Source organism: Dermacentor silvarum, chromosome 6 (assembly GCF_013339745.2).
Source record: "Dermacentor silvarum isolate Dsil-2018 chromosome 6, BIME_Dsil_1.4, whole genome shotgun sequence".
Lineage (NCBI taxonomy): Eukaryota > Metazoa > Arthropoda > Arachnida > Ixodida > Ixodidae > Dermacentor > Dermacentor silvarum.
Window position 1 is genome coordinate 82,661,506 of NC_051159.1, and position 144,179 is coordinate 82,805,684.

General features: G+C 46.9%; 2 protein-coding genes across 3 annotated transcripts in view; both read right to left on the reverse strand.

The window, feature by feature from the left end:
* Nucleotides 1-21,620: 21,620 nt before the first annotated feature.
* Nucleotides 21,621-108,676, reverse strand: LOC119455678 (cholinesterase). Of its 2 annotated transcripts, none has more exons than XM_037717104.2 (3): nt 108,418-108,676; nt 26,961-28,456; nt 21,621-24,252 (listed from the first exon to the last, which is right to left on the reverse strand). In XM_037717104.2, exons 2-3 carry the CDS (start codon nt 28,451-28,453, stop codon nt 24,075-24,077), a joined length of 1,671 nt encoding a protein of 556 aa, XP_037573032.1. In that variant the 5' UTR covers nt 28,454-28,456; nt 108,418-108,676; the 3' UTR covers nt 21,621-24,074. The 2 variants fall into 2 exon arrangements, with proteins under 2 accessions (XP_037573032.1, XP_037573031.1); XM_037717103.2 differs by lacking the exon at nt 108,418-108,676 and adding an exon at nt 74,695-74,883.
* Nucleotides 108,677-126,375: 17,699 nt separating this feature from the next.
* Nucleotides 126,376-144,179, reverse strand: part of LOC119456759 (venom serine carboxypeptidase) — a 20,677-nt gene continuing 2,873 nt past the window's right edge. The window contains 4 exon segments of the mRNA XM_049669067.1: nt 126,376-126,517; nt 126,519-127,209; nt 129,826-130,159; nt 133,519-133,691. Coding sequence (XP_049525024.1) covers nt 126,376-126,517; nt 126,519-127,209; nt 129,826-130,159; nt 133,519-133,691 — 1,340 coding nt within the window.

The following is a 144,179-nucleotide window of genomic DNA, read 5'->3' on the forward strand; positions in this document are numbered from 1 at the left end:
CTGGCAACAACCATGGTTTTTTCAAGTTGCGGGGTACAACCACACTCCCTACAATGGATGGCCAGAAAGCCTTCGTTCCCCTTCTGCACATTGAAATGGTGATCCTGCAACCGTACATTTAAGCACCTACTGGTGTGCCCCACATATCTGAGGCCACAGGTGAGCGGAACATCACAAACTACGCCTTACGGTGGTATAATGTCGGAGTCCGAATTATTCACTCCCGCAGCCTTCTTGAATGAACCGACAGTGCTTCTTCACTAGTTGTAAGACCATGCCAATAGTTGCAAACTAAGGCCGGTATAATGTAATGACTCTTTTCAATCGTTTATGCTTCTTACTTATCATCAACCGCTCATGACCGGCAGATGGTGCTGACAACGTAGGCAGAGTGCAGCTTGTACCACTTACGAAGTGCGAAAAGGAAAATAATTCACACGAAAATTTTACATTATCCCGAGCTCTCGCAACACTGCTGGTTGTATTTGCTGCTAAACTTTACGTTTTTTTTTTACACCATGCATTGTAAGGCCGAGAGGACTTCAAGTGTACATCTCGGCCAGCGCATCTCTACCCGGAAAGGTGACTGTGAGTAACACCATCAAGTGTTACAGTTAGGATGGCTCCTAACTGTGATTAACACCGCTGATGAAGCGTATGCTTCGCTCTGTGTGCATAGTTCCGTGCAGTCGCTGCGAACTCCAGTTGCCCTTTGTATGAAAATGGCGAATTCTCTGCAGGGACCTTTCCGATGAACTGACGAATAAAGCTGCTTCCGGAGGGAATGGGCTAAACGCACTATTTTTCTTACGGTACGCCAGGCGGCACGTCGGCCATTTCTGGTCGATCCGATCCATAAATGTATTATTTGCTGATGAATTTGATACACCATTATGGTTTCTGCTTAGCCTTCACTAGCACTTTATATCGAAAAAAAATTAAAAAATTTTTGCACGTTGTAACTACGTTGGCAGCTGTAACCTAATAGGATGGATAGGTGGGCTAGTCGGTATTGCATTTTTATTAGAAAAAAATATACAGCGCAAAGAGACGCTGGACGCAGAGAAGGAACACATAGGCTCGGAGAATAACACACGCCTCAAAGAACACAGAAATTCATTAAATTGCGTGCCGTCCTCTCATATTGGCTCGCATTGTCAATCATGCCGGTGTAAACACCTTGTCGAAAACACGGTCATTTTGTCCCGTCGCCATAACCACGAGAAATCTCAGAAGCCTATCATATCACCAAGAACGCCGTACTGTGCGTAAGCGAACCATTGTTATTATTGCGTGATAAAGAATTCAATTTCATTAGTCAATGTTGAACACGTGCCTCGAATGTATGTTTGATTTACCACTGCTTGACATGCGCGGTGCGTCCATTTTCTATATTTGTTTGTTTCCATGAAAAGAAAAAGCATTTGTTGTGAGTGTTCCATTTCTTCGTCCAGTGTCGTTTTACGCTCCAAGGGTTCTAATGCTGTAACCTAGCGTGCGCGTCAATTAAATGCCGCGGGCCGGATAACAATCTGACACCATGCGTGATTAGGCCCCGCCAGCCGGACACTTGACAAATTAAAAAAAAATTGCTTCTGTACTTAGTGTAAAGGGGTGTACTGAACAGTTCAGATGGTAGCGTCTGTTCGTAATCGAAAAGGCAGGTGACGCAGAGCAGGAACAGCTGGTTGCACGAACGGCTCCCACTCGTGCTAAGCACTGGCAATCCGGCTGGCCTACTGGTTGCACCGCAGGCATTGAACAGTCGATCTGGCTGGCCTTGTCCGTGTGCTCTTCTTCTTCATTACAATTACCCCCGGTGCAAAAGCGGAGCCATCCTGGCGACTTACGACGTGGAGACGAGCGGTTCATAGAATGGTTTCAGACTGTGAACGTGGACAATATCCCGTCCACGGCGGCGCTTGTCGGATGTCGGTGTAAGCGGCTCTATGACATAGTTGACCGGAGAGATGCGTTCGACGATGCGGTATGGTCCATCATACTTCGAGAAAAGTTTTGTCGAAAGTCCAGGCGTAGTATAAGGCACGGACAACAAGACAAGTGTGCCGGGAGCGAAGTTCGGATTCGTAGCGTCGCCATCGCGGTTGTCTTTTTGTCGTTGTTGGTCGTCGGAGGTGAAATGACGGGCTAATTGACGGCATTCCTCGGCGTATCGGGCGACGGCTGATACGGGAGCACACTCTGACGCGTCTGGTGTATAAGGCAAAACCGTATCGATGGTATGGGAAGGATCGCGACCGTAGAGGAGGAAGTACGGGGAAAATCCCGTAGTACTTTGGGTAGCCGTATGGTATGCGTACGTGACAAATGGGAGGATGATGTCCCAGTTTGTATGCTCCGATGAAACGTACATGGCGAGCATATCACCAAGGGTTCGATTGAAGCGCTCCGTAAGCCCGTTAGTTTGAGGATGGTACACTGTAGTGGTCCGGTGAACTATGTGGCATTGAGCAAGCAGAGCTTCAACCACCTGCGACAAAAACACGCGGCCTCTATCGCTCAGCAGTTCCCGAGGCGGGCCATGACGAAGAATGAATCGATGGAGCAGAAAGGATGCAACGTCACTGGCGGTTGCTGCAGGTAGAGCGGCGGTTTCGGCATAGCGTGTAAGGTGATCAACCGCTACAATAATCCATCGTTTGCCAGCAGGTGTTAGTGGTAGCGGCCCGTACAGGTCAATTCCCACACGGTCGAAGGCACGAGCAGGGCACGGAAGCGGCTGTAATAAACCGTGGGCCGGATGAGGCGGAGATTTGGGGCGTTGGCATTGCGGGTACGAGCGGACAAACTTTTGGACAAAAGTAAACATTCCTCGCCAGTAGTAACGTTGCCGCAAGCGCTCATACGTCTTCAAAACGCCGGCGTGTGCACATTGTGGGTCATTATGGAAAGACGCGCACATATCGGAACGCAAAGACCTGGGGATAACTAGGAGCCACTTGCGACTATCGGGCTGGTAGTTGCGTCGATACAAGAGGTTATCCCGGACAGCAGAATGTGCAGCCTGCCGACGCAGGGAGCGGGAGATGGGAGATGCTGGCGAGCCAGAAAGGAGATCCAAAAGAGAGGCCACCCAAGGATCCTTGCGCTGTTCTGATGCGAAGGTGTCGATGTCGACCGACGACACCGTCTCAAAGGTGGAGTGGGAGGCAGTGTCGGCTGGCAGCGGAGAGCGGGACAGAGCGTCAGTGTCAGTGTGCTTGCGGCCTGAGCGGTAGATGACGTGTATGTCGTATTCTTGAATGCGAAGAGCCCAGCGGGCAAGGCGTCCAGACGGGTCTTTTAAAGAAGATAACCAACAAAGGGCGTGATGGTTAAGGACCACATTGAAAGGTCTGCCGTATAAATAAGGGCGAAACTTCCCGAGTGCCCAAACGATGGCCAGGCATTCTTTTGTAGCTACACTGGCCTAGCCAAGCCCGTTTCGCGCGGCACATCAACAGCCGTGCTGCGCATGCGCAAGGATCAGTGATGTCACACGGCTTGCGCACCGGAGCCACCGGAGCCGGCACCTCTCGCGCACTCCGCCACCGCCGCGCGCGACTCACCGCCGCCGGTCTGCGCATTCCAGAGGAGTGACGTCGTAGCCGTGGTAGACGCACTGGCGCCGGCGCGCGCTCGCTGTGCAGTCGCCGTCTGACACTGCGCTGGAGCCGCTGCGCTTCTGACTGGCGTTTGCCAGTGTGGTATAGCCATGGAGAAGGAGAGCGCAAATGCTGCTCAACAGCGCAGGAGAACGGAGAAGCTTGACTCATCGGATCCCGAAATAGTTGCCTGGCAATTAGCGGTTGAGCGTAGGAGGAATGAACAGAAGAAGGCTAAACGTGCTGCGGAGACACTGGAGCAAAGGGACGAACGTCTAGCAAAGCAACGTGACGTTGAGCAAAAATAAGTATGCATGTGCCACATAATACGTATACCGCGTGTGTGTCATTGGAGCAGCAGTAAGCATGACAACCAAGCTAATCCTTGACAACCTAGACAACCAGAAAAGCTAAGAATAATCAGCTGAACCTTTGCTAACGCTACGTATATCCTGGCATAGCCGAGCTAAGCCACTGCAACTTTTTTCTGTGACGCTGTAATTGCTTTCCGCTTTTGTCAGCGCACGACTGGCGTAAGCAACGACGTACTCGGAGTAACCAGGCTTGCGCTGTGCAAGGACAGCACCAAGGCCAATACCACTGGCATCGGTATGCACTTCAGTTGCGGTGGTGGGGTCGTAGTGTCGCAGTATAGGCGGAGACGTCAGGAGACGGCGTAAGGTCACGAACGCGGTGTCGCATGCAGGAGACCAGGAGGATAGGTCGTTGGCGCCACTTAAGAGTTGTGTCAGAGGTGATATAATCGAGGCAAAATTGCGAACAAAGCGTCGGAAGTAAGAACAGAGGCCGATGAAGGCGCGGAGTTCTTTGAGTGTCTTAGGTTTAGGAAACTCTGCCACAGCGCGAAGTTTTGAAGGGTCGGGGCAAATGCCGTCTTGGGATACGACGTGACCTAGAATCATGAGCTTCCGCGCGGCGAACTGGCAATTTTTCAAGTTCAGTTGCAGGCCTGCGTTGGTCAAGGACGTCAACACTTGCCTAAGGCGGAGAAGATGCGTGCTGAAATCAGGGGCGAACACAACGATATCGTCGAGGTGGCATAAACACGTGCTCCATTTTAGGCCACGCAATATATTGTCCATCATTCGCTCAAACGTAGCAGACGCATTGCATAGGCCAAATGGCATCACATTAAATTCGTATAAACCATCTGGAGTAATGAATGCGGTTTTAGGGCGATCAACTGCTGACATCGGGACCTGCCATTAGCCCGAGCGTAAATCCAACGAAGAGAAGAATTCAGCGCCTTGCAAGCTGTCCAGAGCGTCGTCAATGCGCGGTAGAGGGTACACGTCTTTTCGCGTTATCTTATTAAGACGGCGATAATCGACGCAGAACCGAATGGAACCATCTTTTTTGTGACGAGAACCACCAGTGATGCCCACGCGCTATGGGAAGGTCGAATGACGCCTCGCTGAAGCATGTCGTCGACGTGCTCACTCACTGATCACCTGACGCTCCTTGGCTGAGACGCGGTACGGGCGCTGCCGCAAAGGCGCGTTGGAGCCAGTGTCGATGTGGTGGCTGACGGTTGACGTGCGGCCCAGAGTAGGCTGAGCGACATCAAAAGAAGAGCGGAACTGGGCAAGCAGGTGAAGAAGCTGGGAGCGCTGCTCGGAAGTAAGGCCGTCGGCAATGAAAGGTGTGAATAAGTCAGGTGATGGCGGAGCAGAAGTGGAAAGTGCACAGAAGTCAGTGAGCTCTGCATGCGAAGCATCCGGCACGTCGGTAATAAACATGTCATAGGCGGAACACGGCCAAGTGTTTCGCCGCAAAGAGCCTTCAGGGCTGTAGGAAGGGGACTGCAGACAACGATGGAGCTGAAACCGGCTGAAATGTCAAGCGTGGCGAAAGGGAGGGGAACATCTTTGCGGGTTATGAAGAGTTCCGAAGGAGTGAAGAGGACAGCGCCTTCAGAGACAGCGCCACAAAAGACGGGAACAACGGCAGACGAGTACGGCGGTATGGCGATGTCTTCCCGAAGGACTCGCTTAGCGGGAAGAGAAGTGGCGTCGACGAGGGGCACGTCACACACAGGTGATAATTCGACTTCAGCACGCGCACAGTTGATGACAGAGTTATTTCGCGAAAGACAGTCCCACCCGAGTATCACGTCGTGAGAGCATGACTGCAGAACCACAAACTCCACAATATAGAGAACGCCCGGAATAATAACTCTAGCTGTGCATGCTGCTGAAGGCCGAACTGGCTGGGCGATTGCTGTGTCAAGAGAAAACCCAGAAAGTGGCGTCGTAACTTTTCGTAAAGCGCGAGAGAGGCGTTCGTTTAGGACAGACACGGCTGCTCCAGTATCAATTAGCGCAACGGTAGAGACGCCGTCAACAGTAAGGTCGACAACTTTCGCAGGCCACAATGGAGGACTTGTACAGATCGATGGCGACGCAGTTCCTGCCTCCTGAACTGCGGCGCTTAGTTTTCCTCTTGCGTGGGTGAAGGGCGCCGACGCATCGGGGATAACGAGCGGCGACGCGGGGAAGGTGAACAACGTGTAAGGACCGGGCGCTCGGCTGGTGGCCTGTTCGACTGCCGACTAAAAGAAGTGTCATGGAAAGGTTGCACGTCGGCGTAGGGATGCGACTGCGCAAAGCCATCAGAGTGCAGCATGCGGCGGCGGCAGAGTCGTGCAACATGGCCGGGAATACCGCAGGCATAACATACGGGCCTGTTGTCTTGCGTACGCCAAGGATTAGCAAAGGCAGGAGGAGGTTGATGAACGGGATGATGAACGGGTGGTAGCGGCCGTGGATATAGCGCAACGAGTGGTTGACGAGGAGGCTGCGCGCCGACGGATGCGTAAGTAAGTGGCGCTGTGACAGGGTACTGCTGATGCTGCATTGGTAGAGCCTCAGCAACTTGGTCTTCAATAACCCACCGGAGCGTCGGAGCGAGCTGTGTAGGAGGCTGTTGCGGCAGCGGCTGCTGTTGGGGTAGCTCAGCTAAGGGTAGTAGAGAAAGCTGTCGTGCGACTTCCTCCTGCACGAAAGCTTGGATTTGTGTGAGCAGGGGGGAGCGATCAGAGAATACTGTCATGGAAGAGAGGGTCTCGTCAGCCACTGAGGGGCGCCTGGTCAAATCGCGCTGCCTCCTCAACTCGTCGTAGCTTTGGCACAAGTTTATGAGCTCTGCTCGGACTCTTGGCGATCAACATTTGGAAGATGTCATCGGCGATGCCCTTCAAAATGCGCTTCAATTTGTCATTTTCGGGCATAGAAACATCCACACGTTTGCATAGGTCGAGAACATCTTCGATATAACAGGTGAATGTTTCACCGGGTTGTTGAGCTCGCTCTCGTAACCGCTGCTCGGCGCGCAACTTGTGGACGGCGGGGCGACCGAACACTTCAGCGAAACTGGTCTTGAACGCGGACCAGGACTGAAAGTCGGCTTCGTGACTTTTAAACCAGAGGTGAGCCACTCCCGCAAGGTAGAAGATGGTGGCATTTAACTTGGCGGTATCATTCCAACGATTGTGCAAGCTCACCCGTTCATAGGTAGACAACCAGTCATTGACGTCTTGCTCATCCGTACCGCTGAAAACCGCGGGATGGCGGAGCGGGAGAGCGCCAGAGCAGGCAACGGAGGGTGGCGGCGACGTCGGCTGGGGAGAGTCAGGCATGACGGAAGGCAGAGTCCGAGACTGGAGTTCCAGGGTGTAAATGTTCTTGTTTACCCAGCACCTCCACCAATTGTCAAGGGGTGTACTGAACAGTTCAGATGGTAGCGTCTGTTCGTAATCGAAAAGGCAGGTGACGCAAAGCAGGAACAGCTGGTTGCACGAACGGCTCCCACTCGTGCTAAGCACTGGCGATCCGGCTGGCCTTGTCCGTGTGCTCTTCTTCTTCATTACATTAGTATAATTTTAGTGCTTTGCTTACCGATAGCTTGGTTTACATCATCTGGCCAATTTATGAGAAGTATAAAAACAACGCGACCTTAACGTTAATAGTGCTTCCGATTTTATTAAGCAATATATGGAGAGTTTAGAATGTTTTCTTTTAGTCTTAACGTTTTTTTTTAGTTATATCACTAGTGTCAGTATTCGGCTTATTCAAGAGCATTGAGGTGTATATTACTTGCACGATAAATTCAAAGACATAATTGATCGAATTATCAAAGTTTCACTAATTACTTCAGTGCGCATATTGAAATTACCCTAAAGAAAACATGAACTGATTATGCAGCACGCCATAGTGGGGACTCCAGATTAATTTCGACCACCAGGGGTTCTTTAGCCTGCACCCAATGCACTGTACACGAGCGTTGAAATGAACCTGCTGGAGGCAGTGAATTCGCAAGGAATATCAACTTAGCGGGAATTCTGAGGCTTGCATCGGTTTCCCAAACTGTGCAACGAAGAGCCTTGTTGTTCCGGAAGACTTTTGCTGTGCACAGGGTGTGAGGGCGTTTTGTTGTAAGTGTGTGGACAGCATATGTTGCCAAATATTTATTGGTGCTTATCGCTATAGTTCAAGGTGCTAATATCAAAATACGTTCCAAGTGGATGCGCCTTGAGAACTCACCTGCTTCAGATGGTAAATTGCGACATGTGTCCTGATGTGATTAACTACGATATTATACTGTTGCATTTTTTTTAATTTAGTCAGCACTAATACACTGGGTTTTTTTCTTGCAAGCAATACCTACCTCTGAGTAATCCGGCTCAAGGAATAGGATTGCGTACACTGCGGAAAGCTATGTCCAAAAATGCTGTTCAGATTAACGAGAAAGAGGCAGTATCCGATGCATACATTGGATAACTGCGCACTTACTGAGGTCTGTTCCCTCTTGTGAGCCTATCCGCGTGCCTGCTTCAATTATCTGAAGGTTCGCTCTGTGACAGAGCCTATGAAACACCGTCGATGGCCTGCATTCAACAAACACTCTACCTGAGCTGAAAATCTGTGCGACAAGTTTTTGAGAAGGCACAACTTTTTCGGAAGGCGACAAATTTCAGAAGGCATGGAGTTGAATTTATTTCCACGTTGAATGGAGGAACGCAGTGTAATCTCTTGAAAGAATTCAAGAGTATCAGCCTCGCTATTCCCCATTTAACTACATATAGTCTAACTTTTATATCGCGATATCCAATTTTACAAAATTTTTGATTCCCCGACACATTTTCATACAGCCTAATGCGTTGAAAACATTAACGCAGCGATGTGACCCTTAATGTCTCGTACAATTCAACAAAGTTTTGGTGGCAAATATGAGTAAAACACATGTAAAATATGGGTACGCATGCATTCGGTTCAAGTAACGGACGCCATTGATCTGTTAAAAAGGTTTTCCACTCATGAAACGTAAAACACGCCTAACGGCTTGCCGTCTACGATTAGTGTCTTAGGACCCTCACCAGAAATATCCCCCAAGCTTGCTGGACCAATCTGGGTGAGTACCTAGGCAGCGACCACGCGCTGCTAGCCGCCACTCTCCATGGCCTTGAATACAAAGTCAGGATAGGCGCTGCTCGCCTCACGGATTGGACCAAGCTGCGGGAGATAAGAGAAGAAAGAGCTACAAACTAACAGAGCCAACAGCTTCAGTCAATTAAGGACTGGATCACTCAGCTTCACCAGGATGTGAAGGCGCATACTAAAATACTTGAAACATCCACTACCACTCCGAGCATCGACGCTCGCTTGCTCCACATGTGGGAAGCCCGGCGTAGCCTGCTGAAGCGTTGGAAAAGGCAAAGATTAAATCGCAAGCTCAAGAGGCGAATCACACTACTCACACAAGAGGCTGAGGAATACGCTAACACACTATGCCACGAAAATTGGCTATCCCTCTGCGACAGCTTGAGAGGAAGACTGAGTACTTCCAAGACGTGGAAGTTGTTGAGCTATTTAACCAACCCGGCCAGCAGCAAAACGGAATCCCACCACAATACGGCCCGAGTAATCCACCAATTCCCAGGAAACGAGGCGGACCTCCTTTTGACTCTCAAAGCCCAGTACTTCCCCACACAGCCATCGGAGCCTCTGCCACCCTACACCGGCACCCCAAATGAGCTCCTAGATGAGGACATTCATCTACATGAAGTAACAGGGGTGATAATGGGCTTGAGACGCCACACAGCCCCGGGAATGGATTAAAGGCACTTGTCAATCTTGACAACTCCTCGCTACTAGAGCTTACCGCTCACCTTAACGAAGTATGGAGGGAAGGAAACCTTCCCGAGGACTGGAAAATGGCCGAGGTTCTTCTGATACCGAAGCCTGGCAAACCACTAGCCATTGAGAACCTACGACAAATCTCCCTCACTTCGTGTAGGAAAGCTCCTAGAGCACATCGTTCTCAATCGGCTACAACCATTCCTGGAGGACTCGAAGAAACTTCCAACGACGATGATAGGATTCCGTCCACACCTCTAAACTCAAGACATCTTACTTCAGCTGAAAGAGGAGGTGATTGTACCAGCGACACGCAACTCCCCCACGGCTATCCTCGCCTTCGGCTATCTTAAAGGGGCGTTTGATAACGTCAAGCATACAGCAATCTTACAGAGGCTAAACACGCTGGACTGTGGGGCCAGGACGATTACTATATCAGAGATTTCCTCTCAGATAGAAAAGCCATCCTAAAGGTCGGGGACCAAGCCACAGACCCCTTTATACTGGGCGGGCGCGGCACACCACAGTGCGCAGTATTATCCCCTCTCCTTTTCAATATCGCCCTAATAGGCCTCCCGCCGCTCCTCGATAACATCCCGGGGATCCGGCATGGCCTATATGCCGACGACATTACTATCTGTTCATCCACAGGGTCCATCGGGGCAATGGAGAGTCGCTTGCAGGAAGCGGCAGACGTGGTGAGCGACTATGCTAAGTCATGCGGCCTCTGCTGCGCCCCCCAAAAGTCGGAGCTACTACTGGTCTCACCGCGAAAGAAGCATGCATCCGACTCACCCACTGTCAACACACAACTGGAGGGACACACCATCGTTCCGTCTCAGAGCGTAAAGATATTGGGAATGGTTTTCCAGTCGGATCGCACCAACACAATAATAATTAACAAGCTTGAGAATACAACAGCCCAAGTTACCCATATGATCCGGCGAATAACAACCAAGACAAGAGGCATGGGGGAGGCGGATACGCTTCGGCCTGTCCAAGCCTTCGTCGTGTCTCGAATAAGTTACGCTATTCCATATGCACTACTGAACGCGACGAAATTCGCAAAATCAACACAATGATCAGAAAGGCATATAACCAGGTGATGGGCCAGCCGATCAGTACGTCCACAGAACGCCTACTACGACTAGGCGTGCACAACACGGCCGAGGAGCTGATCGAGGCACATGTATCCAGTCAGCGAACGAGGTTGGCGGTTACGGAAGCGGGGAGGTCCATCCTCTTACGCCTGGGGCTATCTGGTTTTCTCAGCCATCCGCCGCCTCAGACTGTTAGCTTACCCCATGCCATCCGGAGCAACATCACCGTACCTCCTCTACCTCGCAACATGCACCCAGTGCACCCCGCACAGCGAAGGGAGGCCCGGGATCGGGCCATACACAAGCGATACGGGACTTCACCCTCTACAGCCTACACGTGTGCGGGGTCTTACCCCAGACGCGCAGCCACAACAGCCACCGTAATCTTAAACAAAGAACATCGGAGCAGCATTTCGCTCAACCGATACAATCCCCTCCAAGCCGAGGAAGCGGCCATAGCCCTCGCGCTCTCCCAAACACAGGTTGAAGTCATAGTGACCGACTACCAACAGGCGTGCCGCAACTTCGCTAGCGGCAGAATCCACGCCACTACGCTCAAGATCATCAATCAAAAGCCGCCAACCAGATCAGTCATGATCATCTGGGCGCCAGCTCATCACGGCATTCCTGACAACGAGGTCGCAAACCACGTGGCTCGAGATGTGACCCACCGAGCCGACGCCGAGGAATCTGAACCCAAGCGCATGCACCCTCTAGTCTCATACCAAGACATCACACAACACTACAAGCTAACCCGCAGAACATATTGTTACGCGAACGAAGGATTGAGTACTGGAGACTATTTACAAAATATATTTACACAGGATAGCTGCAGCGCTGGCCAGTTCAGCCGACAGCTCGAGAGCAAAGCGCAATTCGTCTTCTTCGTCTGGGCGCCCGCGCGCATCGTCCATAGGAAACACGCAATATGCATGTATCATTATCCCCGGCGGCAGAAGCACCGTCCCGGTGCATCTAAATGTCAGTGGGTACAGGAGGGTAATATGGTTTTAGGCGTGCGACATGCACAACGTCAGTGGAAGTCGGGGCAGATGGGGCACTGGTACTGACTGGGGCGATTTCATACGTAACTGGAGTCACGGCACGCAGCACTCGATATGGGCCTGTGTACCGAGACAGGAGTTTTTCAGACAGGCCAACGTGACGAGTCGGTGACCACAGGAGTACCAGAGATCCAGGCGAAAAGTGAACGTCTCTGTGATGTCGATCGTACAAACGCCGCTGGTTCGCTTGGGAGGTCAGGAGGCGAGCGCGGGCAATTTCGCGAGCTTGGGCAGCCCTGGTGATGGCGTGAAGTGCATATTCGCTGGTCTCTGCTGCGGCGGTTGGAAGGGATGTGTCCAGTGGCAATGTGGGTTCTCGGCCAAACAACAGAAAGAACGGGGAATAGCCGGCAGTGTCGTGGCGCGAAGAGTTATATGCAAATGTGACATACGGTAGGACGAGGTCCCAATCAGTATGGTCAGACGAGACATACTTTGCAAGCATGTCTGTCAGGGTTCGATTGAGACGCTCCGTGAGACCATTGGTCTGTGGATGGTAAGACGTAGTCAGCTTGTGCCTGGTTGAGCAGGACTGCAGTATGTCGGCGATGACTTTTGAAAGGAATGTCCGACCACGGTCAGTGAGCAGTTGGTGTGGAGCTCCATGCTGCAGAATCACGTCGCGTAAAAGAAAATCGGCGACATCTGTGGCACAGCTTGTTGGAAGCGCTCTGGTGATGGCGTAGCGCGTGGCGTAATCTGTCGCCACAGCGACCCACTTGTTGCCAGACGTTGATAGAGGGAAAGGGCCAAGTAAGTCCAAGCCAACGCGAAAGAACGGCTCCAAAGGAATGTCGAGCGGTTGAAGGCACCTGGCAGGGAGCGTCGATGGTGTTTTCCGCCGCTGGCATTTATCACACGCCGCAACGTATTTCCGTACGGAGCGGGCGAGGCCTGGCCAAAAGAAGCGTCGGCGAATCCGGTCGTAGGTGCGGGAGACGCCGAGGTGACCTGCCGTTGGAAAGTCATGAAGTTCTTGGAGAACAGCTGACCGGAGGTGCCGAGGAATGACGAGGAGTAGGGCAGGACCGTCGGGGCGGACGTTGTGGCGGTATAATACACCATCCCGGAGAACAAACAAATGAAGGGACGAATCAGAAGGCGTAGATTCCAAACGATCAATGATGGCGCGCAAGGTGGCATCACGGCGTTGCTCGTCGGCGACTTGTGGCAGCCGAGAAACCGAGAAAACGCAAGCGTCGGCATCGGTGTCAGGGTCGGCGGGTGGTTCGTCCACTGGATAGCGTGATAAGCAGTCTGCGTCTTGATGTAGGCGGCCCGACTTGTAGACTACCGCATAGGAAAATTCTTGTAGCCGCAGAGCCCAGCGACCAAGCCGGCCGGTAGGATCCTTGAGTGAGGAAAGCCAGCAGAGCGCGTGGTGGTCCGTGATTACAGAGAAATGCGTGCCATACAAGTACGGGCGGAATTTAGAAACCGCCCAGACGAGGGCCAGGCATTCACGCTCTGTAATCGAATAGTTGCGCTCCGCTGCTGTGAGGAGGCGGCTAGCGTAGGCGATAACACGATCGCGTCCCTGTTGGCGTTGGGCTAAGACGGCTCCGATACCGTGACCACTGGCATCGGTACGGACCTCTGTAGGCCAGGACGGGTCAAAGTGGGCCAGAATAGGCGACGTGGTGAGAATGTTGGTCAGGTGGGAAAACGCGGCAGTTTGAGCGGGACCCCAGGTAAACGGCACGTCCTTCTTCAGAAGATCCGTAAGAGGTCGGGCAATCGCTGCGAAGTCTTTAATGAACCGTCGGAAGTAGGAGCAGAGTCCTACAAAACTTCGGACGTCTTTGACAGACTGAGGTACAGGAAAAGACGTGACAGCACGAATTTTCTCCGGGTCTGGTTGAATACCGGAAGCGTCGACGAGGTGGCCCAGCACTGTAATCTGCCGACGACCAAAGTGACACTTCGAGGAATTTAGTTGGAGCCCAGCCTCGCGAAAGACTTGAAGAACAGCTGATAAGCGCTCGAGGTGTGTCTCAAACGTAGGTGAAAATACGAGAACGTCGTCTAGGTAGCAAAGGCATGTTGTCCATTTGAACCCTTGAAGCAAAGAGTCCATCATACGCTCGAATGTGGCTGGGGCGTTGCACAGACCGAATGGCATAACTTTGAATTGATAAAGACCATCAGGGGTGACAAATGCGGTCTTCTCTCGGTCCCTTTCATCCACAGAAATTTGCCAATAACCAGACCGAAGGTCTATTGATGAGAAGTAGTTGGCACCGTGGAGACAATCGAGGGCATCGTCAATGCGAGGCAAGGGATAGACATCTTTTTTAGTAATTCGGTTTAGATGACGATAATCTACGCAGAAGCGCCACGTGCCATCTTTCTTTTTAACAAGCACAACGGGCGACGCCCAAGGGCTCGACGAGGGTTCAACAATGCCTTTGGCAAGCATCTTGTGCACTTCATCTTGAATAACCTTACGCTCTGAAAGAGAAACTCGATATGGCCGGCGATGAATAGGACTGGCATCACCAGTATTTATGTGGTGCTTAACATTTGAAGTCTGGCCCAACTGTCGATTGTTGAGGTCGAAGATGTCTTGGTACGAAACCAAAAGGCGACACAGAGCTGCTGCTTGCTCAGGCAATAGGTCCGCAGCAATCATGGGACTAAAGGTTTCGTCACGGCAAATAGCATCCTGTGGACATGGTGAAGACTCGGAGCAGCCGTCTACGGAAAACGCCGTGACGTGGTCATCTCCTATAGCGCGCAGCGTTGCAACCGATATGCCTTGGGGTAGAACTTGCTTTGTTAGTCCAAAATTGACGACGGGAAGGCATGTCCGGTTATCGACGACGGTTACGACGGAGTGGGGCACAGTGATATCGCGCAGCAAAAGGACATCAGGAACAGGAGTAGCGACGTAATCACCATCGGGCAGAGGGAAAGATGATAGCAATTCGACGAAAGTCAAGGTTTTAGGCGGCAGGCGGACGAAGGCGGTCGGACTAAAGTTGTTCGGCAGTTCAGCACGAATATGCGCGAGTAGAGGAAGTTCGAGGCAAAGGGTACCGGTAGAACAGTCGATCAAAGCTGAATGCACCGTAAGGAAGTCTAGTCCGAAGATTAGGTCATGGGGACAATTGGTCAGCACTGTAAAAAGAACTGGAATGTGGCGGTCGGCGATACTGATCCGGGAAGTACACATTCCAGTGACGGCAACAGTGCTGCCATCGGCGACGCGTACAGCTCGTGTAGTAGCAGGCGTGAGAACCTTTTTCAATCGACGACGGAGGTTATTACTCATTATGGACACCTGGGCTCCAGTATCTATTAACGCCGTCAAAGGGACACCGTCGACGTGGACATCAAGTAAGTTCTGGTTCGTTGGGAGCGTCAATGGGGGATTTTGACACGACGAAGATAATGCAGCGCTACCCCCAGGAGCTGCATGGTCTAGTTTTCCGTCCGGGAAGACCCATAATTGGTCGGCGACGAATAGCGGCGTGGCTGGGGCGACGGGGACCGACGGCGCAGAGGTGACGGTGAGCGAGCGGGACGACTGTCATCGATGGATACGTCAGAGGTAGAAGGCATACGGCGAGGCGAGTAGCGGCGAGGGTCGGCATATGGGCGCGGAGACGGGGAGAAGTAGCTCGAATACGGCGATATCCAGGAGGTGCGGCAGTGGCGAGCGACGTGGCCAATGCGGTGACAACGGAAGCAAATGGGCTTGTCATCCGGAGTTCTCCACTCTGTAGGGTTGCGGTATCTGGGAGGGGAATACAGATTGGTGCTAGGCGCAGCTGTCGGCACCAGTCGGGCGTCAGGTCGCGAGACGGAGCAGGCAGCAGGAAAACCGAGGTTGGCAAATTCTTGCCGCACAACTTCCTGAATGAGGGAGATCGCCGGGGCTGGTTGGTCAATGGTGGGGTCAACTGGGCGCGGATGGAACGGGGCAGGACTTACAGCCTCGAGCTCGCGGCGAACAATACGTGTGACGGTCTCATTGGACGGGGGTGAAGCGGTAATGGCGACGCAGGAGGACGTCGCAGCCGTGTTAGGGAGCCGGGAGAACTGCGGAATGACGCGGCGGCTTTTGGCGAGCTCAAAGCGGCGGCATTCCTTGATAATGACGTCGATGGTGGACACATTGTTGAATATCAACAAGTTGAACGCATCGTCCGCGATCCCTTTGAGAACGTGGCCTACCTTGTCAACTTCGACCATGTTCGCGTCGACTTTTCGGCAAAGAGCGAGCACGTCCTGTATGTACGAGACATACGATTCAGTAGAAGACTGCACTCGAGTAGCAAGCTCTTTCTTAGCAGCCAGCTGCCGACCGGTCCGATTTCCAAAAAGGTCGCGGAGCTTCTCCTTGAAAGCATCCCAGCTGGAGATCTCCTCCTCGTGTGTCCGGAACCAGACACGAGGCGTTCCGTCCAAGTAGAAGAGGACGTTCGCGAGCATAATGGTAGGGTCCCAGCGGTTGTTGCGGCTAACAAGCTCATACATGCCGAGCCAGTCATCAACGTCGACATTATCTTGGCCGGAGAATATGCCAGGATCGAGGGGAGTGGCAACCGTGACGTACGTTGTGGGTGGAGTCGGAGTAGTAGGAGCAGATGAGGTCTCGTCAGCGGGAGCCATGGTGGAAAGCTGGACGGTGCGGCCGCTGCGGAGCTCCGTGGCGAGGACGGGGAACGGCACGCTCCACCAAAATGTTACGCGAACGAAGGATTGAGTACTGGAGACTATTTACAAAATATATTTACACAGGATAGCTGCAGCGCTGGCCAGTTCAGCCGACAGCTCGAGAGCAAAGCGCAATTCGTCTTCTTCGTCTGGGCGCCCGCGCGCATCGTCCATAGGAAACACGCAATATGCATGTATCAATATGCACCCCCACACAAGTCACTACCTAGAGAGCAGGAGCGATTCCTCCGAGCTCTACAGGTTAATACATTCCCCCACCCAACCAGAAACCACCCCATAGGCCCTACACAATTCTCTCCGCAATGCCGCTTCTGCGCAGAGCCCGGGTCCCTCAGGCACATAGTAGGGGGTTGCAGAGAGGCGCCACTCAATCGTCCGAGCCCTTACCACACAAACAAGCTTTGGGAGAGAGCCTTGGCCAGCTCCGACCTCGAAGATCAGCAACGGCTGATTGCGAGGGCCCAGGACGCGGCCCGAGCTCAAGGCATTCTGGAATGAGGACACCTCTCCAAAGCTGCATTTACATAATAAAGATGTTTATTCTCTCTCTCTCTAGTGTCTTAGGTCCGTGCGCTGCGGAGAAATTGTTAAAGTGAAGCTTTATATGTTTGTTATGGCTAGGCGAAATCGCCTGTGTACAGAAAACTATCATCATCAGCATTGGCTAGAGCGTCGTCGTCTTCTTTCGCAGCTGGCTCGTTGGCGCCCCTCGGGTTACGCTCGTGCTCGTGCCACTGCTCCCGCGTTCGTCGTCGTCGTCGTCTGCTTCCACAGCTGGCTGCGTTGCCGCTCATCATTAATGCAATCGTAGAATTATAGTTCTCTTCTGTCGCCGTAATGGGGAGGCCGCGTTTACGGGGGTATGAGCCATTGCTTAAGGAGGTATGAGCCATTCATTGTCTTAAGTCACGGACATATTTAATTCTGAAGTAATTTAATTTCGAAAAATTGCAAGCGGCAATGGCAGGCGAATGCTGCTAACCACGCTGCCGAGCAAACTCGAGACATTCGAACGCAAGCGACAACGGTGGATTGTGGGCATATCGTCAGTGACGTCGTTCTCTCCATCGCAGCCGAATGTGTGTGTAACCTAATAATTGAGAAATACTTTAATGAACCCTCGGGATTAACCAGGTGATAGACACTGGGGCCGCTCGTTTCAGCTTCGCTGGTTAACCATCTTCACGGAGTGGAAGGGCCGACGAATTTGCTAGTTTTTTTTTTTTGCTCTTTAATAATATATGTTTTTCGCACGAGCTTTATAAGTGCGAACAGTTGAACTTATTTCTCACTTTAGTGAAATAATTGTGGGGGGTGCTGCTGATTTTGTTAAATCGAAGTTTAACTGGTTTACCTGGTTTAACTGTAGCTAAGAGTGGCCTGACGAAAAGGGCAACAACAACGTATTGGATCGTGTATGCATAAAGCACGCGCACACGCGTGGTTAACGTAAGAACAATATTTGGTGTCATAGAAACCTAGGTCAATATATTTTATCTATCGGAATTAAGATCTGAGAAAAAGAAGCAAAAAAAGAAAAAAGAACAAAACACTTAACACAGGGGATGTACGCGTTAAACGGTTTCTTTGTGCGAATTTAAAGGGCCCCTCGCCCCATTGCAAATTTTAGTTTTACACTGGAAGCTGTAAAACGCCGTCCAAGGAGCTCTTCAACAAAATAATTTTTGACATCCGTTCATTACTGAAGGAATTTGAATTGAACAACTTTATTGAGGGTCCTGCGAAGTTAAGTCGGGGCGGGTCTTAGCCCCGGCCTAGGCTTCGGCTGCCAGCTCTTGGGCTCGGGCGGCTTCCTCGGCTCGCTGGACGGCCCAGAGTTGATCTTCTAATGTGGAGCTGAGCAGAGCCGCCTCCCAGCGCGCCCTGTCCTCGTGGTTCCTGTTTATTTCGTCGTTTAAACTCGAGCATTCCCATAGCACGTGTCACAGATTGGCCCTGGCATCGCATGCCCTACATTTATCCGTCGAATAAAGATCTGGGAAACATAGACGAAAGATCACTGGATTTGGGTACGTGTGTGTTTGCAGTTGTCTCCACGCAACTGCCTGCTTCTTACTTAATTTGTTATGTGGTGGTGGGTATTTGCGTCTACTGAGCTTATAGTGCTGCGTTATTTCATTATAGCTAGTCATACGTTCCCCCCACTCCCACTCCCCCACACATGTGGCATCGGCCAAGGCTTCCGCAACGGCTCGGTTCGTGAGCTCTCGAGCCGCCGCGTGTGCCGCCTCGTTGCCGGCCAGTGGGGTGCGGGTGTGTGCGGGCGTCGATATGATGAACGTGTCGCTTTTGTTTCGGATTTTGCCCCCGTTATTCCTTAGTATTCGCAGTGCCTCTCGGGAGGCCCGGCCGTTAGCATAGTTACGTATCGCTGTTTGCGAGTCGCTGATGACTATTTCGGCCTCGGTGGTGGCCACTGCGAGGGCAATGGCCACCTCCTCGGCTGTCTCGACATGTGGGGTTTGCACCGTAACGCTCGTCTTGCATTTGCCTTCGCAATCGACTGCCGCGGCCACGTAGCCGCGCCTGCGTGCATATCGGGCCGCGTCCACGAAGACCGCTTCTTTGCAGTTGCCGAATTTCCTTTGCAGGTCGTGCGCTCTCTTGTTTCTTCTATCGACGTGATGTTCCGGATGCATGTTTTTGGGTAACGGCGGAACTACTATTCTGTCTCTCACCGTCGCGGGTACGTCTGCCTTTTATACTGAAGGAGATAGAAAAAAATTAACTGTCGATGATGATGATGATGATTTATTGGCATGCCCTTTGAAACGGGGCGGCGACAAATAGTCACCTAGCCTGCTTGATTTAATCAGGTATACTATACATGTTCTTTATCTAGCATTTTTGTGTACCTCTCATTATTCTTTTTCAATTTACCTTTACCGCTACCTATGATTTTGAGAGATCAGGTCGTATTCATCTTTTCGCTGCTTTTTTTTTCACCAGTACTCTAATCGTCTCTTGCTTATCTCTACGGCTTATCTGTTGATGTTTCCTTCCACTTTAAACCCAAGCGCTTCTGGGAGTTGCAAGTTACCTAGCTACGGTTCTCGCTGGGTGGATCCCGTCGCATTCCATTAGGATGTGCTGAGTGGTCTCTGGACCTTTACTGCAGCATACACATGCCTCATCTAGTTCCGAATATTTGCTCCGGTATGTTTTGGTCCTTAGGCAACTGGCTCGAGCCTCTGTTACCATTAACAGTCCCTCTAGGAGCGTTCCTAGACCGTGTTTCTTCCCTGGCTTCTCCCATACCGGAGCCAAGGGGCGTACCAATGCGTCGAGCTCCATCTCCTGTTTTAATGCGACAGCGTTTAGGGCCCCGTGTCGCAGAAACTCCGGCGTTGGCAACCGGAGTGTGATCGCGGGTGGCGGAGAAAATCATCCAACCACATCGACCGCGCAGGCCCTCCACGTGGTGCAAGGTTTTGGTGAACAAAAATTGAATTTCTCACAGTGAAATCTTTCAGAATGGTAAAGTACGACTTTACCATTCGGCGTCGGATTCGCCGTCAGATTGTTTACCAATCGGCGACGGATTGTAATTTGAATGTACGAGAAAACCTAATTCTGCTAGGAGAAAACTCAAACACAAACCCCTTTTCCAGCATTTCTACCAGACCTGCGCGCGTTAGGGCAACAGCAAACAATTAATAAAATAATAAGAAAGGTGCTAGGGCCTTCACATTTTAATATAAGGCCATGCACTTATATTGCCCCTGGAAAAAAGGTTTGTCTTTCCAGCAACGCATTTCAGTTTGAAAGTGAAGCCGACTTTAAGGGGATCAGTGTAAGCTTGGACTTTGTATGCTGGCTTTCCCACGTTCTGTGTTGCAGTGAATGAAGCCTACTTAACGTATGGGAACGATTCGATGCGAACGGGTCCCGATAACGCTATCGCGTTATCATCTATCATTGCAAGCTTAAGCGTCCTCCATTTTTTCCTTATCTTCCTTTTTTCGGCCTTGCGCCTTGCGCCTTGAGCATTGGTCGTTTAGTCATGACGACTAAGGAGACACGCACTGCGAATAGGCATTTGTGCGTGCAACCTAGATACTCTGGCTGGGAACGCGCTTCTTTGAGAGGGAAGGCGCGCGGCGTTTAGTTTGAAATTTCAGCCGTTCTCAACGCGCGCAGCGCCGTAATACTGGGCGGACATGCTCATCAGCGCATCATTTATGCGTTATACATTTGTTTGATTAAAATGGCCAAGCCTGGTGAGGAGCCTTTAAAGTGACAATGCCGAGAAGGACTCACGTGCTTTGATGGACGCCTCCATAGGTAAACACTTGTGTAATTTGTTGCCTTCCGACCTTCCGACCATGTATGTGTTATTTTACTTGTTACTTGTGGACTCAATTTACTACTTTGTTTACGCGCTGGCTGCGTTTCATTTCATATATACATAAGCGTGTATGTCTGAATTGACGTTCGTTGGGAGTTCAGCGCTTAGTCTTATTGATCCGTTTGTTCAACCATGTGCTTGTTATCATGGTGCATTGTCAACGAGCCCAAACCTATAGCCTTTCAGGAAAGTTTGTTATTAAAATATGGTGGCTTTTATATAAGCAGATAACCAGCCTGCTGCACTTGTACGAAGGTAGCGACATTTTAAGCGGATGAATTGACCACAGTGGGTGTCAATTAGTGTGTCTCGATGATGCGCGGTAGTACAAGCTGTCCTATGGAATTAATCGCAGTTACGTACATCTATTAAAAAGATGGAAGACAGACATTTGAATTCATATGTATAATTTACCAAGAAGTTACGTTTTTTTATTATAAATATTGCCATTGCAAAACCTCCGAACACACGTAGCATATATTTACTGCAACTTCACTGACAAATTCAGCCATCGCAGACTAAGACAAGCTGGAAGCGCATCCAAAATCTGAGAACGAAAAATGGACAGTTCATGTCACCTTTAGCTGGATAAGTTAAGGTGTAGAGCTGACGCCCACTAATAACTGGGTAGCCGTAATGAACCATTAACCGTCCGAGTTCTGCTGTCCAGACAACGTATTTTAGCCGAGCAGTCGGGAAACACGCTTGCTGGCTCAGGGTTGTCTTTCTTAGGAAATAAGATGGGAGCTTAATTCTGATGACACCAACTGCAAATTGCACTGACCAGAGATTGCGCGGGTGAGGGTTTTTTGCAGGTGGTGTCATTGTAAGCTTGTATGTCAAGACACGAACTCCGTGGGATGGTCACTTGATAGGACGTCATTTATACTTTTCTGACAGTGTAACTGCCTACCCGTTGCCATTGCATAAGTTTAAATACTCTTGAAAAAAAATGAAAAATCAAGAAAAAAGCAAAACGTGTACATGCATCTTTTCTCACTCTTAATAATAGCTGATGTCGTGGGAAAGTAACGCAAGCATGAACAGATTCATGCTCACTGAAACCACACTGCACATAATATAGCAACTGTGTCAGAGCAATTTAATCAGAGATAGTGACAACAATAACAGCAATAAATACAAAGCAGGAGCTATTTCTTTTTCTTCTGCTTTTCTACTACTCGAGTGTACTCTTTATTTTCACGCGGCGTCATGGCCAGATGACTGTTGACACATGTTCTGTGGATGCCTGGCATTTCTTGGTGCTGGCAGGGGCATCAGTGCCAAGTTCATGTTGCCGCCCGTTGTAATGATAGATGAATTTGTAAATGCGGTTAACAAACAGGGGTAATAGAATTGAAAGTCGAGACCACAGAGCGCTTACTTTCAAGTGGTATGTTTGAAAACTTTGTGGTCAGATATATACAGACAGAAATTGGTTTGTCTGTGTGTCTCGTCCTTCAATTTTATTGTCCTTATCTGTGGAGCGCATTTACATGACCGTGAACTCAACCAACTCGGCCAAATAATGGCGTTATGACAGATTTTCCATCAGCAATAGAGACCCATTAATCACAACACATGGGTTGAAAAACAACTCAGATCTGTATCTACTTCAGACGAGGCATAGAGAAATAAAGGCAAACTGAGACGTTACTTGCTGTTGGTGTATTCAAAAGTATTTTGGGTTGTGTAGCTTGTGATTAAATCGAAAAACAGATTATTATCGGCAAAGGACGTCGCACAATCGTGTAGTAAAGTAGTTCATAACGACTAAGGTTGCGTACTACAGATCGTTGTATTTGTTTCCCTTTTTGTGTGCATTCCTTTCTCAGAAAACCAAAAATGTGGCAGTATAGCTGCACCTTTTTATTACTCAACATCGATTAAGTTATCATTGTACGTTCTTCAACTGAATATAGGAGAATTCGCACTGTAAGCCAGAACACGCAATTTACTCGCTCAGCTCTTATTAGGCTTCTTAATTAAATCCAAGCCTCGTCAAGCTTCACTTACATGTATAAGCATGGCGTTGTTTCTTTTCTTTTTCTTCTCATCTTTTGCTGTTTGTTCGAACGTCAGCACACTGTAAAATCTGCCTACACTGCATTGCATTTCACATCCAAACACTTGCAAATGCAAGGCGCGATGCACACCCATGATTGACATTGTGTTTCCTTTACTAAGTATTGTGGAATTGTTATGCATTTACGGATTAGAAAGATTTAAACTGTTGATTTTGAGAGCCTTTATATTAGTGCCTGGTATTCTTCAGAGATGTCATGTTAAACTGAGATTTAATTCAACCTGTATTAGTGTATAACATGAATGTTAGTACGACTGACTGCTGGGGCATCGTATGGGCACTCAGACGCATAATTTACTGTTTTAGGCATTGAAAAGAAGTGCCCAGACGCTTTCTAAATGAAGCCTCTAATAATTTGCTGAATCGCCGTAAGAACGCGCACATTCAGTTATTCAGTTTTTAGCACCTCTCAAAAAGCGTAGTGAAGGCAATGGCGATCTTGTGCCAGAAAAATTACGAAACTGAGGAATATGAGCAACTGGAAATCATACTCAAATACCAAGATCGAAATGACATGAGCTAAGGAGCTAAGCGGAACTAAGCGCGAGTTGCGGCAGCGCATAGTCCTCCGTAAAGCTAGCATCCGTACTTCAAACCTATCAAACACAGGCATAAATTGAAGCCTCTAATTGAGCCAATAAAATAGAAAGAGTAGACATCTCTTCTGAGGAAGTTATCTGGCGGAAGAGCAAAAACTGGACGTTAGGCAAAGTACTGCGGACACGAGCCAAATGCCAGTCAGCGCGGAAGAGCTGCTAGGCCCAAGTGTAACAGAAAACTGCATGCTGTGACTACGAAGAATCCCTAAAACCCTCTCCAGGGCCTTCTTATGTTTAAACGCAGTAGCAGAGCACTAGGAGGAGAAAAAAAAACACTTTTTTCGTTTTTGTTCAGATCAAATCATTGAAGCGCATGTGTTAACGGGGGTGTTTGTCGCACAGTCAGATTGCGTCCGCGTGACTTTTGGTGGTGTACGGTACACTACTTTGCAGCGTGTGCAGAACGATGGCTTTCAGAGGCAGTCGGAGAGTTCACTTTGGAGGTTGGGCTTGTGTAGCGCCTCCCAGAAGCGGCACCGCTCCAGCTGCCGCAGCGTTTCCGTGTAGGTGCGGTTGTGGTCCAGGCTAACCACCTTGTGGTCCTTAGCATCGAATAGAGGCCACGCATCGCCCTCCACCATAGGCGGAACCCTGCAGCAGAGGACAACAATTGTTTAAATGAACCATGACCATAATTTTCATTATCATCGTACAAAATAAGCCTCCCGAAGGACGGAAAGTATCCAGTAAGACCAGCAGTTCCCAGACTTCTAACCACCTAGAACACATCGACGCGATCAAGGTTATTGACGGACTTTCTTTCGAAAGGATATGGGCAAAACACAAAGTGGAAGAAAGGGGGATGGCAGTAACAACGTGTCACATTTCTGTTTCCAGGACTGCGTTTTAGTTTAGCTGCCTGTCAGCTGCCTGACAGTCAGGGGTGTCGGGGTGGGGTTGCATAAAGGAAGGGAGGATGCTGACAGCCAGGTCTACTTAAAGTAAAAATGAAGCTTTCTGGTAGGTTTTAACATGAGTTTTGTTTGTGTTTTCCGAATACTCGGATTAGTAGATGTAGGCCATCAGAAATGCCTCGCCGTGCATTTAACTTCGACGCTGTCGCGTGGATATATGTTTGCGTATATGGGCTCTTCATTTTTCCTTTCAGTTAATTTCAATTCTTCCGGAGTTGTTGAGGAACAAATCTTGAGGAATTTAATTTCTGCGATGGAAAAGTTCGCTGAAGTTGCCATTTCACGAACTTTTTGTTCATATTAACAAAGATCGAGGTGGTCGAAAGTATTACGGTATTAGGTGTTTACTTCCCTAAGACGTTGCACAGGAATTACCACGTAAATCATATTGTTACGGGGAGATTACTTGAGGAAATTATGTTCAATAACAGCCACTCTTGAACGAAATCGTTATAGATTTCCGATGTCTGCAAAACTAGATATTTACTATGCCTTATTTTCATCCTACATAAATTATTCTCATTTAGCTTGGGGCACAACGACCGACAAAAGCCTTAGTAGTCTTTTAAGAACGCAAAAAAATTACGAATAATTATTGATCTTCCAAGGCTTCATTCCACTGAACAAATCTTCAAAAATCTAAAGGGCATTCCAGTAACTAATATGTACTCCTGCGCGAATATAAGCTTAGCATTAAGGAAAATCGTACGCTGTTTTTATACATATCTAACATAGAATTATTAGGCGACGCGGCCTATAACACAAGAAAAACTGACCGCTGGAAAGTTTCAAAATGTCGCACTAATTATGGATTTCAGATCCTAAGGAATAACCTGCCTCGACTGCTAAATGCACACATAAAAGCAGAAATAGCTGTTCTAGACCTAAACTTCTGTAGACTGAAGGCGTTGCTTTATTAACTCACATGCGCATGTTCCTAATGCATAGCACATATACTATACACAGTTTCGTCAGAAAAGTCTCTGTGTTGAATGTGTTACTTCTGTTCTATTGTTAAATTTGCACCGTGTCAGTCGTAAAAAGTCAGGTTATTATTGTTTTCTTTTTACCTTTTGTTTCTGTGTTGCTTCGTTGCCGTCAATGCCAAGGGGACCAAGATTTTTGTCAAGCCGTAATGAAACGGCATTTATTCTTGGCTCATTTCACAATATGTACGCCATGTTGTGAATAACAAATAAAATGAATGAATGAATGAATGAATGAATGAATGAATGAATGAATGAATGTTGCCGATGGTGCTTATAGCAGAATACAGTGCCGCAGCTCATATGAGAAACAGTTAACTAGCGTTCGAATATGCGCGGACAAAGTCTATGCGCCATGATGACCTAATGCGGAAATATCGAGGTGTCTTCGCCGCGCGTATCTCGTTCTCACATCCTTTCGATCCTCACATTCATTTCGAAAACATCGATAATGGTGATGCTAGCCACTTTTAAATTCCAAAAATGTGATTTAATACTGTAGCTTCGTTTAAATTTGTCTTTAAGGTCCCGTAAAAGTAGCGACAGCGGCGAACACAAACAATTCCGAGTGCTTCCTGGCTTTCGTACATGGAGTGATCGTTTACGCAGTAAGACAAAGGATGGCGGTTTGGTCTAGTTGACGTTCGGTGTGCTGTGGAAGGTAGAGAGTGGGTGAGTGTTGAGTTTCACAGGTGGTAGTCACAAAAGAAAAATGGTGGATTGACAGGTGAACGCGGTTCACTATATTCGTCACAGAAAACTAACTGTGTTAGAGGTGGAGCCGAGGCAGTAGAAGGCTATATTATCGACACATTGCAACACATAGTTTCCCAGAGGCTTCCTGAGTGGCACATTGCATTATACCTGACGAAACTGTTCTTATAACGGCACGCCACTAGCGACGAATTTAGACAACATCGACGTTACATAACTACGGTCAATTCTATACTTCGCTATCTATATTGGAAGATTTGCTGGAAAAAATGCAAGTAATTCCCGACCGCTCGGGAAGAGTAACGAGACTACGAATAACTGCGCTGTTGCAGGATGTTGCACGCTTCTAATGCATCTGGGGATGCTTGCTAGATCAGCAGGCATTCCCTACAGCAAGTTTAGTATGTCTTGCCACAACACTTTTTGTTGATCGTATAATTTTAATATTTTTCGATTGATTCATAATATCCGTTGAATCGGCGCCAATTAAAATTTTCTTTACTTAGAATAATATTTAGACGAGTTCTTGCAAATCTGTTCTGTGAGAAGTCTCATATTCGGCCGCTTATTAGACACTCTCTCTACAATACACGTTTAGTGCAGGTCGCATTGATCGCATTGAGGTCAGCACGCGTCAGATATAGACAAGATTGCGCGAGAAAATGGGCCAATAAATCGTGGTTACCCAGTTTTTGAGAAGGTCACCCATATGTTCATTACGTGGCGGCTAAATTCCGCGTCAGCCGGCGAGTACTTCTTCGGAGGACGGTCCCTGAGCGGCATTCCGAACACGTACTGCACGTCCTCGAAGTGTGTCAGACCAAACCAGGGATCAAGGTGGGTGGCTGTCGCCGAGTGATACACCATGTTGTAGTAGTAGACGTGCGAATTGTGCAGCGACAATTTCTCGCCGAAGAACACCTCGGGACAGCGAAGGAAAGCGTCGCCAATGGCGTGGCCAAGTTCCGACCGCAGTTTGGGGTACTCGGTTTCCCGAAGCGCTCCGACGTACAAGTTGTACACCGCTCTCGCCACTATATCTGGCATGAACGAGAAGGTTTTCATGAAGAAGTACAGCATGTCCTGCTTGCCGACGTTCATGGCACTATGGAACGGAAACTGCATCCAATACCACAGGCTAGCGAACACAGAGCCTTCGTTTTCCACGTTGCCGAGCAGGAATTCCTTGGGTACGCTCACGTCTGCGGCTGTCACAGGGTCATTCGGCAGGTACTGGTCGCCGTAGACGGCGGTGAAGCACACCATGTGCTGAGTGCACACGATGGCCTCCATGATGGCCAGGTGGTGGGCGCTCTTGTTTTGCAGGCAACCAACGATGCTGGCGTCATCCGTTTCTGGTAGGCACCCGACGCTATCGGCCACCTGCATTGCCTTCGTCTCCGCTGTACTGAATGAGTCAGCAAGTTGCTGGACCAGGACTCCGGCACTCTGGACGATGCCTCTATGGAAGAGCGAGCGTGCCATGGGCGAGATGGCGTGGTACGCGATGGACCACCCGCCGGCGCTCTCGCCGAACAACGTCACTCGCTTCGGGTCGCCGCCAAAGTTTACGATGTTTTCCTGCACCCAGCGCAGGGCGAGCACTTGGTCCAGGAGTCCCTGGTTCCCCACAGCTGGCGTCCTGTCGTTTGGCAGTGCGAGGAATCCGAATATTCCTAGACGGTAGTTCATCGACACGACGACCACGTCTCCCGCAGCTGCCAGGACCGCACCGTCGTAGACATCCATTGAGGCTGACCCGAAATTGAAACCCCCGCCATGGATCCACACCATCACGTTTCGCAAGTTTTCCGTGGCGTTTTCCTTTTCCCGTGGCGTCCATACATTCAGGTAGAGGCAGTCCTCGCTCTGTTCGTTTTCAGTTTCTACCCAAGGTGGCAGCGGGTTCGCTGGCGAGAACTGTATGCATGCCGAGCTCTTTTTCGTTGCTTGCAGCGTGTACGGTTCCCATGGGACGGGTGGACTCGGTTCCTTGAAACGAAGTTCTCCGACCGGTGGTGTAGCGTACGGTATCCCAAGGTAGGCGTCCACTACACTCGTTCCATTGAAAATGGTCACCGTTGTTCCCTGGACCTTGCCGTTCTCCGTCACGACGACCGGGTCTGCTACGGCCATCGCGATGCCGATGACCACGGCAGTGGAGACAAGAGGCATCATGGCCTGCGAAGTGGAATACAGAAGAGGAAGAGTGATTGAAGAGGACTGCCACAAGAGCGCAGCACGTGTTCGGGCTCAGCGCGGTGTATTAATTTCAGTCAGTTTCCCTTTTATTCTTTCTTTTTATTACTTTCGTTTTTTTCATGTTGTGGCACGGTGCCATGGAGGCGCCACTCGAAGCATCCGTTTCAAGACCACGAGGTCATTTTGCAAGCTTCACGCGATTTGTCACACAGCACGATAAATGATCACCCGAGACACCCGCTGAATGTTCGGCTTTGTTCTGAGTTCACGCAAGCACACGCTTGCCTTGAAGACAGCTCCAAGAGGGATGTTGGACTAGTGAATGAGTTGGGAGTTTGTGGCTTGAAAAAAGAACCATAGTGAGCGTCGCAGATCAGTGCTAATAGCCAAGGGAGCCCAAAGAAACCATCGGTGACCCTTGAAACGAGGTGATGACTGTTAGTCTGGGCAAATAACCAAGTCTGCAGGTTTTTGTACAGTTATTTCGACTGAATAAATACTTTAAATCAGTTTTTTATTGTTTTCAACTAGTACTCAATTATCATAAACCTTGCTGGAGCCTGTTGGTCGAACACAAGTTCTCGACCCAACACTGGTACTATGATTATACACACAACTTCACTGATCACGTAGATAAAAATCGTCATATCATTCATTAGGCCTTGAAGTCGCTATCAGATAAGAGTTCAATGTCACGAAAATATACAGTAACGAAAGTTATTATTGTCTTAGTAGTAGTAGCCGTAGCATGTTTTAGTCGTACACAGGCTTGTTTCTTTTACAATTAATAAAAAAGGCAGAATCTGGAGCGTTTAGACGAATGTGCGAAACTATTCTGCAGGCGCATGGTTGGAGTTAATTGGAGAAAGAAATAATGGAGAAAGATGGTTGGAGAAAGAAAAACATGCAGCAGCTTACGTCCTAACAAGCAAAGTTGCCCACACCTTCAAATTTATTGGGGTTCGGGCTATAGCGTGCCCGGTACAGTCTAGTTAAGCTATAAAGAGACATATAGCTCGTCCCCATGCACTCCGCGTCCCACGCAAATGGGCACTGCGGCGAGTTCCCCGACTCACCGGCGAGGTGTGAAGACGATTCCAGCCGTAGTATCAACGAAAGGGGGTTTATTCCCTGACATGTACAAGATGCGCGTACAACCCAGGGGTTACGGCACCCCTTTTGCTGTGCAGCAGGCCTTGCAGGATTGTTACAGAGATAAATAACATAGGGTTTTTCTCAATCTTATGGCTACTCTGTAGCAATTCCATGGCTTTCCCTGATATCATACAAGGAGAATTGGTCAGCTTAGAAGCGCATTGGTCGGTGTGTAAGTTCATTGGTCAGTGTATAAGTTATGGTTAAATATATAAATGATATATTATTTTTTCTCGGTCTTGAGACTACTCTACCGATTTCATGACTGTCCCCGATGCCATATACAAGGCGTGTGTCTGGAAGTGCTGTACACGCGGGCGCATAGCGCGGTTGAGAAGCGCGATAATTTACAAGTGACGTTCCCCAAATTCTAAGAATTATGCAGCGCATAAAATGTACTAACTGTAGTAGGTCCTTCTCTTTCTTTGTTTAACAAGGTGCAGTTTCGCGCAGGTCACAATGTATGATGCGCAGATACTGCCGACAATTATCCCAAAAAGTGGCACGAGCTACCTGCATTCAATTAGTGCAAGCGCCGCTGACAGGTTTCGAAACAGGCATCCCAGTCAACATAAACTTTTGGCGCCAGCTATTCATATAGACAATGACATGGCAAAGCATTTCAGCGCAAGCACACAGGGACAAGAACAAGACCGCAGATGTCTTGTGTTAGTTCATTGAGCCACCGATCGGTGGGCGAGTGAGTACATGGTATATAAGTACGTGAATTTCCAGAGAGAATATCGCAGAACCCATCTCACAATGAATGTCGACGTTAGTGCGATGAGCATTGACACTATGTGTCGACACACCATATTGTAACCGCCGACGTGCGGCTCCAATATGTATGAGGTCGTTCCAGTGACTTCATTTCCTCCGGACATACTGGGCCATCTGGCGCTGCCAACTTCCAGCGTGGAGCGTGTGTGAATATGCATTCAAACAAGATTTTCTGAATATATATGACGTGGGTTTGAGTCCGCCCAGCAACGGAGAAAGATAAATGAATTTTTTTGGTCTTTGAAGAGCGGCACATAACCAGTGGCTCATACTTGGCGACGCAAGTTTGTGTCAAAAAGTTTCGTACAAGAGCTGCATATATCTAGTGACCCAAGTAGCTAGAGCACACGTAGCTAGTGACTTAAGTAGAAGTAAAAGACCTTCTTTGAAGAGCGGCCTGGCAGTACAACTCTGGGCCGTCCAGCGAGCCTGCAGGAAGCCGCTTCGAGACAAGGTCTCGGAACCGCGTCCGCGGCGGGTGCCCAGACCCACTCAAAAGACGCCGGACTCAAATCTGTTTGATTTGATAACAAAGTTTACGTTCTTCTTCTTGAAGAGTGGCGCATACCTTGTGGCACACACCTAGTGACCCAAGTTGTTGTAAAGAGGTTCATTGAAGAGCGGGACATTAGATTCATCAACCTATTTTATGTCCACTGCAGGACGAAGGCCTCTCCCAGCGGGTAACTGGAACGGCTCATACCTGGTGGCTCCAACTGACATCAAAGAGGCCAGCTGAATTGTGTCCGATACCAAGTTTTTATACCCAGTGACTGAAGTCGGGGTGAAACAGATTAATTGATGAGCGGCTCATAAGCGCTGGCACATACCCGGTACCATAAGTTGGTGCCGAAACGGATCAACTGATGTCGTTGAAGTACGCCACATAGTCAATAGCCAGTGCTCAATTACACAAGTTGGCCTCAAAGAGATTGAATAAAGCTGCCTCATTTACGCAGATGACATCTGCATCTGTTCTTCAGGAGTACCTCGCCCGCAAGTTCGCGCCAGGTTACAGAAGGCTGCAACGATGACGTCTACTTATCTTCAGATACAAGGCCTCGGCGTTTCAGCAGAAAAATTCGCATTAGTCGTCTTCACGCGAAAATCGTTGGCTGGATACCCGGTGTGTATTAATGACCAGCCTATCTTATACAAGAGAACCCATAAATTTTTAGAGGTCATCGTCGACCGCAACCTCTCCTAAGGGATACACTCCTGTCTGTCGATCAGTCAGCTTTTCAACGCCATCGCTGGAAAAGCATGGGGACCGACGATGTGACAGCACCGGAGCACAAACCGCAGAGTGATTGAGAGCATGCAAGCTCAAGTGCTTAGAACCTGTCTTGAACTACCACACTGCGCTTCAACAGTCGCCGCAATTGCCATCGCCAGAGAACATTACATCAGTACGTATGTCACCACAGGCACTCTTAAAAGTCATCTTCGACACCTTTCCCGGCTACGGTCTTAACGCCTTGCTTCTCCTTCGGAAAGTACACCAGGTGCAGCTTTTTCGGGAATTGTAGCCTCCTACCGGTCCTTTCTTCCATCAGACTTCACGCCTGCAGCAAGATCGCCTGGACCTTTGTGGTGTCTCCGGCAGCCACAATCAGGGTTTCCATTCCAGAAGTTAGAAAGAAGTCCGACTTGCCAATTTGTGCCCCGAATCAAGCCGCTCTACATCTACTGTATGATTCCAACTCCAATCGAATTCACATTTATACAGATGACTCTTCGACTCTAACCAGCTCTACTGGTGCACTAATTATTCAGTCGCCGTCATTCTGCAAGAAGTTCAAGATCAGCTACGTCCCAACATCGACAGGGTCTGAACTAGCCGCGCTCCGTAGTGCAGTGCTTGGTGTGCATAAACAGACACCAAACCCATGGGCTATATTCTGAGACTCAAAGACAGCCCTGCAGTCACTCTAATGAGCTCGGCACCGCCGCCCACATGAACAATTGGTAACAGAGATACGATTAAGCTACCATCAAGCGTGGACAGAAACCATGACATTGTATTTCAGTAGCTACCTGGGCACTGCAACATCCCTGGCCATGAATATGCCGACAAAGCTGCCTGTGAGGCACATGGTGAATGTGAAAGAACCTCGATACCGTGAACGGATGCAGCGCGGAACCTCAGTGGTCTTGCCCATAATGCAACTCTAAGAAAATGGAATACACCGGATTTTAGCAACCCGCGCCTATAGGTATGTCATGGACCCACATTTGAAATTGCAACTTTTACCGGGTTTTAACTGACAAGAAGAAACGCTACTGTGTCATCTTCAATAGGAGTTTCTTTTCTTTTACAAACGCCTACTCATTCCGTTATAATTGGAATGGCGGACAGTGCCAACTGCAGCACATGTGGTGTTCTGGAAACCACGAAACATCTCTTATGTGACTGCCCCACATACGAGGATGAGAGGAAGGCCCTTCGGACAGCTTTGGGGCACTTAGATGACCGGCCTTTTACATAGGAGAAGATATTGGGCCCGTGCCATCGTTTGTCTGCTATGTGCAAGGCCACAAAGGCGCGGTTGCGTTTTTTGAAATGCACCAGCCTGTATGACCGCCTGTGACTAACTCAGCGACGAACGCTTGTCTGTGTAACTGTGCAAAGTGTGAACTTCTACCTTCCGTCTTCTCTCTGAATCCCCGAGTTCCCCCTTCCCCAGTGCAGGTTAGCCTACCGGGCTCAGCTTCGTTATACCTCCCTGCCTTTGTCTCATAACTTCTCTCTCTCTCTTCGGCTGATGCTAGTTGGTATGACATCACTACTATGACATCACTGCACACATGTGTGTCAGTGTCATTTATTTTGTTGTTTGTGTAACAGTATAGCACAGGAAACAGAACGATCTCAAAGATTCATTAAAGAGCGGCACATACCTAGTGGCACATATATACCCAGTGGCCCAAGTTGGCGGGGAAACCGTTAGATAGATACTGAATTTAATGATACTCTACTGAATAGATACTCTACTGAATCTAATGCCTTCTCCTAATATACTGAATCTAATGATACTCTACTGAATAGATACTCTACTGAATCTAATGCCTTCTCCTAATCTATCAAAGCCATCTAGAGAAGTTTATAAATTCCGTGGACTTCTTAAATACCTGAATGGTGACATGGATGTGATGCATCGTTGTTCGTTCCTTTATAAGCCCAGTCTGTTATCTGGGCTGATTTAAGCCAAGTGCAGTGCTGATTCAATTCAAAATTATCGTACTGAATATTTTGTTCAATACCAAAAGCGAGCTAATAGGCCTATAATTGTTCAGTTGTTTACCAGCTCTCTTCATATGGTGAAACATGACTTTCCCATTATTCCTAGTCTCGCGTACACTTAAAATAATCAGGAATTGCGTATAAAATCTCGCAAGCTTTTTCAGCGCAATAGTTCAGCAACTTTTATTAGATGTATACCTTCATTCTATCGTCTCGAGCTGCTTTTCTCCTGGACGAATCATGCAAGCCCTTCCATCCTGGTAAATGAAGCTGCACGCATATGTTTGGTAATTGAGCTTTTAGATGTATCTATAACTGACCGTGGAATTTTGATAAGACCTCTACATGTTCAACATGCCTGTGGCGTTAGTTTCCTCTCCATGAACAGCAAATTGGAAGCGTATCGCTAGTGCTGTATTTTATGTGCATGTGTATGGTGTTCGCGCTTGAAGCAACCGGGACAGTTTTAGCTATGCTACATACCTGCTTGATTGTACTGGTATGGACAAAAATATTTCAACAACGTGAGTACATTCCAAATAGTGCTGAAAATTGTACCGCTGATAAAGAACGAGTGTGAAAAGGAAATCCTCTTTGTGTACTTTGTAACGTGTAATACTGTAGAACTTGGTTTATGTCGGCTATGAACGAACAAGAACGATTTGTAAGTTAACAAAAACGTTAATAGCTTGTTGATCTAAAATATTTATCACAGCATCCTTTGTTTTGGACGAGAAAACATTTTGTGATGTTCGTTCCGCGCGGTATGCTCGGCTCTACTCGGAATTGAAATTTTACTGCTCAGCAGCGGTGAAATGTCTCGGTCGAAGCGACGGTAAACAAAACGAATAGCCTTCCTCTGGACCGACTCAATACAATTAATTTCGCATTGCTTATATGGGTTCCATACGGAGGAAGTATATTCTAAAATTGGGCGAATCAGTGTTTTGTATGCTACTAATTTTGTGTCCTTCGTAGCAGCAGACAAAGTTTGGCGGATGCAACCAAGATTTTTTAACGCTTTACTGCAAATGTAATCTATATGTTTGGACCAAGACAAGGTGGGTGTAAATATGACGCCTAAATATTTGTATGGAAAAACTGTTGTTAGTGGTACACAGTTGCAAATATAATCAAAACATACGGGCATGTGTCTGTTAATTAGTTATTAACATATTAACAGTTTACCTTCCATGCTGGAAGCTGTTGCGTTGTAACACAAAAGGTGCTGCGCTCGAAAAGTGATACCTACCGGAAAACATGGAAGTGCGAATCTTGTCGGAAAGCAAGCTCCGCCGGCGTATCAGAAAAAAAAAAAGAACTCCCAGTTCAGCATCTGAAGCAACCGATGTTGCCTCACAGCTGGCGATGATAGGAGAAAAGCTAAAGAAACTATTACCGCTAAGGGAATCTGTTCTTGGAATAGAAGAATCCATTCACCATATGTCACAAACATTTGATGACATCATGAAACGTCTAGACAAACAGGACAAGGATATACAGTTGCTCAAAGAAAGAGTGGACAAGATTGATGAAGCGCAATTGAGCGAAATACAGATGCAGTTACAGGAAGCCGTCAATGAACTCGAATGGTGCAGCAGGTGCCTAAATTTAGAGTTTCTTGGTATTCCTGCGACACCTGGTGAAGATTTGCTCGGTAAAGGGAAGGAAATTGCACCTGTCCTTGAAGTACCTTGCCTGAAAGATAATGACATTACTGCCATACACCAGACTTTCCGCAAGGCCATACAAAACCCCAGGTATAATTGTTCGTTTCAGCCGTCAAATATAGAGGGAGATGTGGTACGCTAAACGAAAGAGGCTAAGAGACGTCAGGAATCATGCTTCAATCCTAGAAAATATACCGAAACATAACCGAGAACTACTACGCTCAACAAAAGTGTGGGCGGCGGCAAACAACCTCCGTTTTGTCTGGCATGCGCACGGCAAAATTCTTATGCGGAAGGCCACTGGCGATCGAGCGACTGTTGTCAAGAAAGGCACATGGTTGCAATGGTTGACTTAGTAGCATTGCTTGTGTGATCATCCGATATGGTTGTCTTATCCCACCAGTTGTCTGAAAAAGTAAATGCATGAAATTCTTCTTTGCCTTTTCTTGCTCTCAATTGTCGGTCTGCAAAATCAAAAATAGATAACTTAGAACTTTTTTTTCATCGCGTAAGCTTCCCCTTCTCTGTGATTATATTAACAGAAACCTGGTTGAAAAGGACTCGGAGATGTATGTGCTACCACCGTATGCTTACTTCTTCGTTACGCGAAACAACAAAAAAGGTGGTGGTGTATCTATCCTTACGCGAAAATGCATCGATTGCCACCTTGAAAAAGAGTACACATGTGTAACTGATGACTATGAAGCTGTAGCGGTCCGTGCAAATAGCAACATGTTTGTTGGCTTGTATAGGCCGTCCGCTAGCAGTTCTGACAATTTCTTTAGTTTTTTTGAACGCTTAATATGTTTCTCAACTGAGCAGACTCTCAAACTTGTTGTCAGAGGTGATTTTTGATATTAATTTACTTCAACGCGATTCCAAGCAAATGGCTTTGTTATCGACTGTCAGTATGTACGGCTTTGATATTGTTCCGACAAGCGCAACGAGAATAACGGACACATCAGAAACTTTGTTAGGTTTATTATTAACGAATACCATGCTGGAAAAAACTACCGCTGGCACCATAGCTTGTAACATCAGTGATCATTTACCTGTTTTTCTAGTTATAGACACAGTTTGCCGTAAAAAAGACAAATTTATCAAGATATTTTTGATGCAAACTTGACGCGATTTAAAGAAGCCCTGCAGGATGTTATATGGGAGTGCATATATAACATCAAAGATTCAGATAAGGCATATGATGAATTTCTAAATGCAGTGAAAAATGCTTATCACGCAAGCTTTCCCACAAAAATTGCTAAGCGGAGGCACAAAATACCGTAACCTTGGGTAAGCAAGGATACACCCGATAAATTTGAAACCAAAGAACAACTTTACGCTACCTTCCTTAAAACCAAGGACCTAAGTGTATTTGCTGAATTTGAGCAGCTTAGAAACAACGTTGTGAAGCTGCTCCGGAAAGCGAGGTCGGCGTATTACTCTAATATATTTTCACATGATATTAAGTGTACCGACCTCACCAGGAAAAAAAAACACTGTGCTTGGGCGTAACCAAGAATCTAATGAAATTGAATCAATATGTTACGGTAACGATTATGTTCCTGGTTCTGCTTTAGCCAATCTGTTTAGCAAATTTTTCCTTAACCAATTCACAAGTAACGAAGCACAACAACACAAAAGAATACAAAGACCTTGCACAAGCCCAAACACCATATTTTTTTTTAACCAACATACGCTCAAGAGGTGACTTCCGCAATAATAAACCTTAAAAACAGCAGCGTTTGTGACGTAGACAACCTGCAATTAGGACCACTAAAGTACGTAGTGCATGAGATAGCGCGTCTATTGACGCACATTTTTGATCTTATCCGCTTCACTGGCGTATTTCCAAAAAAACGTGCAGATTGCAAAAGTAACTTTAATTTTTAAGGACGGTGATAGAAATGCATTAAATAAATATAGACCCGTATCCATTTTACCCGTTTTTTTCCAAAGCGATAGAAAAGCTCTTGTATGTAAGCTTGTCCGACTGTTTTTCTAAGCAATCATTACTACACAACTTTCAGCATGGAATACGTCAGCACTGTTCGATGGAAACCGCGCTGCTAAAGCAAAGCGAAATGATCTTAAAAAACTTTTCAGACCGTAATTTAACACTGGTAGTATACGTAGATTTATCGGAAGCCTTTGATTCATTGCAGCATGAAATACTACTTGATAAATTGCAGTCATACGGTGTACATGGTATTGCGTATGACCTCCTAGCTCCTTACTTAAGGCATCGTAAGCAATACGTATCAGTAGGAACATCTTCTTCAGATATTAAATGCATAAAGATGGGAGTACCTCAGGGCAGCATATTGGGGCCACTTTTATTTTGTGTTTACGTTAACGACCTACACTCCTGTACCTTAAATCCACATGTAACATCAATTTGCTATGATGATGACACTACATTATTAATCACTGGTAAAACATCTGACGATATACAAAAGATATCTGATGAAACAATGCCGCTGTTACTGGAATGGACAAAGTGCAATTCCTTACTTGTTAATACCACAAAAACAAAAGCAATATTCTTCAAACCACAACATAAGGTTGTAAATTTGCCGTTGATTACACTTAGTCACAATGTGATTGAAATAGTCGAATGCATGTAAGTGCTGGGCGTATATTTTTCAAGTACTTTAACTTGGGATGACCAAATCCGCGAAACACATACAAAATTGTGCAAAACGGCGGGTATACTAAACAAATGTAGACATATCATTCTTCAACGTATAAAACTACTACCAGATAACTATTTAGCCCTTTCTCAGTTATACTACGCCCCCCAAGTATGGGGTACAACAACAAAAACGAATCTAAACCGACTGTTCCTAATTCAAAAGAAGTTTATGAGAATAATTGCAAACGTCCCATATGATTTTCACACGCAGGAACTCTTTAAACATTTAAGGTTATAAATGTCCATCATTTTTATATATACTTATCGTTTACTCCAGACATAATGTGCGGCCACAAAAAAGAAAAACTCTTTTTACAGCGAGATTTCAGAATTAAGAGAAAATATTGCCGTATACACTACGCGTCCCCACAATATTTGGCACATACCTACTCCTCAAAACAACTATGCGAAACAATCAATCGCTTTTACCCTTCTAGCTCTGCTCAATAATCTTGCCAACAAATCTGTAGGTGTGTCACAGTTGTCCAAAAAAATAATGCGAGATCAGTTTCTGTGAACTATGTTGCCGTTATTTATATATTTTTCTTGTATTTGTTCATTAATGTGAAGCTTTCCTTTGTATTTTTGCAAAATGCTTATGTTCCCTTGTGCAATCATTGTCTGTACATATGTGTAAAAGCAGTCATTTGTATGAAAATTGTTTGAAAACTACTGCTGCTGCTGTGTAAAGGGGCAGCCACCTCGTCAAGCTACTGATCTCAGCAGCTTTTTGTGGCTACTCCTTCCTTGTGTATTTGTTCAAGGAGAATAAATTCGAATTTAAATTCAAATTCAACACCAGCTAAGATGGACCCTGCACGCATCAACTCTTGAAGGACAAATGCACGCCACCATAAATGTTCTATGTTGAATTGCGGGCACGAAGAGGGGTGGAACGTCGGCGTCACTACTTTACGTCGATCGCGTCTTCATCCGCCAGAAGATCACCTTATTCTGCACCAGTTGTTCAGAACATATCGCAGACTCCTCTCCACCAACGTCAGCTCTTACAAGCACACAGCCTACACGTACACCCTGGAGTTCCACATGCAACATCAAGTTCACTGACACTAGCAGAGGCACGAGAACCCGACTTTAATGTGATCCGCAACGTGGAGACATGTCGCCATCTTTTTTAATAGTGACACAAGAATCCACACACCCGCTCGTTTCACGTAATGAGTGTCGAACCGGAACACAGATACATGTTGTGTTCGATCAGCACGTTCCGCAGCTTCCAACGTCGGTTTTCTGGCATCCGGATTTAAACTATACCCCCCCCCCCCCCCCTCAGGCTTCTGGAACTACCAACAACTGAAACATCAAACACCTTCGGAATAAAAATAAAGTACCAGCCTATTCAGTGATGCAGCTGGCTTCACATCATTGCTTTGAGAGGCACCAACACTTCGTTCATGTGTATGTCGTTGGTCCGTTACAACAGAAAGTTCATCATCAAGATTTATCATTCCAGAGCTGCACAAGGAATATGCTGGTCGATTGGGTCATCCTTCTTCAACGACGTCGGAACTTGTATCCGTTTTACTAGCCATCGGCTTCATCAAAATGTCAAAGGTGCCGAGAAAGTGGGGCGTCATCACTGATTGCCTGGCGGCTCTTACATGCATTGAAAAGGTCACTCCAGGACAAATAGACGCACGTGTAACCAACACTCTACTAAAAGAACTTGCTCAAGCTAAAGTTCCTAGATTTCCTGCTCTTTTTTAAGTAGCGACATCTACTCCGTCAGCCGCCATTATCTTCCTAGATAGCATGTGACCGTCAACGGCCGCTGCTATCTACGCTGCTCGCAGCAGCGGGCAAGGGATTTCGGGGGAACATCGTTAGGAAAAACATGACTGCCGGAATGAGCACCGCCCAATGAGATCCGTCGGCGGTGCTTCAAAGCTTGTCGCTACTTAAAGAAAGCAAAAAATATCTAGGGACTTTAGCGCAAGCTACAGCGATAAAACATGTGATACTACAATGGGTTCCAAGTAACTGCGGAATCAAAGGAAATGAAGTGGTGGATGTTTGACAAAAGCAGCTCATGAAAATTCGGAAACCCGCCTTATTCCCATATCCCAGTCCGACACCCAGCGCATCTTACAAGGCCTCAAGCGAGAATGTATTTGTCTAACTAGTTCACAGAGAGCACAAAAGATTCAATCTTACTTGCAGTTGACCCACATTTTGAGTACCACCTAGACCCTCAGCTTCCACGACGCATCGACACCATATTACATCGTCTCCTCTTCGGAGCACAAAGCACTTATTCTGAATTGAACGTGTGACCTGTCCACATGTCTGTGCAGTCACGATGACGAAGATGTATTCCACCAACTACTCGACTGTCCCAAGCACACGACACATAGACACCGACTTGAACAAAAAAATGTCGCAGTTTCGCCCGAAAGGCGAAGCATCAATTGCGATAGCAAAATAGCAGAGAGCTATTCGGAGTAGGGATAGTAGTTTTATCGGCTGCATAAACTTGGACACATTTGGACTAACTAAATTAACAAGCGTGGGGTCAGCGCGCTCAAGCAAACATGAATAGATCAAACCGAATGACCGCAGGCAACGACTGTCAAAACGCTGGCAGCAAGCGCAGCCGCCGCAGCGGGCGAATGTTCGCGCGGTATATCGCTTCAACGGAAACTGAGCGGCAAATGCACAGCGCATACACAGGTCAGAGCCGTGTGGAGATAAGAGACGGTGCGGGCGACCGCCAGCGCCGGACAAAGTGCAGAGGAGTTGTGCAGAGGAGAAGTTGTTGGCAGAGGAGAAGCTGCTCTCCCCCCCCCCCCTCCCTCCCGCGCGGCCTTCCCGCTTTCTTGCTTTCGCGTGGGAGATCGAGTGGCCAGTTCCCCTTGCGCCCGGTTGCAAAATAAGCATTTGGTGAAGCGGCACAGCGTCGCCCCACCTCCCTCCCTCCCTCCCATACCCCCATACCCCCACGGCCTTTCGCGCGACGGTCGCATTTGCTTTCCGCCGTGCGTTCGCGCTCCGTGATAGCGCGCGTCCCCCGCGCGCTTTCGCTCGCGCATACGGCGCGCGGCGACGATTTTATCGCCCTTGGAATCTATACGTAACCTGACGGCGACGGCGACGACGACGGCGACGCCGACGGCAGAAATCCGGTTGAAGTGTCCATATAATTGCTATCGCAATAAAACTGAGTTTATTTGACTTGCATTGGCCATTTTCACTTGTCAAAACGTTAGGCCCACAGCCTTGAAAAGTACATCACAAAGCTATGGAAGCACTTCAACGCTTATTTGAAAACGCCGGAATTTGTTGCGACTATTGACTCTACTGCGTCGGGAGTAATTATCTCATACTCGCAAATTAACATGTGTACACTGACTTACACGGACTTCACTGCAATGTGAACTTCTCAAAAGAGGCTTTCACTCTTCGTGTGTTAAACGTCGCTTTTATTTTTAAATTATTTTTTAAACATTGCCGAATGCAAACATTTATATTTAATTTATTTTTATTATATGCGATCAATCAAGCGAAAAGAGGCAGCCGTCGCCAGCAAACGACGACAACAACTTCTCTGTTTATTTTTATCTCCATAAAAAAAGCACCCGTATAGCGTTGCTAGGGTGGAAATCTTGAAGCAAATATTTGTTTGCCTATACCTGCAGGGTTTACCTTGTCGGGGTGTTTCTCGCCAAGAGAATCGATTCCAGAGACTGTGCCATGGCAAACTGGGCCTACAAACGTGCAATATTCAAACGTGGCTTTGCCATTTTTGAACACCAAGGACATAATTCTAACCTTCTTGCACTAGTGTCCTTCTTTCCCTCTCTCACCCAAGGGTGTATTTGTTATTGTGTCCGAAGCTGAAGAAGTGATCAAATGCCAGGGCATGCGATTTCTTGTATGAATACTGCTGAATAAGTGCTTGGGGGTGCATAATAATCATGCACTGTACCTCAAGCTCATTTTGATTTGTCTTTTAAGGAAGACACTATGTATGCTATTGTTAATTACTTCCCATGATGATTTACTCTTCATATTTACATTGCAGCCTCGCAAGTTCTCCTGACACAGCTGACGCAGTGCCGGCTTAAATTCATAAAGACATTCTCGCATAATTGTCTGCTTGTGAAGGTAGCATTATAACCAAACAACTTCATTACAAGTGTCATCTTGAAGGGTTCGCAATCATGAAGAGCACATTTGCAGCCTCGATGTGCAATGATACTGCAGGTTTTTCTTGGCACATAGCTTGATAACTATTGTCTTTAAGTAATCACTAGTGGATGCGTTATGACCGAAATAGAAATGCGGGTTTATGTTGCAGGGTTTCACACTCTTTTTTTCCACATTCTAGTCTCTCTGCACGGTTTCTATCTCTCAATTTCGACGGGATCATTTGGTGTACATGATTCTATAATACCGTATAACAGGTGCTATTGAACTACAATAGTATAAGACATCGATTCTACGTATCGCTAAGAAAGTGGACAACGCAATTAGGCTTATCAAAAGAGTAACTAACCGCCGACATGGGCTTCAAGAAGAAAACGTCGTTAGACTGCTTCACGCCTTTGTGTTATGTCACTTCGCTTACGTAGCATCCATGCACGAGTGGCAGAGATCCGAAAGAGACAAACTCAATGCATTGTTAAGGAAGGTAATCAAGGTAGCTCTTGGGCTACCTATGTACACGGAAACCGAAAGACTCATGCAACTAGGAATGCACAATACACTGGAGGAAATAGCCGAGGCACAAGAAAGAGCCCAGTTCTTTAGACTCTCTACCACCCGATCAGGAAGACAGATCCTCAAACGAATTGGTATACCAATTACTGCAATAGATAATAATCATAGAGAAATTCCTAACGATCTGCGGAGGAATATTACAGTCATGCCTGTTCCAAGGAATGTTCACCCGGTTCATAACGTGGGCAGAAGGCAAGCCAGAGCCAAAGCCCTGCTAGAAAAAGCTCAAAATCAGGCTGAAGAATGCTCGTTCGTTGACGCGGCTTTCATGCCCAATAGACGAGCCTTCACAGCAGTCATTCTGAATGGCAAAGGTGAAGTCGTCAACTCGGCTTCCACGTACACCACGCAACCAGACATTGCAGAACAAGTAGCCATCGCATTGGCAGTTTTAGACCAAAAGACATCCAGGATCCACAGCGATTCTAGGGCAGCCATCCGAGCATTTGCCAAAGGAGTCATCTCTAGACAGGCCCTGGCAATTCTCGACGGAAAGGTCGTCAAACCCCACACGATCATCTGGTTTCCTGCTCATATGGGAGAAATCAACGGTGCTCCCGTGAACCTCAACGAATCTGCCCACAATGCTGCACGAGGACTTGCCAACCGTGCAGCCACAAGGCAAGAAGATGCTGAGGTTCCTGATTACAAGGACCACTTCCTCACCTACAACGAGCTAACCAAGCACTTCTACCTACAACGCAGGGTCTTCCCCCCTCCGCATAGTAAACTAAATAGAGCTCAAGCCATTACGCTAAGGCTCTTACAAACAAGAACTTATCCGAACCCTTTATTAATCAACAAGATCTATCCGGAGATATCTACTAATACAACATGCGATAAATGTAACGACACCATTGATCTAAGTCATCTGCTCTGGCGTGCTCCGCGTTACGCAGCGACAAGGACAACACTGAAGAGCGGTGGGACGCAACTCTACGCAATCTCACATTAGATGAACAGCTATGGGCAGTCCAACGGGCCCGCGAAGCGGCCGATAGGCTAGGCCTTTCGGTCCCAACGTGGGAGCGGCCCGCTACGGGCTAGGAATCTAGCGCGACCCAATGGACAAAAATAAAGTTTTTCCATCCATCCATACATCAATGCTCTTTAAACTAATTATCCAATTCAACTGAATTAATAAGGGTTCACTCTTCTTAGCGACGTTGTCACTCCCATACATCTTCAGTTATAGGGTAACGATAATAGTTCCCATGCTTTTGCACTTCGATATTTGTAAAGTTACTTCATATTACACACGGCAGCCTTGTTGGGAAGGTGTGTGTGTGTGTGTGTGTGTGTGTGTGTGTGTGTGTGTGTGTGTGTGTGTGTGTGTGTGTGTGTGTGTGTGTGTGTGTGTGTGTGTGTGTGTGTGTGTGTGTGTGTGTGTGTGTGTGTGTGTGTGTGTGTGTGTGTGTGTGTGTGTGTGTGTGTGTGTGTGTGTGTTGAAACATGTAACATGTGTCCAGTGATATAATCGTTGGGGACTTTGTGGATTGTATGGCTATTATGTCAAATTGACGTTTTTTTTTCAATCGCCGTACACATGGATTCCTTCGTTTGGTAGTCATTGCCTGTGAGCAGCGACCTTGAGACGGTAAAGTATCGCACTCGCTGTCTAAAATTTTCTTGCTGCATCATGGCAAATTATATATCTCGCCACTCTTTGTTAGGTGTCTATTGTACACGACCGGGCAAGAAAGTGGTGCTGGAGCAAAACAGGCACCGACTCTATGTACTTTAGCGTTGGGTGTTACCTCACATATGTGCTCTAAGCTTTTAATGTTATTTTATGGCTGAGGGCAAGCTTTGACGTGACTGATCTTCCTAAGCAATGCTGTGTCTTCCCCAATTATTTCATGCGTGTCAAGTGACCAAAGTTAGCGAACTGCTAAAGACCATCAAACAATGTTACAAGACAAGTCCGCGCTCTTTAGCAAAGGAGTATATGCGGTTATCCCCGAATGGCGACTCGCAGATATTAAAAGTGACTTGACGGGCTCCCGCTATACACAGCAGTCCTGAGTTATCCGCTGGAACACGAGAATGACTAACCACCATACGAACGCTATCAGTAAACAGACAGGAGCTTCATAAACTTCTTAGTTTCCGACTTCCTGTATACCAGTTTGTGAGATTTTCCATCATCGCTTGAGTTTGCTTCCGCTGTGCCTTCCGTTCGACAGTGCTGAAGGAACAAAAATTAATAACTTGTTAGGAGCGAATAAACGTTCACGTGGATAGATCAATGATCGAGACACATTATCATGTATGTTTGTTTCTTGCGAGTTAGATCAGCCTCCTTGAGATGATGATGTGTGGTTCATGCTTTTGCAGATATACGAATCAACATTGCACCGTGTGACTAAAGCATCTGATGCTTGAAAGCATGGTGATCAAAGCAAGAAAAGGCGAAAGCGAATCAAGCCAAGAAATAAGCATGACAGCATAATCTTCAATCTCAAACTGGTACAGTACAACAAGGAAAGGGAGAAACAGCCGAGCCGGCAAAAAAAGAAAAAACAATCCTAGAGAGCGCTAGCCCGCTCGGCTGTTTCTTCCGTTTCTTGTTGTGCTGCACCAGTTTGAGAATGAAATACCAACTCGCCCAATCCTCAACACTAATGATCGTCAAAGCATAAACTCACACGTCATTGTCACAGTTGTTCTAATTTTATATACAGACGGCCTGTGCAGTCGTATCTTTCGTTGACTCTTCATCTTCGGGGCGTATAGCGTGCAAGGCGTGGAAGTAACATGCACCGATGCAGGCAGAGTTATCAGTGTCAGGCAGAAACCACAAGAAATACGGTTCCAAGAAGGCACCTCTTCTGGAAGCAGTTACTGCTTGCTTAGCATCTTCAGTGCTTTACGTCGGACACAGTGGCGGTAAGCAAAAAGCGCAGACGGTGAACGACATCGTAACTGTGAAGAATGAAACAAAACCTGTATAATGATCCCGCGCCTGTGCTCCGAATGGTATGAAGGTGTGAGCGGGAAGAAAGAGAGCCATGCCGAAGACATAAAGAGTGGCTGGCGCGTGCGCTCGCACGTGCATTCTTGGAAGCTAATCTGTTTACACCACCGACAGCGGGCGTTGCGGGCAGATAAACGATGCTACAGCGCGCACCGAACAGCTTCTCGAGATGCGGACAACAACAACAAGATAGAAGTAGGGGTTAAAAGTGAGCGAAGAAATGGCGAGGTCCGCTGAAAGCGGAGAAGTGGGTCTGAGTCTACTTGCGCTTGTTGAGACTGAATAGAAATGATCGCGATACGCAACTGGAGGTTAGATGGAGGCGGGAACCAGAAGGGAGCTACGTAACAGAGTTCGCGCATCGACATTCGACATACTGCGACGTGGCAGCGGCTCAGGTAGATCATTGATGAGGTAGGCACTGCACCCGAAGGTGCCGAGAGGACTTATGTACCATGCCCTACTGACGCACCAGTACCTATTAGCTTGTCGACCACGCCTAGCTGGCTTAAGGAGAGTAGCTGCGCACGACGCTGTTTCTGGCGCAACGTTGCACGCCACCAAACCGAGGCGGAGCTAGCGCTAACACGTGTGCGGCTTTTCAACAAACCTCTTTCGCGCCGACATGGGTCACTGTAGATGCAGGAGTGCGTAGGTGCCGCTGTTCGAAGAGTATCGAGCCGAATACTTGGCATATGCTACTAGGCCCGCGCTGGTCTATAATAAATGAACCTCTTTGATGCCAACTTGGGTGACTGCGTATGAGCCAGTATAGGCGTGTGCCGCTGTTCAATGAACGTATTTGACGCCAACTCGGGTAACTAGGTATGTGCCCCTGGGAATGCCCCACTCTACACTGACTGAAAATATTCTTTAAATTTGTCACATGCTGAGCGGAATCGAACCCACTTTATAAGGCTTCCTCAAGGACAGCAACCCGACTGTTTAGCAGGCTGCGCCACAACTGCACGGGGCTTGTGCCGCTTCTCGATGAATGTCTTTCACGCCAACGGTTTAGCGAGCTGCGCCATGAATGCACTGGGTATGTGCCGCACTTCAATGAACCTCTCGCCATCTTGGATCATCGAGTATGTGCCACGGGGTGTGCGGCAAGCGAGGGAACAAATTTCGGCGTGCGCAGGCACCGGTGCGCCACGCTTCTCGTCTCGGAGGACACGCGCGGACTTCTCGGCCGCGCCACTAGGTGGCGCAGCGTGTCCTGAAAGAAGTGCGAGAGAGGAGCCCGGTGGCCGCATGATGTGTTTCTGAGACGTATGGTTGGTCTTTGCACGTTCTACTTATATTCAAATACGACTATCAGAAGACATACTCACAACTCGTAACGAAGAGGAGAAAGAGTAAATGGTGGCTATGGTGTTGGGCTGCTGAGCACGAGGTCGCGGGATCGTATCCCGGCCACGGCGGCCGCATTTCGATGGGGGCGAAGTGCGAAAACACCAGTGTACTTAGATTTAGGTGCACGTTAAAGAACCCCAGGTGGTACAAATTTCCGGAGTCCCTCACTACGGCGTGCCTCATAATCAGATCGTGATTTTGGCACGTAAAACCCCATAATTAAAAAAAAGAAAGAATAAATGAAAGGAACGCCTTCTTGTCTTACTTATATTGTGACCACCTGCTTGATGAAAGAGCGATTGCTTTTTAATTTCCGATCGAAATTTTTACCTGCAAAAACTTACACATTATATTGTACTACTCCCAATGGATCACACATTTGTATGTACATAGCACATGCATGAAGGCACTGATCCATAGTCGCGCGCGTAGGCACGGACACGTACGAGCAGACACACACGTACACAGCTGTGCAACAATGCCAAAGTTGTGTGCACATCCTTTTCTTCCTTACTCGAGTTCCAAAGAATGGGAAAGTTTAGGTCGTAATGAATTACATAAAATGACTGTTAACTGTAGATCTTCGTTACGCCAGAGTAATACAAACAGTTATGAAACTCAATGCGCTGCAAGCGTAGGGCAACGCAACAGTCAAAGTTAGTTACTTATAAAGTTGCCAACACTTAGAACGTATACTTAATGAATAACTGATGTCATGCCTCAGGGCGCTTTCCATTAATGAATTAATAATACTTGGCAGTTATTCTGGGTTTTAATGGCCCCAGGGGCTCGAGTACTGAGTTTTTCGTCGTAAAGTGAAAGAACCTACATGTATTTACACCGCCTGGCGAACCCAAGGTTATGAAGGCCTGTGTTTTGTTTATGTGTTACATCCATGAAATGCGGACATTCAAGTCCTGATAGACACGGAAGGGACGACTACATCTTTGTAGGAATAATAGTAAGAATAATAACGTTAAAGAGCATCTTGCTTATGTTATTCATCTTCACTTACCCGCACAACGTCTTGCTATACGCTGTTTAAGTAAACAGTCTGAGAGCGAAACGGTGAAACTCCGTGTGCGGAAGATAGTCACGTTTTCGCACTTTCAACCTGTGCAAAAACCCGCATTTTCTGCCAGTGGAGAGAGGCATCGAGTGGTGAAGGGAAAAAGACGCCTCGTAAAGCTTTTCTACGTAAATAAAGACTCAAGGAACACCGAGTTGTACGGCCGTTATCTCCCTCCACTTTTTTTTTGTCTTCTTTAAGCAAGTCCCTATGGCTCTCTGATAACACGCCCGCTTTCCTGTTGCCTTGCGTAAGGGTCACGCCTACTTACTTTTCGTCGCACTAAGATTAGGCTGTGATCCGGTGTCACAAGGAAACAAACAAACAAACAAGGTTCACTCACCGGCCACAGAACGCGATAAAAAGGAGTTCCACCGCAAAAACGCACGAATCACTGCCCAAGCACTACTACACCGGTTCTTTTTTGCTGCGTAGCTTATGACTGAATATCTGCGTTTTTTTTAACATCGCAGACAGCCTAAGCCCACCTACGTTTGGCCGCCGGAGCTGAAAGCTTGGGCGGAATTATACACGTCGCGGTCGTGGCCTCGAAGCCGCCGTTCTTTTGCTCATCTGCTTGTACGCCGTATGACAGACAGATGTGTTGAATACCTCATTTATACGCCGATAGAGCTTAAGCGTTGAGAGCGCTGCCACTTTCAGGACTTTAGTGGGTTCCGATGTGGTGCCCTTGGATAAGAATGTGTCTCCTAACTGCATTCAAAGGGTCAATTGGTTATGAAACGCGAATAAATGTTCAAAAATTCCTTTATTCGACTGTTAATTCGTAAGCATGTGACCCTCCTGAAATTTCCGGCACGGCGTTATTATCCTTCTGAATCTTGAGTCATCAAAGGTACGTGTTCTTTGAAGCTTCGAGATGTATTTCCTTGTGAATAACCGGCAATGTAAACTAAAAAGGACTATTCGGGTATAGTAAGGGGAAGTTACATTTCTTGTCCTTGTCCAATCTGGGCAGCAACAATCAATAGGACAATAGTTTTATTCGGCGAGGAAACCAGCAGCACAAGTCGGAAAAAAGAAAGCGCAGGCAAAGGCGTGAAGATAGAGAGAATGTATAAAACCCAACCTACATATTGGCTCGTCTTCGCAATTCCTCGTTGATTTAAAGGTGAACAAACTTGCATCCGAAGGCACCACAATCGAGCCAAATTAAAACACGCGGATGCTCTATTGATTTCGTGTAGCGGAATTTCAATTTATTGAATGCTTATGACTTGGCGACTAGTCGAAAAAAGTTATGCTATTAGAAAATATTAACTTATGAGAGGTTACGCGGAAAGTAACAGCTACGTGTGCAAAGTGTTCCTTCTTGAATGCCTTGCAGTGCGAAGGCTATGGCGGAGTTGGACGGGGCCACAACGCTCGGTCTTCAAAATGTCACCGTGGCGCGTAGTTCTAATTTCATTTTAGATTTTTACCTAGACGCCACGACTTCCGATTTTGGTGCCTACGACGCGCTAAACGTAAACCAAACGCGGTTGTCCTAAGCGAGCCGCAGTGCGCTTAGCCAGTAGGCTCGGGGCGGCACGCCGCGGCGGCCGCGGTGTAACCGACCGCAGCGACCAATACCAGCCGCATGTGGGAATGTGCTTTATTACAAATTAAAGCACCCATAAAAGAGTGAGTATCATGGCTTCTGTTGAAACGAGAGCGTTTGAGAGATATGTGACTTCGCGCTCCACTTGCAAGCTCCATGCACCCTGTATACGACAGCAAAACTTGGCTTAGGTGTTCACGGCAGCGTATGCTACCCGCGGGCTAAGTTATTTCACCAAGCCCGAGGGGTGATTCAGGGCCCCTTTAAGGACGCCGACGAGGTCCGCATCACGTGATGGATACTATTATTACGACTCCAAAATTATTCTCTGAGTCCAATGACGTTTAGGCCCTTTCTCTGCTATTGTGTCCCACTCTTTTGAAGTCTGAACAGACTGCCCTTGCGTGAGTCAGTTCTTATGAAGCCATTGCAGTAATCGCAATGAATTAATACATTTTGCTTCACAATGTAGGCGCAAATGAAAAGAAATACTGCCATGTTGGCAGGGGCAAGATGTCTATATACAGAACTTTTTTATCTTCCAGCCATTCTATCATTAGGCGTTGCCTAAAAGTCGAAATAATGTCTCGCCGGCCTTCACTCCTAGTAACTACAGTGTGTATTGCATAGTTGTATCTTTTGAGGCGATTAGCATTCTTTGCCTATTTTAGATACTTGGAGTCTATTATCTATCGTCTTACGCCGACCCTGTGACCCAAGTTGTCTACTAGCTTGGACCACTAGTGGTATGTGCTCATTATTTGTCGTTATTCCAAAGCTTTATTCCATTTATCATGCCGTTGTCGTACAGCTCTCTTCATCTCATTGCCGTCACGCTGTCTTGGTACCATCTTCATCAATTCAGAAAAGTAATCCAATTGTCATCATGCCTTGGTAGTCATACCGCCTTCGTCGTTCTACCGACCTCGTTGCTTTTTATTGCGATAGCAATTATATGGACACTTCAACCGGATTTCTGCCGTCGGCGTCGCCGTCGCCGTCGCCGTCGCCGTGAGGTTCCGTATAGATTCCAAGGGCGATAAAATCGTCGCCGCGCGCCGTATGCGCTAGCGAAAGAGCGCGGGGGACGCGCGCTATCACGGAGGGTGAACTCCCCCGCGCGCTATCACGGAGAGCGAACGCACGGTGGAAAGCAAACGCGACCGTCGCCCGAGAGGCCGTGGGGGTATGGAAGGGAGGGAGGCGGGGCGGCGCTGTGCTCCGGCACCAAAGGCGTATCTTGCCACTCAATCTCCCACGCGAACGCAAGAAACGGGAAGAGGGGGGGAGGGGGGGGGCATCTTCTCCTCTGCCAACAACTTCTCCTTTGCCCGGCGGTGCCGGTCGCCCGCACCGTCTCTTATCTCCACACGGCTCTAACCTTTGTATAGGTTGTGCATTCGCCGCTCAGTTTCCGTTGAAGCGATAGACCGCGCGAACCTGCGTTTGCTGCTAGCGTTTTGACAGTCGTTGGCTGTGGTCATTCAGTGTGATCTATTCGTGTTTGCTTGTGCGCGCTGACACCACGATTGTTAATTCAGTTAGTAAGCCAATATGTCCAAGTTTATGCAGCCAATAAAACTACTATCCCTACTCCGAATAGCTCTCTACTAATTTGCTATCGCAATCGATGCTTCGCCTTTTGGGCAAAACTGCGACATTTTTTTATTAAAGTGAATGAAAGGAGAGGTTGGCACGATTATTGGTGCCGGCTACGCCTTTCTGCAGGGCAAGCAAAACAACAGGAAAACATTGGAGGACGCTTAAGCTTTGCCTTTAAGAGTACAACGCGATAGCGTTATCGGGACCCGTCCGCGTCGCATCGTTCGCATACGGCAAGTAGGCTTCATTCACTGCAACACCGAACGTGGGAAAGCCAGCTTACAAAGACCAAGCTTACACTGATCCCCATAAAGTCGGCTTCACTTTTAAACAGAAATATATTGCTGGAAAGACGTCTTTCCAGGGGCAATATAAGTGGTCTTATATTAAAATGTGAAGGTCCTAGCGCCTTCTTTATTATTTTAATAATTGTTTGCTATTGTTCCGACGCGTGCGCGTGTCCGAAAACGAATTAGCAGGCGAAGTACCAATTTGACCTTCCTTAGCGCTTGCATGTAGGCTCCCTAACCTACCTAGGATGCGAGCGCCATCTGGATATCATTTTCGCAAGTACCCGAACGCGCGGCTGTAGGTCTGGCAGAAATGCTGGAAAAGGCGTTTGTGTTTGAGTTTCTTCGTAGCAGAATTAGGTTTTCTCGTACGTTCAAATCGACGCCGATTGGTAAACATTCCGATGGCGAATCCGAAGCCGAATGGTAAAGTCCCATTTTTCTGACGGATTTCACATATAAAATTCAATTTTTGTTCACCAAAACCTTGCACCACGTGGAGGGCCTGCGCGGTCGTGGTGGTTGGGGATGACTTTCTCTGCCACCCGCCGCACACCAAAACTCTATATATTCCGCAGCCCTTACCTACACACCCTTTAACGCCGCCTGATCCGGACGAAAACCTGGATGCAGATGTCACACTCCCGGAGGTGAAACAGGCCCTCGCCTATATTACCCGGGACACTGCACCAGGGCCCCACCGGATAACGTACAAAGTCCTTCGAAATTTAGATGACATATCTCTGCAGGAGCTCACGGATCTCTTTAACGATCACTGGCGAAAGGGCACCCTGTCTGGCGATTGTAAACACGCCCAGAATAATCTTATTCCCAAACACGGCAAATCCTTACTGCTTCAGAATTTACGGCCTATCTCGCTAACGAGTTGTGTAGGTAAAATTTTTGAGCACGTGATAGTCCGGCAACTACAACCACATTTAGAAGCTAAACGTTTCTTCCCCGACACTCGGTTTGGGTTTTGCCCCAACCTATCGGCGCAGGATGTACTCGTGCTTATTAAAGAGACCTTATTCTATCCCAAATGACGGACGGCACGCACGAGAGCTATCCTAGCATCAGACATGCAAAAGGCCTTTGACAAATTAGGACACAAACATATCCTCAGGACCCTTGCCACCACAGGATGCGGCCGTAGGATCTGGCAGTATGTCAAAGCTTTTTTTGGAAAATCGCACCGCCGAGATTAGATTAGGTCCACTCACATCCGCTGCTTTTGCCCTCCCAAATAGGGGCACACCTCAGGCAGCAGTCATATCACCACTATTATTTAACGTAGCCATGGCCCCACTTGCCAGAGAGCTCACAAATATACCTAAATTACACCACGCGTTCTATGCTGATGATATGACCCTATGGGTGTCACAAGGTTCCATTGGGGAGGCCCAAGATGTCCTCCAAACAGCTATCAACGTCATCGAACGGCATATTAGCAGAATGGGACTCTTCTGCTCACCAGAAAAGTCCGAAGTGCTCACGATTAAACCATACACGTGCGACCCAGGCATAGACCTGTTCGTGCACGGTCAACCAGTGCCTAAGGTTGATAAAATCAGGATCCTGGGTCTGCACATCCAATCTAAACTAGACGAGCGTTTTACACTGAACCTCCTCGATCTCAGGACTGGTTCGCCGGATTACGTCACGTAATCACAGTCTGTCTGAAAAGGACACCATGCAAATGATTGAAGCTTTGGTGGTCAGCCGCCTCGCCTACCATCTCCCGGATCATCATCTCACTGAAAAACAACTGGATCAGGCTTATAGACTAATCAGGCGGGCGGTTAAGACCACACTGAGGCTACCGGTGCGCACTAGCACTACCCGCCTTCTGCAGACTGGTCTCTATAATACCGTCCAGGAAATCATAGAGGTACAGAGAAGTAATCAACTCCTGCGCCTCTCCCGAACACCCACTGGGCGAAACCTACTCCGAACTCTTGGGTGCGAGCCAAACGGCACGATCCCGAATGAAGAGCCGTGGTGCCCCATTCCTGTAAGACTCGCGGCTCACATGCAGCTCAAACCGTTGCCACGAAACATGAATGTTCAACGCTACCCGGGCCGACGCAAGGCGCGGGCTGATTACTACGCCCGGCGTTATCAAAATCGCGAAGACGTCCTCTACGTCGACGCCGCGGTCGGTCCGCTCGAAGGAACGGCCACGACTGCTGCCATGACGGAGGACTAACGCATTAACATCTCTGCCTCTGTTAAAACAGCGCGCACCGACGTGGCTGATGGGGCCGCATTAGCCCGCGGGTTCTAACATTACAGAAATCTGCACCGATTCCCAAAGTGCATATCGTTACTCCTTCAAGGCATAGAGCCTAAGACAGTCACACATATTTTACAAAACATCCCTCCGCTTCCTCATCCGGTGACCATCACGTTGGTGCCAGGGCATGAGTGCGTCCCCGAGAACAAGCGCGTTAATGCGCAAGTCCGAGGTCTTTCCCTCCGGACTCTGGACGATTACTCACCCAAGCCCACGGAAAAACCAGGTGAGGGGATGTAAACCTAGCACCAGATGACCACGTATTACAGGAAAGGTAGACGAGAATTACCTGCCCCTCACCATTCCCTTACCCCCCCATCAGAGTTCAATCTGGCGCCAGATCCAGACCAAGGCACTCATTTCCCCATATCTGGCACATTAATTTTACCCTGGTTACCACCTGCCATGCGCCCCGGGGAGATCTTTTCCACTGTTTCTGGAGCTGTCCCAAGCCCATGGTGGTACAACCTATTCCCAACCCTTCCTTTTCCACATGGGAGGCCCTCTTCGGGCCACCTGCTCGGATGACCAGCTCTGGCTGGTGGACCGGGCCTGCCTAGAGATGTTGGCCAGGGGGCTCCCGGACATCTAGGGGCCCAACCACATTTAAATAGATGAAATAAAGTTTTATCCATCCATCCATCCATCCATCCATCCATCCATCCATCCATCCATCCATCCATCCATCCATCCATCCATCCATCCATCCATCCATCCATCCATCCATCCATCCGCCGACATCGCACGCCGACGCCGGTTGCCGACGCCGGATTTTCTGCGACACGGGGCCGTTAGCGCTATTGCGTTAAAAAGTGATGTGCACTGGCGACAGTCAAACGGCACGAACATTTCCAAAGTTGTACCGAAAGAACCAAATTATGCAGAAACCGTCGACAATAACTCAATGTAAGGAAATAGCCCTAACGAACGAGCGAGCAAGCGACAATGCCCCTCCCCCGCCAACCCCTTTCCCCTCTCCGTGCCGCCCATCCTTGCAACTCAGGCTGTGTTCCAATTCTTTCCGTCATCGTAGACAGTCTACTTTGACTTCTACGAAGACAGCCATCACAGCTTCGAGGACAAGCAATCGAACGCGTTTCGAGCCGCCTGGAAGACTGGAAGACGCTTCTGCGACGTGACGCCGCCTCGCTGTGACATAAAGAAAGTTGAGAAAAGCACACATTAGTTCTGTATTTTAAGTATTTTCGCCTGCGAACCTATGAAAAACATGTGACTTACATTAAGGGTATAGAAAAGCGTGTCTACGTTTTTGTGTGCGCAGACAACCTTCCCATTGAGTTTCTAAGCGCCCTGCTCAGTCGCCATCTTGTTTAGACAGGAAAGTAGCCTGCATCGTTTGACTTCGATGCTGTCTTCGCGATGCTGTCTACTTCGACATCTTCGTGAGAATTGGAACGAGACTTAAGATGGCCGCCGTCCACTTAGCTGTCTACTTAGCCGTCTAAGGCGAGTATTGGAACACACCCTTAGTGTTCTGAGATCACGCACCCTTTCTCTCCACGCCTTCCCGTAGTTACTTCGTAACAGCCGTGATGAGCGAACGCGATAGTAGTTTTATCAGCTGTATAAACTTGGACATGCAGCAGCGCCAGCAACGCGTAGAATTGTTATCGACGTCTTCGGCGTTTTGCCAGCGTTCGCACAAACGGGCGCGGCGTTGGTGATTGTTGCCGGTGCCTCTGGGGGGCTCGGAGGTTTTTGACGAGATCAGAACGGGACACTCGTCGAGCAGCGTCGGAAGTCTTTACGTCCTTCTCGCCTCGCAACGTTTTTATACAATTACGCATTTGGTGCCGTAGCTAAACGTCGCCTCCCCTCCCTCCCGTCCCCCCAACGGCCTTTCGCGCGACGGAATAAGTCGCGTTTGCTCTATATATATATGGTGATTGTAAAGGAGGAAAGAGACGCTTAATTCTGCAGCCCTTCAGGGATCACGGCGCAGAACGCGCGTTTGCTCTCCGCCGTGCGTTCGCTCCAGCTTTCAACTAATTTGCTATCGCAATTGATGCTTCGCCTTTCGGGTGAAACTGCGACATCTTTTTGAATCGGTTTAAAACTTTCTCATCTATTGCACTTTTTTATAGTGAAGCAATCCCAGCATCTCGCATGAACATTTCACATTGATGTACGGTGATTCTTGTAGATAGAAACAAGGCCGATGCACGAGTGTCCCCAGCTGCCTCGGAAACATCCAGTCTGTACCTGTTTATAATGTATATTTGTTGTCCCATGTTCTATTTTTGTCAGGCACAGCACTTAGGAGATCTCTGTATCTGTTGATTATATTTATTACTTACAGAGAGCAGGATTTTATTCCTGAACAATTTTCCAAAGTGATTGAAATAACACATTTACGTTTATACATTGCTTACCATATTTTTGATTCGGATGTTATTGAATTTATACTGCAAAAATTCTGGTATTTGCATCTTTAATTTAACTTTACCTGGGTATGTGTAAAGGCTCATTGTGTGGGACACATTTTGTGTAAAAACTTGTGGAATAAAGTTTGTTTACCTGGCATTTCTTTTCTTTCTATTGTCTGCATTTAACACAAGCTTCGTCTAAGCTCGTTGCTACTAGCTATCTCTGAAGTGAAATAAGCTAACATTACTACGGCTTTGCGGCCGTCTCCACGCTTTCTCTCGTTTCCCTTACATCCTCTCTCTGTGCTCTTTCCATAATAAAGTACCAGTCAAAGCTAACAAATTGTCGATTGAAGGCATATGCATCTGCCTGTAAACCACTGGTGACTGTGCGCTGAAATGCTCGTAGTGGTGAGCGAAGTTGTCACTGCTCGTAAGTATTGGAGTTGACTGCGCGAGTAATTTACCTTTTTCGTTGGTCTTAATTATTACGTACATCACTATCCACTCGAATAATTCTGTTTTCGTTCTCTCCTCATCTGTGTGACTTCATTTTGCGCGTTTCTATAAATGCACAGTTCCCACATTACCGTTCCCAAACTCTATATAGTACTGGAACTAGGCTGCTCATGCCGTTCGACACATGATTTTTGCGTTATCTTGTTGCCCCAGCAGTAATACAACACCCAAAGATGGGCAAGTTTCATGCCGTACCGCACCATTGAAGTTAAATAGCCTCCAAGGGCCTTGTGTAAAACTGAACGCAAAAAACTACAGCGCGTAGCATACACCCCTCGCTTTCCGCGCGCTTCCCGAGCGCAGAAAGCTCACGGGCCCTAGAGTTACTGTATATGCTCCCCTCAGGGAGCATATACAGTAATTACTGTAATATGCTTAATTACTGTAATTACTGTAATATGCTTACTGTAACATGCTAATTACTGTAATTACTGTATAAGCTCCCCTCAGGGAGCATACACAGTAATTACAGTAATATGCTTAATTACTGTAATTACTGTAATATGCTTACTGTAACATGCTAATTACTGTAATTACTGTATATGCTCCCCTCAGGGAGCATACACAGTAATTACAGTAATATGCTTAATTACTGTAATTACTGTAATATGCTTACTGTAACATGCTAATTACTGTAATTACTGTATATGCTCCCCTCAGGGAGCATATACAGTAATTCTATCTGGTCCGGCATTGCAGTGGCGCGGCACGGCAGTTCCCCGCAAAAGCCTCACGCGAAAGCCGGCGCTTTGGACACTCTCCCAGTATTGTAGGTCACTCTAACCAAGCGAACGAGCACAGTGAAAGATGAAAGAGCGAACGCGGAGCGGGAGATGAAAGACGTGAGCCGCGAACGGCGGAGACCAATGAGCGCACTCCCTTCAGTGACGTACGTGCGGGAAACTGGGGTCATGCGGACTAGCCGAACGGCTCGCTTCGTGCTATCGTCTGCTCGCGTCAGCTCTCGCTTGTTTGGTTTGCTTGGTTCGCGCTTGTTTCGATTGTCGGGGTTTGCGATTGTTTTGTAATCCGATTGTATGCGCTACGCTAATTGTGTTGTGCTTTCTGGAAGCCACACGGCACCAGCGATTACAGGGGAACATTTGACGTGCCATGTAGAAAAGCCGACGCACTTGACCCGCAGATAAAATTTTCGCCAATCGCTGACTCTGCTACATGTCTCTCTCAAACTCTTTGCTTCAATATATCGCGAAATGAAAACGCGTATAGAGTGGGGGTCAAATTTCGCATTAGGCAGTATCGTAATTGTCGGTGAATTTTTTAATGACAGTGGTAAGCTCCTAATCAGGATTTGATAATGCCTGCCCTATGTACTCCAATCCGTTTCTATTCACCTGTAATTTTGCCTCTCATGATCAGGGTTCCCTGTGAGTAATTGACCTAGATAAACTTCTGTACAAACTCGAGAGGCTGACGGCCTATCATGAATTCTTATTCGCTTGACAGGCTATTCAACATAGGCTTTGTATTCTGCATATTAATATTCAACATTACTCTTACACTTTTTTTGGTTAAGGCCCTCAATCATTTGTTGCAATTCATCCCCAGTGTTACTGAACAGAGCAATATAATCTGCAAACCGAAAGGTTGTTGAGGTATCCACCGTTGATCCTCATTCCCAAGCCTTGCAGTGAATATCTTTGTATAGACTGTGTCTCCTTGCCTGACCCCTTTCTTGATAGGTTACTTTTTAGTTTTCTTGTGGATAACCAAGGTAGCTGTGGAACCTTTGTAGATATTTACCAACGTATTCACGTCTGCCTCCTGTACTTCTTGATTACACAATGCCTTTATGACTGCTGGTATCTTTACTGAATCAAATACCTTTTCATTATCTATGAAAGTCATATATAGAGGCTGATTGTAGTCCGCAGATTTATCAATTACCTAATTGATGACATGGATGTGACCCATTGTAGAATATCCCTTCCTGATCCCAGCCTGTTCTCTTGGTTGATTGAAGTCAAATGTTGCCCGGCTCCTACTGGAAATTATCTTGGTTAATCGTTTATAGACTACTGAAAGCAAGCTAGTGGGCCTATAATTGTATAATTTTTTATCATCTCCCTTCTTATGGATTTGTACATGTATAATATTGGCATCGCATGTTGGCGTACGGTAGATAACCGATGGACTATTAGAGTTATCCAAGAGAAGGGAAGCGCAGTCGAGGATGACAGAAAACTAGGTGGGGTGATGAAATTAGGAAATTGGCAGGTAGAAATTGGAATCAGCTAGTGGAAGACAGGGGTCACTTCAGATCGCAGGGAGAGGCCTTCGTCCTGCAGTGGACATAAAAATAGGCTGATGGTGGTGATGATGATGATGATGAATGTTGGCATCCTTCCAGTTCTCTGGTACACTTGAAGTCGTGGCATCGCGTAAAAATGGCCGCAAGCTTTTCAAGCATAATATCTCCTACATTTTTTTATTAAATTAGCTGTTATTCCATCTTCTCCTGACGTTTTTGCCCGGATCATGTCTTTCAAGGCCCTTCTAACTCCATGGCTAGTTATAGAAGGAGTCTCAGAATCCTGTTCGTCGCTACTTTCAATGAAGGTTGCGTGGCTGCTGTAGGTACTGTACGGATCAGGATAGAAGTCTTCTACTGCCTTTACTAGCGCAATGGAGTCTAGTGGAGCGTAATGCCTTGCATTTTTGCCAAGCGTTGTTGTTGAGAAGTAGCTCAGTGGTTAGCGTGCTCGATTCCCGAATGACATGGCTTTACTGGCTTGGATTGAAATCCTAGTGGAGGCGGTTGTGGAGAACTTTTCTCTTTATTTGCGTGGTGGCAACGGACGATATCGGGGATCACAAGGTGACTTGACGACGACAGAAATCATCATTGTGTGTGGTGTCGATGACGACAAAGGCGGTCGTCAACGTAACAAAATGGACGTACAGGCGGGGCGGACGATCGGGATGGACGGATAAGGCAAACCCAATTTCAAACACTTGGTACTGCTATCGCAGTAAAAAAAAGTATTCTTACTATGAGCATTCATTCGTACCACGCTCACGAATATTAGGCAAGATTGTAATACTTATTTAACTGTAATATCTTAAGTAAAAATTGGCCCTGAAGGTATACTTTCTCTGGTTATTTGTTCATGCATCATTCACGAGCTTGAAAAGAAGCAGCATATTGCTACGAGAGAGACATTCAGCCTGAGGCAGACGACTACGAAGACGGTTCTCTCTGGTGCTGGTGGCTGTCCACCATCTTGGCTACTGTGTCTTTCACACACTGTAAATACAGTGTAAATAGTCCCGCCTTGTGTCGTTTTACGTAACATCTTTGTGATGAAGGTGCTGGGTAAGAAGCGAACGTCGTGATGCCGGCTGTCATAGAGGCGCTTCTGGGACGCTTGCGAGACCAACAGCTTAGAGCGGGCGATCTGATGCGCGTGATCGGCACGAGCGATGGCATCATGTGCATATTCGCTAGGCGGCACGGCAGCAGCCGTAAGAAGGGTGTCCATTGGTAACGTCGGTTCACGGCCAAAGAGCATATAAAAGGATGAATAACCGGCGGTATCGTGACGCGATGAATTGTAGGTGAAGGCGCCAGGTCCCAGTCACGGTAGTCAGATGAATAACAGATGACGTAACAATATTTATGCGACCTTGCAGGATTACAGTTCAATTTCCTGTGAAGCCTATTTTTGTTTCGAACAGATTACTAAATATACCAAGATTTTTATGTCCGTGAATAAATCACACATTTTAAAGGTGCGTGCGCATGTGACCAAACACATGGCCCCAATTTCCTGTAATTTAAACTTTGTATCACATTTTGTTCTCCGAGGGCTTCAGGAAGGCATTCGTAAAACGCTTATTGCACTCGCTGTTACAATAAACTACTTGCAAATGCCATAATTTAGCCGTGCAAATTAAATTTTGCAAATACATTACATATATCGTGCCACCACCCTCTACTCCAATTTCAATCAAATATGAAGTTGTTGCCCCTGACACAGTGAGTAAACATTTTATGTGGTTTGTAAAACACAGGTGTAAAGCATTGAAGCGCTTGTATAAATTACTGGAGGGGTCACGATAATATCATACACTTTATAAACTTTACTATATAGCACATGACCCCATTTCCTGAAAGTTCAAATTTGTTGCCGCATTTCATTGTCCGTGGACACTAGGAAACATTGCGAATAACGTCTGTACAATGCTTTCGAACACGTGTACAAGTAATTTATTGCAAAGACTTTAAATAAACGCACGCTTGAAATCCTGCACTTAAGTCAGCTGTTATGTGGCGAAATTTTCTCCAAATCTTCACTCGGCCAATTGCAGCAGTTCTCCAAGGTCAGTGGGCTGACCGTCTACGAGCTTCGTAAAACACATTAATAACGCTGTGCAGCACTTGCATAAGTAATGCACTGCAAAAAACTGTAATTAATCCACAAATTTTAAACTTTCCCGCACTTCACCATAACCGTTCACTTAGTTCCGGTAAACTAAGTGCCACATGCAGCTCACCGAGAACCCTGGGAAAACTTATTTGTCAAAATTTAAGCTTGGTGCGTGATTTTGTACTCAGGACATCGGGAGAAGCGCACATAACATTTCCCAGTGCTTCTAGTAGCACTAAGCTTCGCTCTAAAACTGGGAGCAGGCTATTTCATGCCGGGCATGCTTTGCTTCTGAACTGAACATAATGCACATTTTGAAGAAGTCTATTCCTGTTTTGGAAAAAGCGTATATACCGCTTTTTTATCTTGCACGTCGTTCTTGGTTTCCTGACCTGCCTCGTCGCTGGCTGCAATTTAGTGACGCCTTGAAGCTATTGACTTCTGCGCAATGCTTAAAAAGAATCTATCCAGTAGTCATCCGCCTTCAGTCAGTTCATTACTACCAAGAATGTCGCTCGGTTTGCTTGTCAACGCCTTCTGCTACTTCTTTGAATGACAACCGTCTGTGGCAAGCGAACTTTTGTTTTCTAGTGCTCAAAACCTTGAAACACCTGGCCGAGCAGTGTTGAAAACTTGTCGCACGTTATGTTCTTGTAAACACGAGTGTAAACACTTCTAGGTCTCTTTATCGATAATAATGCATATTCCTGTGTGTTTGGTGTGGTGATTACCCAATCATCGCTGCTCTTTACATGGTGTAAAGCATGTAAAGCCTGGCACCTGTGCTGCTCACGAAGGAGACGCCCACACACCAGCTTCGTCTTAGCGCCTTTATCTGAAGTTTCATTTGAACTAGCGACCACAGACAAGATATGGAACCCAATAGGGGTTTCGTGGATGACATTTCTGAATGTTTATCAACAGACTGTTGCACTTACTTTCACCGTTGTTCATTCCCTCTTTCTACGTCATCATCTTCCCTTATCACAATTTTATGTCCCCGTTCCCCTTTCCCTGGGTAAAGTAGCAGGCTAGAAAGCGCTAACTCAGGCTCACCTCCTGGCCTTCGTTAAAATGAATTCTCTCTCTCTCTCTCTCTCTATATATATATATATATATATATATGCCCATTATAGTGCTTTTGCGCATAAATATTAATGCGAAATTTCCTCGTGGTATTCATTTGGGGACATTACATTGTATAGTTATGTTGCAGGGTATTGTATGTTGCAGTGTATTTGCAGTGTGTATATTGTAGTGTTTCTAACAAATGCAATTGATCCGTGTATCGATTGCTTGTTGGCAGGATTGAAGCACTGTCGAAATCGGTGGTGAAATTTTTGACGGCTGCACATGTTTCGCGCATTTGGTTGGATGACAACGGGAATGTATTTCCAAGCTGCAGCCCAATGTGCGACAAGCTACCTGTCAGCAAGGCAAGACGGAAAACTTCTTTTGATCAACAGGCTGTCTTGCAGCTTTCAGAAGTCCTGAAATGTTTAGCATTATTAACTGCGACTTATGGAGTTGTCCATTAATCCACCGATGTTCGCTGTGCAGAATAATGTGACACCAAAAGCTCTCTTTTCTTAAAAAAAGGGAGGCACGAAGAACTGTACTTGGAGAGTTGCACTCATAAATTTGTGGTCCTTGACGCAGAAGCGGACTGCGTAGTTATCCCGTCAATCACCTGATCCCACTCTAGTTTTCCCGGTGACACACATGACAAAAAAAAAAAGGTTTCGTACCTTGTTATGGAGTGCTACGGGTCTCAAACTGGAAAGAAACCTAACGTTTTGTACGTTATCATCGAGACCTTGTGGCAGGAGCATGTATGAAAGCGACTAAAAGGACCAGCGTTCACGCTGGTCCTTCACTGCATGGTTTCCTGGTTCCAGCTCCTCCTGCAGTGACTATAAGGATGGCGTGGTCTAGTGGGAGGCGTCGAAAATGGAGAAGAGCACGACTTCTCGCACAAGCGAGAAGAAAAACCGGCTGTTCAGCATAGGAGTCTGAGCGTAACGCAAGATACCGCTTCTCCATGTAGTCCTGGGGTGGGCGAAGAGAAAAACTGACCCATCAGCACGCGTGTTGCCCCGCAAGCGCCGTGCTTCCACTAGTGGTCATTTTTTTAGAGCAGGTGCATTGTCATTAACAATGTTTATGGTTTTCTGAGAATTAGACGTCGTGAACCTGCAATGGCAACTTTGAAAGCACGCGTCTGCTTGAGCAAAGGGATGAGCAGGATGTGAGCATCGCGGTTTGCTAAGGTATGATTCTACATAGATGTCAACGCAACAGTTTAGTAAACGCAGCTAACTAGGCGCTCGGTACATAGATGCTGACTATGCACTTAGATGTTGGCTTCGTTGGTTATTACAATATATTTCGGCTCGTCTGGGCTGACCAAGTTCCCTTGTCAGAACGCGTGCTTAAGGCTGAAGCTTCTCTTGTTTCGCCTACTGTGGATCACTTAAGAGCATCCTTGGCACATTTAACGCTGGCCGTGTGCTGTGAACAATCTTGACGGTGGTGCATAGGCAAGACAATTTTGTTTGCCTATATGGCCTTTTTCTTTGTGATGTTAGTTTCGTCACTATAAACGACCTAAAGTGTATGTAGGACAACGTGTACACATTACACGGCCGTGGAAACAGCACGGAGGGCAGTTTTAAGCAACTTTTGGGTAAGAACGATATGCAATCCAAGCATCGCCAATCTAAAGACGTGCACTCTGAAAGCCAATTGCGGTAGATGCTGCGTCCAAACAAGTGACCCCCTTTACGCAATGCCGACGTTATCAGATGCAGTTATGGCAATAAAACAAGGCGAGCTTACTCAAGGCTGATCACCAATAACAGTGGTTTTTCACGAACCTGCAAGCTACAGTATGAACGATGACAAAGAAACCGATAATATCAGCGAGAATAGAACGGATACTCAGTTGACCAATGACATTCTCGCAAGAATAAAACCCTCTACGCAGCAACAGCACAGCAATGTTGTGATACGTATAATAGGGCAGAATCGGGGGCGAATGAAGGTTCTTACAGCTGCGAATCGTTGGACGACTTTCTCTCAAAGAAACAGTGATGGGCCTTGTAGCCTGCCACACTATAAAACAGGATATGTTCTAGAAGATGCATGCTATTCCGACGTCCTTGGGTGTGTCCGCGATAAACTATGCATGCCCGAATGAACCGCAGCAGTGGAGAAAGATTGGCGAGCATTGCACCTTCGTCACCAATTATTGCCGCGTTGTTGTTATATCATGAATATACGAAAGGGTGAAATAACGCACCCTTAGGGAAATGCAGTCTGTCCATATATACCTAATATGCTTTTATACACTGCGTTCTTGGTGATTCGGAAATTTAAAAGCAAGGCAATCGAAAAAAAAAGTTTGCTTGTCTACGCAATGTTTGCGCGCAGACGCAAACACTGCGCGTCTTTCGCGGTGACTCAATTGCTATGGCGCTCCGCTGCTGAACACGAGGTCGCGGGCCCAATTTCCGACGGCTGCGGTAGCACCCCGATGGAAGCTAAACGCAAATGCGTCCGTGTATCTTGATTACTGTGCCAGCAAATAGAACCGCCGGGGGTGAAATTGAATTGAGAGTTCTCCACTGCGACGACTTTCATAGCCCCCTTGTTCTCTCATGACGTTATAGCCTTTAAACCAATCAGTAAATTGGATGAGCATTTGCTTCGTATCTGTGCGCTCCTAATTTTCTAAAGGTAGTCAATTTTGCCAGCACTATTATACAACCGTAATCCTTCGCCACTTTATTCGTTCACAGATATTTTTGTTCACCGTTCTCGTTCAGAAAACTCTCATTTTGTATTTAGGTACATGGTTTGCATATTTTATCGCTAACTACGTGCGTATGAGGAATGCAATAACAGTTAACAGGCAATTACAATACGTGAAACTTCAAAAGCTATTTATTTTCATGCTGCCCAAACCAAACAGGTGAGGAATTACTTGGGTATGGTCAGACATTAATGATATCGCAAAATGTTATTATTTTTATTGATTGCCACGATGTTAAAGCAAATGGTTTTCAAGGCACCGTTCCTCCCACGGCCCGAGGAAGACCGCAACCTGTGGTTAAAGCCTTTTACTGAGTGCCCAATTCTAAAGCGCGCTGTAATCGATTATCATCACGTTCTGCTGGCATTCCTGGCGCTGCGTCTTTAGTTGCTTCTCTAACCGTATGAGCAACAAGCGGCCTCGCACCAATTACAGTTTTTAAAGGCAAACATGAATGAAAATAGTCGAAGTGAAGGTCTGGAAACAATTATGTTCCGATAGAAATAGAAACCACCGAAACAAAAGCATCTGAAAGGACATCACGTCAGATGCAGTAGTGGAAATCATGGTCACGCCCGATTTATTTTAAAACACTTAGCCTTAAGTGAAATCCAGTGATCGAACAAATAAGGAACAAGCATAATCAGTGGCTGTATTCCAGTTTCATGGCAAGTTGCCAATAGTAGGTCGCTTAACGCCTCTCTGCACCCCTTCTGCACTCTTGTTTTTTTTTGTCACACTATCACGCAAAAGATGTTCATTGGAAGAGCGTAAGATTGGGCGAGTTGGTATTCCATGTCTTGTACTTAATAGCGCATAAAAAGGGACGAGGCACAGATGGACGACGCGGACACAGCGCTAACTTCCAACAATCTTTTATTCTACGAAGCACTTCACACATATATAGTTAACAGATAGCAGCGCACGCAAGCGCATAAGTACTGGTTTTTTAACACATGACGGCAACGTGGCATGTGTAATGAAGATGAGATCGAAGATGAAAAAGGTGAAAAAAGGATTAAAAAAAGATTTAAAAAATTTTTTTGTAGCGACAGATTAGGATGCTATCTTCATCACGCCACCCTCTGTACCTTGTTTAAAAAATCTAATTCTTTTTTCGAAAGATCAATTGAAGGCGCGCTAACACAAGCATTCCCCAAACTAGCGATCTTCGCCGCTTCAATGATCTCACTTGTTGCTTGCATTGTCCTTTTTTCACCTTTTTCATCTTCGATCTCATCTTCATTACACATGCCACGTTGCCGTCATGTGTTAAAAAACCAGTACTTATGCGCTTGCGTGCGCTGCTATCTGTTAACTATATATGTGTGAAGTGCTTCGTAGAATAAAAGATTGTTGGAAGTTAGCGCTGTGTCCGCGTCGTCCATCTGTGCCTCGTCCCTTTTTATGCGCTATTAAGTACAAGACATGTTCATTGGGGTAAGCGGGTTCATCTCGTTTGTGTGGGTGTGTGCTTGTGAGAGAGAGGAAAAGGATAAATGAAAGGCAGGGAGGTTAACCAGGACTGAGCCCGGTTGGCCACTCTGCGCTGGGGGAAAGGCAGGAAAAGATTAAGAGAAGAAGAAAGCGCCCGCTGTGGACATCGCCGACGTAGCAACACTTCTCGGCTCCAAATCCCGGACGGTTAGCATACTTCGGATCACAAACGGTTACTCAGTCGAATGCGAGAGAAACGATGTAGTTGCCTGCGTCTCGCGTTTCTTAGCCGAAATGATAATTATTTGACGATCTCATCTGCCAGTTGTCGGAGTCATTGAGCGACCGCTCTCCCGTGCTTTTTCAACATACTTGGGTATTTAGCAGGGGAGAGTGAGAGAGGGAAGACGCAGAGAAGAAAGACAAGCAGGTGAACCAGACGAGCATCTGGTTTGCTGCCCTACACTGAGGGCAAAGGAAATGGGAATATAAAGGGGAAAACAGGGTCAGAAAGAGAGAATGAGCACTGCGTGCACACAGCAGGCCGCACAGCTGTACTACAATCGGTCGTTGAGCCCAGTGTCCCTTAAAAACTGCAGTATCACACGAATACCTTTCTGCACTGTCGACGGATGTGGCGAGAGTCGAAGAAATTTGTTTCAGAAAATGTTCTGCTAGAGTCGACTCAACTAAGTGCGGTCTGTAAAGCTCTAGGCGTTGCATTGAGGGCAAATGCACAACAGGTGTTCGATGGTTTCTTCAAAGCCACAGGTGTCGCACATTGCGGTATTGGTCATTCCACGACAGAAATAATACGCGTTCGTAAATTTCACACCAAGCATTAGACCGTAGACGTATCTGTTATATTCAGAAGGAAATTTGCGTTTATTACATCCGCCGAAATAAAAGAGGTTTCTCATCCAACAAACATAGACTTAACCAGTAATTTTGGGAAAATTGAACAAAAAGGCAGGCGCGTAATGTCCCAATCCTGCAAATATAGACCGGAGCAGTGATCGTAGCCACACCAAAAAAAAAAAAAAAAAAAAAAAAAACAGCTTTCTCGAGGAAGGATTTTCTTCTTTTTTTTTTCATTGAAGGGTGCATGCTGACTTTATTTCGTTATTCATATAGAGGATTAGCAATAGGTTATCTGTGAGATATGTCTTGTCACGTGTATATATCTGTACTGTACTGCCTTGAGCAATTTGACATATTTAAAGCTCCGAAAAAAAAACCCCGGAAACATACAGCATGAAAACAGGATGGGCGCTGATCCTTTCAGCGCCTGTAGAAGCGCTCAAGGAAAGTGTTGTTTTGAAACACTATAAGAAATTTCATACAAATTCTAAAGATTGGTTCAGGCGAAGTTATTAACTGCAATACTCCTACGAACAGCAGGGCAGTCTCCCCATTCAGGCAAAACGCATTTAGCCGATCATGTAATGCGTTCGCCTGCTTTTTTTGTCGGTGAAACGTGGATGGCTTATAAACTCAAGTCGGGTGGGAACACAATAGCCTATACGCCTGTACTGTTATCACTGAAAGATTAGCGCTAATCTATAGGATGCATGCTATCTCTGCATTCCGGACATTGGTGCGCTCTTCGAATCGGGGTGTTTATAGCACTGCATTTACTTCAGCGTGACATTGTGGCGCATGTTCGAATGACCTATGGGAGATACTGTAGTTCTCATGGACGTTCGTTCACAACCTTCCCTATTTTTTTAAATGGGAAGCATTTCTTTGCGAACATTTGCTACTTTGACACTATCTATCTATCTATCTATAGCCGCCTACGTCTTTGTGCTCTCATCTTCGTTTCGTTAACTTGCACCAAAATTGGCAAACTATGACAAGAGTGTATGGCGAACATAAGTGATAGGTCATGACATAAAAGTCATAACATGCGTGTCATGTAGGTCATGACAATGACCCAGCGAAAAAGATTAACACTCAAAAACCACTGAAATGGATTCCGATGTGAAGGAAGCACTAAGTGAAGGAAGCACTAAAAGATGTCATGACTCTGACTGAGCAAAAATGACAATGATTCAGCGAAAAAACATTAATACTCAAAAACCACTGAAATGAGTTCAGACCTGAGTACTAAGTGAAGGAAACACTAACGAATGATGGTAGGAGCCATAGTCATCAGCATGACTAAGCAAAAATGACGACTCAGCGAAAAAAGTTAACACTGAAAAACCACTGAAATAAGTTCGGACGCGGGTATATAAGCTGAGGAAGCACCAGAGGGTGGTGGTAGATGTCATAGTCATTAGCATGACTCAGCGAAAAACACTAACACTCAAAAACCATTGGAATTGGTTCGGACGTGGGCACTAAGTGAAGGAAACACTAAAGGATGATGGTAGAAGTCATAATCATGGACATGACCCAGCAAAAATGACAATGACTCGGCGAAAAAGGAATAACACTCAAAAACGACTGAAATAAGTTCGGACGTGGGTACTAAGTGAAGGAAACACTGAAATAAGGTGGTAGTCATGGTCATAGTCATGACCATGTCATGACCATGACTCAGCAAAAATACAGACTAAGCAAAAAAGATATTAACACTTAAAAACCAATGGAATCAGTTCGGATGTGGTACTAAGTGAAGGTAAAGGCTAAAGGTTGATGGTCGAAGTCATAGTCATGAGCATGACTAAGGCTTTCACCTTAAGGTCTCTTAGTCTTAGCTAAAAGGACTCCTGAGGACTCATGACATGAAAGTCATGACATGCGTGTCATGTAAGCCATGAAACAGCCGCCTACGTCTTGGGGCTCCCATGGTCGTTTCGTGAACTTTGTAGGCTACCCGCACACTACTTCGCATAACATCGATTCCCACAGGTCGTGGGATTTCTTTTCTTGTTTCCTCGCTTTTGTTTTCCGTTGTCTTTTTTTTTTCGTCTTTCATTTCTCCTTACCCTTCCTCCAGTGCAGGGTAGCAAACCAGAATCTTGCCCGGTTTACCTCCCTGCATTTCCCATCCCGTTTGTCTATCTTTCTCTCGCTCTCTCTGGTGCACCAATATTGTGATGCACAACTGTTTTCGTATATGGAGAGCCAATGTATCTTCGAGCGAGGAATTGAAGCTTGCCTTCTCTTTTGAAAATTTAAAGCATAGGCCACGACAAAATTTGGCGCGTTCTCTGTTGGTGCGTTCCGCAAATATTTGTCCCCGACCGTACAGTGACCATTAAAACAAATTAGGGTAAGGGTCGCCTAATTAGTCAGTGAATGCTGATATTCTCAACCTTTTGAAAATTCGTGGTCGTTATTTTCATGTTTGTCTTCGTCGTTTTTTTTAATGTTTCCGTACCTAATGATCAACGTGCGACGCGCCTACACTATTATCTATTTGTCTAAAGTAAAAAGAGTGCTGGATCAGAGAGAATGTACTACAGTGCATTCGAGATCGGAAATGTGCCTCACGGCCCGGAAAAGTCAACCGATTGAGATGACATGAGCAAATGATGTGAGATGCACACCTTAGCGGGCACTAATGTGAGCGCAGCGGGTTGTGGCAGATGCATCGTAACATTTCTGACACGAGTTCATCAGGGCACTTTAGAGCTGCCTACGTCTTATTCTGACACCTTATTTTGTAACAATTCCCACGGAGCAAAAATAGCCCAGGTATCGCTATCTCCGCTGTGCGACGCTCAGATTTATTAGAACCGCCAAGTGCTTCTTGTGGCTTTTCTGTTGTCCCTCCTTACGACACCGGGATGGCTAACAAGGCACTGGTGTGATCGGAAGTCCTGCTGCGCGCCAAACTCCAAGTCCAATGCTTTCGGAGGCTTCTCGCTCAGAGTGAAAACATTGCGAAGCACTTACCATCTTGGCCAAGTGAGGAAACCTGACGCCTACCTGCGGAGAACCTAAGTCGGAAGTCGGCCTTGCTTAATTTTTACGAACTGTCCCTCGTGCCATGTTACTCGATCGTGAATATCACATCCTAAAATTAAGTAAAAATTATTGTTGTGTTCTCTGCACTTGTGGCACCTACCCACCGTAAGGGGTGGTTTGCACGAAATTGGTAGAAACAGCTTAGGAAATAAAAACTACCTTGATGGTGAAAGACGTATTCTTACGTGATTGTTATGGTGAAGTGGTCGTTATAATATAGTAAATAAGAAATTGAACAAAAAAATGACGAATTTACTTTTTAGGAAGGCAGACGATGGATGTCAAGAATAAAGTCTTTCTTCGCATTGCAGACATTCCGGAGGCTGTACTCGAACATGGAAGCTCCAAAGAAAAGCAGGACTGAGAGGTTCATACTGAAGCCAAGCTTGCATATTGGGACATCGTGAAACCTTCTTCTTAGTGAGGAAAATCGCCTCAATATCGCCGTTGAAAAAGAGTTGTTCAATTTACGTAGTACAGCAACTGACTTCTTCATTTGCCTTTCGCTGCCAGCTGTTATTGTGGTATGATCTGCGGTTGGTATGACTAGGTACTTCGAACGTTCACAGAGTGCACAAGAACGTTGTTTACTGTGTGGTGCCAGAAGATAAGATGATAGGAGTGCCGGGTAAACAACAACTAAGGGCAACGACTTCTTCTAAAGATGGGTGATGGTGTCCTTTCGCATCCACCTGCCCCCCCCCCCCCCCCCCCCCCCCCCCCCCCGAAAGAAATCTAAGTGTTAGAAGGTTGCACCCAGCGCAAAGCTGGATGCACCTTCTCACTTGCATCAGCTAGTTTATTGCTGCGAAGCAATGGCAGGAGACTGCTGGCTGAGGTGAAGTTCAGTCTTTCTTTTGAAAAAAAAAAACGACTACAGTTCGTCGACATTTCGTCGACGTGAGAGCGAAGACATTTCCCACGAAAACTTTAGCGTTCTCATTATCATCAGTCATGACTACATTTTCTGCTTGTGAAATAATTATTCGGCTCCGCATTACCAGTGAGGGAGAGGAGGAAAATTTGACACGCTAGATTCACTCAGCTAGCCTGCCATTAGCTGAATCAGGATACACCCTGAATATTTTGGCATACCTGAGGATGCTAGAGACACTACAAAGGGCATGGAGGCTGTGCTGCTGGTGCGTATTCTGATGAAAGACAACCTTGATGGATGATGATAACTTATGCAAGTGTAGCACGAAGTCTCTACGAGGGCAATAGGGCCAAGTAGTAATCAGGCGCACAGACGTGCACAGCACCGTCACCTTTTGTGGAATCCCAGTGACGTCAAAAACATGGAGCGGTGCTTTCGGACCATCCTGAAATGACGATCGTTTGGACCTCCACGCAAGGGCGTTTTCCTTTGTTTGTGGGACGTTGTCAAGGCTGTCAAACTCGGCCCACGGCTCCTTATAACACCAGAACAAAGCGCGCACCGCAACACAATAGTTCTTGCAGACCTTCAATAACAGAGCGAACAACAAAGGTCACTAGCACTTTGGAGGCTCGTGCTAGATAAGTGAACTTAGGTTCTACGAGTAATACGAGGCCACTGAGCGTGGATTCAGTATTTGCTATTGTAGTCATTGAAACATAATTCCGCACTGAGCCTGCATACGTGCCTCCAGTTGCAGTTTAAATGGCGAAATACAACGTGATAGTTAAATTTATCTTGTGTTTTCTCTACACAGAACTGAAAAAGCAAGTTTTCAGCAAGTATCGTTAGCTTCTAAGCACTAGCGAAATGTGTTCTAGCATACAATATAATGACCAAAACTTTTGGAGTATTCGTGAAATACTGATATTCAGCAATACCGGTGCTCACCGAGAGCGCAGTTCTATATTTAGATCATGTCGCTCGATTGAATCAAGTGCCGATAAGCTTTTCGAATTGTGTAATTAGGGGCATTAAAAAACTTTCTTTGGCGACGCATTATACCCTTCGGCGTGTCCCCGCTTAATTCATCAATTCGCAGCTCGCCGTTAGCGACGTCACTGTTGGCGTCAGCAACGGGATTTCGCATTCTAAAGCTCACAGCGCGCTATATAATTGCGAGGACAGCGAAACAGATGAGGATTCCCATACTTATGTGGGCGCTCTGACGAGCATTCAGGAAAATCAATGCGCCCCTGAAATACTGATTACTATTTGTTTTTATGCCTCACTCGCGTAAATACGAACGTGCATCGATATCTAAAACGAATGCATGCATAGGTGATGATCTTTCTCCTAATCGTTACCTTATAGGCAGCTACGGAAAATGTAAAGGGCACAGATTGCAAGCGGAAGCTGAATACGCTAGCACGTTTAGCACGAAAAACGTAGATTGATGTCAGCCTCAGTTCACAGTCTCGATTGCTCACATCCCTCTAAGGCTGAAAAAGAAATTGGGCTGATCACACGCTTACGTGAAATGTGTGTTTGCGAAGCTTGCATCTATGTTTTCGCAAATGTTAATCTAAATGGTATGCAAACTCAACGTTAATAATGCAAATGTTAGTAACAAGATGGTCCAAATGGAATGTAATTTTACGCATTTATCTGTAGCCGCGACATCATCAATTTTCTGTTGCCGACTTCTTTTCTGTATCTCACATGCTCTTCGCTCAACGCCCATGCATTTCGTCGGACACTTTGAAAATTAATATCTCGAAACTGGTTCAGTCCTGAGAATTCGTTACAAGTGCTGTCAGCCTGAGTTCACAATCTCGATTGCTCACATCCCTCTAAGGCTGAAAAAAAATTGGGCTGATCACACGCTTACGTGAAATGTGTGTTTGCGAAGCTTGCATCTATGTTGTCGCAAATGTTAATGTAAATGGTACGCGAACTCAGTGGCTATAATTCGTAGATTGAAAGATGTGTCGTAAAATAATTAATTAAAAAGTTAATTCGCATATTCAATTAGGCGTTTTGACTTTTCGTGGAAGTAATGGCCGCCGCCTCATCGAGTAGTTTAGTTCAAGAATGATAATTGTGCTATCTGTCACAGGCAATTTTAAAAAATTTGGTGCAGCTAAAATGAAACACACTGTATAAGGTCAGCTGCCTTGTCAGTATCCACAGCGTAGCATCCTTTACACGACGTCTCATTGCTTGAAAACGAAACTTGATTTCATTTTCTTCAGATTGTTTTCTCCTGCCTTCATTTAAGAGTATGTTTTTTCTTGATCTTTATTTAACAGGCCTAGTCATCCCGAAGTGCACGTTCAGCTGTACCTTGCAACATCCGTTTTCTGGTGCCGTAAGTGTAAATAACTTTCTTAACCGGACAAAATTCTTTTAGTCGTAACCATTGCCTTGGCAACGCTAGCCCAGATAGATACTGAAAGCTACGCAAGCTGGTCTCACACTTACCCAATGAAACAACATATGTATGTATATGGTGTCGTTTGTGCTTAGCCTGACATTCGTTTATTATTATTATTATTATTATTATTATTATTATTATTATTATTATTATTATTATTATTATTATTATTATTATTATTATTATTATTATTATTATTATTATTATTATTATTATCATCGTGTATACGGCAAGTTTAAAGAGGTGACATAACTTCTCTTTAAAGTTAACGATGCGACATTCTCTTTAGCTTAAGAGAAGGTCGTACCGCTGCGCTCTTGCTCAAGCTATCAAGAGAAACGCTGCCACCGAGGTTCGTGTAAGTAAATGCGCACAACAAAAATTTTCGCGACGTAACCTTTGCTCAAAGATGGTATCGGCGCAATACGTGGAATGCGAGAAATACAGGGGGCCGAATTCACAAAGCCTGTATTTCGTAACACCTATTTCCCATTGGCCGGCCGTGTTCGCTAATAATATGTACAAGACCACAATTGCCTGGCATCGAACAATTCCAGCCTAAGATCGTTTTGTGAATACGGAAACTGAAGCGTCTTTGGCCCTTTGCTCTGTTACTCGATCCTTCGCGACGTTTTGTGGCTTGGATCTGTCCAATGGCTTACTGGCTGTGGTGTTGTGCTGCTTAGCACAAGGTCGCGGGTCCAACTCCCAACTTAAGCGGCCGTGTTATGAGGGGGGAGAAGTGCAAAAATACTCGTGTATGACGCATTCGGTGCACGTTAATGAAACTAGGATGGTCAAAATTATTTAAATGCCCTCCCCCCCTATTAAACCTCTCGATGTCACCGTGTTACTTCCGGAGAAATACGCAATAAATAAATAAATAAATACCATCAATCAATCAACGTGGCGGCTGCTACTGCTCATTTGAATAAGATAGAAACATCCAAACTTCATGATACACCACTGGTGCCTGAAGAGAAACGGAGTAATTGTACTCACGTTTCGCATCCGAATAGGCATCACTGATTTTGGATGTGGCGTGCTTGAACTGTTCGTACTTTCACACTTGAAGGTGGATAGTGAAGCAGGTGCTTAGCGCGTGAGTTGCCTAATAGATCCGCCGCTCGTTCCTGCGGTACGCTGCTTGCGAGTAGAGCCCATTGCCTCACTGCCGATGTTGTGTCACCTCACGTCTGATCGCCAAGACGAGGCTTGTGATTTCGTAGTATATAGTAGTGTCCGCAGATCAGTGGCAACTCCGCGGGGTTTCTCTCTCTTCTTCGCCATTGTCATTCTGATCGGAGCCATCCTCGCAAAGCGAGAGAGAGACAGAAAAATCGTTCGCGTCCCCGCAAGATAACAAACGTTGGTGTGCTTGCTTTATCTCGGAAAAGAGCGAAGGGCGTATTGCAGCATCTGGGCGAAGGCTGCAGTCGTTCTCTGCCTAGGTACCTTGGGGCCTTCTTTCTTTGATGCTCTCGTCGATAGTCCGATAGGTATATTTTATTACTTTTGTTCTTACTCTAGTTGTCCTAAAGGGGTGTCTGTTGGAACTGAATAACGCGCCAAAGAGTTGTTTGTGTGTACATATTGTGCCTTCTAGACATGTTTGGGTGAAGGCATTTTAGTCCTTATTAGGAGCTGTGGTATTTCATGCTTTCGCTTCGTGCTTCGGTGTGTATTACATGCGCTACAGTTCGTCACGCTTGTTTCTGTTTACCGAAATCTTGCACAAAGAGTCGTTTGCAAATAAATTTTATTTGTCTATCTTGTGACAGGTGTATCACGTGCGTGTCATTATGCCGGTAGAATGAATACAAGACCACTTAGCGATTTCTTGTCGGGGTTCGTTGCAATAGAGCGCGCAGAATTCCACAAAACTGTACGCGTACACGTGTACTACTTTGTCGGTCTGTTACTACTGTTAATAATCATGTTATCTACATTAACGTTTATTGATGCACAGGAGGTCCCAATTCAGTCTAGGACTCTGATGCCGCCTTCTGTGTTGATCAGCCTGTAATGACAACATGTGATAATAATAAAACTTCATTCTGATTCTGAATCTGAAGCGCATTTTACATTTCTGTAATGTTTGGAGATTAAGCTTTCCATCTGCAGTGCCTTACTCGTGCAGTGAAGGTTAGGCTTCTGCTAACAAAATGGGCACACACCATCAGTTATCAGTGCCAGCGATACTTGTGTGGCCGTGAGTATATGTGACACACTGCACACAAGTTGAATGGGTACTCAATAAATGTTTGGACTGGTGAAGAACTGATTTGCAGCCGCCGTCAAGTGCATTTGTGAAGCACGTTAACGAGAGGTGTACTCGAGGGACAAAGGTTGTTCCTGGGTTTTGTAGCAAAGCTCCTGTAGAAAGCCTGGTGTTTTGAATCTCAGGAGAGGAGTCTACACCTAATGGCTCAATATTTATGATTCTGGAGGGAAAAAAGTTCACAGGGATGCTTAACGCGTGACCTGACGGCATTTCCTGTCACGCACAGTTGCTTATAATCGTTTGAGAGAAACAGAACGAAGACTACCTCCAACTGTCCCTGTTGTAACTGCCCAGACGTTTCAGTGGAGTATTTTTTCATTAACTGTCCGCTGTGTGATCAAAAGAGAGAGCATTTGCGTAGCAAGTGGAGCCAATTGGACTGATGTGACTTTTTATAACCAAAACATTTCATCCATGGTCATGCCCCACTAAACATTGTGCTTTTACAGCTCGACGGGATTTCCTAATGAACACCAAGCTAATTGATTTAATTTGGTTTGTAGATTTTGTGAACTTTACTTTGCGTAGTGTGTTGAGGACTACTTGAATAATAACATTCGTGTCTGTGCATGTAATCGTGCTTTTATTGCACACTGAACATCAACTTAAGTTACATGTATGTATATGGATTGCCTCTTCTGCACTTTTTGTAATCTTGGTTTTTTTCTTAGGCTTAGCATATTTGCGTGTTTGTAATACGTGCGTGGTGTTAATGAGGAATGGGGTATGCTCAATTTCTTACCTGTGTTTTAAAAGTTGGAGGAGCTGGAATAAAGGACCTCAGATACCCCCGTTCACCCAACTTTTATCCCGCATTGTGTGTCCACCCGTCGGGTTCCATCTTGGCTTTGGATTAACTGTGTCTTGGCATAGCCGGCTCTAACACACACACACACACACACACACACACACACACACACACACACACACACACACACACACACACACACACACACACACACACACACACACACACACACACACACACACACACACGCACGCACGCACCGATTACAGTTTTCTCCTTGCGCTTGAATTGGCTGCAAAACAGTATTGTTTCGTTGCTCATGCAAGAATGTGTTTATTCGCCAATTCTAGAATGGTTTTATCATACCGCACCCGCTATCGTACAGAATACGTATTGTGCACAATAGCGGGTACGGTATGATAAGACCATTTTAGTGCAATATATTTATATCTTGTGCTGCACTGACTGATTGAAGCGGCTGATTCCGTGTGCGGGTGTTTCATGAAGAGATAACGCACGGTGAAAAAACTTGTTTGCCACTTGTTGGCGAGTTGAGTCAGGCGTGGGATAGGCAAGAGAAACATGGGAGCAGTGCTAATGTCATGAGGGCGAGGGGTGAGGGGGAGGAATGAGGGGTGGTTGAGCCTTCCTCTGAAGCCCTAAGATACGAAAGTTTCTTGATAAAACAATGATTTGCGAAGTAGTGCGTTTATTTCATTTATCCTTTTAATATTGGAAACAACGCACCTGGAATGTAAATAACCTCTGTAATTAGAAGAACGAAAAACGAAAATTTAGCCACATAATCTAGCGGAAGTGTGAATATTAACTTTTCGTTTTTTCTTAAACTGATGTGAATATTTTTACTTTTGCTCTTGCAAGGCTAATGTCTAATTTGCATCTTTCTTTTCCTGAATCGTGTGCTTTCTTTTATCTGTATTTGCATTTATCTTTTCTGTCTTACTCATATAACCTGATTGTTGGCCTATTTTGCACAGTAAGGTTGTGCCATTATCCGAGGCCAGTACCCGTGCGCAATCGTCACCGTATGGTAAAAGCCACCCCCAAAACAGCACGCGCAGTCACTCGCCCTGCAGCTGAGCGCAGGCGCAGGACTTCAGTATTCATTCGTTTATTAGTAAATACACTATAAAAATGCGAAGATTTGACTCAACGCACAGCACATGCAGGGCTTGCTCGTTGCACTTTGAGCTCGTGTTGTCTTTTTTTTTTTTTAATGCCTGGATACCTGTACCTAATATCTGTGCCTAATTTTTAAGAAATCTTTAACGACCAGTACTCTTCCTGCAGATTGGAAAATTGCCAAGGTTGTCCCAGTTCATAAATCTGGAAGCGCTTCTCAGGAATCAAATTTCAGACCTATTTCACTAACTTCGACTGTATGCAAACTTCTTGAACACATAGTCCTAAAACACATAACCACATACCTTGACGAAGAATCCATACTATCACCGTGTCAGCATGGTTTCCGGAGAGGACTTTCGACAGTCACGCAACTTATAGAACTAACACACGACATATCTCAATGTATAGACAATGGACAACAGATAGACCTAATTTTACTAGACTTTGCAAAGGCCTTCGACCGCGTACCCCACAAAAAACTAGTTAAAAAATTCGTTCAGCAATAGGTGATGGTCCTGTTGTTGATTGGATTGAAAACTACCTCGCTAACCGATCACAGTTCGTTCAAATAAATGATGAAACTTCTAGCTTAGCCCCTGTAACTTCCGGTGTACCCCAGGGTAGCGTCCTGGGACCTGTTTTATTTCTTATTTACATAAATGACTTGCCTGCTAGGTGTCAAGTAAATATCCGTCTTTTTGCGGATGATTGCATCTTGTATCGTGAAATTAATTCTAATAACGATCATGAAGTTCTAAATAATGCTCTAGAGTCGGTCTTCATTTGGTGTCAGGAGTGGCAGATGACACTAAATGCACAGAAATCGGTAACATTAACAATAACTAGAAAGAAACAAATATCGCACTTCACCTACACCATTAATAACACGCCTCTGACTAGGGTTTTAGAGCATAAGTACTTGGGTTTAACGTTATCCGATGATCTTTGATGGAATACGCACGTTGAAAACATTACATCGACTGCACTAAAGCGACTCTTCTTCCTGAGAAGACGACTTCGCCTGGCACCACCTGCCACTAAGCTGTTGGCTTATCGCATGATTGTTCAACCAATCCCTGAGTACGCTAACGTTGTTTGGTTTCCTTTCACTAACGAACTTATTGACAGACTAGAGGGGGTGCAGAGAAAGGCCTTAAGGTTTATCTTTAATAAATACAAGCTAACTGACTCACCAACTAGCTTACTAAAGCAATCTGGTATGCTAACCTTACAAAATCGAGCAAAACTAGCCCGACTGAAGTTCTTGTATCAATTAATCCATGGCGAAATAAACATTGACACATCTAAAGTTATCTCTTTCTCCCGTACAAGACCTACACGTCATAAACATCCTCATACCCTTATTGAACGCAGGTACAACTCAAACTGTTTTAAATACTCTTATTTTAATTGTGCAATCAGAGAGTGGAACCAACTGGACCCTTCAGTCATGAGCACTCAGACTTTGGGAAACTTTCTAGCATTGGTCGAGGAAATAATACGTGCATAGCTGTTCATCACTAATCTTACACCTCATTATGTACATTTTTGAACTGTATTACGTTCTATGTATTCTGATTTCGCACTTGCGTCACAATTGTGCTCCCTTTCTTTTTGCTGACTTAGTTTTGTTTTACTTACTTTTACTGTGTTCCAAGTACTTTCGTCCGTTATATTGTTATAGTTGACTTGATGAATAATTATTGTAACACTGTATTGCGTTGTGTTTTACATACCTGTCTTATGTATCTTTTACACCGTACTCATGTATGTGCCCTCCCTGCTATGATCTCGTGTGAGATCAGCAGTATTGTTAAATAAATAAATAAATTAAAAAATAAATAAATAAATAAATAAATAAATAAATAAATAAATAAATAAATAAATAAATAAATAAATAAATAAATAAATAAATAAATGCAAAATCTGCTTAATTCGGAGGAAATGGTGCCGAAATGATGTGCAGTTGGTATTTTACCATTAAGGCCTCCGTGTCCTGAAACCTCAACAAGAAGTTAAAAAAATTGCAAGAAGCACAATGACTAAGTGACTTATAGAATCCGGGTATAGCGCCGTCTTACGTGGTTATCCCTGCGTATGAGAACAATGGCGGGGGCAAAATTCCATGCAACGCAGAAGACTTCATGTGTATGTACTCATTGCTGAGACGATGGCTACTGCGGCAACTTTCCCGACGTCGAATATTTTGTGCCACGAGGTCTGTCCCAGAAGCTCATACCGTGAGTGAGCAAAAAAGGGGCAAAGCGCGTAGTGGCGCCGCTCTCTCCACTCGAAAGATCTAGTTTGATTTCTAGTATGAGCCGGACTGCTATTTGACAAGGCCAAATTTTATGCGTGCACTTTTTCTTGAAAACATTTTTAGTCCTTGTCGAAATGAATATCCATGAACGGACAGAACAAACCATCAGTACGAAATTCCTTGAGAAATTCGGCAAGAATGGGGCAGAAATTCAAGAAATGTTGCAATAGGCCTATCGAAAGGATGCCCCAAAGAAACGAACTGTGTTGAAGTGGGTCCAGCACTTTTTGGGAAGGTCGTGAATACCCCAAGGACGATGCAAGATCAAGACGCCCCTCCAGCTCATGCGAATATAAAAACATCATTCGTGTACGTTCTTTTGTTCTCCGTGATCGCGGAATGACTGTGAGGATGATATCGCAAGCACTTAGTTTGGGAAAGTTCCCTGCTAACCGGATTTGTAGGAAAACTTGGAAATGAAATAGGTTTGCGCCAAGATGGCACAGAAACTGCTTACTCCTGAGCAAAAGCTGCGACGAAAGGAGTGTCGCATTCATTGAAAAACTTCAGACGACCGTGATGAATACTTGCAAAAGGTTCGTCACTGACGACAAAACCTGTATTTACAAATACGTTATAGAGCTGAAGTCGCCAAGCAAGGAGTGGAAAAAGAAAGATGAGCCAAGGCTAGCAACCACGCGGAAGAATAGAGCAAAATCAAAGTCGTGTTGATCGTAATTTATGACTGCCATAGAATTGTCCACCTGAAAAGCAAACTATCAATACAGCTTTCTACGTGGCGGTCCTGAAGCGTCTGAAAGGTATTGTGTGCCACCTGCCAGCAAATTTGTCGAAAAAGGGGCGCTGTATTCTGCATCATGATAATGCCCATGCATGCGCAGTATGCGTTAATAGTGCGTGAGTTTGTGACATGCAACTGCATCATTACACTGGAACACCCTCCCTACTCACCTGATTCAGATCCCTGTTATTATGTTTTGTTCCCCAAATGCAATCTGGCGCGTTGGAGGCGGAATTTCGGGGATGTGACACCAACTGAAAAGGAAACAGCATCGCTGCTGATGGAACCAGTGTATTGCGTCTAATGGGACCTATTTTGAAGGTGACCACATTGATGCATTTGAAAGTTTGCGAAATTAATTTTTTTATAACGTACTGCACGAACTTTTCAGACAGACCCCGTATACCCATCAAAATAATGAGCTTACAATAATTTAGCGCTTGCGATCATCCCACATCACGCTTATGCGCTTGCGCGAGCGCCATGCAGAGCGACGCTCCGCCAGCGTTATCAGTGGGATCAGCCGGCCTTCAATGCTGGGTGATAGTGGCATAAAATTGAGAGGACGGCATTGGGCATTTGTTCCACTCACTGGTGTAGGGTAGGCAAAGATATATTTTATTTGTTTAATAGTTTTAGCAAAGTGTCACTTACGTACCGCTTCACTCATATTTCACGCCCCCAGACAGCTGAAGTCCCTAGATATTTTTTGCTTTCTTTAAGTAGCGACAAGCTTTGAAGCACCGCCGATGAAACTCATTGGACGGCGCTCATTCCGGCAGCCATGTTCTTCCTAACGCTGTTCCTCCGCAATCACTTACACGAATGTGTCCAAGTTTATGCAGCCGATAAAACTACTATCCCTACTCCGAATAGCTCTCTACTAATTTGCTATCGCAATTGATGCTTCGCCTTTCAGGGCGAAACTGCGACATTTTTTTTATAAACGCGTATTCCCGAGGCACAAGCGACGCGCTAAAAACTTGGATGCAGAATGACAAAATACCCAATTGTAAACACGTTCATGCTCCGGTCAATGTGCTTTCTAGCGGAGCGAGAGGAGAGTTCTACGTTCCACTGCTGGCATAAACGTTGTGCGTACGCGCACTAACGTTCTCGTTCAGCGGCTCTCTGCAGATTGCTACGATACAACAGTCCCAGCTGAGATGACCGTAGTCATTCAGCTAAAACTCTCTGTTATTCCACTTTTTCGTTGCATACTCTAACTCCTGCAAGCGGCATCAAGTAAGCGGCATCACGATCTCTGTAACGCAGTCCGCTTGCAGCGGCTTATGCGGTGCCGAAACCTGTAAGTGCTATCCGCCTTCTGACCTGTCTGCACATTTCCTTTGCTCGTGTACCTCAAGGACGCAATCTCTGTGGAATGCCACAGTGGAAACTCTGTCAACGGATGCGTGTATGTAGACGCTTCTGTGGCTCGAAGTCGGGCTGCTGCAAAGAAGGGCATCGACGCATTCAAGCGAAATGCATCCTCCCTTTACGCCGTTCTGTTTCGTCACTTCAAGAATTCCCTCCTCCTTCTGCCCCAGCTCGCAGCCCCTGGTCCAAACGCGCCTAGCGCCGTGTTTATTGTGACTGATGGCGCCGCGCCGACCCGGCGCACTTAGCGGACAGCGCTGTCGCAACGCTGACAACTGCTCGCCTAAGCAGAGCAGTGTGCAACGCCGACGCCGCACGCTATCCGTCTTGTCGTCGCGCAAGCTCCTTGAACTCACGCCAGCGGCCCATCGAGCGCGGCGTGCCTACTCTCTCAAGCGGTGGCTTCTACGCGGATTTCCAAGCACGGTGCACGTCCTATAGCTGTCTCGCGAACGGAGAACAAGCAGGGCTCGGTAGCAACTCGATTAAATTTGCTGAAACAGATTTATCTGCCACTGGCTGAATTGTAAGTACACATGTGTACGGCTGTCACTATAAATGATAACTAAGGGATTTTCGCGTCTCAAATCTACGCTATCGGATGTGACAGGCGTTGCTCTGAAGGTTTCCGGACTTAATTTCGACCACACGGGATTCTTAAACGTGCACCGAATTTCAAAGAGAGTAGTGGCCGGCGTTACTCAAATAATACACAACCTGCTTCCACGTCTGTATCCTTCGCAGTGTGAACGTCGTGATCTCTTTACGTGTTATAAAGTGTGTCGTACAAGCCCATACTCTCTCTCTCTCTCTTTCTTACACTCTCTCTCTCTTTCTGGGTGAGATTAATGATTGACGGCTGGAAGCGTCTTCGGTTTGACTCATGTGACTACCATCACCGATCGATTATTCATAGAGAGCGGCACAAAGCAATCTTAAACACGTTAAAAATTCAGTGTTTCGGCTCCTGGTGTCGAAATCAATTGTCCATTCAGGATTCTGAGCTCCCTTCCGAACCCCCGTCCTTGATGGTAACGGCAACTGATTTTCGGTTTTCAGCGCTCTTTTCAGGAAAACACTTTTTGAGCTAGCCTGAAAGTGGCATGCGGGAGCACGCGTTCCAGGCGCCTTTGTGCAGGTTGGAGATGCTGTCGAGGCGTAAATTTTAGGCGATATTCGAACGTTTCTCGAAGTGATATTCGAAGTGATATTCGAACACATGAGAACGCGGGCCATATTTCACGTTTGTCTCAAAGCCACTTCTGCACTGCTCACTATATATTCAAACAGGAAGCAAGGCCGGGACCGGAAAACTATAATGCCGCATGCCAGTGATTGCCTTCCTTCAGCAGAAATTGTCATGGGCCGTTCGAGTGCCACTTCTCTTGATAAATGTTTCACAAATACATCTCTGTGAATACAGATTGCACATATTACAGAATACAGCGCACACATAATAATTTGAATATGTACGGATGACACGAGGCTCTTTCTTCCCTCGGAAATGAGCTGACAGACATATTCGACTCATTCACCCCAGACGATAGAATAGGATTTCTCATTACCTACTGTTTAGGAAAGCAGTTTCGGTTATTCTTTAATTGGTAGTTCTTAAACGGACAGATGCGTGAAACAAACGTTTTGCGGCATGTTCATAACTGAAAAGCACCACAAGAAAGTTATGAGTGTGAAATGCTTTTCGCCTTGATTATTTACGAGTGATTAACTTCAGAAGCATACTTACGGCTACTTTTGCGTTCATGCATGGCATATGATAAGATAGCTTTAACTGTGAGAATCGCTCAGGCCAACGAGGGCTTAAGGAAGTAAGTGGCGGTTAATAAGGAAGCGGGATGGCTGATTTCTCGTATAAGACGGCAGAGGTTAGCTGTCTGGTACCACACTATCAGCTAAGCTGAATGCGTGCGCAATAGTAGTACTTTGCTGTAGTGTGCACGTGACTGTGAAAATTTAGGTTCTGCACATAGTTGAATTACGCTACATTTGTATGAACTAGGCTAAGACCAGCTCGTAGTGTAGCAGTCGCATTTTAATATCCTTCCTGTCAGGCATTCTTTGATAGATGGCGCGCTATACGTGTGAGGCATAAAATCAAAGAAACGGCACTGCTGTGTTCTCACACATTTGTGCAGCTGCGTATTTATGCTGTTGCAGTGTGCGTTGAGCTTGTGCTCAATCATAAGCAGGTCTGCATGCTTCTTCTTTCTTTAGGGGCGAAGCACCTTAGGGCCGAGCCTTGTCCCTCGTAGTCCGTAGCTCTGGTTGGCATGGAGACCGCTATGTATGTATACGCATATATATATATATATATATATATATATATATATATATATATATATATATATATATAGTATATGTACGCCAAGATCCGGCTACAGTGGTTAGAATAGGAAAGTGTGACGAAGGCCCCGCCGCTCGCGTGCGCGTTTCAGATGCAGCCGCAAGGCGGCGCTGAGGCTTGTATTCACGTCGCCCGACCAGGCCCGACGATCGACTAGCCGGATAAGCGCCCCGATTCGCGATGCGAATGTCCTTTTCTTTACCTCAAATGGCTTATCTTGCTCAGACACTCGTGTTCGCGAAGATCGCAGCAACATTATAGCGACACATGTGCCCTATAAATTCGCGTACAACATGTCACTTGCTTGCGAGATCTAGGCCGTCTTGGCATGTTTACCTCGGAGGCCGCGCGGACACGCCTCGAGTTTTGCTTCACTGCGCCTCGAGTTTGCTTCACTGCGGTCTTATTTTACGCGCCAAATTACTGTCTATAAACGCACGCTTTAACGAAAACAACTGTTCTTGCTTGCAAAGATGAATTTAGTCCGAGTTGTTCGTTAAAAAAAGATGCAATTGGATTTCACTTAAATATATGTAACTGCCCTTAATTGGCATGCACCGATGATTATGTTACATAAAAGTTGCCTTGGCTCGCTCAATATTTTCACGTTTGCAAGATTTCTTGAAAACTGGTATGTTATAAGCGAAATATGGTGCAATTATTGATAGTTTTTGCAGCTTCAAAGCACTGCATGATTGCTGCCTTCTGTTTGGGTGGGAGCTTCTCGATCTTCTTCTTCAGTGCACTTTCTTCAATCGCGTGATTTGCCTGTTTTTGTTGCGTGAGAGCCTCGTCCAAGCTTTTCGCTTTGGCTCTTAGGCGGCGCACCGTAGCTTGGGTCCTTGCCTTTAGCTTCCTGGCGTAATTTTCCTTACGCTTTAGCTGCCTAGCTCGACACCTCTGGTTGAGCAGTAGCCTTCTGAGGTACTTGGAGGCGATGCAGCACTTCTCAGGGCCACTTACAAGCCCCTTGCACGTCGTGAGGTAGAGGCTTTCATACCAGCTTGTCATGTTGGAGCTGCGCGCAAGAGGGAACTCCACCGACCGCGCAGCGCCAGAACAGAGCTGCATGCTGTCAACAGCCTCTAGGAGGGATGGAGGATCGCAGTGCTCATCAAGTGAGAGCTCGACACCACGTACAAACACTTGGTGTTCGATCATGCTGTCCCCGCAACGAAACAGCACAAGCTTTTGGGCGTGAAGCAAGCTCATGATTGACCCCAGTAGGCAGACGCTATAAGCGACAAAAAGGGAAGTTTCAGAAAAAAAAAACGTGCTTACCCCACTGATTGGACGGCACGATCACATTTTGGTAATCCAGAGTTGGCGGCAAGCGTGGGGGCTTCATCCGATGGTCGGGTGAGGCCACGTCGATTCGCGATTTTTTTTTTTTTTTTTTTTTTTGTGGAGGTGCGAACTGTGGGTCCAACCTTTCTTTCGGATTCCTTTTCTTAGGCACTTGCTTGGAGATGTACTTGGGGACGTTTGGAAAGATCGTCAGTATCGCATCCGGCTGTAGCAATGGCCTGCTCCTTTCCAGGAGCACCAGCTCACCACTGATGATGCTTTCAAAGTGACGCGACACAAACTGCGGATCGAAATGCAGTTCGCACAAAGCGGCATTTCGTTCGAGTGGCTTGTCCACCTGAGGTATGTTGCGCTGCCACTTTCGGTACGTCTCCTCGTCTTACGGTACCCCGAAGAGCGACAACTTCTTTTTCCACGATTTGTAACCAGTCGTTTAGACAGGCACAAAATAGTGACTTTGACGGCGGCTCATCCCTGAGCACTTGTCGGCACCGCACGAAACTTTGCTTCGCACGAGAATTTCCAACAGCAAGCGGGAGAAACTCGCGGACCAATTCGTATCGGGCGCGCAGCTCGACGTATAAACGAGTGTGAGTGCCCCCCGGCGGATGCATCACAAGGCGGCGACGGTGGTTGCCATAGGAGCCGCCGGGCGGTAATCACACTTCCCCTATTCTAGCCACTGTAATCCGGCTTCCGGAAGCCGGAACCGGAAGCCGAATTCCGCTTCCGGTTCCACTTCCGGTTCCGCTTCCGGTTCCGTAAGCCAGCTTCCGGAGAACGCTTCCGGCGTTTTTCTCTCTCGTCGTCCGTAGCTAGGGGCGCTGCGGTGCATACGGGCGTTCGTTCCCGACGCGCTCTCTTTCTCTCTCGTTCCCGACGCGCACTCTCTTTCTCTCTCGTCCGTAGCTGTGGTTTACCCGAATGATCCCCCGGTGCTTCGCCCACTCATCATCATTCACTTCGTGGATATGCGGTGATTTTTTTTACAATGCACTTTTTGATATTATCTTGAATACGCGCAAACGCACATTGTTCTTCTTTAAGATAACTTTTGGTCGTGAGCTGGGACATTCTCTGTAATTTGTTTTAGTTAAGCGTGAATAACCTTTCTATGGAATTTAGTTGGGGCAGAAGAACCAGGGCCAGACAGGATTAGTAACAAGATGCTAAGAAACCTGGATGATCAGGCAATAGAGAATATTACGAAATACATAAGCGAATGCTGGGCCAAGGGCTCTATACCACTGCAAGGACGCCCAGGTCATACTTATTCCCAAACCTGGCAAACCAATTAATATCTCAAATATGCGGCCCATATCTCTCACCTCTTGCGCAGGAAAGCTTATGGAGCACGCATTCCTTATAAGAATAAACAATTATCTGGAAGAACAACAATATATATATACAAATACTGTGCGGGGCTTTCGGGCTGGACTTTCTACTCAGGACGTTATGCTGCAAATCAAGCAGCACGTACTAGACAGTAAAACGAGGCCCACCAGACCTATGTTAGGTTTGGATCTTTCTTTCTTTCTTTCTTTCTTTCTTTCTTTCTTTCTTCTTTCTTTCTTTCTTCGTTTTCATCGCAAAAAATACAATGGCGGGGGCTAAGATAAAAGCTGCAGTGAAGCAGCTTGAGGTGTCCTTAGTCTGCGGGGGCTAAGGGCACCGCAGACGTTGGCAAAATTTTGCATAACTTTGTCGAATGCTCAAGAAAGCATGCGACAAAGCAGCACATTCGGCCATACTCAGTCCAGTCAGCAACCTAAACCCATAGGAAAAAGGGCGTAAAATTACATCCGAGACTTCCTGATGAATAGGAAGGCTACCCTCACCATGGGGAAACTCAAGTCTGAGGTGAGGGACATATGCAGTTCGCGTACGCCTCAGGGTTCCGTGATATCGCCCATGCTCTTTAACCTCATTGTGATAGTATTGCCGGAAAAGCTCGAAGACATCGAATGAATCAGTCACTCCTTGCACGCGGATGACATTACCATATGGATCTCGCAAGGCAGTGATGGAGAAATAGATCAGAAATTACAGGAAGCGGTAGGTAAAGTGGAGTAGTACCTTACAGGCACGGTGCTTGAATGCTTCCCAGAGAAATCAGAGCTTCTCCTTTACAGACCCACCCTCTATAGGGCAGGATGCCCAAGGGGTACATCAAGGAGAGAGAGTACGAGGAGATACAGATTCGAATGAAGAATGGCGGGACCATCCCCATCGTTGAACAAATTAGGGTCCTGGGACTGAACATTGAGTCGAAAGGAACTAACGGCGAAACGTTCAGAAAGCTCGTGACCAAGGTCACTGACACCATTAGGCTGATCAGGAGAGTCACCAACAAGTATCGGGGAATGAATTAAGGAGGCTAGCAACGTTAGGCCCATTCAATCTTTGGCTATAAGCCACATCATTTACGTAGCTGCGTACCTTAACTGGTTCAAGGCAGAAAAGGACAAAATCAATAAGCTTATAAGGAAAGCCCTTAAGCAGGCCCTAGGCTTGCCCGACAGCACCAGTACCGAGAGATCAATGCAGTTGGGCATGCAAAACACCTTACAAGAATTGATTGAATCTCCGCAGATAGCTCAGCTGGAAAGACTCGCCAGCAACCCGGACTAGCAGAAGTATACTCGATAAATTGCGAATAAATTATCATAACCAGCAAGGACCCAAGGTTACGTTGGCCGGCGAGATCAGGATTAAAAACCTTAATTTACCCAAAAATATGCACCCTAAATTAAATCAGGGCAAGAGAACGAGCAGAGCTAAAGCTCTACTCAAAGCCTATGGCAATGATGAGTAAGCGCTATTCGTGGACACCGCGGAATATTCAAATCACCAAGCGTTTGCAGCAGTAGCAATTAATACAAAGCAAGAAAGCGTACGCACGTGCTCAATCAAAACCAGTGTCTCTGACCGAGGAGGAGATAGAACGGATGGATAGGGCTAGACTTTTCTCATTCAGGGACATTACCAAATTCTATAGAAAGTCGATCGAGGTCTCGTATATATCCACCTCCTAGCCCAAAATTGAACAGGTATCAGGCGGTTGACTGGAGGCGACTTCAAACCAGAAACACGAACCCGGTACATCTTAACCGCATATTTCCGGACTTGTACCCCGAGGCCAAATGTAAATAATGTTATGATATAGGAGCCACCCTGGATCATATACTCTGGGATTGCGAAATAGTTCAGAGGAGAATTGCAATCCCCCCGGATGAACTCGGGGCCCGGTGGAGAGCCGCACTGACTAGCTCAGATCTCCAGGACCAACTTTGTGCCATCCAGCAAGCCCGGGAAGCTACCGAGAGACAGGGTCTCTCTGCTGCCCCCAGCGCGGCCTAGACCCAGGCGATCAATTTGCATGATATTTATTAAAGTTGTCTCACTCACAGAAGGTGAGAGCCACTGATAAGAAGCTGTTCGCTGCAATAAAACTGTTCCTGCATGCGATCTGAGAGATGTAAACGCTGCTGCAGATTTGCTACGGCGTCCACGGCAACTGCTTGCCAATCTGTTAGCAATAAATTACTATTTGCTGTATTAGTAGTCAAACTGCTCTAGAAACTACATCTCTCCAACAAGAGCCGTAAGCCCGGCATCTAATTTAAGCTCTAAATTATGGGGTTTTACGTGCCAAAACCATAATCTGATTATGAGGCACGCCGTAGTGGGAGACTCCGGAAAATTTGGACCACCTGGGGTTCTTTAACGTGCACCTAAATCTAAGTACACGGGTGTTTTCGCATTTCGCCCCCATCAAGATGCGGCCGCCGTGGCCGGGATTCGATCCCGCGACCTCGTGCTTAGCAGCCCAACACCATAGCCACTGAGTAACTGCTAATTTAAGTTATATCGTTGTTATTACTGAATACTGGCGCTCCATTATAACAGAGTACAATTTTCACCGAAATGGAGGGGGCGGGGGGATCTTTCTCTTTAGAAGCGCGTACCAATGTAACTTCGAGAAACATTTTTCATTGGCGCATTTCTACAGCAACCATATTTTTGTTGTCCACGATTGCTTTGCTATCGGAGAAAGATACATCACTTGTGATGTTGTGTAGACGCATTGCAAGCTTGTTGTGGAGGCGTGAATTCATTTTTTTTCAATGAACGCGAAGGAACAAAACAATCATTTTTCATACCTTGTGGCGTAATGTGACTTAAAAAACTACTTCCCTATACCTGCATTTCTTTCTGTATGATGAATCGATGCTCGTTGACTGATTCTGTTAAAAACGAACTTGAATTATTATGTTATCCCATTGAGCGTTTATTTTATTTTTATTTTATTTCTGAAGAAAAAACACGTTTGTGTTTTATGATACGTTTATCATGCGGTCAGAGATAATTGTGCCAGATAGTTATCGTGCTGCTGCACATCACGATGGCAAAGTCGTCAAGAATTCCTGTTTCTACACTAAAACGTATCTTCCGCTGCGTAAGGTATTCCCAATGTATGTTTGTATATCGAAGGTCCCATCCGGCTTCGCATCTATCTCCATATTATGCCTGTTTCCTGCTTTCTAGTACCGATTTATTCAAAATCTGCCGTTCTATTTCGCCGTAGAGGTCACTGACCTTAGCGCTGGTCCTATGCAAACGGTATCAGTGCAGTAAATTTGGGGCTGTGGAAATGGTTTCGACTGAAGCGTGGTAAACTGGATGCTAAAAAAGATCAGTAGTCCAGGAGGCCATATGCAGCCACACAGTAAAGAAGTCCTTTCTGCAGATCTATACATACTAAAGATATGTAGCACCCAGATTGACTGTACCATTAGTTCTTAGATTTGCAGATATAGATAAGAAATTAAGCAGACTTCAGTGATTTCTCCAGTTTTCAGCGCATTTCCTGAGAGAGTGGTAGGTTGTGAAAGCGGACACCACCATGTAATTACCAAGAAGAGATTATTTGCGATGTGCACTACGACGTCTTTGTATGCCTGTAGTGGCGTACAAATTACATGCACAGATGCCACCATCCTCATAATATCAAAAGCCTTATATCCCACAGGCTTCGTAATTTTTAAAGCCTTTCGTATTCTTGTTTAAAATTCCGACCACTAGATCTTTAACAAATTGGCGCATGCTGATTCAATAGTGCGCTCCTGATGCCTAGAGAAAATCCCGTGCTTCTGAAGGAGCCACGTCATTGCGAGTGATGAAACGATAGCATTATAGATAGAGCTATTCATTATAGGGTTCAAATTCATAAAGCGTCTCTTACAATGAAGCGATACAGAAAAAAGAGTGTCGTCCAATCAAGCTAGTGAGCATATTGTCGAAGGCCCTCGGTCAGTGACAAACACTACTTAGGAACGAAAACCTCCGTTTATTTGGCCACCGAGGGGTGCTGCAACAAGGTGACAATTGGGTACAATTCCTATAAATATGTTTCGATTTTGGCCCGAGCAGTGATCCGCGACGTTACCAACAGTAGTCGAACAAGGGATCTCTCGGACAGGAGCAATCGTTACTTGTCAAACGTTGGCTCCAGCCTTGTAAATCTCTCATTCGGCCATTCTTGATCACATGTAACCGACTCTGAGGTGGTACAACATTAACTTGGCATCGGACCCCGCCCGCCTTAGTTACCCGTGGTAAACAGTAATGAAAATTGCTTTTGAGGGGATGGGTGGTCGAGTTCCGGTAATGTTCTGTTCTAATCATCAGCTACGTTCACATAGACCCGATAAAGCCGGGTCGACTTGGCTTGTCCGACTGAAAATCGGTCGTTGGCTTCGTGTAAACGCCAGCGAGCGAAAACAAGTTAAGGACCGCACAAAGAGCGATGGAACGAAAAATGTTAGGCCTAACGTTAACAGACAGGAAGAGAGCGTTATTGATCAGTAAGCAAACGGGGTTAGCCGGTATTCTAGCTGACATTAAAATAAAGAAATAGAGCAGGGCAGGCCATGTAATGCGTAGGGTATATAACCATTGGGCTATTAGAGTTACAGAACCGGTGCCAAGAGAAGGGAAGCGCAGTCGATGATGGCAGAAAACTAGGTGGGGTGATGAAGTTAGGAAATTTGCAGGTGCAGGTTGGAATCACCTAGTGCAAGACAGGGGTAATTGGAGATGGCAGGGAGAGGCCTTCATCCTGCAGTGGACATAAACATAGGCTGATGATGATGATGAAACGTTAGCGAGTCGGGCCAAGCGAGCCTCGAGTCGAGTGCGGTCAACACGCCTGCAAGGGGTGGATAGAGACCGCTTCTCGAGGTGTGCGTAAATGTTGTAGGGTGGGCCTGGGCCAGCTCGACTTCTGACTCGACCCGCTCGCGTCGAGTTCATGCAAACGAATCTACTGTGGCGCGTCAGATAAGCTCTATTTGGACCGCGTGACTCCGAGTTGGTCGACTGCCCAATCGATGATGACGCCCTGGTGATGTTTAAGCCAAAGAAATTTATGGTGCGCCCGGAGTCCCATGCCGTTACTTGGCTCGTTGCCTTAGCGCAGAATGAACACTCGGGCTTTCCTACATAGTGTATCTGGTAACTGTTTTCTTGAAAATTTGGCACCCGCTTTCAATTTTTACCAAAACGTCTTCCATAACGTTTACATCACTTTTTATTAATATAATAGGCTCTCTTTTGATTACCATGTTACGTGCTTGAGCCTGCATTCTTTATTAGTGCAACTAATAATGCTATCAATGCAGCTGCTAATGATGCACTGACAGCGGAGTCTGAAAGAAGCTGTTTAAGGCATACGTAATCACGTCATGCAGCGACCATGTGCAAATCCAACATACCAGAGCAGAGATGTGGGAACAAGCTTAAACCTGTAGTGGCAAATTAACTACAACAGGGAGTATTTAATTGTTAATTAATCACGGGATAATTGTGTCGGAGTTTTACGATGAGCATTCGCAAGGTCTCACTGCTCGCAGAGAGATAAAACTGTTTGATTTTACATAGACGGCGGTCGGTGCTGGTACTCGTGATCAGGCTATGTGGAGACAATGCCGTCGAATAGTTTCTGTTCGCAGTGTTCCAGGACCAGTTATGGTGAGAAAGTTAAATGACCCTCACAGCTAGAAATTACAACGGATTTAGTCTCTCCTTGTAATGTCACGTAAGTGCCATTACAGGCACATTACAGGCCATGCAGCCTTTAACTCATTTTGCTCATTTCTGCCGACACCACAGAGCAGTAGGGTTAATGAGTCATCAAAACGTGTGAATCTTTCAAAGTTTCGCTATCTATATAAGTACGGCGTATCACGTTTAAGACTAACCTCGTAGCCTCCATTGGCCGTTACGACATCTCAACTGTATATGAGCTGCAAGACGTGGCATCTTCTTCTTTCTGGGGTTTTACGTGCCAAAACCAGTTCTGATTATGAGGCACGCCGTAGTTGAGGGCTGCGGATTATGTTTGACCACCTGGGGTTCTTTAACGTGCACTACAACGCAAGCACACCGGCGTTTTCACATTTCGCCTTCATCGAAATGCGGTCGCCGCGGCCGGGATTCGATCCCGCGACCTCGTGCTCAGCAGCGCAACGCCTTAACTGACTGAGCCACCGCGGCGGGTGACGTGGCATCGTTTTCTCTACGCAATATGGGAGCACATGTCAGGGAAGGCGGGTCACTTTGGAGGCGAAAAGAAAAAGGAAAAATGATATACATGCAGGGACGTAACAGACCATGTTGGACGACGCTTTTGCCCGGCCATGTTGTTTCGAGAAGTGCCGACCAACGCGATCGAAGAGATGGTGAACAAACTGACGGACAAGACGGAGCGAATGCTTGACATGCTCCTGACAAGGCTGAACAAATCCGACGCGGGACGGAACGCGCAGTACGCAGCGGTCAACAACCAACTCGCGGCCATGAATAACCGAATCGAAGATCTGGAACGCGGGACGATGCAGCTGCAGCAACAGCAACATCACCACCACCTGCCCGGAAAGGCCGGGGTACCGTCACCCCAAGCGGTAAATGTACCGGCCATCCTCACCAGCGGCAACAACGCTAACACCACCCGCACTGGGGAAGGAGGGACGCACGGACAGTTGTGTCCCCCCAACACCTCTGCATAACAATCATGGCTGTGTCCCGCAAGTTCGACAACAGACGCATAGTCTGGCAGTGGAACTGCAGGGGCTTCAAAAACAAAAAAGCAACGATGGTGCAATACCTGAAAACGCTTTCAAATAACAAACTTCCTGTCGTGATTGCCTTGCAAGACCCTTTCGACCGGGCTCAGCTCCCGGGCTATGTTACTTGTGGTCCCCCCTTACGAATGCATGGGGAGGGACGTCAGGGTGTGCACCCTGGTTAAGCGCGGGACGGCCTTCATCGAACACGAACTCGTGCTCCATGAAGAGTCGGACATAGACCACGTCCTGATCGAAGTCGTGCCGAGTAGTGGAAGAAGGAAGACCGGCCTTTTCGTGCTCAACGTATATAGCTCCCCCTCGCAAAGAAACCGCACTCACACTTTCAACGCCCTCTTTCGCGAAGCGATGTCCAAGGCCGCCTCCAATCCCCTGCTGATATGTGGAGACTTCAACGCGCTGCACACGCAATGGGGATATGGAGCCGACTCACCCAAAGGGAAGAGGCTAGCCGGGCTGATGGACGAGCTCGGCCTGACTGTACTCAACGAACCGGCTTCGCACACCAGGATCGGACAGGGAGTGTGCCGCGACACATCCCCCGACCTCTCCGTCTGGTCGGGCGCGGACGTGGTCACTTGGTCGAACTCCTTCGAGGACCTGGGGAGTGACCACAGGATCCTGTGTGTGACCGTGGGAGAGAATGAAAGCGAGGAGGACGTCTGCCGAAAGGCCAGAATTGTGGACTGGGATAGATTCCGGAAAAATAGAGAAAGAGACAAGAAGGAAGGCCCGATTGAAGACATCAGCGAATGGTGCAGAGAACTACTCGCGGACGTAGAGAAATCCACCGATGAGATCGAATGGACGGACTGGCGACAAGAATCACCCCAAAGAAGGAGAAGACAGATCCCGCGGAGCTGGGGACGACGATGCTCCCCAACCGTCCAGAGTGGACAGCCGGCTGGAACATCTCGTTGCGGCCAAGAAATCCATGCAACGGAGAGCGACTAAGCAAAAACTCAAGAGGAAGATACGCAAGATCGCCGAAATCAACCGGGAGATCGAGACGCATTGCGGCCGCCTGTGCGAACAAGAATGGCAGGAGCTGTGTGACACGATGAACGGGAACATGAGCGCGGGACGCACCTGGAAGATTCTCAGGCACCTGCTCGACCCGGGAAGCACCAGAACGGCGACCCGTACACAGATGGCCAAGCTGCGACACAAGTACAAGGACGACCCTGAAGCCTTCGCAGAGGAGATCGCGCAGACGCACCTCACTCGACCGGAAGGGAAGAGTCACCCCGAGTATCGCGGGGCTCCCAACGAGGAGCTGGACGCAGACTTTTCCGTGCAGGAAATTAGAGCGGTCCTCCAGCTATTGAAGACCAAATCGGCGCCTGGTCCTGACAGGATCACCAACAAAATCCTTAGAAACCTGAACGACGACGCCATCGAGAAGCTCTGCGAGTACATCAACTCGTGCTGGAAGGAAGGCTGAATTCCGCAAGCGTGGAAGTCCGCGGACGTTATACTCGTACCAAAGCCGGGCAAACCGCTAGAGGTCCGAAACATGAGACCGATCTCCCTCACGTCCTGCGTCGGGAAAGTGATGGAGCATGCCTGCCTCAACAGGGTGACGACGCTCCTTGAGAAGCAGGACGCCTTCGGCACCCACATCATCGGTTTCCGAAAGGGACTTTCCGCTCAGGACGCCATGCTGCAGATCAAGGAACAGGTCGTGAACGCTCCAAGTACGCACGCGCGCGCCTTACTCGGGCTTGACCTCAAGAGCGCCTTCGACACTGGTGAAGCACCTGCCATATTGGACAAGATCAGCCGACTCGATCTCGGGGCGAGGTTCCACCGATATGTCAGCAGCTTCCTGAATGGGCGCGAGGCGACGGTCAAGATCGACGGGGCCACGCCACGAACGGTCCGAATGGGCGGTGCGGGAACGCCGCAGGGCTCGGGAACGCCGCAGGGCTCGGTACTTTCCCCTATGCTTTTCAACCTCGTCATGATCGGCTTGCCGGAGCGTCTCGATGCAATAGAGGGCATCAATCACACGATCTACGCAGATGACGTGACGGTGTGGACCACGGAGAACACGAGCGTCGGCGAAATGGAAGACCGGCTGCAGCGGGCCGTCCGGGAGGTGGAGCGGCACCTTGAAGGCACGGGACTCGTCTGCTCACCCGACAAGTCAGAGATCCTACTCCACAGACCGCGCAAGAAAGGACCCCTCCCGCAGGGCGTGATCGACGCCCGTCGTTTGGGCGTACACGTCACGACGAGGGAGGGGACCCTAATACCGACGGTGTCCAAATTGCGAGTGCTCGGCCTGTGGCTGGAAGAGAACGGTGCCAACCGCGAGCTGGTTTCCCGACTGCAGAAGAAAGTAGCCGCCGCCACGCACTTCGTTCGGAGGGTCGCGAACAAGAGAAAAGGAATGAAAGAACACAACGTGACGAGGCTGATACAGGCGTACGCGCTGAGCCATATATGGTACGTCGCCGCGTACGCCGACTGGAACAGGAGCGAAACCGACAAGCTGAACGTGGCGATCCGCAGGGCGTTCAAAACCGCCCTGGGTGTACCCCAGTACACGCCAACCCACAGGCTCCTCGAGCTGGGCGTGCACAACACGCTCGAGGAGGTCGCCGAGGCGCAGAGAATCGCGCAGCTGGAGAGGCTGTCAGGCACCAGAACGGGAAGACGAATCCTCCACCTGCTCGGGATTCGATATCACGAGGCACGGGGACTGAAGGAAACGCTTTTACCGGAAGTCAGGGACGCCATACAGACGGAAAACATGCCGAAGAACATGCACCCGGTGCATGACGTGCAACGACGTAAACGCAGGGCGGTAGCAATCCTCGAGGAGCACGGAAGACGAGAAGGCGTCCTCTTCGTCGATGCAGCCAGGTACCCGCGGCCCGACGTTAACGTTGGCGGCGAAGAGGGACGACGACCACCACCGCCACTACAACAGAATGTGCGAGACGAACCGGGGATGCCAACACCACCATCACTACTACCACTACGACAAAAACGGCAGCAGCAAAAGCGCCAACATCAACGACACGGCCGGCCGACGGCGTCGGCGCCCGCCTTCTCCATGGCATTCGTAGATACGAAGGGAAGGATACGAGTCACGGCATCAGCGAAGCTGCCGTCGGCCGAGGCAGCGGAGGAGATGGCCATAGCCCTCGCGGTACTCCACGGAAGTACGGAGGATAGCCTGATCATTAGCGACTCCAAATCAGCTATCCGGAACTACACCAAAGGTTGGGTGTCCGCAGATGTGGCGCGCATGCTCAACTCCAGAGTCGGGGACTTCGTGTCCGGCACGATTACGAACAAGGCCCTCAAATGGTTTCCCGCGCACGTCGGGGAGCTTGGCACCACCAAAGACAACAGCCGCGACAACAACGACAACAACAATACCAACGGCCGAAGACACACCGGCATTCCGCCCAACCACAACGAGCGCGCCCATCTCGTCGCGAGGCAGCTTACCCGCCGCGACGCGATCCCCCAGAGGGCAGCCGCCGCCGTTGTTGTGCGGGGCCCCAACGGAGGAGTTACCAACACAACCCAAATCGCGGCGGACGTAGCTGGGGGCCACGGGGACGCCAACCGCGACATCACGGAGTTTCCGGCCTCGTACCGAGAGGTTCTTGGTCACTACAAGAAAGAACGTAAGAAATATCCACAACCCCACGGGCGGCTGGACAGGTCCCAGGCAGTCGACCTGAGGCTGTTGCAGACAGGCACTTTCACCAACCCCTACCACCTGCACCGCCTGTGGCCCGCGCGGCACCCATCGCCCGGCTGCCCCTGGTGCGAGCACGAACGGGCTGATATGGCCCATATGCTTTGGGAATGTCAACGCCATGAGCAAGAAGCACCAAGAGGAAGGCAGAAGACAACATCAGGACCCTCTGAAGGCGGGCGCCTCACAGAGAGATGGCAAGCCGCCCTCCTCAGCGAGGCACCCGAAGACCAGGAGTGGGCCGTCCAGCGGGCCAGGGCTATTGCCGAGGATCTCGAGAGATTTTTCTCCGGCGATGGACCCCTGGCAGCCTAGCCCCGGGCACCAACAGCCATAACCGTTGCGTTGGACATATAAAGTTTATTCCTATCCTATCCTATGAATCACAGGCCGAGAGTCGCGGTCACCGAGGCATATTCCATGTAATGTTAAAAAGGAGTGGTATGCACTCTTCATTCATATGAGCGCTAATGACTCCCAGTACTTACTAAACTAGTCCAAACCGCAGGCATTGCCTGCATACTGCTACTGTGGGCAGTCGATGCCCGTGCAATGTTAGCATACCTAAGCAGCGCAGGATGTGCGCACGACGCCGCTTATGACGTAGCGCAACGCAGAAGAAACAATGCAACGCTTCTTTTGTGTGACGGTTAAAAAAAAGCAATAGACTCTCACTGGGGAATAATGGTCTGTGTTTTCAGTTCAGTGTCTCGATATGATCATAACTTTTAGGAGATTCCGGCCGCTTTCGCTCTTTTCGACGTGTCACACCATGTCAAAATGTCAAAGAAATTCTTTTCCACGCATGTTTTCAAGGAGCGTCTGTTAGCATTCAGCCAAAGTAAACTTGGACATTTGAACTTGTTTTCAAGCGGTTTTCAAGATTCACTCACAGGATTCAGTGGCGTTGTAGGCACCCAAAAATCACGTGTTGCGCATACCCGCATTGCATTTGCGGGTATGAGCCAGGGACAAGAAATAAGGAAGGAAGGAAGGAAGGAAGAAAAGAAAGAAAGAAAGAAAGAAAGAAAGAAAGAAGAAAGAAAGAAAGAAAGAAAGAAAGAAAGAAAGAAAGAAAGAAAGAGCAGGTGCGGGGAAAGCTGCGCCGGCGCCGAATAACGTGACGCGCACAACCAATCAGGGTCGTTTGGTGTGTCGCAGGGAGGAAAAGGGAATCAAAGTGCCTTGGCGCGCACTCAGCAAGGCTTCCCTCACCTGAGATCAGTTTTGGTGACCGGATGGGAATACCGCGCGTGGTGCGTTCCGCCGAGCAACAGGCTGCGTTTGAGTAAGGGTGCCACGAACTCGCTCGGGATGGGACTCGTCGTCGACGTGCTGATTCTAGAGTGAAGACTTCCGAAGCCCAGGCGAAACGTCAGCGAAGAGCTGCGGACCCCCAATTGCGGGCGCGCGATGTTAAGGCCAAACGTCAGCGAAGAGCCGCCGACCCCGAGTTGCGGGAGCGCGATGTTGAGACCAAACGTCCGCGTCGTCTTCCCCTCCTAGAACCCGACAACGGTGGTGCGCGCCTCGGCAATTAACGGTACCGCCAACTTCCCCGGTGCAACGGCCAGATTTCAACGCGAGTTTCTCAACCGGAACTTCGGAGATAGCTGCAGTGCGTGTGACCGGTTCTGGTTCGAGCACAACGTGGTACTCGTGATTGCAATTCATTCCGAGGAACACCGAAGAAACACACGACAAGCTTCGCTCACCCCCATTTCCTCGACAGGGAAGGGGCTGCAGATTTTTTAACACAGAATGCCGGATATCACAATTTTAGGCAGGTTGTCCTCCAACCCCCCTCCCCCCTCTTTCCCCAACTAAAAAGCACAGAAAAACGAAAATACTGGTTTACAAGTGTGCATGCTTAGCTCAATCTGTTATCAGTGTGAAATAACTGTTGCAGATGTCCACTCTAAAGGAAGGGTTGTGGTGAAGATGCATGTTCATATGCCCACACAGATTCTTGGAGTGGGAAAGTCATCCAAAATATCAAATACCCGGGATCTTAAACGAAGAAACCAAAACTGATGTAGGTACAGTGTTTCATGTAGTAATGGTGGCGCATAGTGAGCCTAAGCTTACAATAACAAGAACGAAAAATATTACAGTTGTCTTATTCTTGGTCATCAAACGGGCATACTACAAGGCTAGTCGCTTGCATGTTATCGAAGGCTTAGTGCTACTCGGCATTCAAGAAATACATTGCGTCTAATGCACAATTTTCTCACAAGCAGGTGGATCTTTGTGGGAACTAGCAGCAGAAAAAAGTCACAGGCCTGCGCGGCACACGCAGCACAGTCACAGCGTAAGCTGGTTGAGCGAGCGGCTTAAGAGTAGCCATTTCGGCACCACGCACAACAGTCTTCGCGGCAAAGTCTCTTCGCCTCATTTTGACGAGAGCGATCTCAGCTGTCCGCCCGGCTTCGACGGCGAGCTGCGGTTTGTAATGCTTTCTGCACAGCAGTCTGCTGAGCCTGATGATGATTGGTTGTAGCCGCGCACGTAGCTCTACGATTCGCTTCTTCAGCAGTGGTTCGTACCTTGCGAGGAGACGCCATAACGTGTACCGAAGAGATATCGAGAATATGTGGCGCACATCTGAAATCGGGATCGCGTTTATTGCGCGCCTCGTCTGAATCGCATCTCGTCGTCTGCGCCTATGCACGCGGCTTTTGCAGGCGCCTTAACTAGATGGCGCCCCATACTGGCGGAGGCTCGGGTCGTCTGCGCCTGCGCGCCTGCCTAGGGCGCGTTGATAGGGCCTTTTTCTGACGCTGATAGTAAGCGCTTGCGTGGCTCAGTGGTAAAGTATCCGACTCCCACGCAGCGGGCCTGGACTCGATCCCGGCGGAGACCGGGTACTTTCTTTCGAATTTCGGGCGATAGCTGTTACGTGGCGGCGGCGGACAACAACGCGAACCGAAATGGCTATTAGAATGAGCCTATAACAGCTTACGCTGTAAAACATCGGTACATACGGTGACATATGGAGCTCCACAGGAAGCGTAGAATAACGATTCGCAGTGATGAATTAACTCGATTTAACGCAGTAATGACACAGTTGTCTGTTCGTTTTTCAGCGAACATCTATTGCTCAGTAATTTAGCCGAAATTTGCCTTTGTACATCGGGACAAACGATTAAAATCACACAACAAACTTTGCAAGGGGCGATTAACGAAGTAAATGAGTTCCTTCAGGCACGGGGCATTGGCTTGTGTGCTGAAAATACAGCTAAGTTACCATTCACACTAATCCGTCTTAAGGCTTTTAACACTTGTCGTGATAGTTATCCGTTGGGAACAGTCAAAATCCATAGCTTTCTAAAAATTATCCTTGATCCGTGTTTAGTATAGATCCAACACTTGGAAGCTATAGAAAAAATCACCGCCCAAGCACTCCGTACAGATGGTTAACCAGCGAAGCTGAAACGTGTCGTCCCGGTGTTTAGCAGTGGGTTAATCCGGACGCTGTATTGAAATGTTTCTCAATTATTGGTCACATGTTTGTGTTTCTAGTTGAACGCAAGTGCCAATGGCGGCCGGATGCTGCTAACCATGATGCCGAGCTAACTCGAGATATCGAACGCATGCGACAACGGCGAGCCGAGGAGCCGGCGTTGCGGGCAGAGCAGGTACGACGCAGAGAACGACGTCACTAACGGAGCTGTCACTTTCGCGCGCGCCTGGGTGCGACGTTGAGAACGATGTTACTGACGGCGCAGCCAATGGAGATGTTTAGAGAAACATGAGACGAATGGTTTTTCGTTTCGCCTGGCCATATACAGATTTCGCTGTAAAAATCTGAGGACACCTAAGCACGTTTAACGCGATAGCGTTTAGGGCCCCGTGTCGCAGAAAATTCGGCATCGGCGTCGGCATTGGCGCCCGTGGCCGAGAAAACCATCCCCAACCATGTTTAGGTATGCCACACCATTCTATCATTAATGTTGCTCATACCATGTCTTGCATTCTTGGCAAAGCTATTCCTCAGAATTTTGAGAATGACAATCCACAAACAAATGCCATGAACAAAACAAAAACAGAGCATGTCTTTTATGTTAAATCTTCACAGACTGAAATATTAAAAGTGAGAAACAAACACGGAAACCTGAAAATGATGTAATTTCTTTGGCGTGGTTGTGCACTAGCTCCGGGATCGGCCCACGCAAGAGGCCGCGTTTCCACCAGAAACCTCGCGTAAGTGCATAGCGTTCGACGCCAGTGTTTGACAGTAACCATTACGGTTGCGTAAGCTGCAGTCGTCGGGAACCATGAGTAGTAGTCAGGGATCTTGAATGCTATCGCGTTCCACTCTAAAAGCGAAGCTTGAGCGTCCTCCCAATTTTTATGAGTTGTGAATGCGAAAGCATTAATCTCCAATTGAACGCCGCTGAGCGTTCTATCGGGAATAAACTTTATTAAAATATCGTGGAGGCCAGTTGTGCCTCGAAGGTGGAGTCCTTAGTCCGGGGCCCCAGGTAGCAGCCACCGCCTCGGCACGGTCGACCAGCCATTGCTGGCCAGTCGCCGCCGCGTCGGTCAGCCGTTCCTCCCAGGAGGTGAGGGTGGGTTTTGGAATGGGATGGACGTTGGGAATGTCTTGGCAAAGCCAGACCACATGCAGTAGGGTGTTGCGGTCACCGCAGTGTGGGCATTGAGCTGGACCACGGGAGGGGTAGAGTTAGGAATAGAAAAGGGGCGTCTGGAAAGTATTCGTCTCTAGTTGTCGCCAGCAGACAGCCTGTCGGCGAGTACGGGATGGATGAGGTGGGAGGAAGTATTGCCGAGTTAGTCGTATCTCAGCAAGTTGGGATGCGTACGAGAAATGTTGTGGTCGGATGATGGCAGAGCGATCCCCAGCGGCTCGGTATGAGAGTTCTCGGGCCAGCGCATGAGCGCGCTCATTACCGGGGATCGCTGCGTGCCCAGGCACCCAGACCAACCGAAAGGTATGCGAGGTGGATGATAGGAAGGACGCGAGTATGGACGTGGTGGTAGAATGCAAAGTGTTGAAAAGAAAACGCCGACAAGCTGCCTGGGAGTCTCTGAGAATATGATTGGGGGTAGAAGGAGGGAGAGAAGAGGTGGAAAGGATTGTCGTAGCAATCGCCCGTTCTTCCAGGCGAGATAGAGGCGTTGGCATAGCAGCAGCAGCCTGCGGTGTCAACGCCGCTATGTCACCGACATTCTGCGTGACGAGAGACCGAGGAAGCAGCAGTTCTGAGATATTTGGCTGGAGCGCAATGGGGGAGCTCCACGAATAACCTGTTGAAGCTTCACGCCACCTTAGTACGATGAGGTTTAGGATAATCATTGACGTGTGTCATGAGGTGCACGTGCGGTCTTCGCAAACAAAAGATGACGACGATGATGACGGCGAATACACAAGCTCGATCGCGCAATGACACAGGAAACTAAAGGCGTGATCAAAAAAATTGACTCGCTCTCCTGGCCCTGCGAAAGTGGATGTCCAGCGAAGCTGTTGAAAACCACCACTAAAACTACTGAGGGGGGTATGCAATGCTTTATTGCTTTAGAGTATGGTAGTAATGGTAATTTCAACAGCACGCCGCCGGTGGAGGTATTGCGTTTCTTTTTCCCTTTGCCGCTCCTCGTATTCACGCTGCTCCTCGGGAGTCCTAACTAAGCGTCGCCTACCCATGGCGGTTCTGCAACAACAATGAAATCAGTTGCCATGCTGGCTCTTTTATATCCGAAAGGCTAGTGCGTCACTCCCCACGTCTCAAGCGGCTGTCGCCGCGGCAGCTTTCGCAACAGTAATCTTTACCGGCAAACGTATGCTGGGAGCGCTACGTGTTTGGCATTTTTATCAGGAAGCACATAATTTATCAATTATGTGCTTCGGATGCTTGTTCTGTGCTTGTTATGTATTGAAACCAGTGCTTTTCTGCTTGTTGTATGCGTTATTTCTAAGAATGTATGCGCTTTTCGTTTCACTTTGCTGAGTGCTTGAAGCCTGCATCACCTCCGTGGCGGGTCAGCCCGGCATTGCACTACCTTCGGGATCGGCCCACATTTTTGGCCACGGATGCCACCACGAAAAATTCCGACCCACGAGAGGCTAACAGCTTTGCTCTAGGTGAGTGAGTGAGTAAAGATTTTATTGAAAAACAAAGTAGTGATGGGCGACCTTGTGTTTAGGCGGCCACATGCCCCTGGGCCCGGGCGGCTTCTTCAGCTCTCTTGATGACCCTGGCCTGCAGGTCAGGGTCGGAGCTGAGCAACACGGCATCCCACTGCTCAGTATTATTTATTTCGTGATTCGTATGATCTTCGGCTAGACACAACCACATAATGTGGAACAGATCTGCTTTTTGCTTGCAATGGTTACAGGTGTTAGGGTATTGGTCCGGGTAGTAGGTAGTAATAGGCTTCGGGGTTGGCGTAGGTATTTGTCTGGAGTCGCCTCGAAGCTACTTTTTGTCGCTTGTTAAGCGATTTGTGTGCTGGTGGGTACACTGTCCTGGCTAACTTGTAGTGCTGAGTTATTTGCCGGTAACTGACCATGCAGTCCCTCTCTGATCCTAGCATGAGCAACCCTGGTGCTTGGTTGGCGAATCCTCGAGTGGTATTGTGGACGGCATCGTTGCCGGGTAGCGAGGAGTGGCTGGTGCCCATATGATTTGGATCGGTCGTGGGTGTTAGTTGGTGTCTAGTATTTGTTTTACGGGAGCTGAGACCCGACATTCGCAAAATTAAAAGGAACCGTCTGAGAGCCGCGTGGCGCGAGCATGCAACCGGGAAGCCGCGTCATTGTGACAGAGGAAGCCGAGGGACATAGGCAGCAGCGGCGGAAGAAGCAGCCTGTAGGACGATGAGTCCGGGATCCTGCCTATGTCTGATGCTCCTGAGCCTATGGCTCAGCCTCTAAATCTGGTGTACGTCTGCGGGGCGTCCAAAGGAGCACAGACTGCAGCCTCTATGCTCCTGGCAGAACGACGGCAGAACAGTACGCGATTTTGGAAGCGACAAGGTTTTTTGCGGCAAGCCAGACCTTCAGATAAATAGGTAAATTGTGCAGGTTCACAGTCTGTATTAACGTTCAGGCGAAAAAAAAATGGTCAGAGTAATATAATCGAGAAAATTGCTGAGCTGACACACGTTGCTGTAACTCGTGGTCAAAAAATTGCGTTTCAGGGGTTTAAAATCATACCGGCATAGTTGGAATGTACGAGCGGACAAATTGGCAGAACGCGTACATGAGCATAGAGAATAATACACCATTCCATTGTTCAGCGAGGAGGTTAGAATCATAATACGCAAACTGTCAGTGAGAAGATTATCTGCGGCATGGTTCCATAAAGTATCCAAAAAGTTAGCTTTGTATACTGTAGACCATGGACTCAAATTTGGTACATGTGTGAAGTTACCGTAAATTGTGGAAACCATGTTTCACCACTTTCGCCTTGATGTGGCCTACTCAAAGCACTTCTTCTTTAAACGGCATCGTGCAAGCTCCGCGTCCTGTTCGTGGGAATTTGTGGACGAGGATCCAGAACACGTGTTGCTGGACTGCCCCATATACGCCCAGTAAAGGCAGCAGCTGCGCTTCAAGCTTAGGATCCCGGAAAATCATCCATTTTCTGTCGGGAAAATAATTAGACAAAAGGCAGTTAGTGGCTTCGAAAGGACAGCTTTTAGAGGAGTAAAATAATTGCCTGTGCGCACGGACAAGTGCTCGAAATACTACGGTCGATGTTATGCAGGAACTCGCCTTCGTTATTGATGTTTCGTCTTTTTTTTTTTTTTCACTCTCGTATGCATGATATCTGTGCCTGCTAAAGGGTCCTCTTTATTATTAATTCCTGCCATTAAAATATTTTAGAGCAAATTTAATATTACCTTTTTTTCATAAAAGAGAAATGAAGTAGCAGGAGGGCGTACTGCTTCTGACCTCTCCAGATAAACCCCATTGAATCCTACTTACCAACTTACCTACCGACCTACCTACGCTTACACTTTGTGGTGAAGTCCACGTTTAAAAGTCCAGAAGGAATAATTCCGAGAGATGTACATCTCTCGGGAATATTCCAGAACCACGGGGCTCGTAGCCAGAGTAAACAATTCGTAAAGCCGAGAGGCGGCGTTGCGATCCCAGATGAGGGTCTACTTTGTTCGGATACTGAACTCTGTGCACCCGGATGTCCGTATATTCAAGCTGGTGTTGGAGGCCAAAGCTTCATCTTCATCTGCATCAGGAAGCATCATGCCGATAGGTTCACGCTGTTCATCGAGCAGTACAAGCCTCCAAGTTTTAGACTATGCACTATGGAATCGCCTTTACAACGTTGCTCGAGGTGACGCCGGAACATCACGCGAATTCAGGCTTCCGTGCCGGCAACAAGGGCTGACATTAGCAGAGATTTGATTTTTTGTTCGTTTATGTGTGTGTCTTGTGTGTGTGTGAGAGAGAGAGAGGGAAAAGTACGCAGTGTTTCCCAGAGCGAGGATCCGATAGTCCGATAATTCACGTAATATGACGTAGTACTCGCATAAAATGAGACGACAACTCCAGTATCGTCTGCGTTTTTTAATCATAAGTGTTGAGAAATTGTGCTACGATATGCGCTTATTCCCGGGCAGGAATCTACGTAAATTCTATAAGGCAGCAGACGGAGGACAGAGGCGATGACGCAATGCGAATGCTGTCGAGCATGAACAGCTACACAAACAAGCGTCGACACGGAGCTGCTCGTAAAACAACTACCACGGAACACATGGGCCAGCATGAGTACAAGAAGCAAATAATGATACCGCCGGAAAATGCGAAACCTCCGCAAGTGTCGCACAACGATTGCTTCATTACGTGAAATGCAAGACATTACTTTTCACGTTTCCGCTCAGGGCACTTTCATTCGCCATGTACCAACCACATTCTCCTCACCCCTTCACGCATATACCTATTTCGTGACCTTCAATCTCCTCACCTAGAAGAGCTTTCGCGACTGCTCCAACACTCCGCACGACCTTTCGCACTGTTATCCTACATCACCGCCTGTTCCACCCTGCATCAAGCATTCCACTATCGCACAGCAGAGTGTCTGGTTTATAAGTGGCCCCTCTGAATGACCAACGTCACGTGGCGGACTTTACCATCGAAACGGGTAGGCATGCTTCTGCGAGGGTCTTGATTTTCTTATCCATCTATTGATCAACCGTGTGTTAAAGTAGGAAACAGTTGAACGCACGACAGTTTAAACCACATTGGCCGATCGGTTTATTTTACGTTTCTTTAGCTGCGCTGTAGCCGGTGCCATGGGCTGTTGGTTGATATTGATCATTAGCGTTCATTGACGCACAACGATCAGCACTAAGATGTTTTTTTTTTCTTTTTCGTTTTCCTTTGCGCTCCGTCCGCGTAAAAATTGGCAGCCAGTGCCGAAACGTTAACCATCATCCTCGTAGGTAAGCAATAACCGCTGATAGACCGCGATGGTTACACTAACCATAAAGCATTGTGTTCCAGAAAAATAGTCTCTGCCACCTCACGAGTTTCCTTTTATTACAACTATTTCCCGAGGAGCTGGTGTTGTAAAAGTTCCTATGGGACAGCTCAGAACAAACTAATTCTGACAGAGCAGAGCGTGAGCAATTTCTCCGACAAGAATTTTCCACTAGTGCGTATGCACTTTTTTTTTTTTAAATAGACCATATGCAGTATACAACCTTGGAAAGGCAAACACGCTTGCAAGTGATTGCCAGGAAACTTTTTGGCACACTGTTCCAGCACTCCACGCCAGTGCTGTCCAGTAACATAGCGATAGAATTTTTTTTTTTGACAACCGAAAGTACGCATGACTCACAAAAAGCAGTGAGCTTTCATCGTAACAAATATTGGCGTGTAGAAACTAAGAAATTGTTGGCACGTCTTTTGAGAGCATGAAGGCAGCTCCTGCAGTGTGTTCTGCTCTATATACTAAATTGGTTTACATGTAAGCTTAGTGGAACATGTACAACACAGAGAAGGCACATGATACCGTTGACTGAGCCGCCGACCATCAGCGATGCCAAGTTGTTACTGCGCATGAATAACTGCATGCACGAATGAATGTACTACCGCGATGAAGTTAGCGACCGCAGAGTACTCCGCTCAAGGGGTTTTGAATAGTGTTTTAGTGATTACAATCAACCCCGCAAAGCGTGTTTATGATTCAAACGTTGAAATACCAGTGTAAGCTGCATGTGCTGCAAGCATAATAAAAGCACAACTATTTACGGCGTAATTATCTCAGCGCAGTGAATTTGCTACTATTATCGGACCAAAAAATTTCGAGAAATTGTTTTATCGAACAAGTTTCTTATACGAGATCTTGCAGTATGCTTCTCGTGTAATGCGCTCAATTTTTTATTCGTCGCAGACATTTTTTCAAGTCTTCCGACGCGGCTGAATCACCGAGGTAATTCCGCGAACAAAAAGAAATAATAATAAGAAATAAAGGTCAGCAAAGCTAGCTCTCGCAGTTGTAGTAACTTCAAGTAAGACAAAGAGTCCCTGGAGAGTTATCGACATGCGGGACACCTACGTGAAGCAGGCACTTACAGAAATGCTGTTCCCGAGTAGTTGCGCTTCTTTTCAAAGGCGTTGAAGAAGGGTCTTTTCGAGATCTTGTTGTGAATACTGCTATATCTTCACTGCTTGAGTATATCTTCACTGCTTGAGAGATGCACACCCGTGGCCGTCGGGGACGGAGCGGCACGGCGTGCGGTGAGGCGCTCCCCGCAGCTGCCCCGATTCCCCACAAACCCCGGGCCGGTAGCGCATCTGAAACAACCTCGAGTGACCTTGCACCGGGCGGTCGTGGTTGGACCCCGTGGTTTAAAGAAAATAGTGCGACAAGTTGAAACCAGCGGGCAGTAGAGAAGGGCTGGTATTCGCCTTTACGTTTCCTCGCGGAGGTTGCAGGCTTCGCCGAGAAGCCACTGCAATCAACGTATAGAGAAAGGACAAACAAGCAATAAAGGTGTAAAGAAAAATCGACACTGTGCTTTAAACACACTCTCGCATCACCCTTCCCTCACTTCACGGGTGGACAGACAGAGAGGGAGGAAAGAAAAAGAAAAACACGAAGCTCCCAGGTTACAGTGACGAGGCTATGGCTGTGACATGAAGTGGAAAAAACTGAGAGGAGGAAAGGAGAGAGGAAGAAAGAGTGATAAGTGGAAAGTGAAAAACAAGCCACTGTCATGTCACGGGCGGCGCTTGTTGTACAAGATGTTTTCTGATGTATGTTCACACTCCAAGAGGCGGTTTGCGAGTGCCGCAACTCTCACTCGCGCAGCACCAGCCCCTTATTTTTAGCGCGCAGCCCAGAACCATTTCTTATTGCGCCGTTCGTCTCGCGTCATGCGTAGTGTGTGTTTGCTTGTGTGTGCCCGTCGACTCATTGGAAGGCTCCCAGGGCTGTTTAGGAGGCGCACAACAAGCGGCCTGTTTTCTCGGCGCTGAGCAGAAGGCCCACACTGAGTGGCTTCCAGCGACACCGCGAGCCGCTCTTGAAGTTCGGCGCCATTGGAAAGAAACAAAAAATAACGAGAAGGTAAGAGTATAGGCAACTGTTTTTTGTCTGGCGTCCGCGACGCACTTCAAAGCAAGCGCATCCATCCGTCAACTTTTGAGTTCGTTGCGCATCGTACACTCTACGGTCTAGTGCGTTACCCAAACTGTCACTTCGGTATGCCTGTAAAACTATGTCCAGAGCTGGCGTCCATAGAACTTCGTACAAATATTACTAGAGATAATTCTGGCGCTAGTCTACCTAAGAGCTGTGAGCATGGTGGTTCAGTCCGCACGGGAATGAGGGTTGGTACATGGATTTGGCCCAGACTTCCTTCTCCGGACTTCGAACGGCTTTGTGACGTTGCAAAGGGATCAGTTTTGAGCAAAAGATCGCGTCTTAAATGCGACAACTCGCAACGACTACGTATGCGCGCAGATACTAAGTGACTTCGCGTGTTTAAAAAAACAATCATTGCTTGGAACATTACAAATATAAAGCGTATGAAAAAGTTCGGCAGGTGTTACTCTTGTAACACAAGAAGGCCGAAGCCTGCTTCACATATGGTAATACATTAAGTTATACTACCGAGGTTAGTCGTTGTAAGACATATTGGTACTGAATTAAGTTATACAATCGGGGCTGGACTTCTTGCAAGACATCTTCGTCATCATCAGCCTATATTTATGTCCACTGCAGAACCTGCGATCTCCAATTACCCCTGTCTTGCGCTAGCTGATTCCAGCTTGCGCCTGCAAATTTCCTAACTTCCTCACCCCACCTAGTTTTCTGCCGACCTCGACTGCGCTTTCCTTCTCATTGTATCTATTCTGTAACTCTAATAGTCCACCGGTTGTCCATCCTACGCGTTACACAGCCTGCCCTTATTGTTCATTAGAATATCGGCTGTGCCATTTCTCTCTGATCCACACCGCTTTCTTCCTGTCTCTTAACGTTACACCTAACATTTTTCGTTCCATCGCCCTTTGTGCGGTCCTTAACTTGTTCTCGAGGTTCTTTGTTAACCTCCAAGTTTCTGCCCCATATGTTAGCGCCGGTAGAATGCAATGATTGTACAGTTTTCTTTTCAACGACAGTGGTAAGCTCCCAGTCAGGATTTGACAATGCCTGCCGTATGCACTCCAACCCAATTTTACTTTTCATGTAAATTTCCGTCTCATAATCGGGGTCCCCTGCGATTAATTGACTTAAACGTACTCCTTTACCGACTCTAGAGGCTGACTGGCCATCCTGAATTCTTGTTGCCTTGCCAGGCAATTCAACATTATCTTTGTCTTCGGCATATTAATCTTCAACCCCACTCTTACAATTCCTCGGTTAAGGTCCTCAATCATTTGGTCTAATTTGTCCCCATTGTTGCTGAACAACTGGTGGCGTGGAGTACCGGAAGAACACCGGGCTTCTAATCTGAATGTCGTAGGTTCGAATCCTCCTGCAGTCCACTACATATTCAGGCTTGTAGGGGCTCCTGATACCGACAAACAAAGAAAAAAAAAACGTTGCCGAGAGTCAGTGCGGCTGTACTAGTCCAGGTGCAACCAAATTAGGAAGGCCCACTGAGCTTTCACAAAGGCACTCCCTCACCAGAACAGGAATTGGCCTCCTCGGTGCAGTATTCGGCTACTACCTCCTTCATGACTCCCGCAATTGCAAGACATAGCGAGCCGCAATGGGAAGTACACGTGGGGCACTATGGTGACCTCCTCACTAAGCTACAGCGACACGCGCTTCTTCTGCAGTGGTCTAGTTGTGAGGCCGTCCTCGCGAGCCACATGAGCGTGCACGCTCCTCCATCGCTCGCCATTCTCCTCCATCGCACGCTCCATTCTCCTCCATTGCTCCGATTGTGACGTCAATGCGCAGAGCGCGCTCGCATGTTTTCCTGCGCAACAACATGTGGCGCGACAGCAATTACTAAACTTAAAATTTGGCAGACACTTGAGTCTGCTTACGTGTGGGAATGCGAAAGCATTATACCGCTTGTAGGCCTCGGAAAGTCATCAGTGTGCTCATTCTCTACACTCATGACGTGGCGCCACCTCCTCCGCACCGTTACGTGCGCCGCCCAATGACGCACGCACCAGTCAGCGAGATGGCTGCGACATGATGTGTGCAATCGGGCAAGCACAAGACACACCTTCAGTAAGCCCGAACCGTGGAGGAGCCGTGGCTTCAGGGAAGCGTGCTCGTCTCGCACCGCGGAGGCCCGTGTTCGATTCGCACCCAAAGCGAAATGTACCAAATTTTCTTTTCAAAGCTACAAACTTGCTTTGCTTGCAGGAAACTCCCTGAGAAGTGTGACCTCAATCCGAGCATTTTCTGACGGGTCTTTACTCTTTTCGGTGTTGGCCATTTATTGTCACGGCGCAGTTTCGCCGAGGTCACCGCCAAGGGCACCGTCAACATAGACACCTAAGGCTTTCGCCTTAATAACGTCCCAGGAACGTTTTGGATGACAAGCACGAAAATGTTTGACAAATTCATGCACTGGCCATTATTCCGATAACAGCTAATGATCGCATCGTCAGAGTTACCTCTGGTAAATTTTGTAGTAAACCAAATGGAGGCAGTGGATGTAAAAGCACCTAAGTAAACGCGTGCTGGTCACCCGGGCGAGTCAATCCAGAAAACGCAGCCCCGACTGTATTATCCGCAAAAAGCTTGAAACGTAAGTGAGAAAATGAAAACGGCTGTACATCTTACATCGGATTGGCGGAAAGTGATATTAACGGCATACATACGAAATCCAATGCATAATTCAAGTGAAAGCAATAATAGGGTAGCAGCCCAATCTCTTTTTATCAATTGAGGGTTCATTGAAATCGTCAGCAAATGTTTGCGCACAGAGACACTTTGGAGAAGGCTAATAAAAAAAGTAGGCACAATCGAACTTTTCAACACGATTAAAGTAGTCTTTGCTATTCGATTCGTGTTCCATTCGACAATTCACTATTCGAAATTGTCGAATATTCTTTTCGGTTATAATATAAGCGATAACAGCGTTTATTGGAGCCTCAAGGAAGAAAGACCTATGTAACCGAAGACTGCTCAGAAAGTTTCTTTTGCAAATCCCTAAGGTCCGCCACCAACCAGATCTCGCGGATTATCAAACAAATAACAAGAAGCCGCAAAGGCATGCGAGAAGAGGACACGCTCCACCTCGTCCAGGCTCTGGCGATGAGCAGAGTAACGTATAGCATGCCGTATCACTACCACTCGCTAGACAATCGCGACCAAGAACAAGTCGATGCCATCATCAGAGGCGCGTACAAAACGCCCCTGGGTCTTCCTGGTACCACGTCAAACGAGACGTTAGCGCCTCTAGGGATTCACAACACCTTCGCTGAGCTGTCGGACGTGGTTATGGCTTCGCAAAAAGCCAGTCTACAGAACACGGCGGCGGGCAGAGCCATCCTCCACCGGACCGGAACGGCAACGGAGCTTCGTGCCCTCTATGGGCAGCGATCCCTCCCGCCCGAGGTCAGAAGCAAGATCAAGGCGAACCCCATACCAAAGCACATGAGTCATGAACTCCACGAAGGACGACGCAAGGCTCGCGTCGACAGACAGCACCGACAATTCAAGGGTGACCCGTACGTAACGGACGTGGACGTGGCGGCGTACCCTGCAGGGGGCCTCTTCGTGGTCGCCGCCGTGAACGGGCGAGACAACTCCTTGGCCCTTGAGGCCTTCGTCAAGGCAGAGACCCCAGCTGTGGCTGAAACCATAGCCGCGGCGCTAGTAATAAAATAACATGACAGGGTGGGCCGGGAAGTTCACGTCGTTACCGACTTGCAACAGGCCTGCCGTAACTTTACCAACGGACGAACACCGCTGCTGGTGGCTCAGATTCTAGGCCCGAGGCTGCAAGAATCCCATCAAATCACGTGGACGCTGGGCCACGCGGGACTGGAGGGGAATGAAAGGGCGAACGCCTTAGCTCGAGCGCTAATCAACCGAGCGGGGCAAAACAAATCGTCCCATAAATCCCCACCCTTTACCTTCGTGCCCCTGTCATCCAATTACTGCGACCGACTCGACATCCAGCGACTCAACCGCAGGATTTATCCTCCCCCTCAGAAAAAGCTGATCACTGAAGATTGGCAGTAGCTCTCAGACTTATCAAAACAAACACATTCCCAAACCTACAAAGATACAGCAAAATGTACCCACAAACATATCGCGGCATCTGCCCCTGGTGCGGCGACACACGCCTTACACTTTTTCACATCTCGTGTGAGTGCGGGGGCAAACCTCAACACTTAAAGACGCCTAGCACGTCATTTGAGCGGTGGGAGGTACAGCTGACCGGTGATACCCTGGCTGGACAAGAAGCTCTCGTCCAACAAGTACGTCGAGCAGCCATGGCCAGTGGAGTCCCGGAATGAGGACACCACCCACTCGTCCTCAAGATCAACGACCTCGATGGTACAAATAAATGTTTTCTCTCTCTCTCTCTCTCTCTTGCAGGAGAGTTGTGGTTCTTGCACAGTCACCAGTTCCTGGGCGAAAGCTCGGAGCTAAATAACTTCTGCTGAATAATTTTCCGTCGCTCGATAAAAATGCCTCAATTTTAGAATATACGAATTTTGTGCCTTGAAATTTATTATTATTTGGCTAGCCTCACCATGATGTCATTCCTTTGACAACCTTAAAACAATGCGCGGTGCTGTAGCGTTACAGTTCGCTATCTCCACGAGCACAACACCCTATGTTTGTCATGTTACGTGCTATTCGGTTGCTTCATTACTGTCGTTGGCATGACGCACTAGATAACCAAAAGCACTTGTTTCTCAATTGCAAATTCGCCGGTGAAACGGGCGACCAGTTGCGCGAACTGCATCACCCGTGCGCATTGAATAATTTACATAAGCTTCCTTTTTTTAACCATACAGACTCCACGCAAACATTATATTTAACTTTGTTCAAAAGTCTGAAAATATTCGTTATTCAATTCGATATTGTGAGGTCGTTTTTCTCGAATATTCTCATTCAATTCGATTCGAAAATTTCACTATTCCAATGCCCTTAAAAAAGAATAAAAATCGAAAATAAATTCAACAGCGCACCTAAAAATATTTTTCAGCACTGCATATTTTTTTTTTTTCATCATGCATTACCAAGCCACCCAGCGGTATACCTTATCAACAACTCATTGATCCGCCTTTCAGATTTAATCACTTTGTTATCAAATTTGTGCGTTGGTGAATGTGGAAATGTTATAACATTCAAGCTGTGGGGCAGGGGCGGATACCATCAAGCGCCACGTCAGACGCTCTTATGTATTGCAACGCTTCGCGACAACGTCTATTTTGGCGTGGCCTAATCCCTCAATCATGCATAGACTGTAATGATAACATAAGGGTGGGGTGAAATCTTGATCTGGTTCCAAATCAATGTGTAACAGAAATCTTACGCTCTTAAAAGAGGTCGTTGTAATTATTACTTACTTACCACGCTATTCACTACCTTGGTAGAACAGCAGTTGGTAATGGTAAAGTTAGTAACAATACTGACCATACAAGGTAGTCACTATTACTAAGCGTCTCAGCTACCAGTTCCAAACGCAGTTAGCATCAACGGATGCAAAAGTTTATCACATACAACGCATATATCGGACCAGTCAAGCTGCGGATGAGTTGCGGATGAGAGAGATAAAGATAAGCCCAAGTGTCAAAATTTTAACGTTACTGAACCGTCCCTTCCATTTTTTTTATTATTTTGTAAAAACGTCGTCACCATTCAAACGCCACCTTTCCTACATTGCTTGTCTACTTATAGCAGTTCACAATATGTGACATAAAAACATGTCCTAATCTTCAGCGAATTCTCATTTCATGATGAAGGCTGGGCAACTCATTTTTTTGCTGCGATGGGGAATGTGCGTGCATGCCTGTACGAGACATCGCCTTGGTTCGCATGTCATTAAATATGGCGGTACGGAGTGGGGCTGCTCGAAAAATGTATTGCTGCTCCAACTAAAAGAAGGGTTTCGGTCACGCTGAGTTACAATCACAACAATGACGCTCTTTGCATTGCAAATAAGCTTGCAGACTCGTTCCATTGTTGCTCCGTGCTGGCCTCCCACTCATCACGTGCGAATCGAAGAAATCTAAAAAAAAATCGAAAACTCTATGAAAAATTGTTGTCATGGTGAAGGAAAACAGGAAGCTTCGCCTTTGAGGACCAGAAGGGCCGCCTGGCGACCCCTTTTCATACGACTCGCGTCGCTTAGAGACATGCGTGTGGGAATTATCGCTACTGCGTACTGACACTTTCTTAGCCAATGTCCAACCAAACTTAACACAGTCGAGTTTGTTCTGCTGATGTAGTGAACACGGCGCGTTTACTGTCTAGGCATGTTCTTTTTTGCAATGTCGGTATAGAAAGGGCAGTAGATAAACTAGCATTTGTTATGGCCTTGCTTCAAACTACTGGGAAGCGTGGCAGAAGTAACCTGAAAACAGGAGCCTTCATTCTATTCGCTGTGATTTTATTAAGCGAGAGTAGAGCAGAAACTAGTGTTGTAGATCTCCTGCGGTTGTGGCTTGCCAATGATGACCCCGTAGCCATTGTGTGCTACAACCAGACTTGGGTGGACAAAGATATCGTCTGGACCAAGCGGCTGCCGTGGAGCGTGCTCTCGTGGTGCAACGATTGGCAAAACTTTCTGAAACTGCTTCAACAGAGGACTGCGCTCAACTCAAGGACGACAGTCATCGTACCAAATGGTGATGCGGGCTTCGCAGACTTCTTGCAAATTTTTGGCGAAGACGTGTACTATTCATACCTTGTGACGTGGGTAGTGTTTCTTTCCTCTTCGCTAGACTTGAGCAATGTGAGTTCTCGAGTGTCGCCGCAATTGCTGTGCAGCCTCATTCTAATTCAGACTAACGGGAACGCCGTTGAAAAAGTTGCCCTCTCGACGGAGCGATACTGGAATTGCACTATGCAGGAGGTGAAAACGTTGACAAAACAGAATTTCGATGCCGGCGTCGGCAGTGTCCAAAAGTTCGCACGAGCGTTTTCTGGGAAACAGCTCAAATTGGCGTGCCCTTCCATGCACTACCGAGCAAGAGTGAAATCGTGCGTGCCGTACCACCGCGTCACCGATGCTATGAGGGGATTGAACGCTTCGGTGGTGTATAAAGCCGTTGAGCATAAACAATTGGCGTCGAGCCTGATGCTTAAGGAGAGTGACATCTACATGAGTCACGTTGCCCTCAGCAAGTGGAGATTCCAAGATTTAGACTTTCCTGTCATCACATACTACTCGTACCTGACTTTCTACGTTCGCGGCAACTCTACCAGGCCGCTACTCATTGGCGCGGTCATGGCCAACTCCAAGACAGCACTGTTGCTGTTGTTCGGCTCACTCTCGTTTTGCTTCCTTGTGCTTCTGGCCATGGATCGTCTAGACGGCAGTCGGCAAGGCTACGAAATGGCCACGCGAACGCTATTATTTCTGATAGCGTCGTTCTATGCCAACTCGACGCGCATGCCGGGCTCGAGCCCTTGGAAGCTGAGCCGGAATCTCCTCGTGTTGTCCTGGCTCCTAGGTACCTTCACGCTGACCATCTACATCGATGGTGAACTGACCTCCTGGCTCAGCGTCATGGTGCCGACAGACGTGGTAGACACGCTGGACGAATTGTCAGATGGTATTGAGAAGCGCGTCATACGGCCCTACGTCGTGAACTCCTCCGTGTTTCATTTTCTGTCCACGCGCTCGGGTGATCACTATCACTCTCTGCTCAAGGCGCTATACGAAGCTTACGGTAGGCTCGGTAACAGCATGGTTATCGATAGTGTCCGTGCTTGCCTTCAGTGCGCCACGAGAGACGATTCTGTGTGCCTCATGAGCTCCGTTAACAAGTGCTACGTCAGGTATGTGAAAGTCTTCGTTGCGGGCCCTGCACTCGGCGAGAATTGGTTACTCGACAGAGATTACACGGAACAATATGAAAGTGAATTGATATCGGAGGCGATAACTTGTAATGAATGAACTATGTAGCGAAGGGATTTGTGCCGCACGGTGAAGTTATGGCCACGCAATTGCACGCCTGAGCCACTTCACAAGATGTAACATGGAAATTTATTCTTTTCGCCGGAAAGTAGTAGGCTGATAAAGCCCAAATTCTGATACCTTCTTTACCTCAGCAAGGAAGCCTTAATTGCGGTTAGGCCGCCTTGCGTCAAATCTGAAAGCGATCTTTGCTGAGGCACCCTGAGTGAAGGCTTCGTTGGTGCCTCCTCACCGTAAGGCAGTCCTGAAATTATACCTTTTTTATTACATGACATTTAGGAGATGTTGGTGCCTTTAGGTGGCACCAGCTACTCCTTTTCTCACAGAACCAGTATGTACCAACTATGACATATAAGCTGACACTGAACAAAACAGGTAACACCGAAAAAGTCACACAGTCAGGTGACGCAAATGCACAGATACTGTTCAGTGCACAAATCACATCAATAACAAATACTAAAATAAAGTCATCTGACATAAATGGAGAAGAGACAACTCGCAACACATTAGCATGGAAAGTCAGCCCACACACAATAAATGCAAAGCACAACAGATGCCATATAAAACAGCCTAAAACGAGAAGTCAGCTGTCATACACTAAATACAGAAAACACTAAGTCAATATCACAGCAATTCAAATGTTTATGGGCACAGAAAGGAGCATGAACTGTAATCAATAATTTCCAGCAATATAACTCTCTACCACAAATCTTTGGAGGGCCACTAGCGCTCGCCTTTGTAATGTATCTGTTAACCATGGACTATGATATTTTTAATTGTTATGGGCCTGGCAGTCTATTGTCAATAATGTACAAATCAGATGCCATCTTTCAGTATCACATCGTGGACATTCCAGAGATAGATGATGTATCAGCGCTGCCACAAATGCTTTGCGGACTATCAGCGCGACAAATTTTACGTAGAATATGTTTTGTAAACGTGGTACCAAGTCTCAAGCGGTAAACCAGTGTTTCAAAAGATCTGCAGGTATTTAATGTGCGTGGTATATGACAATCAAGGCAGGGTTCAATGGCAAATTATACTGCAGATTTTCATTTTTGATCAAACCATGTTTCATCGTAACTATGGGCTGAAATCTGTCTTAAGATATGGTGCAACCCCCTTGTGATAACGGAAGTCCTGATGCTACAATGTCCTTATGCGCATGTCGTGTCGCCTCATCAGCTACTACATTCCCTGCGATGTTGCAGTGGCGCAGGTATCTACTAGAACATTATTATGCGAAGTTCTTTACCTGCTCGTGTAAGCTCGTTTAGAATCTTATAAACTAAAGCCGAGTTCGGCGAACTTGTGTTCACTTTACAAAGGCATGATTTCCAAGCTATAACTTCATGCTTTGCTTTCTCGTCCCTACCTCTCGACGAGCTTTGCACGTCAATGCTTGTCCATGTGATGCTCGCCCGCACGTGGGCGCTGCCGCCTTTTGCTGGCAAGTGGCGAGGAGTAGGACTAGTAAGTGGATATAAAAAGAGGAAAAAGTGAGGTTAAATTGAGCCACTTGTGAAAGGGGAACGGCGTTTTTGAAGAAAGCTGTTCGCTAACCTCATCGTTCGCAGCTGTTCCGACGCCTGCGTGCCAGTAGTGCCGGACCACGTCAAGTTTTGAGCTCGTCTATAACGATTTTCCACGTTCAGTAAGCAAAATTAAAGGACAACGTCTGTGCCTGTGTATCCTGAGACTTCTGTATAAAAAGTGTTTGACGAACGTCCCTAATTTTTAGACCAAAGGCCATTCGCGTAAAACTTATTGAAAGGCGCCCTCGATTGCAGGAGCGCGGTTTGCGCTCCTTATCAAAGCGCTCCTTTCACGAGAACGGGTGTGAGCAGCTTTAAGACATGCGTGCTTCCGCCAATGATATCGTGCGGTAAGGAGGCATAGATACTCGTGTAGCGGCGAATTCATCGAAATACTCAAATATTGAAATCAGGTCCAACGCCACTCGACCATCTGTCTATAGTTACCGCTTCTTAATGATGTGCCGCAGTGTGCAAGCTCACGATTTCAAGCATGCGCCATACTGACCAGATTTGCCCACGCACCGTTTCAGGAGTATCAGCGAAGGCATCAAACAGGGCGAAGTTTTTGGCCAGCTGTTCTCTTCGACACCCGTGAGGAAAGACTTCCCGCTCAAGAATTCGTACAGGACATTGGTTCGGAGGCTCACCGAGGCGGGCTGCATGAGATATCTCGTCGACAGAACATGTGACACCCGTTTCGAACACGTCGGCGATCAACACCTGACCTTGGGTAGCCTGTATGTGCTCTACTTCGTTTGTGTGGCCACTTCACTTCTCGTTCTAACGCTAGAGCTGTGCGTTTTCTACAATACGGCTGCACCTAAAAGCGCCACTATAGGTAAATCCGTTAAAAAGGCTACTTTATGTCCAGTTCAGGTTGTCGAACAGCTAGCGTTTCAGCATGAACTGGCTGAACTTGAGAAGACCGATAAATAGTAAGGTTGTTAAATAATTTGAATATTGCATCTAGTTTTGGGCACTGGCAACAACAGAGAGAGAAAGAGCTGATCAAGAGCATAAGCCGCAAGTAATAAAGACCACCAGCCAGAAGCCTTCGGGCAGGTATAGTGATCTATACCCTGTCAAAGACAGTAATCCCCGGAAAGAGATATATGCAGATATCACACGCTCTGGGAATCAATGTTACACGAATCATTTTGCAGGTAGCTAGCTATCCAGCATTGTTAGTGGTTCCCCAAAGCGTTACCAGTTTGACCAACGGCAGTTGTGCGCGAGCAATTGTGTGCGTGACGCGAGTGTGTTTGTTACAACAGCAGCAAGGTAATGGTGACGACGACAGTACGACGGCGACGACATGATGATTGATTTATTGTACTCTAGCAATAAAAAAAAGGAAAGAAGTCTGTGGCTCTTTTTCACGCTGTGAAGGTGGTTGGACAGCGAAGCTGTAAACGACACTCACAACGATTACCCATTGTGACGTCACTTGAATTAACACACGTGGCTCTACAAAGAGTGAAACCAGAGACAAGTGAAATGTACTTAACCACACCCTTTATTATTTCACAACGATATTATATTCGCGCTGTTCTTCTGGCGTCTTTACTTTCCGTTGTCTACCTATGGTAGCCTGGAATGAACTGAATGAGTTGCTAGACCGTGGTGACGTCACTACGTGATTTCTATGTTGTTGGATACTTTTCTACTCGGAGTAGTTTACGCAACCGTAATCGTTACCGGGAAACACACGCGGGAGAAGGAACGTACTTCGCATTATTCGCAGACATCATTAGCATACATTATACGGTTTGCACTTCACACGAGGGTTTTGAATGGCGTCAACCCCTTTCGAAGCAGTTGCAAACCTAATCGTTACCGGAACGCGTCGGAGGGTGTTCCCATTGTCCACACGCGCCTTATCATCCATCATGTGGTTTTGATGCTTGTTTTGTGGTTTTTCTTTTGAAAACGAGTGCTGAGCTGTATACTGTGAAACCATTATTGTTTTCTTTAACTCCCTCAGCGATGGCCATTATGGATGCCTTTGTTACTGTTTTAGTTTTTATTAGTTAGCACGAGTTAAGTACGTCGTAGGCTCGATTTGAGCGGTGAATTAAATTTTATGCGTAAGTGTCAAATGACGCATTGAGCGAAACGCAGCTCCACTAACGTGAAACCTGGGGATGTGCGAAGCATGCAGTGATGCACCGCTAAGGGGGCCAACTGCCTTAAGCAATGGCTCATAACCCCGTAAACGCGGCCTCCCCATTATGACGACAGAAGAGACGTGAAATTCTACGCTGGAATGATGAGCGGCAACGCAGCCAGCTGTGGAAGACGACGACGACGACGACGACGACGACGAACGCGAGAGCGCTCGGCATGCGGGACGCTCGGCACGCGCTCGTGCCCGAGCGTGAGCACGAGCCGCTTGCTTACCGTGTCGTTTTTTGCTTACGCCAGCGACACGAATATTTCCTTGGCTGGTAGAGGTATACAGCTTCTCTGTAAAAACGTAAGTTGGAAGCTCTTCCGGTACGACCTATCTAAGCCGATAAACTCGCCTTTATAAGCAGCTTGTTGCCACGGGGTGTGGCGCACGCAGGTGACAGTGGTAAGGTTGACAATCATTGGTGCGTTCCATATCTGCGTCTGCAATCTAATGGCTCAAGCGCATGGGCCCTTGTTTTTTTTTAAGTAAACTGTGCGACGTGGCTCAAGCGTCATTCGTGTCACCGCGCTTGTTCGCGTTGGCACGAGAGGAGGATGCAAGAAGCGTGTGTCTATAGCCTAATGAATTGAGGAACAGCCTCCAGTGCTGGTGGACCCTGGTTTAATTTCGTCATGCGGCGTGTACTGTTATTTATAGAAGAGGCGCCGACAGGAACCTACTTGCCTGCCTACGGCAAACTGCCTTGTGTGGGGCAGTAAACGGTTCGCGTTAAAGGGATATTCCTCAGTGAGCGCGCCGCACCAGAAACAACCAGAATTCACGAATGAAACTATTTTGTTGGGATTAAATAAATGCGATAGCTTTTTTGACGCCTTGATTGCTTGCAATTTGATTTCTAGCGTTCAGCCTGACGGCTTGCTTCCGGGACAGTCGTCCATGGGCGTTTATTCATTTTAATCATTGCTGTTACTAAGGCCAACAGAGCACGCCCGTTGACTTTGCCCGTGCTTTTACAAATCAACTGAAGCGCAGTGCTTCTAGAAGGCTGTAAACCGCAGCTAGTGCTATTGAAATCACTATAATCACTGCAATCACTAAGGGTGAATTCACTGCTTCGCATCATGGCGCTATCGAACCGTGCCAAGTTGCGGACAAGCAGCAGGCATAGCAGTATTTCACGCATTGTTCTACAGCCAAATCCGATTATAACGAGTCCTCTATAAAGAGAATTATTTGCTATGTAAAACACTCGCAACTTACTTCACGGATACTTATGTAAAATAGCTCCGTCATGACAAGCTGCACATTGTATATATCGAATTCGGGGCGCCCTCTGCCAGCGCCATAGAGCCGCCGCCTGCATTCCGCGAACACAACGTTCAGGGAAGTTATCTTTATCTCATTTTTTTTTTTGTAATGCTTCTTCTTTTCGAGCATGCGTGCGAGTATGCTGGGAGGCATGGTGGAAGCGTATCGGAGGCGTGTCGAAGTGAGGTCCTATAGTGAGTCGTTTGCACGTGTACGTGCATTGCTTAACGTGCTGCTGCGAGAATATAGCGGCCGGGGCCTCTCAAGAAGGTGGGGAGCCCTTGAAGGTTAAGGGTTGCCTCTCTTGACGCTTCAGAACGTGCTTCTGGGGTAAATGCGCCATGCCATCAGTACTGTGCCAACATTCAGCGAGGTGGACTCGAGCGGGTATACGTAATTTCGTCCATCGAATATGACCTTCTCAGTGACGCGGAGAATAGTTCAATGGCACAGGCCGAAATTACTGCATATCACTGTGGAATCAGTGGCAATGATTCCGCTGATAACGCTGCTTGCACATCACATCAAGAAGAGCACATCGTTCCAATTCCGCTTCCGAGGACAGACGCCGCAAGGCAGCTTCGACACCTGGCACGCAGTCTCTCACTGTCCGAGTGGAACTCGCCAAACTTAAGACTTAAACGACTGCATCGATTAAAGCACTCACTGCAACTCCGACCTCCATTCGGACTTCTTCGACATGAAGCTTCGCTTCTCTGTCGCCTTTGGTTAGGAGTTGCCTTCTCAAAGGCATACTCTAAATTAATTGGAGTGACCGACATTGCAGCATGCGAGCTCTGCGGCACCGACGAAACTATCGACCACCTGCTGTGCCACTGTCCACGATATGTCTCAGAAAGACAAGAGCTTGCTAATGCGCTACAAAAACTGGACAATCGGCCACTTTCCGTGCAGGTGCTGCTGGAAATCCGCCCACATCGCTCGTCGGCCCACAAAGCGGTGAAGGCACTTTTGTGCTTCTTGAGGACGACGGGCTTGCGTGGACGTCTGTGATTATTAGTGCAATACCACACGCGTCAGCGAACTCACCGCTAATTTCCTTCTTTCAATCCCTCCTCTCTCGCCCTGTCATCGTTGTGTTCCCCTTTCACATTCCCCCGGTGTAGGGTAGCCAACCGGACGTTATTCTGGTTAACCTCCCTGCCTTCTGCTTTTCTCTTTCCTCCCTCCCACTGCATAGCACGCGTAGTTTGGTTTTCTGTAATTGGATTCCTACCTTGCTTCTTTTCTCCATGCAAGATACGAATACCGCATATAACGAACACATCACAAAAGTTTGTTATAGTGGAGTTTTGCTATATCTGAAAACCTGATATATCTACCTATCTTTGGCGCATACGTTTTCTCGTGATGACTGGGTCTTACTGTAGATATTTCCAAACTATCAACAACTTTCTATCCTACTCCAAGTATTAACTACGTTATGCGTATATGCCTTCGAAGTTCTCCGGTAAAGGCTCGGTTACGTCTAAGTTGCCTGTTGCTGTCTATGGGGCGGACACATTCCTGAGAGTTCATTTGGCCTACTAGAGGATCAGTGGGAGAAGAGGAACGGATACCTATATAAGGACTCAATACAATGTCCGGTTTTCCGCCAGGACGTGAACATGAAATCATCTGCTGAAAAGAGAGAAGGGGTGGGGTTCTAAATGGAGCACAAGAAGGCAGCCGAGGAAATTCGCAAAATGTTCCACCTGCAACCAGAAAACCAGACGATTGCAAGGCACCTCTGTATGAGCATTAACCAATCAAGATGGAACAGGAAAAACTCCCAAATAAGCTAAGAATGTAATCACGTCCGTCACCTGGCACGACGTATCACAAAATTACAATGGGGCAAATGAAAGAACGAGAAACCAGGCAACATCGTTCAAGTGAGTTTGTGAAACAACTTTATTTAGACCAGCGGATTGAGGCCTGGGCCTAAGCCGCGCCAAGGGCGGTAGAGAGACCCTGTCTCCCGGCCGCCTCTCGAGCTCGCTGGATGGCCCATAGTTGATCTTGCAGATCTGAGCTGATCGGCGCGGCTTTCCACCACGCCCCAAGCTGTTCTGGAGAGACTGCATATTCATCCTGAACAGCGCTCATTACTTCACGTACATTGTACGGGTACAACTACCACAAGCTGACACCAAGACAAGCATAGTAAATGGAAAAACTGCATCGCAAAAGCATGCGGCTCATCACAGGCCCACCCGTGCACACGTAGCTCGAAGATCTGTACATACGGGGAAATTCAAACGAGCTAAGAGAACTCGCCGATGAAGCCAAACATTCACAAATTCGTTGCAATTGACGACCTCATCAGGACGAATGATTCTCGCCATGTTTGGCTATCCGGCGACCGTGGCTGCTCGTCAATGGCGAGCGCTGCTGTGTGGTTGGAAGACTGGAATAACCATCACTGACGGCAAACCTGCACCTCAAAATGTTGGAAAAGAAAACACAGAAAAAAGATGCAGACAGGTGAAAGAGCACGCGCGTGTGTTTATTTTCCCCTTGAGCAGGGAAAGCTATGGCACTCCATGATCTCGAACCCAATCCAGCTATAATAAAACAAAATTTGGAAGTGGACACTACTACTATGGAGTTGGCAGCCGTGCTATTAGCAGCTCGATGGGCGCAAGAACCTGCAATGCACTAAACAATAGTTCACATTTATACCGACTCGCAAGCAGCATACAATGCCTGCTCTAGCCTATTATATTATATTATTGTACTATATTATAAGACGTGTAACTGCTATTTGTGTTTATATGTAATGTTTCTAATGTCGCAATTTTTTTCCCCTTTAACGGTACTGCGCGTGGTTTGCGTGAGCTAATACATGTATTCAATGTAGTATGCAACCATGTTGTGTGTAATCTGTTGTGAGCTCCTCTTAGGTACTCGTCTAAGGAACCAAATAAACGAAACTGAAATGAAATATTGACAATCTGATCAATATCAACCGCATCTTGCAAAAATGTAACAAAACCTAGGGATTTCTTTTTCCGAGTTATGAGAAAACTTGTTTCGAAGGTTGGCAGTACTGTGGACGGAAGACCTCGTGGAATGCAGCCATTCAAACTGGATTATTGGATTTTACCTCGCCACCGCAATCGGGAAGGCGTTTCGCTTCTGTGGGCGAAGCTCGCCGAATTCTTCTATGATGAATACGGACCAGGCCATCGCCTCCATGAGAACCACACACGAAGACATGAACAACATAAGCTCCCATCAGCACACGCCTCTAAAGCTTAAGGCAACTGGGGCTCTTATTTTTCCTTTAAATAAAAACTTTACATATCAAATCACGCCAACGGCTGTATATGAAGTGTTCGAGAGAGAGAGAGAGAGAGATAAATGAGATGCGATAGGCAGGGAGGATAATCAGAAGGTAGATATCCAGTTTGCTACCCTGCACTGGGGAAGGGGTAAGGGGAGACAGAAAGATAAATAAAAAATGCACACATTGTGAAAGAGAGGGAGATGAAAAAAGAAAGAAAAAAAGTGTTTGAAAAATACACAACGGTATGAAGAAATATATGTTTATTTCTGCTAGGTGAATTCCCCAGTCGATACAGTCCTGCACTCAGGTACAAGAAATTTAGCAGTTTGATTGCTCGTGGGTGCTATTTTGTGTCAGACTCGTACGACAACGGCATTGCTTTCGCTCTGACACAAAATAGCGCCTATGTATTTACATACAGCGCTTTCATGCCAGAAGGGAACTCAATAACCGGGAAATATGAGCTAACTAGAATGTTTCTTACAATTGCCAGATTTTACACTATTGTTGTAGTATAGAGCTTCAGGCCTTGCGTGGAGTAGTTAGACAAGAAGCTCATTTCGTGGGTGACCGCGATGCTACCCTGCGCTAAATACATGCAAGTCATAAACGTGCGCCGACGGATGCTCCTCAAGCAACAATCTCGCCGGAAGCAAGAGGATGCAGTTGTACACGTGGTTCTGTCTATTCGACAGTGGTCGCAGACTCGTCGGCGAAAGGCTTCGTGCCATCGATGAATGCCGTGATGAGCTCCATCATTGCCTCCGGTTGGTCGTAAGGCAGCTCGTGGCCGCCGTTGCGCACCACCACAAAGTTGAGATTCTCGACAGTCTTCTTGTAGCCAGTACAGCTGCTGGCCATCGGCACTCCACCACGTGTGTTGAGGAGCGTGGGTCCAGCGGTCGGCGTGCGCCCAGGCGACGTGCGCGAGGAAGTTCTCGCTCATGGTCGTGGGCACGCACAAGTCCAGGGGACCGCTGTACACGAGAACCTTGTAGCCATTCTCTAGCACCTCGGTGAACTGCGGGACGGCCGAGCGCATGAAGTCGTCCAAGAAGTGACTGACCACGACTTCGCGTGTCGTGCTGAACTTCCGGTCGCCCACGTGCAATGCGCGTCTGGCTCGAGGCTTCGGCAGAAACACCTTGTACGCCCTGGAGCCATTGGGCTCGGTGTGGGTCAGGTAATTGTAGTAGTAACTGTAGCCGGTGACGTTCTTGAAGAAGGTGCTGCCCTTGCCCTCGGTCACGATTCCGAAGAACAGTTTGTCCATGAGCATGAGGGCTTCGTATGTGTTGCCGGCGCGAATGTGTTGGACCGCTTCTCGGGCGACGCTCATCATGTAGTCGGCGGCGCTTCGATCAATCAGACCGACCCCGTAGATGACTTCGCCGACAAACATCATGTTGATCGGGTCCGTTATGCCATTGCCGTAGGCGATGCCCCGGAAGTTTAGCTTCACCCGCATCGAATCGGCGTTTTCGTGCAACGTGGCTCCAACTGTCGGAACGTACTTACCTACGCGTTGAGAGTTTAAAAAAAAGCACGTGAGTGAAGCAAGGTTTGGTGAGGTCGTCAGTTAGCATTAGTAATTGTTCGACCTAAAGAAATTCAAGGGATAAAAAATAAAAAATAACGTAGGAGTAACCTAAATTGCTGCTATTGATTTTGCACGCTCTAACGATCATAGGGATATACCTGCAGATTGTGTTTTAGACACCTTACCTGTTTATACCTTGGATATACACAAGACAAATTTTAATGAACAGCAAGCTGGGTGGATGAAAAGTAGCATAAATCATCACACGTACAAAAATAGATTTAAGCAGTCGATGCAGGCCTAGAAACGCCAAACGGGAGCGCTCATTTTCTTTTCAGTCTTTTCCTTTACAGCCACCCGCCACCGACAACGAACGCACATGACGTCATCCTACTAACCGTTTGGAACTAACCCACCGTTGATGACAAGGCCGCCTTTGACGAAAGTAGGTCCACCTATCAAAACGTAGCACAGCCTCTCTGAGGCACTTTATTCCTGTTTATTAATTTCTATGCCACAGTGTGCTACTCCATTAGTGGGCCCCCTTCTTGATTTTGGATATAGATATCTAGCAATTTTTATTCTCTTTAATTTTTTTGCTTTGCCCTCACGCGATTGATATACCTTCTTCTCACAGTATTTGCCTCAGAAGTGTGTTCGCAGATTTCTTACGGATGGTCCATATAGTTAGGGTTTCTGGGGTTTAACATAACTTAACGGACAGCGTATTGTAGCTCCATAAACTATAGGGTGAGAAATCATCTCTAAATGGCCTGTAGACCAACTACCGTATTTATTCGAACATAGGTTGACCTTTCCTTTTTTTAAAGAAAATGTTACCAAAAATCAGCTATCGACCAAAGAATCTCGACCTATGTTCGTGAACAAAGCTAGTAAAAGTACCCGGCTAACGAAGTTCCTCCGTCGCGCCGGCTGTTAAGCAGGCTGATCGAAAATGATCCAGGCTGGATTTAAGAAATGCTGCATATGGAAGGCACTCGATGGCACCAGGAACGACGTCGTTTGGGGTGCCGAGGTCGTCTGCGAAGCATCCGTGGAGGATGGCTTCTCTGGCAGTTCCGACGTTGATGCAGCATGTGGCACCCGACCAAGCAAGATTAAGTAGACAAGCTTACATTAAGTCAACGGTGTCATGTTCAAAGTATTTCGTTTTCCTGAATATGCACGCAAATACGCGCAATTATAATATGGGCCGAAATGTATTCGAATTATAATTTTTTTAAATTTCTCGACCAGTTTGTATTCGACCTATTTTCGAGTGAATGCGACAGTACATCAACGTGCTTTTACTTTCTGTAGATTTCTAAAATGCAACTTTTTTTTTCGGGTGAGTGCTGGCAAGAAACACTTATCGCCTGCCCGAAAATATGAATGGACAGCTGTTTTTAAGACTTCTAAAATTTTTTTGCTTCACGAGGCTGTTTGTTCGTTACTGTTCGTTGGCTTGTTCTGATCCGTACTTTATTAGCCTAGCTTTGTAGCAGCTGTAGTACTGCAGTGAATCAACTCCATTGGCGCCTGGATTTCTAACCTTAACATGAATGGCCTTCTTCTGTTTTTTAGTGAACCAGTAAGCCTGCGTTCGTAATTCCAGAGAGTAACGATAATCCACCGCAGCCCGCAAAGACATATTGAACCATAAGTGTTCTAGCAAATCAGTCCGCTTACATTCGGCATTTTTACAAATAATAGATAAGACATGAGGACACAAAAATTTGGATTATTGTTTCACTTGATATTCTGCCCTAACCAATTATTGCAGCCATTGCCTAATTATAGGTTGTTGTGACGACAGCTTAACACCAATTTCTTTCGTAAATTAAAATATCCTCATCTAATGTATGAACGCGATCAAGCGACATGCGAATACATGCATGCGATGTTGAAACTTGCGTAACAAATTCGCGAATATTCACTAAGAAACGCAGTGAAGCATCGATATTTATTAAAAGCGTAATTGCGTGATGTATGCGAGATGAGAAGAACTGCAAGTTCTCGGCCATCGCTACGCTAAGCCGCTAAGCCGCTAAGCCACTGCACGTGCCGGAAAGCTCAAGTGGATGTTCTGGCACGCATGGTCAAATCAGGGTGATAGCGGTTAGTAATCTGTTCTGCTGTTAACAAACGTAATGTTACAAAATTATTGAACGCGCGAGCCGATGCCGTTTTCTTTGAACCATAAGAAATATGAGGCCACGTTCGACACAACAGGGATATATTAATGAATCAATGTGGCTTTGTTTTCCTGTTAAAGTGGCGACGCAGTGCCTTCTATGAAAAACGGCTCATATTGAGCGCAGGGAAAAATTTAATTTGGTAAGCCAGTGATATTCTGCACCAATCTCTTGTATAGGGCTGTCACTTTTAGTGCGCACCGATTGTCCAAGTGAGCCCCGAACGTGGTCGCAAATCAAACATGCCTTTCATCAGCATTAATTTAGCATCGCCTAGTTCTCTTGCCCATTTCGCATGTATAGCATGGCCATGTCTTCAATGAAGCGCTGAGCTGAGTCATTTGCCGCTGAAAAGGAAGCGCATCTCGAAAGTGATAGATCCAGAATGCGAGAACCTACCGGCATAAGACTCTCCCGAAAGGTACAACTCGTTCTCGGCCAGCTCGCCGAATAGCGTGAAGAACTGCTGCAAGAACTCGAGCATGTCGCGGCCCACGTCTGTCTGGTTGCGCGCGTAGCCGGCTTCATTCTCTGTAAAGCTGAAGCCCGTGCCCACGGGCTGGTCCACGTACAGCACCGAGTAGCGCGTCGCCCAGTTGATCTCGCGGTACTTGATCTCGCTGCCGTCAGCTGACAGTACGTACGGCCCGTTTTCAGCGAAGAAACCCAGCATCGATGTGGTTCCGGGTCCGCCTTGCATCCACAGTATCACCGGTGCATTGTCCGGATCACTCTGAGAAAAGAAATGACACGTAAATCTCCCTCCTGGTCCTGAGGCCAACTTTCCGGTCACGTGTGAATGGCATACGATCTAAATACTTCAAGGAAAAGTGCACCCGATAAGGTCTTTCACTGAACCCGCCGTTACGTGTTAGTAAAATAGTCAAGCTCGTAGTTGGCTGCGGGTATTAAAGCTACTTTCAGAAAGTTTCTGCGTTGTTAACAAGCTCGATCATCTTGTGCTAATGATCGGGTCTACAAAATCTGACATACAGTTTATGCCACGATAACCGCTGAAATAGTAAGAAGGCCCGACGTGCTTTGCGCTTGAGCAGCCATTCTCCTCGCTAGCAGAGACGACGTCACGTTTCTCGCTTCCCACGTCACCCGTACTGCTTGCAGCGCACAAATAGAAAAGTAACGCGAACGCGGTGATTCTCGAGAGAGCCAGAACCGCCACTGAAAATACTCTGGCGACTGCTACGTACGGCACGACTGCGCTGGCCCTATCTCGGAAAGCGATCTGCGACGAGGACAGAGTCCGCCGCGTGCTGTGTTTTCGCCGTTTAGTTCGCGTTGAAGCGAGAGGTAGCACGAATATCAATTCACTCGCTGCTGCTGCAGCGCTTCCTCACTCCAGCGTTTTGACGACGAGTTTCCGTGGTCATCGAGTGAGACGTGTTCATGTTTGCTTGTGGCGCGTGACAACATGCTTGCTAAACTACTATCCTTACTTTCTATAGCTGTGTACTAATTTGCTATCGCAATTGACTCTTCGCCTTCCGGCCGAAACTGCGACTTTTGACATCGCGGTGTTCGTTGTACTGCAATCCACGGCCTGCCCGTGTTTTGGTTCAGTTTGCCCGCAGTGCAGCATGGCGGCTTAAAAGCATTTCGCTTAGGTTCCGAATACAGCTTGCCGCCTCTACCGTTGGCTGCTTCTTTACCATGTTGCTCTTGCTAGGGTGCACGACTGTACGAGTACATCGCATTGTGTGTAAAAGCTGCTGAGGCTTGCAAGGACTAATTTGGTTGGTTTTAAGCGGATCGTCAAATCGTCACACCAGCTGCAAGGCAGTTCATGTTCTCGGATCTATTTCATGCGTGGCTTCGCGCGTGTTGAACTATTGCCTTCATGTGTAACTGTTGATTTTTTTAAAGTTCCCAGCTTTCCCTCGCCTCGTTCGTAACGGAGTTAAATCACGTTGTGCTTTATCGAAATGTTTACGGGAAAGTGCTTCGTTAACAGCTCTCTTTCTTTCGCCGAATGACATTTTCGATATTGTGGTTACTTGGAACATGTTTTAGAAAAAAAGGAAGCTCAGGGAAAAATCGCTGGTAGTTGCTGTATATGGGATTGCGGTTCGATTTTCGCCGAAGCATTCGCGTCATGTTTGTGAAGTCATTACACATTGATGCTGTCTGAGCAGACTTACCACCCAGAGTGCTTTATTGCATGTGCATTTTCTACTCAATAACGTTCTTTCTCATCATCTTTTGCGGCGTAGGAGTGCAATGCCTACGCTGCAGAAGACTAAAGCCGACCTTGCCGCCTGCGCCAATCTACCTTGGTTGGCGCTGCTTCGCCTTGAAGTACCTCGTGTGGATTCCTGCTTCCGTAACATTCGACCAAAATACTCACAAGTTGGTAAGGTTATAACGTTCTACGTTTCCAAGAGAATTTAAGATTGCGAAAGCTGCAGCGGAAAGGGCAGTCGATCGACGGGCGCAGAGGAATTTCATCGGCGTTGTAACACTAACTCACCTGTGCATTTGGTGACTTCCTTGACTGTGTACGCATTCTCATAACAAATTCGTAATCACACTTCTTGAGTCGACTTTGAGGACACTTATTCGGCGATATCATGTGTATTCATCGGTAGCAAAACCACTACAATGTGTGGTGGCACCAAGCCGTGCGGAGTCGTTTGAGATATGTGTCTGCCCCAACGACGTGTGTTTATTATTGAAGTAGAGAAAGAGTATTGCAGAATGAAAAAAAAGAGACATTGCATTTTATTCAATAAAATTGGAGGACGCTTCAGCTTCCCCTTTAAGAGTGGAACGCGATAGCATTATCGGGCCCAGTTGGAGCCCCGTTATCGGGTCCCGTTGTAAGCTGGCTTTCCCACTTGCAACCCAGAAGAAAGCCAGCTTAAAAACACCAAGCTTACACCGATCCCCTTAAAGTCGGCTTCACTTTTAAACAGAAATGCATTGCTGGGAAGGCGTTCTTCCGGGGGCAATATAAGTCGTCTTATATTAAAATTTGAGGGCCCTAGCACCTTTTTTATTATTTTATCAATTGTTTGCTATTGCCCCGACGCACGCGCGTGTCCAAAACGCATTAGGCAGGCGAAGTCCCAATTTGACCTGCCGAGGATGCGAGCGCAATCTGGATAGCACTTTCGCAAGTAAATTACCCGAGCGCTCGGTAGTTGGTATGGTAGAAATGCTGGAAAAGGGTTTGTTTTTTAGTTTCCTCGTAACAAAATTATGTTTTCTCGTACATTCAAACTACAATCCGACGCCACCATGTCTGTAGGTTGTGGTTAAGTCTTACTTTGCTGTTTTTCTGACAGATTTTACTGTGAGAAATTCAATTTTTGTTCACCTAGAAACTTGCACCTTGTGGAGGGCCTGCGCGGTTGGGGTGGCTTCGGGATGATCTTCTCCGCCACGGACGCCGACATCGCACGCCGGCGCCGACGCTGGATTTTCTGCGACACGGCGCCCTTAAAGCTATCGCGTTAAAACGAAGCCGCTACTTAACACGAGCTTCACTTCAGATAACTGGGCTTCGGTTCGCTTGTCTGCGGGAGGCACCCGGCAAGAATGCGTTCTGGGTTGTCCCCAAACTCCGGCGGTGTCCTGTGCATGTACGCTCTCATAGACGCCCGAACCTTTCTTGTAGCTGTCACCGACTAAGTAGCAGTCTGGCACCCGAACAAAGCGAAAATCGCAGCCGCGTATTTCAGCCATCCTTGCTGCAAAGTGTTATCGTGTGCCACTACATCCCCAGCGTACTTTTGAAAGCGCCTGCTAGGTGGCTAACAGTGGCGCCTTTACAGGCGGTGCACTATGCGAACAGTTAAATAGTGCCCAAACACGAAATATTACACCAGCCATGCGCACGAGACGGCGTAACAGGGTTGTACAACACTGACGGTAGCGCTGTCAGTTCGCTCCGTGCATGGGTTTTCAAAAACGCATTAGATATTAATTTACTGTAGGCCAAATACTAGATTTTCACAAAGCTCTTTTGATTGATTTATTGGTTAACCCCCTTCATACAACTTCAGATATTGTCGCAAACTACTCTAATTATTGCCTTAAACACATACTTTTAGTTAGACTCACATGTACACTCACCAGGGATGGCACGAACCAGAAGAACAGGTTGCTGTTGTACTGCGGGTTGACGGTGATGTAACCTGAGTAGCCAGGCACTTCGCGGTCGGCGCCGAGGGGGCCGACTTTGCTCTTCGACTTGGCTTCTTCTAGTTTTCCTTCTTTGATTAGGGGCGTCAGGAATAAGGGTTGCCCTGCAGAAGTGAACGATATCTTCAAAACGGTCTGATCGCAGTTATCATTTGCACCAGGTGCATGGATAGTCGACACATTAGTTCAGCTTACAGCCTAAATCTCTTCCCCGCAGTTTCGTTTTAATCACATTCTGTGTGTGCGTGCCAAAATATTTAGCAAGTATCGGCAATGTCTTCTTTTTTTTTTCTTTCCCTCACCAGTTATTTTGGATGGGTTATCAACACTATAAGAAAAATTGTACGTAATGTTTGGGAGATTCACTGGAAATTTCATGAAGATTGTTCGAAGTAGAGAAATCAAAGCATTACTGACCGCAAACTTTTCAAAATTATCTTCTTCAAATTGCAGAGCAAAAGAAACAACACACTTCGCACTCTGGCAGCACCGAGTTTCAAACTCTGGTCACAGTGCCCAGGGTGCCGCTAAAAGCCGGAATAATAAAAAGCCCACATTTAGCTTGCCGTTCTTTCTCTCTTCTTTTTCACACGGACGCAAATTACGAGGGCGAATCAGAAAGTCTTTAACCGTATTCTTTTTAGCCAAATTACGGCTGTAAATGCGAAGTCTACATATGCATTCCCAGCGATGGACCTTTCTTGGACTGAACCGGCCGTATCCGCCGGTAGCTCCGCGGCACGGTGCCGCTGTCAGTTGTTGAAGGTGGCGGTTGTGCTTCACACGTCCACGGCGTACGAGAAACGAATGAGTCATTCATATTCTATGGAGCGAGGGACGAACGTCCACCGAAATTCACAGGGAAATAAAGCCCACGTATGGGGAAAGGTGTCTCGCTTTGAGAAGTGTGAGGTGGTGATGCTTTGATGTTCGCAAAAGGCCGTGAAGAACGATGAAGTCGAGACAGGTGTTAGTCCGACGGTGGTTCGACAGTCAGCCGGACGAATTCTACCACAGGGGAATCTCAAATTTAGTGCTGCGATGACACAAATGTCTGAACTGGCGTGGGGACTATGTGGGAAAATACTGTAAGGTACGTAGAGTACAGTACGTATATTTGTAATTACCTGTAGCATACCTTATTTTGGCTGATAAAAAATAGGGGATGAGATTCTGATTTGCCCTATTAGAAACAACGCCTTACAGCGCTACAAAAACAGAAACGAAATGTGAAATCTCCAGCAAACGTAAGTACAAACACTTCTTCTTTCTGGGGTTTTACGTGCCAAAACCAGTTCTCATTATGAGGCACGCCTGTAGTGGAGGGCTCCGGATTAATTTTGACCACCTGGAGTTCTTTAACGTGCACTATGACGCAAGCACACGGGCGTTTTCGCATTTCGCCTCCATCGAAATGCGGCCGCCGCGGCTGGGATTCGATCCCAGCGATCTCGTGCTCAGCAGCGCAACGCCTTAGCTGACTGAGCCCCCGCGGCGGGTCGTAAGTATACGCCCATGACTGAAAAAAAAAAGAAATGCGTCGCTAGACTGCGCACTCAGGCAGCTTGTCCCCGTGGCAGAATTGTGAGCGTATGCAATGGCTGGGCATTTGTGAGCCATGTTGTGAGGAGAGCGTGCGTCTCTTCTATCCCGGCCGTATCTGCGCATGGCGCCGCTGAGAGCGGCCCCTCGCGCCCTATCTTGGAGGTAATCTGCGGCGGATGCAAATGTAGGTGAGCTGAGATGGTTGGCGGCTTCGTGTGTGCTGTGTTCTCGCGCGTCTAGTGTTGGAGGTCACGTAATCAAGTTTCGGAGACAAGCTGAAGTGAGAGGTAGCACGAAGCGTTCGCTCGCCGCTGCTACCGCTCTTCGTCACGCCAGTGTGGTGACAGCAAGTGGTTCCGCTCATCGAGTAAGATCTTTTCATGTCTGCCTTTGAGCGCGTGGCACCGCGCTTGTTAATTTAAATGGTAGGCGAATATTCACTGCAAGTTATATGGTCGATAAAACTACTATCTTTACTTCGTCTAGTCGTCTAATACTTTGTGATCGCTATCAATGCTCCGCCTTTATGGCGAAACTGCGACTTTTTCTTCTCTCGTATGGCCATAGTATCGCAACACCGCATTGCAAGAATTTGGTATCAGTACGACCATGTTTACGCAATTCAATCCGTTCCGCCGTCATATCTGATCAAGTGCCATAAAATCAATTTTGCCTGCCACTATTCTGACATCAGCCTATCTAAAGGTGCCGTGGTCGTAATCGGCCAACTATTCGCAGTTTATCATTGTAACTAAGAGTCTAGAGGGGTCAATATGGTTATACATTAAAAAAAGAGAGAAAAGGAAAACTGAGCTCCGAGCGCACATTTTAACTAAAAGTTTCAATTTGAAATCCCTGCCTCTAAGCGTCTTCCACCAACAGCGACCACCATTTTGGCAGTAAATGTGTGACGTCAGCAAGTTAGGGGCCACCGCTATGTCGTCTGCTCCGAAATATAGTTAAAAATCATGCATATCGGACGTCTTCCTCAACACGCTCTGGCGCCCAGTGGCGCAGCACGGGCTTTGCCCTAAATTCTGTCCACAATCTTTCCACTCGCGCAATAAAAGTAGCACAAATCAGAAGCAGCCTACAGAAACTATCTCGGGCTGACCACTGGGACGCATATTCGAATAGAAAACGACGCATGGCGACCGTATTGTATTTCTGGCTCCTGCCCCCAAATCGCTTCCGGCGATTGCCGTATACACAAAAGCATGGCTTTCAAGATTCGTTTACGTTATACCTAGGAGGCCGTTTCATAGGTGCAACTTCATTTTGTCACAAGTTAGCGCTGCCAGGCTTCTGTACAGTTGTACTGCGATATTAAAAAATTCTACCGCACAAAATGTGCTCAATATGGGCCAGCTCGCTGTGGGGCGTGTACTGTGTCATGTGCGGTGTCGTATACGGAGTCAAAATTTGGCATCATGGCCCCTCTAAGGTGCCGATAGACAGTGGCGCACCGACGAGGGGGGGTTTCGCGTGGAGTGCACATTCTGTATTCTTGACAAAACTGACTAAAGAATTGAAAATTCTTAATCTTTTCGGCAGCTGTACACATTCTATGTATCTGAACATGCAAGAAATGTGGTGAAAGTTTTCAGTCAACAGGATAAAGTGGCGTCTAAAAGGGTTAATGGAACATTCCAGTCGCAGATAAAGCTGCCTCGAAAAGTCGTTATGACAGGACATGTGACTGCCCGAAGCAAGCACGGCGCAGAAAGGATGACAGGTAATTAAAACCCCAGTACAGTGCTATGCATCTCCAAACTGGTCTAAAATTTCTTCATCTGTCTGAAGCATAATCTGGACAGGCATAGGCGGCAAAATACCAAAAAGTACTTCACGATGCTATGTATACCTTAATTGGTCTAAACTTATATAGCTGTCTAAAACACGACTTGAGAACTGACAAGCGGCATAGCATCAAAACATACTCGACACATTTAATTATAGGCTAGATAAGTTTCCACGTTATCCGCTGTAGGTATACGAGTGTGATACCCTGTCGCTCTGAATGAACTTCATTTTCTTGATGTTTCCTTTGAAGCGGAATAATAAGTATTTAAAGTAGTGGGATCAGCGTTTATTTATATTGCGTTTCAAAACTCCCTCTGCTTGCTAGGCTGTAGTTGCAATTTTTTTTCGTCATGCATTGTGCACGTGGACGTCAGCATTTGCAGTATTATTAAATATTATACTTCATACTGTGTAAGGGTCGTGCATTCCTCTTATTGTGACAACCAAGAGTTGCAGTCGGAGTATGTTCCAGCTCAACGTTCAACGTTGAATTCTTTTCCAACAATAACTGCGACCTTACACAACATCCGATAGTGCGTCAAATATATCATGGGTTATAGGTGAACTATAATCGTAAAAGGAGTGGATCATATGAACGCTTTTCAGCACACAGCAGGCAAAAGCTCCAAACTCGCTTTGTAAAAGCTCACGCATAGCTGCAGGTACCTATGAATATTGAGATGCTTCGCCCCTTTGTCAGGGTATTCAGCTCCATTTTCATACTTCGACCTCAGTTTGCTTCGAAGAGTCACTGCTTCACTGTAATTTTATTGTAGAACACGTACGCAACCGGAGAAAACTGCAGTTTCAGGCACACGCGTGATGTGATATACCACCAAATACTACGTCACTGTCTTAACACAAAGTATGTGAGGTTATATGTGTCGCGTGCTGCACGATATACTTAGTTTTGTGCCAAAAAAAATAAGACATGTTGCGAATGTATTCATGGCAGCCAGTGACTCAAGAAATCACTTGTGGATTGTTCAGTAGCTTTAACTCTCACACATCTTCACAGCCATCACACGGCGAAATAGTCCTGTCTTAATGCAGACATCAGAAGCTGATCAATTCTCCTGAATTGCATTCATATGCATTAATCATGTTTCTCGGTTTCGCCATTCCTGCACATCATGTACCAAAAAATGTCTTCTCTATAAGCGCTTGAAAGTTCAGAGTTCACCACACAGCCATGCTGCAGTATGGGGAGCTCTTCAATGAAGCCAAATTAACGTTTGCTATCAAGGCTCGCTGACCCACATAACGTTCGAACATGTGAATGCAGCCAGTTTCAAATTGGCACATTGCTTGCATGATGGCGAACAGATGTCCTGTTCGATGTATAAGAGTGATATAATGTGTAACAGCTGTCTTTAGCGACAAGCACAAGGATGGTCACGCTATATTTTAAATTATATGCACGCGATACAGGCAGGTGTTAGTGTTGGAGAGAACGCCAAATCCAGAGTAAAGCTGAAATACTCCAAAGGCTATTAAGCGTGACTGTCGCCGTGAATTCGGTTTGTATTTCAAGCCCTCAAGGAGGCAAGATGCACTATTAGCCAGCAGTTTTATTTTCGTTTTAACGCTATTAGAACACAGTCAAATTGTTCAATTTTCCCGAATATGACTTGTGCAGATGGAATTATTTTCTTTCTGATAATTGCATTTGTCATTCGCCTGTCTCTCTTGTTTCGTGTAAGTGTCATGGATGTGGTCTCATAACTTGTTTTGGATTTATTCACTTTTTTATTATTTCCTTTTTTTCATTTGCTTGTCGCCGTTGCGTCGTGAAAGCGTCATCAATTTGATGTGACAGCTTGTTTGTAAAGCACAGCTTGGCTGTCACTGTTGCTTTGCGTTATGTTCGTTCGTAAATCGCTTGAAAACCTCATCTGCCAGCAACGGCGGAATTAAGTAAACGCCTGTAGCCTTTTCCAAATCTCACGGCTTTCACTGAAATGCCGGAGACACCTACTCGCGAATGTGCAGTTTATCTTTGAAGCCTTCCCTCTGCACTCTACATAAATGTGTGGGTTATGGCGTAATAATGGGCGTGGTTCGAGAACTGCATTGTTAGCAAAATGCACCACAACCTCTTGTTGCTGATGCTGCCGTTGCTACTTTTGTTGTTGCTGGAATTTCTGTTCTGGCAACGTTGCCTCGTTCACGTGCAACAGGAAATTGATCTAGAATATATTTATATTTTTTCTGTCACATAGTCTATATAACACTTGTACTTTGCGTATTGTGAGCATATATTTGTTTCTAATTATCTGTTAAATTAACCTCGTGTTCTTTGATATGTGTCATTCCTATGTTTCCATAACGTGTCAATTTATTTATCTATTCATACGCTGTATGTATTTAATTTGCCTATATTTTGAACTTCAATTATTGTAAGCACCTTTCTTGTATTTGATTATTTGCTTCACTAACTTTGTGTATTCTTATGTCTGTTGCTGTTATGTTGCCATAATGTATTAATTATTGCATTGTTAAATTACTAATAGGAGGTCCCCCTGACAGTTCTTGTAACTCCGCGACCTCCTTCTGTACTAATGATGAATGATGAAATAAAAAAAAAATCGTGTGGCTGCTACGAAAGGAAACAGACGTGGTCAAAAGACAGTTCGCTCATGAACGCGTATACATTCCTATCTGTGCCGTTTTTTTTCTCTTTCTTTTTGTTTCTTCAGTGATTTATTAGTGAATTGGCTGCATCTTCCCGTAAGCAGAAGCACATATATCATCATCATCATCATCATCATCATCATCATCAACATCATCAGCCTATATTTATGTCTCCTGCAGGACGAAGGCCTCTCCCTGCGATATCCAATTACCCCTGTCTTGCGCTAGCTGATTCCAGCTTGCGCCTGCAAATTTCTTAACTTCATCACTCCACCTAGTTTTCTGCCGTCCTCGACCGCGCTTCCCTTCTTTTGGTATCCACTCTGTAACTCTAATAGCCCACCGGTTATCTATCCTACGCATTACATGGCCTGCCCAGCTCCATTTTTTTCTATTATTGTCATTTAGAATATCGGCCCCGCTTGCTCTCTGATCCACACCACTCTCTTCCTGTCTGTTAACGTTAGGCCTAACATTTTTCGTTCCATCGCTCTTTGTGCGGTACTTAACTTGTTCTTGAGCATTTTGTTAACCTCCAAGTTTCTGCCCCATATTTTAGCACCGGTAGAATGCAATGATTGTACACTTTTCTTTTCAACGACAGTGGTAAGCTCCCAGTCAGGATTTGGTAATGCCTGCCGTATGCACTCCAACCCAATTTTATTCTTCTGTAAATTTCTTTCTCGTGATCAGGGTCCCCTGTGAGTAATTGAACTAGATAAACGTACTCCTTTACAGACTCTAGAGGCTGACTGGCGACCCTGAATTCTTGTTCCCTTGCCAGGCTATTGAACATTATCTTTGTCTTCTGCATATTCATCTTCAACCCAATTCTTACACTTTCTCGGTTAAGGTCCTCAATCATTTGTTGTAATTCGTCTCCGTTGTTGCTGAATAGGACAATGTCATGTGCGAACTGAAGGTTGCTGAGATATTCGCCGTCGATCCTCACTCCTAAGCCTTCCCAGTCTAAGAGCTTGAATACTTCTTCTAAGCATGCGGTAAATAGCATTGGAGAGATTGTGTCTCCTTGCCTGACCCCTTTCTTGATAGGTAACTTTCTACTTTTCTTGTGGAGAACCAAGGTAGCTGTGGAATCCTTGTAGATGTTTGCTAAGATATTCACGTATGCCTCCTGTACTCCTTTATTACGCAATGCCTCTATGACTGCTGGTATCTCTACTGAATCAAATGCCTTTTCATAATCTATGAAAGCCATATAGAGAGGCTGATTGTACTCCGCAGATTTCTCTATTACCTGATTGATGACATGGATATGATCCATCGTAGAGTATCCCTTCCTGAAGCCAGCCTGTTCTCTTGGTTGGCTGAAGTCAAGTGTTGCCCTGATTCTATTGGAAATTATATTGGTGAATATTTTGTACAATACTGAAAGCAAACTAATGGGTCTATAATTATTCAATTCTTTAACGTCTCCCTTTTATGGATTAGTATAATGTTGGCGTTCTTCCAGCTCTCTCGCACACTTGAAGAAGTGAAGCATTGCGTATAGGTCCGCAAGCTTTTCAAGCATGATATCTCCTCCATCTTTGATTAACTCGACTGTTATTCCATATTCTCCAGCAGCTTTTCCCCTGGCCATGTCTTGCAAGGCCCTTCTAACTTCATCGCTAGTTATAGAAGGAGCCTCTGTAGCGTGTTCATCACTACTTCGAACGAGGCACATATATACAGTGGCACTACTCAACTAACTCTGACACGATGGGAGACGCGAACGAACCACTTGCTGTAGCGAGTAAAGCGTAGCAATGTTCCTGACTCAAATATTTCTCAGGAGCAGACATGACTAGACGTGGAAACCCGTTGACAGAAACCTGTCATGTATGATTTCCTCGAGTCCTTTCGGAGGTGGGTTTACCGGCGTGTTTTGAAGGGCCATCGGTCCCCGCTGCATGGGGCCTCTTCTCCGTTTTAAGCGAAGCTTTGTACCTCTACCAGCCAAGGGTTCTGTCGTGTCCGTCGTTGTAATAAAAAAACGATCCCGACGAACCGCTAACAATTGCAGGTATAGCAGTATAGCTTACTTGAATTCAGGCATTCAGCGTACAACTAAGCACTCGTTTTCGCAAGAAAAACCACAAAAACATGCTTCAAAGTGATGAGCCAACATGATGGATGATAAGGGCTGCGGGCAAACAACGGAAACAGGCTCGGCGCGGTCCGTAAGATTAGATTGCAGCTGTTGCAAAGCTTATGCAGCTGCTTGAAAGAGGGTTGACGTCATTCGAAACCCTTCCAGCCTAGTAACTGCTTCGGTTCATTTTCTAGACTACCCCACTATGGGGTAGTCTAGTAGTGTATATCACACCGATAATAAAGCAGTAGTGAACATCGTTCTGAAGTAAATATAATTAAGGCCATGGTTAAAGTTACGTTGTAGTGTGTGAAATATCAAGTGCGCCGCAGTCACCGTGAGGGTGGCGTAAAAAGCTTCGCTTTCCAACCACCTTCACAGGGTGGATTGGCGGGCAATGTTTTTCCTTTAAGCTTAGAGGACAGTTCGCGAGATATGCCCTGGATCAAAAATTGTAAACCATAAAATTTATTTACTATATTAGCCCACTTCGCAGTTGATTTTGTTTGTCAGGTAATCTGCGTGGTATCATTTCAGCTCCTGTCCATTTGACTAAAACATAAAATAAAGTGAAACATTGCGCCTCATACCAGTGAAGTCTCAGGGAGAACGGGCCCTAGAGGTAAATTAGATGTGAGTGCCTCTTTGTGCTTTTCAATTGAGCTCTTATGCTATTGTTTGCTAAAAGGCATTCCGATATCTTGTGTGTCCGCTTACAAGGACGCATTTTCACTTGAAACATGGCCTTGTTTTCTATGGCTTGATAAGAGCACCGCCTGCGCACAATAGTGTATGCGTTCCCAAAATCTGGTCGGATAGCATGCGCCTAACCTTGGAACTAGTGATGATGAATAGTGGGACACTATTGCAGGTTGGGTATTACGGTGAGACTCCATAAAGCTGCGTCCTTGCCAGCGAAAAGAAAATACTATTTGATTGAATACAGCTGATGTAAAAGTAAGTGAATGCACCTTCTAACATTCCAAGTATAAAAACAGCAGTCGGCCAAGTTTTATGGCGTGTGTTTCTCAATACTCAATTATTCTTTATTCTCCACCAGCTCTAGTTCTTAATAGTCACATTTTCAGAATACCGTACGTGTTCAATGCCTCGCCAATCCGAACTCACATCACAGTAGCACCGAAGTTCTCACGCAACACGTATTGAAAAGTATGTCAAGCTGCAATGCTGATAGAAAGGCGATATCTGACCGGTATCTTGGAGAATAGTGTTTAGTAAAGTGAGGTTAAACTTACACTAAGGCTTACCGCTCTACATACTTGGTTGTGTAATAATTATATCAGCCACCTAACCGTACATCGTTGCCACAATTTGAGATCGTTATCACAAGACTCTCGTAGTCTCAACGTAAGCGAATGTCCATCTTCATTTATTTACCTGAACTAGCCTAAGGTGGGTAAAGTGCCACGGGGGTTGTGCACTTCTTCCAGTTGATCGAAATATTTGGAGAGAGGGCTACTCTCACAAATATTGGACAGACTGAACGCAGGTGCTACGAAGAGCCTGTACTCAGCCATTCGACAACCCCGTTTACATCCATCCAGTTAAGCGTTCGCCGGGGTCAACGAGGTTCGTGCAAGAATAATTTATATGCATCCACGTGCAGGAAGCTCACAACAACTTTCAACATGGTATCAAACAAATATATTTGTGTGGAAAACATCGCAGTGCTTCTTTTATGGGCACAATTGAGCACATTGTTTCTGTGCATCAAAATAAGTTTAAGGACATCGTTTATTCCACGCATGTGTCACTGAATACATGCAACAGTTGGCTTTATATAGAACTGTTGAATATGGGTCAGTGCGAACGCTTGTCAGCCACGTGCAAGCGGGTGCGTTTTTATGTCTGTGTGTGTGCTTGCTCGTGTGTGCGTGCTTGTGTGCGCGCGTTCGTGCATGCGTTCGCGTGATTTCACGCTGAGAATATCTGCAGCTGGTCAGTAAGTTCAACTATTTTTCCATCTTTCAAGCACGAGTGACAACCGGTGCTGCAAAAGAGCACCTTTGGCTGGGAACAACTGCCCAAAGATTGCAGTCTTTGCCAGAAGCTTAGAATCCATCGCGCAAGTGGCATTTGCCGCCAGCTCCTTTAGCAGCGCTTTTATAGCACACTTAACAATCAAAATCCCAAGAGGAATAAGCGCACATTTCCCGGTGCTTGGTCGGTATTTGGAGGGACTGAATGAATGTCTTACAGGTCCTCATTTCTTGCCCGCAGAGCAATAAATGGGATCCTTTGGTTCATGTTAATTTTGAGAACGCGCTGACGAGACTGTATAACAGAGACAGAGTCCTATAAACCTGTGTGCCCGTCTCTTTATTCTGTTGTACTTTCAAGTAAGAGCATTCTCGAAAATAAATAAGCAAATAAATTATCATTTCGTGGCCTGACCGCAGCTCGTGGTCACGCGAGCAGTGGTATTGAAACGTTCGTCAGAAAAGTGTACGTGACTAAATTGCATCTATTCAACCACTCAACGAGGGTTTGTTTG

Bases quoted from the DNA above. Each gene is read 5' to 3' on its own strand.
- LOC119455678 (XM_037717103.2), bottom strand. From the start codon at position 74,715: ATGCCTATTCGGATGCGAAAC. The intron at 28,457-74,694 runs GTGAGTACAATT...TCCACTTCGCAG, and splicing joins TGCCTATTCGGATGCGAAAC to GCCATGATGCCTCTTGTCTC. The intron at 24,253-26,960 runs GTAACCACGATT...CCTCTGCTGCAG, and splicing joins GTGACCTTCTCAAAAACTGG to GGTTCCGCCTATGGTGGAGG.